The 102,774-nt window shown below is 55.9% G+C and overlaps 6 protein-coding genes, 1 long non-coding RNA gene and 6 pseudogenes across 10 annotated transcripts; 11 read left to right on the top strand and 2 right to left on the bottom strand.

Moving 5' to 3' along the window:
• Positions 1 to 707: 707 nt before the first annotated feature.
• On the bottom strand, positions 708 to 6,322 carry ZNHIT1 (zinc finger HIT-type containing 1). Its single transcript, XM_012759225.3, has 5 exons — positions 6,165 to 6,322; positions 1,800 to 1,970; positions 1,322 to 1,401; positions 1,029 to 1,198; positions 708 to 940 (listed from the first exon to the last, which is right to left on the bottom strand). The coding sequence occupies exons 1-5, from the start codon at positions 6,184 to 6,186 to the stop codon at positions 919 to 921; spliced, it is 465 nt and encodes a 154-aa protein (XP_012614679.1). The 5' UTR covers positions 6,187 to 6,322; the 3' UTR covers positions 708 to 918.
• Positions 6,323 to 6,437: 115 nt separating this feature from the next.
• Positions 6,438 to 14,039, top strand: LOC105868206 (multifunctional procollagen lysine hydroxylase and glycosyltransferase LH3). Of its 2 annotated transcripts, XM_075995359.1 has the most exons (20): positions 6,438 to 6,527; positions 7,080 to 7,256; positions 7,672 to 7,763; positions 7,922 to 8,058; positions 8,162 to 8,325; positions 8,469 to 8,581; positions 8,748 to 8,811; positions 9,312 to 9,409; positions 9,605 to 9,706; positions 9,875 to 10,000; positions 10,149 to 10,270; positions 10,536 to 10,640; positions 10,760 to 10,885; positions 11,145 to 11,286; positions 11,391 to 11,504; positions 11,610 to 11,678; positions 12,113 to 12,217; positions 12,739 to 12,885; positions 13,178 to 13,303; positions 13,589 to 14,039. In XM_075995359.1, the coding sequence occupies exons 2-20, from the start codon at positions 7,139 to 7,141 to the stop codon at positions 13,742 to 13,744; spliced, it is 2,226 nt and encodes a 741-aa protein (XP_075851474.1). In that variant the 5' UTR covers positions 6,438 to 6,527; positions 7,080 to 7,138; the 3' UTR covers positions 13,745 to 14,039. The 2 variants fall into 2 exon arrangements, with proteins under 2 accessions (XP_075851474.1, XP_075851472.1); XM_075995357.1 differs by lacking the exon at positions 6,438 to 6,527 and having other exon boundaries at positions 7,007 to 7,256.
• Positions 14,040 to 16,818: 2,779 nt separating this feature from the next.
• LOC105868397 (2-acylglycerol O-acyltransferase 3-like) lies at positions 16,819 to 20,333 on the top strand. The gene is made up of 8 exons (XM_075994858.1): positions 16,819 to 16,895; positions 17,436 to 17,626; positions 17,816 to 17,962; positions 18,058 to 18,128; positions 18,377 to 18,581; positions 18,847 to 19,021; positions 19,627 to 19,829; positions 19,917 to 20,333. Exons 1-8 carry the CDS (start codon positions 16,819 to 16,821, stop codon positions 20,069 to 20,071), a joined length of 1,224 nt encoding a protein of 407 aa, XP_075850973.1. The 3' UTR covers positions 20,072 to 20,333.
• Positions 20,334 to 24,230: 3,897 nt separating this feature from the next.
• On the top strand, positions 24,231 to 28,798 carry LOC142862377 (multifunctional procollagen lysine hydroxylase and glycosyltransferase LH3-like; annotated as a pseudogene).
• A 1,514-nt stretch (positions 28,799 to 30,312) lies between these two features.
• On the top strand, positions 30,313 to 35,527 carry LOC105860531 (2-acylglycerol O-acyltransferase 3-like). Its single transcript, XM_075995360.1, has 8 exons — positions 30,313 to 30,408; positions 32,378 to 32,625; positions 32,854 to 32,961; positions 33,057 to 33,127; positions 33,371 to 33,575; positions 33,841 to 34,015; positions 34,822 to 35,024; positions 35,109 to 35,527. Exons 2-8 carry the CDS (start codon positions 32,517 to 32,519, stop codon positions 35,261 to 35,263), a joined length of 1,026 nt encoding a protein of 341 aa, XP_075851475.1. The 5' UTR covers positions 30,313 to 30,408; positions 32,378 to 32,516; the 3' UTR covers positions 35,264 to 35,527.
• Positions 35,528 to 39,302: 3,775 nt separating this feature from the next.
• LOC105868405 (uncharacterized) lies at positions 39,303 to 55,812 on the bottom strand. 3 transcript variants are annotated; one of them, XR_012913520.1, is made up of 6 exons: positions 55,379 to 55,807; positions 51,575 to 51,874; positions 51,326 to 51,441; positions 45,363 to 50,358; positions 41,435 to 41,472; positions 39,303 to 40,124 (listed from the first exon to the last, which is right to left on the bottom strand). It is a non-coding gene; the product is annotated as an uncharacterized LOC105868405 (long non-coding RNA). The 3 variants fall into 3 exon arrangements; XR_012913519.1 differs by having other exon boundaries at positions 41,435 to 50,358; positions 55,379 to 55,812; XR_012913518.1 differs by lacking the exons at positions 39,303 to 40,124; positions 41,435 to 41,472 and having other exon boundaries at positions 45,301 to 45,434; positions 55,379 to 55,767.
• Positions 44,861 to 47,687, top strand: LOC105868400 (2-acylglycerol O-acyltransferase 3-like). The gene is made up of 7 exons (XM_012759223.3): positions 44,861 to 44,969; positions 45,197 to 45,304; positions 45,400 to 45,477; positions 45,723 to 45,929; positions 46,197 to 46,371; positions 46,984 to 47,186; positions 47,271 to 47,687. The coding sequence occupies exons 1-7, from the start codon at positions 44,861 to 44,863 to the stop codon at positions 47,423 to 47,425; spliced, it is 1,035 nt and encodes a 344-aa protein (XP_012614677.3). The 3' UTR covers positions 47,426 to 47,687.
• LOC142862454 (multifunctional procollagen lysine hydroxylase and glycosyltransferase LH3-like) lies at positions 51,987 to 55,384 on the top strand (annotated as a pseudogene).
• Positions 55,813 to 55,834: 22 nt separating the features above from the next.
• Positions 55,835 to 60,924, top strand: LOC105859964 (2-acylglycerol O-acyltransferase 3-like; annotated as a pseudogene).
• Positions 60,925 to 71,004: 10,080 nt separating this feature from the next.
• LOC105868508 (2-acylglycerol O-acyltransferase 3-like) lies at positions 71,005 to 74,631 on the top strand (annotated as a pseudogene).
• Positions 74,632 to 78,142: 3,511 nt separating this feature from the next.
• On the top strand, positions 78,143 to 82,633 carry LOC105868211 (multifunctional procollagen lysine hydroxylase and glycosyltransferase LH3-like; annotated as a pseudogene).
• Positions 82,634 to 85,592: 2,959 nt separating this feature from the next.
• On the top strand, positions 85,593 to 89,219 carry LOC105868209 (2-acylglycerol O-acyltransferase 3-like). The gene is made up of 8 exons (XM_075995356.1): positions 85,593 to 85,821; positions 86,355 to 86,493; positions 86,720 to 86,827; positions 86,923 to 86,993; positions 87,246 to 87,450; positions 87,718 to 87,892; positions 88,516 to 88,718; positions 88,803 to 89,219. Exons 2-8 carry the CDS (start codon positions 86,385 to 86,387, stop codon positions 88,955 to 88,957), a joined length of 1,026 nt encoding a protein of 341 aa, XP_075851471.1. The 5' UTR covers positions 85,593 to 85,821; positions 86,355 to 86,384; the 3' UTR covers positions 88,958 to 89,219.
• A 9,848-nt stretch (positions 89,220 to 99,067) lies between these two features.
• On the top strand, positions 99,068 to 99,657 carry LOC142862394 (protein yippee-like 5 pseudogene; annotated as a pseudogene).
• The last annotated feature ends 3,117 nt before the right edge of the window (positions 99,658 to 102,774 follow it).

Below are 102,774 nucleotides of genomic sequence, written 5' to 3'. Positions count from 1 at the left end.
AGAAGTACTTACTAAGCACCTGCTTTGCTACGTGTTTAACAGGGTGTTGGACCTTAAAACAGCAAGCCCAATCACTCCATGGAGCTTACAAAATTACAGCTTGCAACCCACTGAAACAAGATGTGGGTATGAGAAGTCCTAGTACCACCCAAGTCATAGCATCCAGGGCCACCAAGAACAGGAGCCTCTATACCATGAATTCCCCCCTGCTTCCCAGAAACTTCTGGGTTTTCTGTGCAGCTAATAACTTCACACACTGCAGCCCCTGGTAACAGGGGCTTCCTAAGGACAACTGCTCTCTCAGGCTGGTGACACCAAGGATCAGGGCCAACCTCTCCCATTTGGTTAAGTACCTGACAACAAACACAGGCTGGCTCCCTCTGCAGTGCATCATCCTGCACCTGTCTCCCCAGCCCTCCCACCACCTCCCAGCCTTGGAACCAACTATACTTTCACAATATTCAGAGTAACTGGAGAAATAAGCAAACACAAAGTCAATGACCAAAAAAAGACATAAAGCAGCAGCCAAGAAGGGCAGGCACATGGGGGTGGGAGGTGACAAAATCTCTCATGCTCAGGCACTACAGAGGCGCAGACAGTGGAAGGGGTAAGTGGCAGGCAGGCGGAACAGAGACAGGGCAATGAATAGAAGAGACAGGTGACCCATCACCCTTGCCCCCAAGCACTCCACGACCTAACTGGCAGGCTCCTGGCATGAGGCCTTTTATTTCAACAGCACTCAGTGGGCCCGGCCCACGTCCTGTCACAGTCCCCAGATGTGAGACTGGTCTTCCCTGGTAGGTAAGACACAGTTCTGTTGGGTAAGTAGCTCCTCCCTCGATTCAGGGGGAGCCCCCTCCTGGTGATGCCTTTCAAAAGCGAGGTGACACATGGAGGCCCTGCCTCTGACGCCCAGGCTCACACGGTCCACTTCAGACATCTGCAGACAGAGAGGAAGCCCAGGATGAGGAGAGAGGCCTGGGGAGGCTGGGGGCTGCGGGGAGGAATGGGTGAGGCCCCACACTCACCTGGTCTCCTGGTGGGTGCCCAGGCAGCGCACGGTGCAGTACCGGGCACCACAGCTGACGCAGGTGTATGGGGAGGGGAAGCCGCAGACAGCACAGAAGGGGCGCTGGGGCCGTGATGGGGGACCCGCACAGGCTGTCAAGTAGTTGGGGCCCTCAGCCACACTCAAGTTCTGCAAACGGGACAGGCTCTATGACTCCTTTGCACACGCACACGACAAACACATGCCAGGGCCCAGGCTCTCCACAGGCCCACCCCTTCCCTGGGGGTCCTCCCAGGCTGGCTTCCATCTCACCTGCTCCTCCAGCAAGGCCTGAAAGTTTTTTCGGAAGCGAAGTTTAAAGTGATCACCTCGAGTTTTCTTCTTTTTCTTTCCTAGGGGTCAAGGGCAATTAGTTGCTTGACGCTTGCCAAGGAAGACTCCACCTTTCTGTGGCTGGTCACTCCCAGTGCCCACGTGCTCTCCTGGGTGCTGAGTCTGCCCCTCTCCTCCAGCCTCCGCCCCTCACCCTACTTCTCCAAGCCCACCCAACTGTCACTTCCATACCCCAAACCTCAGAGCTCATCTACTCCATCTTCTCCAGCCCACACAGGAGAGGAACCTGAGGCACATAAATAGAACACAGCTGCTCACAGCCACAGGACCAATCACCAGCAGGGGCAGAAGGGGCTTCTGGGTCCTCCACAGCCCTGACCTGTGCAGATTCTTCCCCCTCGTTTCAGCCACCCTTGTCCCACCACCCATCCCACCCTCTGCCTTCTACCTGCCTCACCAGTGTCTGCATCGTCATCAAACTGAGGCAGCCTCTTGCCCAGCTGGGGCAGTCCTGCGTGGGGGTCATCCTGGAAGTTGTCATTTTCCAAGGCTTCGAGCTGTCTGTTGATGCGACGCTGCCGGGCTGCCCGGTCCAGCACCCGCCGCTGCCCAGGGTCCTGGGAGCGGACTAGATGGAGCAGGGCAAGCAGAGTTATGGGGGGCACAGAAAAGAGAGAAGCTGGCGGCCTCGGCATTAGGTGGTGTGTGAAAGATGCCTCTGGGGTGGGGAGCCACAGTTCTCTGATCTCATCAAAATCACCAAGCCCTCGGCCCCCCAGATCTTCTCCTAGGAGGGCAGCCCTCTGCCTTCACTTCCTTCCCAGCGGGCTGTGACCATTTCAGTCTCTCATGCTTGCTGTCAAGCCCTTCAACCTAGCCCTTCCTCCCAATCCCAGACCCAGTCGGTGAGACCCCCCTGGAGACATCTTGCTGCTGGCAGAAGCAGGAATCACACGAACGTACAGATTTTGGAGGCCACTATGCACTCAGGGCTTCCAGGCCCTACTGGGACCTTAATGCATGTAGCCTTACTGCTCAGCAATCTCATTTCCTACCCCAAAGGAGTCTGAGTCCGTCCAGATGTGGACATGCCAAGCTGTCAGCCCACCAGCAAACAGGATTCCAAGTGGAAGCATGCCCTGCCCCACGCCCCACCACTAAACCCAACCCTTCACCCAACTCGAGTTCCTCCCCTCCCTCCGGCATCGCCAACCCTTTCTCCTCAGTTGGCACATTCCCTTCAACAGAAAAGCCTGATGCACTCTCATGGGTCTTCCCACCCTCACAGCTACACTCCTTTGAGAGTGGCCACATGATGTGTCCTCATCTCTCATCTGTTCCTCAACCCCATCAATCTGACTCCTACCTGACCAGCTGGTGGGAACCACCCACCCTCAGGGCACTGGTGACCTCCTAAGGTCAACTCCAGTGTGCATTTCTAGACTCCTCCTGATTCCAGCTCCCTACACCCTGTGACTGTGCTGACTACCTTCTCTGGGTAAAAAAAAAGAGCTCCTTTGTTTGCCTCCTTGACAGGACTCCAGTCTTCCTCCTCCTCCAGGTCTGGCAAAGTTTTCCAGTTGGCTGCTCTCCCTGTCTCCACGAAGGTGGCTGTCCCTCTTCTCTCACTCAGTCCACACACTCTTCCTGGGATTTCTAATCCAAGCACAGGGCTCTATCACCCACAAGCAAATGACTCCAAAGGGATTCTTTTCAACCCAGAACCCTCTCCTCAGCTCGGGAACTGGCTGTGCGGCTGCTACAGGAAACCACTTGATGGCCCCACTGATGCTGCCCCTCAATATTACAAATCTCCTCACCTAAAGTCTGCTTCTCCTCCTGCAGAGTCTAAGTGAATGGAACCATCTTTGCAGATGTCCAGACCAGAAACCTAGGAATTATTTTAAACCTCTTTCCTCATTACCATATCAGCTGTTCACCAGGTTCTGATAATACTACACAAAATATCTCTTTACTCAATAAATATTTGTTTCAGTGCCTGTGAACCATAATACTAATAGCAGCAGCACCAGTAGCAAAACCTTGCCAGGCACCTATTATAAGCCAGGTATTAACTAAGAGCTTTGCATAAACTGAACCATTTAACCCTTGCAACAATCCTATGAGATAGCTATCATCATCCCCAGTTAAGAAATAGTCCAGCCAGGCGCGGTGGCTCACCCCTGTAATCCTAGCTCTCTGGGAGGCCGAGGCGGGCGGATTGCTTGAGGTCAGGAGTTCGAAACCAGCCTGAGCAAGAGCAAGACCCCGTCTCTACTATAAATAGAAAGAAACTAATTGGCCAACTAATATATATAGAAAAAATTAGCCGGGCATGGTGGCACATGCCTGTAGTCCCATCTACTTGGGAGGCTGAGGCAGCAGGATTGCTTGAGCCCAGGTGTTTGAGGTTGCTGTGAGCTAGGCTGACGCCACGGCATTCACTCTAGCCTGGGCAACAAAGCGAGACTCAGTCTCAAAAAAAAAAAAAAGAAATAGTCCAAAGTTCACATTGCTTGTAAGTGGCATAGCTCAAACCCAGAACTGCCCAGCATTGAAACTCATGATCTTGATCACCATACCATATATACACTGTCCTCCTTCCACGTGCCAGGTGGTGCCCTAGGTTCTGGGAATGCAAGAGCTTACTGACTAGAGTGGAACACAGACAAGTCAACAAACAAGCACAGTACACACAGTATATGCTAGGAGAGGGAAGTACAAAGTGCTACAGAACATAAGACTGAAACACCTAACTTGGCCTTAGGACAGTCAGGGAAGACTTCCCAGAAGAAGGCAAATCTAGGTTAAGCCCTAACTGATGAATAGCCTGGTTGGGGAAGAGGGCAGAGTTTTTCAGGCCTCGGTGCCAATATGAGAGAAGGCTTGGATGGGAGACTGTGGTGACTTCAAAACATTCAACAAAGTTCAGTATATATACTGAACTGGTGCATAAAGTGGGGGAGGGGAGGAATATAAAAGAGGCAGATCATTAGGAGTCTTAATTGCCTAAAGGAATTTGAATTTGGGGATTTTATGATGAGAGTGATAGATATCCAGTGAGGGGTTTTACGAAAAGAGTGACATTATTGGATTTACTGAAAATCAATCTGGCACAGTCCCAACCCTCATCTCTTTTTATCTGGACTATTCAGTAACCCAAACTAGACTTCCAGCCTCTAGACTTGTGCTATACATATAATAAGGTAGCCACTAGTCACATGTGGTTATGTAAACTTAAATTTAGATGAATTACGATCCAATAAGTGTGTGCTTGCTCACTCCTGTAATCCCAGAATTATGGGAGGCAGAGGTGGGAGGACTGCTTGAAGCCAGGAGTTCCAGACAAGCCTGGGTAACATAGTGAGACCCTGTCTCTAGAAAAAAACAAAAATAAAACAAAAAACCAAAATTTTAAATAAATAAATGAAAAGCTCTCCAGTCTCCAGGTGATTCTCATATACAACCAAGGCTGCAAACTGTAGTCCTAATTTATCTAAAGTCAGCCCAATTCCAATGCTAGTCTTTCTGCACAGGCTGCTCCTCACCCCAAGAAATTACTGAAGTTGGAATATTCCCATCAGACAGGAAGGCTAAAATAAAAGTCTGGTCAGCCAAGCTTCTGGGATAGCAGATGATATTATCATTTTAAAAAAAATTAATGTAATCCTAGCATTCTGGGAGGCCGAGGCAGACGGATCGTTTGAGCTCAGGAGTCTGAGACCAGCCTAAGCAAGAGGGAGACCCAGTCTCTACTAAAAATAGAAAGAAAGTAATTGGCCAACTAAAAATATATAGCCGGGCATGGTGGTGCATGCCTGTAGTCCCAGCTACTCGGGAGGCTGAGGCAGGAGGATCGCTTGAGCCCAGGAGTTTGAGGTTGCTGTGAGCTAGGCTAACACGACAGCACTCTAGCCAGGGCAACAGAGTGAGACTCTATCTAAAAAAATTAATAAATAATTAAAATTTAAAATTCCTCAGCTGCACTAGCCACATTTCAAGTGCTCAACGGCTACATGTGGCTAATACCCCATATTTAACAGCACAGATTAAGATCATTCTCATCATCCAGAAAGTTCTACTGGCTAGTGTTCTAGTTCCTCCAATCCGTCCTCTGCACTAAAGCCAGAACTGCCGTTGTAAAAGATAAATTTGCTTTGGTCACTCGCTTGCCTTAAAAGCCATTGATGGCTTTTAAGCTACCTCCATAAAACTCCTCAGCAGTGTATATAATGCCTTTCAAAATGTAACCTTTTCCCAGTCCTCCGGCCCTTCTTATTTCTCTGCAAGCTGTAAACTGTGAACTTGGCTTCCTAAGCGATTTGCCTTTTTCTTCTTGCCTTTGCTTGTACGGTTCCCGCTGCCGGAGAGGAGTTCCCGTGTAGGTACTCCAAGCGGAATTTTAATTCGACTTTTAAGACTCAGTTAAAGCGTTTTTGTTCCTTTTCCTTTCGCGCCTTCCCGGTCCCCGCCTTCCCAGAGGTTGGCTTGGGTGCTACTCCACCCGCACCCGCACTGTGCGGCCTCCCTTTGCCATAGCGCCTATCACTCTGAAATGCGGTGGTAAGTCTGCGTGTCTGTCCCCCATTCCACCCCGCCCCCGCCCCAGGAAGCCAGTTCTCGGATAACTGGGATCTTTCTCCTGTCCATCCCCTGCACCCAGCCTGGACCAGGAGTCAATAAAACGTGGTTTGGGGGCTGCCTCAATGACAGAACCCGAGGGTTGGGAAAGGAATTTGAGACGAATAACTGGGTGAGAAAATTCTAGGCCTGGTTTGGACTTGCGAAGACTACAGGGGCGAACCGCTGGGGGTTCACATACCCGAGGCTTTCTTCTCCACCATTTGCACAACACAGCTGCCGGAAAAGCTTACTGCGCACGCGTACTAAAACCTACGGCTTAGGTGGGGCACCATCACTTCCGGTGGCACGTACTCTTGCGCGTGCGCAGAACGACTCCCCACCGCTTAGACTCCTTACGTAATGTTTCCTTGGAGACAAGAAAGCTTTCCGCCATGTTTTATAGGGGCAAAACTTCCGGCGTCAGTGTGGTTGTGTAAATTTTGTGGGTCACTTTAAAGAGGTGGTGCCAGAAGTCTTTCGAAAAACGTTATTTTATTTTGGTCCTTCTGAAGATGCCATCATCACAGAGGCAGCCCCTGAAGCTTCTCTCGAGGCAGTAGAGGTGGTGGGCTGGACTGTTAAAGAAAATGGCAGGCTTTAGTGGACAATCCTATAGGTCCCTGGTGGCCCTCTGCCGAAAGCTCAATCCCCTAGCTCCCCTCGGCCCCGATCCTGTCGCAGACTCCGCAGCCTTCTGCCTCCCTGCCTCCCCCGTTCCTCCACTCGTCCCTGCTCCGCGCGCCCCTAGCGCCTCGCTCTTCCGCCCGGCTGTGCCTGGCAGGGCTGTGGCAAGGACCCGCCTCCGCGTCCCGCCAGACCTTCTGCGAGGGGTCACTTCCCACTTCCCCTCTCCCGGTTTCAGTTTCCACATGTGTCAGGTGGGCAGAAGGCCCGGCTGGCTCGGACCCAAGCCCGGGTCTCCCGCTAGCCTGCCCGAGCCCCCGCCCACCTCCGTCCCCGGCTGGGCGCCCGGGACAATCCTCGCCTTGTCTGCGGCGCCAGCATCTCGAGTTTTCTGTAGCCTCCGGATACGCCTTTTTTCCAGGGCGGAGCCCCAGCCCTGCTCCACCTCGCGGCGGGCCGCACACAGCAGCCCGGGTTCCTCCTTCCCCAGGGTTGGGATCCAGGCGCACAGCTGAGCCCGGTGCGGACTGTCCCGACCCGCTCTCCGCCATGGCCCCGTCGGGCCTGGGATCCCAGCTCCTGCTGCCGCTGCTGCTGCTGCTGCGGCCGCCGCCTCCTGCCGCCTCAGCCTCCGACCGGCGCCAGAACAACAGCCCCGTCAACCCAGGTGAGAACTCGGAGGGCCGGCCGGGCCGAGTGGGCGCCAGACTGACGTGTCTGCCTACCTGGTCCGAGAGGGGGCCAGGGGCTCCCGACAGTGTCCAGCCTCTGCCCTGCCCAGCGCGCTCCTTAGGACTGAATCTCGCGGCCCCTCTGCCACTCTCCACCCTGAACTGGGACTTCCAGCATTCCCGTGCGAACTGCCCCCGAATTCCATGGTGTCCCTCCCACCCCGCTCTCACTGGGGTCGAAGTGACCAGGGGTGGAAAGAGTTTAAGAGGGAATGGGAAAGAAGAGAAAAGCGATGGTAGTAGAGTCAGAGGGAAGTGGAGGGCGCCTACGGAGAGCGAGACAGCAAGACACGTGGGGCACGGAGCTGGGGGGAGGGTGGGTCCCAAATGCCAATTCCTGACTGGTGACAGAGAAGCTGCTGGTGATCACCGTGGCTACAGCTGAGACGGAGGGATACCAGCGTTTCCTGCAGTCTGCTGAGTTTTTCAACTACACTGTGCGGGTGAGGATGGAGAAAGCCCTCAGGCCCCTGGGAAGAGGTCCCCTCAGGAGGAGTGGGCTGAGGGCTGGATGTCTGGGTCACCACGGTGAGCCTGGTCAGGAGCTCCCCCAATCTTGTCTGGCTGAGCCCTTTCCTGGCATGACGGGTCTCCCCCACAGACCCTGGGCCTGGGAGAGGAGTGGCGAGGGGGTGATGTGGCCCGAACCGTTGGTGGAGGGCAGAAGGTCAGGTGGCTAAGGAAGGAAATGGAGAAATATGCAGACCAGGAGGATATGGTCATCATGTTTGTGGACAGGTAAAGGGGCTGGGGCTGGGGAGAAAGAAAGGGGAACATGAGGAAGGGTAAGGATGCTGAGGTTCCTAGTGGCCTCCTGCTCATACTCCCCTTCCATGCGTAGCTACGATGTGATTCTGGCTGGCAGCCCCTCGGAGCTGCTGAAGAAGTTTGTCCAGAGTGGCAGCCGCTTGCTCTTCTCTGCAGAGGGCTTCTGCTGGCCCGAGTGGGGACTGGCAGAGCAGTACCCTGAGGTGGTCACAGGGAAGCGCTTCCTCAACTCTGGTGGTGAGTGGCATAGTCCCCTAGGCAGATGGGCCAAGAGCAGTGGGGCATGGCTCTGTTCCAAGTGCCTGAGGGCTGGAGAGGGTGTGGGGACAGACCTGTGGGACCCTGGGGGTCTTGGGGTCAACACCTCCCCTTCCTACCAGGATTTATTGGCTTCGCCCCCACCATCCACCAGATCGTCCGCCAGTGGAAGTACAAAGACAACGATGACGATCAACTCTTCTACACGCGACTCTACTTGGACCCAGGACTGAGGGTGGGGAGGCGCAGAGAAGTGGCAGCACCCTGCAGCCATGTGGGAGTGGGGGCTGGATGGGAGAGGACGGTTGAAGGGGAGTGGGGAAAATGTGAAGAGAAAGAGAGAGATGATGTCTTCCCACCCCTCTTCAATTCACTATCCTGACTCATCCTATCCCATGCAGGAGAAACTCGGCCTTAATCTGGATCATAAATCCCGGATCTTTCAGAACCTCAACGGGGCTTTAGGTGAGGAGGAAGGCCTTGGGAGGTGGGCGATGAGAAGGTCCTGAATGAGGAGGGGCACCTGGTGGAATTGGGCTGGGTACAGCTTACCTTTATGTTAATGTCATCAAACACCTGGGTGGCTCAGTGTGTGCAGTACCCTGTGCTCATGGTACTAAGAGCCAAAGCAGCAGAAGCTTGCCCAGCCGAGGTACCAGGCGAGGGCTTTGCTTGTGTGCCTTCATTTAACACAAGGAAGGTCCCTGGTTAGGGACCCGGTACAAAAGAGAAACTGACTCCCTAAGGGACTGTGACTCACCCCAGCTCACACAGGAAGTAGGTGGTGGAGCTCTCCAGGGTAGCCTGGTCAGAAACTGAGGGCTCCTGCCACCACAGAGCCCCAGTCCAGCATGACACAGGCATCCTTTTATCCTCTGGAGAAATTGAGACCCTGTATTTGGAAGAACGTGTTGCTTGGCAGCTCCCAGAGAAAAGGAGTCTAAAGCCTGGCCTTCCTTCCCCAGATGAAGTAGTTTTAAAGTTTGATCGGAATCGTGTGCGAATTCGGAACGTGGCCTACGACACCCTCCCTGTTGTGGTCCATGGAAACGGTCCCACTAAGGTGCTCCCAGTGGCCCCCTCCCCTGCCCTTCCCCAACCATGAGACACCTGCAACCCTTCTGAGACGTTGGCCCTCCCCAGCTCCCACAGCAGAGGAACTGGGAGAGGCTCTCCTTCTTCTTGCTGCTCTGTCCCCACCTGTCCCCTGACCCCTCACCGCTGAGCCTCTACAGCTATGCAGGTCTCTCCCCAACAGCTCGAGCTGAACTACCTGGGAAACTATGTCCCCAATGGCTGGACTCCTCAGGGAGGCTGTGGGTTCTGCAATCGGAACCGGAGGACACTCCCGGGGGGGCAGGTGAGGGGCTGCCAGGGTGGGGCATGAGGTCACTGGAGGCAGGTGCAGGCTGAGCACACTGGGCATGGGTGGGGGCAGAGCTGATCAGTCCCTCGGGCCTGGTGGGGTGTTGGTGGCAGAGGGAAGGCTCAGGCTCTCCTCTGAGCCCCCTCATGTTGTGTCTTCCAGCCTCCCCCCCGGGTGCTTCTGGCTGTGTTTGTGGAACAACCTACCCCGTTTCTGCCCCGCTTCCTGCAGCGGCTGCTGCTCCTGGACTATCCCCCTGACCGGGTCACTCTTTTCCTACATAACAACGTGAGACACCCTCCCCTGTGGACCCTCCCAGGGGACCCTTCCCCTGTCCTGATCAGAATTCCTGCCCCTGATCCCAAACTCCTTCCCTCCCACCTCGCACCCCCACTTCCGTCTGGTGCCATCTTTCTGCCATCTGCCCTATCCCCAGGAGGTGTTCCACGAGCCCCACATCACAGACTCCTGGCCACAGCTCCAGGACCACTTCTCAACTGTGAAGCTGGTGGGCCCAGAGGAGGCCCTGACCCCAGGAGAGGCCAGGGACATGGCCATGTGAGTGGGTGCTGGGCAGGGAGGGAGCCAGGGAGGAGGGTGGGATGGAGGGGTTGCCACCCACTGCATGGCATTTGCCTCACCTGTCACCTGGCTGGCCCCTATTGACCTCTGCCCTCTCACTCTCGCACCCCACGTGACTGTCCCCTCCATTGCCACTAGCAGAGGACCTGGGGATGGGGGCTTTCCCCTGATACTACTGTGGGGGCCCCTACCCCCGACTCCTGCCCGTGGCAGCTTCTCTCTGTGGGTCTGTCACCTCCAGGGAGAGTTGTCGGCAGGACCCTGAGTGTGAGTTCTACTTCAGCCTGGATGCTGATGCTGTCCTGACCAACCCACAGACCCTGCGCAGCCTCATTGAGGAGAACAGGTTGCTTGTCCCCCTCAGCCAGGGCGCCCCCGTAGTCCCCTGAACCCCACTCCTTCCAGGGCATGGGACTCCCTGAGGCCTGCTCCCCTCTGCCGGCCCTCACGCCCACCTGTCCACAGGAAGGTGATAGCGCCCATGCTGTCACGCCATGGCAAGCTCTGGTCCAACTTCTGGGGAGCGCTGAGCCGGGATGAGTACTACGCTCGCTCCGAGGACTACGTGGAGCTGGTGCAGAGGAAGCGAGTGTGAGTCCTGCCCGGCTGGCAGCCACCCCTCACCCACCCCTGCCTAGCTGGGACCTATGCAGCCCCCACCCGCTTGCTCACAAGTGTCCAGGCCACTCACCGGTCAGATGTCTCTCGGCTTCGGGTGGTCCTGACCAGTCATGCCTGACAGGATGTAGTGGACCTTGAGTCTCAGGGACTGCGATGTCTCCAGAGAAGGACTTCCTGGGCAAAAATTGGGGACAGCCCACTTCACTGACCCTGGTGTTGGTGCCTCCAGGAGTGTGTGGAACGTGCCCTACATATCCCAGGCGTACCTGATCCGAGGGGAGACCCTGCGGGAGGAGCTGCCCCAGAGGGAGGTGTTCTCAGGGAGCGACACTGACCCGGACATGGCCTTCTGTAAGAGCCTGCGGGACAAAGTGAGTGGCGGTCAGGCCTGGGTGCAGTGCCTGGGGGCCGGGTGCTGGGAGGCACGGGGCAGCCCCCTGGCGTATCCCCCATAACCACCACCCTCCCACCCCAGGGCATCTTCCTCCACCTCAGCAATCGGCAGGAATTCGGTCGGCTCCTGGCCACCTCCCGGTACGACACAGACCACCTACACCCTGACCTCTGGCAGATCTTCGACAACCCCCTTGTGAGTCAAGCCTCACTGAAAGCCAGCATGTCCCTCACCCTCCACCCAACACTGCCTGGGCTGGGAGTGAAGGGACACCTGTCTGACATGCTCTGACCCCTGCAGGACTGGAAGGAACAGTACATCCATGAGAACTACAGCCAGGCCCTGGAAGGACAGGAGATTGTGGAGCAGGTGAGCCAGCTCAAGACCCCCCCACCTAACCCATAGCCAGGGCCTCTCCCCAAATCCTCGCCGACCACCTGGATTAGCAATTTTTGCCCTGAGCTCCCTGATCAGGCAAGCTGGAGGCAGAGCTGAGCAGGTAGGGCTCCAGCCCCACCTTTGGCATTTGACAGAGGGACTCCTCTTGCCCCTGTGGCTGCAATCATATCTTTAACAAGGGATGTGTTCATGTAAAGAAGTTTAGAAACCACAGTCCCTGCACCCAGGTCTCTGGGACCCTCCTGCCACCTGTGCTGTGCCACCCTTGGCCTAGCCGGTCCCCAGCTACATTCATCCCACCTTCCCCCCTCCTGCTAGCTGTGTCTCGCATCCCTGTGCCTCCTGTCCCCTTCCCCTGTTCAGCAGCATCACCCCAGCCCTGTTCTTCCCTGCTCCATCCTCAGCCATGCCCAGACGTGTACTGGTTCCCGCTGCTGTCAGACCAGATGTGCGACGAGCTGGTGGAGGAAATGGAGCACTACGGCCAGTGGTCAGGAGGCCGGCACGAGGTGGGGGCTGGCAGAGAGAGAGAGGGGCCCCCAGGAGGAGGGAATGCATGGTCTGGTCCAGGAGGAAGGAAGTCAGGAGAGTGGGAGCAGAGAGGACCCCCAAAGTGGAATCGGCCCCTGGTGGTACAACTGCAGTCATTCATTGAAGAAATATTTACTTGGCCACTGTCCTAGATGGAGCCGTGCAGTGAGGACTTGTGCCAGTCGGGCTCTACCTTCTCACAGACAGTAGCGGCCACCCCGCGTCTAAGGCTGTGATGGGCAGCCCAGGTGCTATGGGAGCTACAGGGCGGCCTTGGCCCAGACTTGGATGACCAAGGGGTCAAACAAGGTGACAACTTAGCCGAGACTTGAAGGGCCAGTACCAGTTAGTGAAGCTGAGAAGGAGCAGAGAAGACTATTGCAGATGGAGGGAGCACAGGTTTTCAAGCCTCAGAGTGAGAAGGGGGAGGAATCCGGCAGTGCTACTAGGGAGGTCACACTCCGAGAGTGTGGGGTGGCTCAGTGCCCACTGGACACAGGATTCCAGGCTGGCTGGAGGCTACGAGAACGTGCCCACCGTGGACATCCACATGAAGCAAGTGGGCTACGAGGACCAGTGGCTGCAGCTGCTGCGGACGTACGTGGGGCCCATGACCGAGAGCCTGTTCCCGGGCTACCACACCAAGGTGGGCCGCCCACCTGCCACCCCTGCCCCCACCACCCGCCACACCCAGTCCTGGGCTGGAATCCCCCACAGAGCTCTTTCAGCCCAGTAGGGTCTGGGGCCCTTGTATCTCCATGGCATCCGGTCCCCAGCCATGACACTGCACAGGGGCCTGGGGAGGTGAGCAGCCAGGCTGAGACCCCGTTAGCCATGAGGCCCTTCCAAGGCTCTCTTCCCAGATAGGGCTGTCAGCTCCCCAGAAGACCCCCGGACCTCCCGGCCTTCCCTGTAGCCTCTTCTCTCGTGTCCCCCAGACTCGGGCAGTGATGAACTTTGTGGTCCGCTATCGTCCAGACGAGCAGCCCGCTCTGCGGCCACACCACGACTCATCCACCTTCACGCTCAATGTTGCCCTCAACAGCAAGGGCCTGGACTACGAGGTACGCCTGCCCCTCCACACACTCTTGTCCTTGAGCTCCGACATCCCCTCAGAGCCCCTGCACCCTCTCCTCAGCTGCCTCCCAACCTGTGCCCCAGCCTTTTCCTATTTCCCAGGTATTTGGGGGGGTGTCACCTCCTAAATCCCTTCCTCTGGGTTTCCCTTGTCTGCGGATACCCCGGCCCACAGCTGCTCTCCCCCCTTGCCTGGCTGCCCCTCCCCCTCCTACCTGTGCACTCCCCAGGCCTCATGTCTGCCTACCCCATTTGTCCCCTTCTCTTCCCAGGGAGGTGGCTGCCGCTTCCTGCGCTATGACTGCGTGGTCTCCTCCCCGAGGAAGGGCTGGGGCCTCCTGCACCCTGGCCGCCTCACCCACTACCACGAGGGGCTGCCCACGACACGGGGCACTCGCTATATCATGGTGTCCTTTGTCGACCCCTGACACTCAACCACTGCCAAACCTTCCCTGCCATTGTGCCTTCGTATGGGGTATGTGACCCCAATCTGGGAGAGGGGGTGTGTCCATCTCCTCACTTCCTGAGTGTATGTTCTCTTTGCCTGGAACTGAATGTGTCACCATAGCTCCCAGCACACAGCCCTCTCAGGAAGCTCCCTCCCCCCCCCTCCCCTCAGCCCCCAAGAGTTCATAGGGACAGGGCTTCTGGGGGTTCCCCGTGTGATAAATTATTAAGGTTCCTCAGTCTCCCTCCCAATAAAGGAGGATTTTTAAATCTGGAGTTCATTTGTCATCTTTCACCTCCTATTGACTGACTCATCTCTCCTCCTGCCAGTCAGAGTAGGGGACCATGGAAAAGGGAGAGAAGAGGAAAAGGGAGGAGCAGGATGTTCCTCATGCGGGTACCTAGAAGCTTCCCTCCCCTTCCTTCCTCCAGCTGGGGAAACAGGAGGAGGCCAGAACTTCCCAGGCTAGGCTCAGATGAAACACCACCCCGTGCCCAGCCCTAAGGCTTCTCACTGGTCTATTCATCCCTTGATAGTGTGATCTTCCCTGGGTGAAGGGTGAGGTGGCACATGCCTGGGCTGGGGTACAGGGACTGGCTAGAAGAAGGAAGCAAGTTTTCTAATGAGGGTCCTGTCTGCCACCTAAGCTGCTTGTGGGCTGAGCTCAGGAAAGTAGTCCCACGACGGGTGTCATCCTCAGGAAGCTTCCTAGATGGTGGGAGTGACAAGTGGCCTGGAGGAGGAAGGGACAGACCTCCTTAGAGCAGGTCTTGTGAGGCACCAAGTCTTGTCTCCCTTCCTTGGTCTCCTCCAGCCTCGCACTGAACACTGAATTTATCTCTCAGCTGTTCCCAGGCGTCTTACCATCCACTGCTAGAGTCCCCTTCTCCCTCCCTGCCACCCAGCCTCCAGGGCCAGCCTCCTCTGGGAAGCCCACCCTGTGCCTGGCTGGGCTGCCTGTCCGAGTGGATGCAGCGTCTTTCTGGCCAGACTGAAATCCATCCCCCACCGCCTTTGTCACCTACCCTGTGGACGGCAGTTGCTAAGCAGGGACAGGAGAAAACTCCTCTTGGCAAAGTGTCCTCCCTCAGAGGCTTGAGCTGCCCCACAGGCTTGGACCTCGGAGGCCAGGCCCCAGACTGAGGGGTTTTCAAGCTGTTCTCCCTTGTGTGGGGAGCGCTGCCCTTCGTGGTGTTCCTGCTCCCTGGGGCCTCCCCCCACTGTCCCAGACCTCCATTCGCCTGCCCCTCAGGAGGCCCAGGCCCTGACCTCCACAAAGTCAAACACCTTCCCTCAGGCTCCTGGCCACACCCCTGGTTTTGGCCCATTGGTCCTAGCCCTGTGGACTCAGGTTGCCATGAACCCATCCTTCCCCAGCTCCCGTGGCTCCAGTGTGCAGGCGGCAAAGGAGGTGGGAATGGGGGCGGCACCAGGGACAAGGGTCAGGGCCAGTGGGGTGGGTCAAACGGGGGGTTACTTGAAAGCTGAAGGTGACCCCTGTGTGACTGCCACACACAGTATGATGGCCTCCACCAGCCTCCTCCTCCAGGTTCTGCCAGTGCTCGCTGTGCTGCAACGTGCCTTCTTCCTGGGGCTTAGTGAGTCCCCAATCTTGAGGATCTGGGTGGGCCCCAGCACCTGGTGCTCTGCTTCCACATTTCCCCAAGGAGGAGGTGTTGGAATCTCTGTCATCCTTGAAGGAATCTAGGGAGCAGATGGGATGAAAGGACCCAAATGCCATGGAACTAGGGAAGGGGGAGAGAGGGGAGGCTCGGCTTAAACATCCGGGATCTTTGACCCACCACCATCTTCTAGTACAGTGTGCCTGGCAGCCTTGCTCCTTGCATTCCTAAGCTGGTACTGGACCCTGGTGGTCCATACCAGGTCTGGCTTTACCGAGACAGGACCAACACCAGGGCTGGAGGCCACCACTCTGCCTAGGTCAGCAGCTGGACGATGCGGAGATATTTCCGTGACTGATTCCCCATCTTCATGAGGGCGTCGGGCACAGGGCACAGGTGTGCTGGGTGGCACTGGGGCTTCTGAATAGACTCAGGCTCCTCATCAATGTCACAGGTGGGTTGGGGTGCCTGCCCTCTGCTCCCCAGCTGGTTGAAATCGCAGAGCTGGATCCCTCCCAGAACTACCTCTTCAGCCTCCACCCTCACGGGGTCCTGTGCTTGGGGCCTTCAGCAACTTCTGCACAGAAGCCACAGGCTTCTCCCGCCTCTTCCAGGGTCTGCGTCCGCTCCTGCTCATGCTGCCCTGTTGGTCCACCTTCCTCTCTTCTCGGACTATATCATGTCAAGTGCAGGAGGGGTCGCCCCTGCTGTCCCCTCCTGCCACAGCCACACTCTCCACTTGTCTGGCTGCTTCTGGGCCCAGCTCTAACTTACCAGTGTCCCCCAACCCACCCCCGTCATCTTCAAAGACCCAGGCATTGGGTCCCGCAGCCTCTACCCTCTCCACAGGTTTGGTCTCCTCCTACAATGCCAGGGCTGCTTATCTGCTGTCCCTGCATGTGGACAGCCAGGTGGCAGTCCTGGCCATGGAGGGCTCCTACAGGTTCTGGAGTCAAAACCCGAAGCACTGAGCTTGAGGTTCCGGAATCAGAAGTGGTTCATGAAGCTGGAGCTGTAACAGGGATGAGACACTGGCAGGCCGGGGGAGGAGTGCGGCGCCCAGTGCTGAGTCAGCTGAGCCTGCTCCCACAGGGCCTCCCTGCTGCCTGTCTTCTCCTTTGGAGAGAACGAGCCCTTCCAGCAGTTCCCTTTCTGCTGGGCTCCTGGTTGCTGAGGGAGCAAAAAGCGAGGTAGCCATAGCTAAGTGTGGCGCTGCCTCTGTTCCACAGCTGGCAAAGGCTGCAGCTGCCCTTCCACTTGCCTGTCCACACCATCAATGAGCTGCTCACGCCCGGAACCGTGCCCCCCGCCACCCTTGAACTCTGTCTCCAGCGATGGCTGTGGGCGGGGGGCAGACTCACGTCAGTTCCTCCTGCATTGGGGGCCACGATTCCCATGGGGCGAAGTTTGTAGCCCAGCTGGGCCCAGGTGCATGTGCTGCACGCGCTGTCCTCTCTGTGGAGGGGACACGGGGCTGTTCGAGGAGCACAAGGAGCGCTCCGGGGACAGGTAGGTGCCCAATGCCACCGCCCTGCCCCACCCAGCCCCCACCTTTGCTGCAGGTCAGGAATGAAATTAAAGGTGAGAAAGTGACCAGAGGTGTTCGTGGGTTTGTACATGGCAGAGGTGGCCGGGGTGCGCTGTGAGGCCACAGGCAGCACAGCCTTAGTCGGTAACTCCGAGGTGGCTTTGTCACTCCCAGAGACATGGAAACCGGTTGGGCCCACACTGGACACATGGCAGATGCAACAGTCTCAGCTGACCTCCTGGCCCCGCCAGCACCTGGAGCCCTGTGGACAGACTGGCAAGCTGCCTTCTGTTCACCCCATGGGATACCCCTTGCAACACTCCTTTACCCCCACCCAGTCCTGCCCAAGGCCAGCCCAGACCTATTTACTGACTGAGGAAGTTCAAAGACCAGTCTGAAGAGCCTGGAGATATCTGGGGCTCCAGATCCTGATATACACCCCAACACTCACCCCAACACATACAGTTCTGCCAGGTGATCTGAAACCCTGCCAGGCCCCAAGCGCTGCCCTCTCTGGACAGAAATCTTCCCAGGCTCTCTCCCCAGACCTTCAGCTTCCTCCTCTGCTCTCAGGACTCCTGCTGGCAGAGGGGAGGTACTGGAATGGAAGTGTCTGCAGCCTCGCCACCCTCTGTCACCCCGAAGAGCCGATGGAAGCAGTGTCGAGAAATGATGGCTGCCTATCAATGGGTGTTGAGTTTCCTCTTCATGGGTGAGATGGGGAGAGACGTGGGTGCCTTGGGTCTGCCAGGGGAGAAGGGTCCAGAGGGAAAAAGACTGGGCAGCCAAGCAGCTGGCCTGGATGCCTGAGGGCCAAGGGGCCAATCCGAGAGGGCCACAGGGGATGGCGAGATGTCCAGTGAGGGTGGAAGGGAAGGGACTGGCTGGGTGCAATGACTGTTTCAGAAGCAAATTCACTCTTTTCTCTTCTTTCACCCAGGCCCTTTCTTTTCTCTTCTCATCATCTTCCTCCTGTTCACCTCACTCTGGTCAATCTCTGTTCTCTACCTGGTGTGGCTCTACCTGGACTGGGACACACCTAACCAAGGTGAGCTGTGGACAGGGGCCCAGGTAATGAGAAATGGTGGCTGGGGGGAGGCGGTTACCTCCAGGGATTCTGGCGCCCTCTGTCTTTGCCCACAGGTGGAAGGCGCTGTGACTGGATGAGGAATTTGACAGTGTGGAAGGACATGAGGGATTATTATCCTATCAAGGTGATGGGTCCTTTGACTGCCTCCACCCTCCCCCACCTCCCACACTGCTCTCCCCCTTCCATGTGCTGGACGGAGCCTGAGCACATAAGCTGGGGCAGTGCCCCAGGGCTGGATGGCCTCCAGGAGAGGACCAATGATCCCATCCTAGGACCTTGAATTCTGAAATCTGTTGGGGGGCAGGGCAACTCTTTTCAGCTGGTGTCTTCCCTTCTCTGCCTCCCCCGCTCATCCTGCCCAACACCCTGAAGCTGGTGAAAACAGCAGAGCTGCCCCCCAACCAGAACTACGTGGTAGGAAGTCACCCACATGGTATCGTGTGTGCCAGTACTACCTGTAATTTCTCCACGGAGGGCAATGGCTTCTCCAAGCACTTCCCAGGGATTCAGACCTGTCAAACTGGACTGAGTGGCCTCTTCTGCCTCCCAGTCTACCGAGATTACATTATGAGCTATGGTGAGCCTCTAGCAGAATTGGGCAATTGCTCCCCACACACTGGGACACCCAGGGCATCCCTCTTCCGAGTGCAGGGACCTGGCCAGAACATCGGCCACGCTCACAGCGGGCATCAGTGAGTGGCTTCACTGTTGGGCTCTGACATGGGGATTGGGTGCGGGTTTGGAAGTAACAGAATTCAGGGTTCACCTGTCCTATACTAAGGGTGAGGGACCAAGGGCCAGTGGAGGGCTGCTGACTGCTTCCCACCTACCCCTGCCTACAGGAGTGCGTCCTGTGAACCGCCAGAGCCTGGACTTTGTCCTGTCCCAGCCCAAGCGTGGACAGGCCGTGGTCATTGCAATAGGGGGTGCACATGAGGCCCTGTATGCGAACCCAGGGCAGCACTGCCTCACGCTCCGGAAACGCAAAGGCTTTGTGCGCCTGGCGCTGAGGCACGGGTGAGTGTGCATGGAGGGCCTGCTGGCTGTGACTCCACAGCTCCCCTGGACTGTCCACTCTGTGGGTCTACACTCCCTCTCAGTCCCTACACATCTGGGGCCCTGGACGGGGGTCTGTGTCCCCAGAGCCAAGCACTGTGTCCTAAACCTGGAGGCTCATGGCAGCCCTGAGCGTCTTGCTCTGAGCCAAGCTCTGTGCCCCGTTCCCCGGGCTCCCTCCCACCCCCAGTGACGCAGAGGCAGGGGCGTCGTGCCAATGGCAGGTCCTTGGGCTCAAAGCCCTGCATGCTCTTTCTGACCTGATCTCAGAGGCAAGACCTTGGACTTGTCTCTTTACCTGTGAAAAGTCCTAATACTGACTAGCCACTGTGTTATAGTCCTAACAACTAAATGAGAAAGTATGTGAAGGCCAACTACACAATTGTTTCTCAAGAAATGTGAGTATCTTCTTCTAGATCTTTCTTTGTAGGCACTGTCTTGTGCTTTGAAAGGCTCTGGAACGCGGCCTCATGAGGGCTGGGGAGAGACTTGCAGCCCCCATGATGCCCTTGTGGGGGCATTCTAGCAACCTGAGCACCCCTCTTCTCTCTCATCACCCTTCCCAGGGCCTCGCTGGTGCCCGTTTACTCCTTTGGGGAGAATGACATCTTCAGATTGAAGGCTTTTGCTGATGGCTCCTGGCAGTTTCGGTGCCAGGTCATCTTTAAGAAGCTCCTAGGCATTACTCCTTGCATCTTCTGGGGCCGAAGTCTGTTCTTGGCCAACTCCTGGGGGCTGCTGCCCTTTGCTGTGCCCATAACCACCGTGGGTGAGTGCCACCCGTGGGGGAGGGGGCGCCAGCTGCTCTATGGACAGCGGGGGCCCCTCGCTCACCTGTGTCTCCCTCTGTCTGCAGTGGGCCGCCCCATCCCTGTGCCCCGGCGCCTCCACCCCACCACGGACGAAGTTGACCACTATCACGCCGTCTACATGAAGGCTCTGGAGCAGCTGTTTGAGGAGCACAAGGAAAGCTGTGGCGTCCCTGCTTCTACCCACCTCACTTTCCTCTAGGCCTGGCCTCAGCTGCTCGCTGAGCCCCCAAGCCCCTGACCCAGGGTGCTGGGACCTTCTCCTACTGCCATACTCCATGGCCCCAATCAAAGCAAGTTGGGGAAGTGAGCTTGTCCAGGCCTGATCCACGCCCATCCTGATGTGCTACAGAGCTGCTGCCTGAGATTGGACAGAGACTCAACTCTGCATGTGGCTGGATCTTGGACAAGCCCCTCCCCTTTGCCTCTTCTCTAGCTTTAAATAAAGGCATCTGCTTAGTTAAGAGCTGTCAGGCATCTGGACAGAGTTGGGAGGGAGGAATTTTGGAGGGGAAGGCTGTGAAGAGCAAGCATGGTTCACGTGTAAAAGAAGTTAACGTAGTCTATGGCTACACCACCCTGAATGCACCTCATCTCAGAAGCGAAGGAGGGTCGGGCCTGGTTAGTACTTGGATGGGAGAAGTTAGAGTAGATGATGGATCAGTGAGCAAAATCTCACTCAAGCGGCCATAACAGGAGGCCGGGTGAACAGATCCTCAGTGGAGAAAAAGTAGAGTTAATGCGATGGCTTGCTCTGCATGCCCTAATCATCCTCTATGTATCCCTGGGGCTGAGAAATCCAATCAACAAGGACTTATTTTAACAGGATTAAAACGTACTTCAAGACCGGGCATGGTGGCTCATGCCTATAATCCTACCACTCTTGGAGCCAAGGCAGGAGGATCTTTTGACCTCAGGAGATTGAGACCTTCCTGAGCAACAGTGAAACCTGTCTCTACTAAAAAAATAGAAATTAGCTGGACAACTAAAAATATATATATATATATATATATATATATATATATATAAATTAGCTGAGCATGATGTGGGGCATGCCTGTAGTCCCTGCAACTTTGGGAGACTGAGGCAGTAGGATTGCTTAAGCCTAGTAGTTGGAGGTTGTTGTGAAGTAGGCTGATGCCATGGCACTGTAGCCCAGGCTACAGTGAGATTCTGTCTTAAAAAAATAAAATAAGGCCGGGCGCTGTGGCTCACGCCTGTAATCCTAGCTCTTGGGAGGCCGAGGCGGGCGGATTGCTCAAGGTCAGGAGTTCAAAACCAGCCTGAGCAAGAGCGAGACCCCGTCTCTACTATAAACAGAAAGAAATTAATTGGCCAACTGATATATATATAAAAAAAAAAAATTAGCCGGGCATGGTGGCACATGCCTGTAGTCCCAGCTACTCGGGAGGCTGAGGCAGAAGGATCGCTTGAGCCCAGGAGTTTGAGGTTGCTGTGAGCTAGGCTGACGCCACGGCACTCACTCTAGCCTGGACAACAAAAGTGAGACTCTGTCTCAAAAAAAAAAATAAATAAATAAAATAAAATAAAATAAAATGACATACTTCAAGCATGGCATTCGGCTCAGCACTGTGGAATATTATAAAGATTACATGAATTAAAATTTAAAGGTTTAGAGGCTGGGCATGGTGGCTCACACCTGTAATCCTTGCACTCTGGGAGGCTTAGGCAGAAGGATTGCTTGAGGCCAGGAGTTTGAGACCAGCCTAAGCAAGAGTGAAACCCCCTGTCTACTAAAAATAGAAATATTAGCTAGATGTGCTAGTGTGTACCTGTAGTCCCAGATACTGGGGAGGCTGAGGCAGGAGGATCACTTGAGCCCAGGAGTTTGAGGTTGCTGTGAGCTATGATGATGCCACTGCATCTAGCCCAGGTGACAGACGAAGACACTGTCTCAAAAAAAAAAAAAAAAAAAAAAAGAATCAGAGAGAAAAAAAAATATTCAGTGGAAGAACTTTCCCTTATCTTTGGATAAAAACCTGGGCAGTCCCATGACTTACCTCAGGTAATAAGTACTACATTAACTTGCGGTATAGCATGTTTAGTTCCTGTGGTAATCAACGCTGCAGTCTTTATCCAAGGATAGGAATTTTCTCTTCCTTGGCAAGGGCAGGCTACCTACTTGGTGCAGGAGTGGTGGTTGGGGAAGGTAGAGTGTGCAAAGGTAGGACTGACCTCTTCCCTACTCCTCCTGTAATAGCTGCTGTTACCAGCCCTGACTTAGAGTGTAGGGCAGAGATGGGGGAAGAATGCCAGAAACGTCTAGTTGGACAAGGCTGTCACAGGAACGTGGTGTTCTCTGGGCGTCAGATTGCCAAAACTGATCTCTCTTCTTCCTGGGGACATTCACAGATCCCTCACAGGTTTCCCTGTTAGGCCATTTTGGCAGCTCCTGAGCTTTCTCTGCCTCATCCTCTGGCCTTGGGCTTCTGCCCATGCTCTCCACACGGGTCTGCTCCACAGGAATCCCGTTATTCTAGGGTGGGAGGGATGGAAACCCCAGCTCCAGCCATGAGCATCATGGACTGGGAGCTCTTGGAGTTCAGGTCCCACTGTGGCACTTGTCCTTCCTTCTCTCCTGCCGTGGTGGCATCCAGACAGCCACAGTCAGCTGCTAGATTTCCCTGGTGGGCACCTTCCCCAAACACTGGGGATGTACCAAGCTCTTGTCACTGATCCTGTTGTGGGAAGTCTGGCCTTTTACGGGTGGGGCTCACAGGACTCTGAAAGCCTTTCCCCACATCATCTTTCCTCCATCTCCAAACTCTGATCCTTGTGATGGGTGAGGGCTCGAGAGTCACTTTTCAACCATTTGCCTTCAATGTGTTGCATGTGATCTGCTCTGGCCGCCTTTGAGACGCAAGGCCTATTTATTGCACCTCCGTACCTCAGCTTGGTGCAAACTTCAGTGTTGGCATCTCCAGTGTTTTTCTCTGGGTTCTTTCCCTAAGGGGCACGGGCACCAACTTCAAGTGACAATTGGCCTCCAGAGCTGGGGGCTGTGGGGATTGATTCTGGGGACCTTCCTGAGTGCCCTTCCACTCCTCTTCTCCCTGAGTAATGGGGCCTTGGTGTGGGACTTAGGGAGGGTGGAAGGGGTTTCATCCCCTATCAGGCCTCTGTGTGAAACCCAAGTGATGGGTGAGGGGTGTGGGGAGGGCTTGGCCTGAGGTGGGAGAGGACACTAGAAGCCAGGGTGTTTCCTGGAGGAACCGGGCTCAGACCAGGAAGCAGAGAAATGCTGATAATAGGTGAAAACTGCTCCGGTCCCTGCGAAGTCAGTTAGGTAAGTTCATGAGGAAAGGGCCAGGTATGGTCAGAGTTGAGAGAGGAAGAAAGGGAAGGAGGAGTCATCTTGAGGTAGAAAGACCACTGGGCTGTGGGGAGACTCCAGGTCAGGAAGCAGAAAGGTGAAGATCAGCCTCTGTCCCCAGGGGAGACTTGGTGTCCCAGTGTGGGAAGCGGGAATGTGATGTGGCCAGAAGAACGGGCTCTGTGAGGGTTGGAAAGACTATCCAGGGGAGAGGGGGTTGGGAATGACACCCTTAGGGGATCACAGGTGTGGCTCCCCCAGGCCACCTCCCACCCGGGTCCACTTCTACAAATGAACACTACTTCCCTGTTGGTCATCACAGCTTGGCATCCTTCCTGTGCAATGTGGCCGGGTTGTCTGTGGCCTGTCCCCACACTGTCAGGCTTCTTCTGAGAATGCCATCCTCTCCAGGAAGCCAGCCCAGGCTGGGAGGAAGCACCAGGTGTCGGGAGCCCTGCCCTGCCTCCCCCACCTCCCTGACTCTCCCCAAGCCTCCTCTGTGTGCATGCTCAGACCTCAGCCCAGCCAAGGGTGACAGTCCTCTGGTCCCCATCTTCGCCTGTCATCTGTTTCCTAGCCCTTCCTTATCAGGCAGCCATGTTGGGTGGGACCTGGTCTACAGGGCTGGGGCCCAGGTGGAGAAGAATAAAGAGTCAGGTGGCAGGTCTACATCACACACCTTCCACCAGTCTCCCCTGGCCTCAGGCCGCAGTGTCAACACCAGGGCTGAGATGGGGGCTGAGATGCCACACTGGATTCTCAGACAGGCCTTCTGAGGGGGGCAGCAGGGACCAAGTGCTCGTCACCCAGCCACTGCCTGGCAGCTGCTGTCATCAGGATTCCAACTTGGAAGTAAATCCCTCAGGGTGGCAGTCAGCCTGTCCATGGGGCCGAGCCTGGCTGACGCCTCACTCCAGTCTTTGCCTCTGTTACCACATAGAGGAGTTAGGAGCAGGTGGTGGAGCTCTCCAGGGTAGCAGCCTGGTCAGAAGCTGAGGGCTCCTGCCACCACAGAGCCCCAGTCCTGATGACACAGGCGTCCTATTATCCCCTGGAGAACTCGAGACCCCTGTATTTGGAAGAACCTGTTGCTTGGCAGCTCCCAGAGAAAGGCAGTCTAAAGCCTGGCCTTCCTTCCCCAGATGAAGTAGTTTTCAAATTTGATCAGAATGGTGTGTGAATCCCGAACGTGGCCTATGACACCCTCCCTGTTGTGGTCCATGGAAATGGTCCCACCAAGGTGCTCTCAGTGGCCCCCTGCCCTGCCCTCCCCAACCACGAGACACCTGCAACCCTTCTGAGATGCTGGCCTTCCCCAGACCCCACAGCAGAGGAACTTGGAGAGGCTCCCACTCCCCTTGCTGCTCTGTCCCCACCTGTCCCCTGACCCCTCACCGCTGAGCCTCTACAGCTATACAGTTCTCTCACCAACAGCCCCAGCTGAACTACCTGGGAAACTATGTCCCCAATGGCTGGACTCCAGGGAACCTGCGGGTTCTGCAATCGGGACCGGAGGACACTCCCGGGGGGGGGGGCAGGTGAGGGGCTGCCAGGGTGGGGCATGAGGTCACTGGAGGCAGGTGCAGGCTGAGCACACTGGGCAGGGGTGGAGGCAGAGCTCATTGGTGCCTCAGCCCTGGTGGGGTGTTGGGGACAGAATGCAGGCTCAGGCTCTCCTCTGAGCCCCGTCATGTTGTGTCTTCCAGCTTCCCCCCCAGGGTGGTTCTGCTCGTGTTTGGAACAACCTACCCCGTTTCTCCCTGGCTTCCTGCAGCGGCTGCTGCTCCTGGACTATCCCCCTGACCGGGTCACCCTTTTCCTACACAACAACGTGAGACATCCTCCCCTGTGGACCCTCCCAGGGGACCCTTTGCCTCTCCTGATCAGAATTCCTGCCCCTGATCCCAAACTCCTTCCCTCCCACTTCACCCATCCACATTCCTCTGGTGCCAATTTCTGCCATCTGCCCCATGCCCAGGAGGTGTTCCACGACCCCACATCCCAGACTCCTGGCCACAGCTCCAGGACCACTTCTCAGCTGTGAAGCTGGTGGGACCAGAGGAGGCCCTGACCCATGTGAGGCCAGGGACATGGTCATGCGAGTAGGTCCTGTGTGGGGAGGTAGCCAAGGAGGAGGGTGGGTTGGAGGGGCTGCCTCCCACTGCATCGCACTTGTCTCAGCAGTCACCTGGTCAGCACCTCCTGGGGCTCTGCACTCTCGCTCTTGAAGACCCAGGTGACTGTCCCCTCCCTCATCACTAGCAGAGGACCTGGGGGATGGGGGCTTTCCCCTGATACTACAGCCCCTCCCCCACCTCCTACCCCAGGCAGCTTCTCTGTGGGTCTGTCACCTCCAGGGAGAGTTGCCGGCAGGACCCCAAGTGTGAGTTCTACTTCAGCCTGGACGCTGATGCAGTCCTGACCAACCCACAGACCCTGCGTAGCCTAATTGGGAACAGCTTGCTTGTCCCCCTAGCCAGGGCGCCCCCCGTAGTCCCCAGGACCCCACTCCTACGTGAGAATGGGACTCCCTGAGGCGTGCTCCCCTCTGCCCGGCCCTCACGCCCACCTGTCCACAGGAAGGTGATAGTGCCCATGCTGTCACGCCATGGCAAGCTCTGGTCCAACTTCTGGGAGCACTGAGCCGGGATGAGTACTACGCTCGCTCCGAGGACTACGTGGAGCTGGTGCAGAGGAAGCGAGTGTGAGTCCTGCCCGGCTGGCAGCTACCCCTCACCCACCCCTGCTGAGCTGGGCCCTACGCAGCCCCAACCCCCTTGCTCACAAGTGTCCAGGCCACTCACCGGTCAGATGTCCCTCGGCTTCGGGTGGTCGTGACCAGTCATGTCTAACGGGACGTGAGGGGGCCTTGAGGCTCAGGGACCGAGATGTCTCGAGAGAAGGACTTCTTGGGCAGAAACTGGGGGCAGCCCACCTCACTGACCTGGCGTTGGTGCCTCCAGGAGCCTGTGGAACGTGTCCTACATGTCCCAGGCATATGTGATCCGAGGGGAGACCCTGCGGGAGGAGCTGCCCCAGAGGGAGCTGTTCTCAGGCAGCGACTCTGACCCGGACATGGCCTCCTGTAAGAGCCTGCGGGACAAAGTGAGTGGCGGTCAGGCCTGGGTGCAGTGCCTGGGGGCCGGGTGCTGGGAGGCACGGGGCAGCCGCCGAGGATCCCCGATCACCCCCACCCTCCCACCCCAGGGCTTCTTCCTCCACCTCAGCAATCCGCAGGAATTCGGCCGCCTCCTGGCCACCTCCTGGTACAACACAGACCACCTACACCCTGACCTCTGGCAGATCTTTGACAACCCCCTTGTGAGTCAAGCCTCACTGAAAGCCAGCATGTCCCTCACCCTCCACCCAACACTGCCTGGGCTGGGAGTGAAGGGACACATGTCTGACATGCTCCCCCCCCTGCAGGACTGGAAGGAACAGTACATCCAGGAGAACTACAGCCAGGCCCTGGAAGGGCAGGAGATTGTGGAGCAGGTGAGCCAGCTCAGTTCCCCGACTAAACCATGGCCAGGGCCTCTGTGCCCACTCCCCACCCACCACCTGGATTAGCAAATTTTGCCCTGAGCTCCCTGATCAGGCAAGCTGGAGGCAGAACTGAGCAGGTAGGGCTCCAGCCCCACCCTTGGCATTTGACAGAGGGACTCCTGTAGCCTTTTGGCTGCATTCACATATTTAACGAGGGATGTATTGACGTGAAGAAGTTTGGAAACCACAGTCCCTGCACCTAGGCCTCTGGGTCCCTCCAGTCCCCCGTGCTGTGCCACCCTTGGCCTAGCTGTCCCCAGCTGCACTCATCCCTCCTGTCCTCCTCTTCCTTGCTCTGTTCAGCTCCGTGTGCTTCCCGTCCCCTTCCCCTGTTCAGCATCACCCCAGCCCTGTTCTTCCCCTGCCATGCCTTCCTCAGCCCCGTCCTCAGCCATGCCTAGACGTGTACTGGTTCCCGCTGCTGTCAGACCAGATGTGGGACAAGCTGGTGGAGGAAATGGAGCACTACGGCCAGTGGTCATGAGGCCAGCTCAATGTGGGGGCTGGGCAGAGGGGGAGAGGAGCCCTAGGAGGATGGGGATGCATGGTCTGGTCCAGGAGGAAGGGAGACAGGAGAGTGGGAGCAGAGAAGGTACCTATAGTGGGAGCGACCCTGGTAATATAGCTGCAGTATAAATTCAAGAAATATTTACTTGGCCACTGTCCTAGATGGAGCCCTGCAGTGAGGACTTGTGCCAGCCAGGCTCTGCCATACCAGGTAGCAGCGGTGACCCAGCTGCTGTGGGTCTAAGGCTGTGATGGGCAGCCCAGGTGCTATGGGAGCTACAGGGCAGCCTTGGCCCAGACTTGGATGACCAAGGGGTCAAACAAGGTGACAACTTAGCCGAGACTTGAAGGGCCAGTAGCAGTTAGTGAAGCTGAGAAGGAGCAGAGAAGACTACTGCAGATGGAGGGAGCACAGGTTTTCAAGCCTCAGAGTGAGAAGGGGGGGAATCCGTCAGTGGTAGTAGGGAGGTCACACCCCGAGAGTGTGGGGTGGCTCAGTGCCCACTGGACACAGGATTCCAGGCTGGCTGGAGGCTACGAGAACGTGCCCACCGTGGACATCCACATGAAGCAAGTGGGCTACGAGGACCAGTGGCTGCAGCTGCTGCAGACGTACGTGGGGCCCATGACCGAGAGCCTGTTCCCGGGCTACCACACCAAGGTGGGCCGCCCACCTGCCGCCCCTGCTCCCACCACCCGCCACACCTAGTCCTGGGCTGGAATCCCCCACAGAGCTCTTTCAGCCCAGTAGGGTCTGGGGCCCCTGTATCTCCATGGCATCCGGTCCCCAGCCATGACACTGCACAGGGGGCCTAGGGAGGGGAGCAGCCAGGCTGAGACCCCGTTAGCCATGAGGCCCTTCCAAGGCCCTCTTCCCCAGATAGGGCTGTCAGCTCCCCAGAAGACCCCCCAGACCTCCCGGCCATCCCTGTAGCCTCTTCTCTCGTGTCCCCCAGACTCGAGCAGTGATGAACTTTGTGGTCCGCTATCGTCCAGACGAGCAGCCCGCTCTGCGGCCACACCACGACTCATCCACCTTCACGCTCAACGTTGCCCTCAACAGCAAGGGCTTGGACTACGAGGTGCGCCTGCTCCTCCACACACTCTTGTCCTCGAGCCCCGACGTCCCCCCAGAGCCCCTGTCCGCTCCCCACAGATGCCTCCCTGCCTGTGGCCCAGCCTTTTCCTGTTTCCCAGGTATTTGGGGGGTGTCACCTCCTGAATCCCTTCCTCTGAGTTTCCCCGGCCCACACCTGCCCTCCCCCCTTGCCTGGCTGCCCCTCCCACTCCTACCTGTGCACTCCCCAGGCCCCTCGTCTGCCCACCCCGTTTGTCCCCTTCTCTTCCCAGGGTTGTGGCTGCTGCTTCCTGTGCTATGACTGCGTGGTCTCCTCCCCGAGGAAGGGCTGGGGCCTCCTGCACCCTGGCCGCCTCACCCACTACCACAAGGGGCTGCCCACGACATGGGGCACTCGCTATATCATGGTGTCCTTTGTTGACCCCTGACACTCAACCACTGCCAAACCTTCCCTGCCATTGTGCCTTCGTCATACGAAGGCACAATGGCAGGGATGTGAACCCAATCTGGGAGAGGGGGTGTGTCCATCTCCTCACTTCCTGAGTGTATGTTCTCTGTGCCTGGAACTGAATGTGTCACCATAGCCCCCAGCACACAGCCCTCTCAGGAAGCTCCTGGAGACCCCTCTCCTCCCCTCAGCCCCCAAGAGTTCATAGGGACAAGGCTTCTGGGGGTTCCCCGTGTGATAAATTATTAAGGTTCCTCAATCTCCCTGCCAACAAGGAAGGATTTTTAAATCTGGAGTCCATTTGTCATCTTTTGCCTCCTACCGACTCATCTCCCCTCCTGCCAGCCAGACTAGGGAACCCTGAAAAGGGGAGACAAGAGGAAAAGAGAGGAGCAGGAAGGCACCCCTGGGGTACCTGGAAGCTTCCTTCACCTTCCTTGCCCCAGCTGGGGAACAGGAGGAGGCCAGACTTTCCCAGGCCAGGCTCAGATGAAACTCCACCCGCTGCCCACCCAGAAGGCTTCTCTCTGGTCCTTTCATCCCTTGATAGAGTGATCTTCCCTGGGTGAAGGGTGAGGTGGCACATGCCTGGGCTGGGGTACAGGCACAGGCTAGAAGAAGGAAGTCACCCTGGATGCAAGTTTTCTAAAGAAGGGGCCTGTCTGCCACCTAAGCTGCTAGTGGGGTGAGCTCAGGGAGCGGGTCCCATGACAAGTGTCATCCTCAGGAAGCTTCCTAGATGGTGGGAGTGACAAGTGGCCTGGAGGAGGAAGGGACAGACCTCCTTAGAGAAGGTCTTCCAAGGCAGCAAGTCTTGTCGCCCTGCCCTGGTCTCCCCCAGCCTAGCACTGAACACTGAATTCATCTCTCAGCTGTTCCCAAGCGTCTTACCATCCACTGCTACAGTCCCCTTCTCCCTCCCTGCCACCCAGCCTCCAGGGCCAGCCTCCTCTGGGAAGCCCGCCCTGTGCCTGGCTGGGCTGCCTGTCCGAGTGGATGCAGCGTCTTTCTGGCCAGACTGAAATCCATCCCCCACCGCCTTTGTCACCTACCCTGTGGACGGCAGTTGCTAGCAGGGACAGGAGAAAACTCCTCTTGGCAAAGTGTACTCCCTCAGAGGCCTGAGCTGCCCCACAGGCTTGGACCTCGGAGGCCAGGCCCCAGACTGAGGGGTTTTCAAGCTGCTCTCCCTTGTGTGGGGAGCGCTGCCCTCCGTGGTGTTCCTGCTCCCTCGGGCCTCTTCCCGCTGTCCCAGACCTCCATTCGCCTGCCCCTCAGGAGTCCCAGGGCCCTGACCTCCACAAAGTCAAACACCTTCCCTCAGGCTCCTGGCCACACCCCTGGTTTCGGCCCATTGGTTCTAGCCCTGTGGACTCAGGTTGCCATGAACCCATCCTTCCCCAGCTCCCGTGGCTCCAGTGTGCAGGCAGCAAAGGAGGTGGGAATGGGGGTGGCGCCAGGGACAAGGGTCAGGGCCAGTGGGGTGGGCCAAAAGGGGGGGTTCTTAAAAGCTGGAGGTGGCCCCTGTGTGACTGCCACACAGTATGATTGCCTCCACTAGTCTCCACCACCGGGCTCTGCAATTGCTTGCTGTGCTGCAACGTGCCTTCTCCTTCTTGGGGCTTGGTGAGTCCCCAATCCTGAGGATCCGGGTGGCCCCCAGCACCTGGCAGCACCTGGTGCTCTCCTTCCACATTGCCCCAAGAGAGGAGGTGTTGGGATCTCTGGGGTCCTTGAGGAATCTGGGGAGCAGGTGGGATGGAAGCAACCAAATGCCATGGAACTAGGGAAGGGGGAGAGGGGGGAGGCTCGGGCTTAAACACCCAGGTTCTCAGGCCCACCCCATCTTCCAGCCCAGGTGTCCTGGCAGCCTTGCTCCTTGTATTCCTAAGCTGGAACTGGACCCTGGTAGTCTCCTATCGGGTCTGGTTCTACCGAGACAGGGCCAACGCCAGGGCTGGAGGCCACCACTCTGTCAGCAGCAGGGCGGTGTGGAGACATTTCCGTGACTGCTTCTCCATCTCAGTCAGGGCACAGGGCACAGGGCACAGGTGTGCTGGGTGGCACTGGGGATTCAGAATAGACTCGGGCTCCTCATCAATGTCACAGGTGGGTTGGGGTGCCTGCACTCTGCTCCCTAGCTGGTTGAAACCGCAAAGCTGGATCCCTCTCAGAACTACCTCTTCAGCCTCCACGCTCACGGGGTCCTGAGCTTGGGGCCTTCAGCAACTTCTACACAGAAGCCACAGGCTTCTCCCGCCTCTTCCAGGGTGTGTGGCCACTCCTGCTCATGCTGCCCTGTTGGTTCCACCTTCCTCTCTTCTTGGACTATATCATGTCAAGTGCAGGAGGGGGTTGCCCCTGCTGTCCCCTCCTGCCACAGCCACACGCTCTTCTTGTCTGGGGGTTCCTGGGCCCAGTGCTAACTTACCAGTGTCCTCTACCCCCACCCCTGTCTTCTCTGGAAGATTCAGGCATTGGTTCTCCCAGCCTCTGCCCTCTCCCCAGTTTTGATCTCTGAAAAGGCCAGGGCTGCCTATCTGCTGTCCCTGCCCGGGGGCATCCAGGTTGCCATCCTGGACATGGGAGGGTCCCCGGAGTGCTGAATTTTGGGATCCGAAATTAAAAAGGGTTCTTGCAGCTGGCACTGGAACAAGGGTGAGGTACTGGCAGGGCGGAAGAGGAGTGTGGCACCCTGGCCTGGGACTCAGCCACACCTGCTCCCACAGGGCCTCCCTGCTGCCCGAACTCGCTGGGCACCTGGTTGTCCAGGCCGTAAAAAGCGCAGCAGGCACAGCTGTGCCTGGTGTTGCTGCTGTTCCATGGCCGAGCAGGGCTGCAGCTGCCCTTCCACTCGCCTGTCCACACCGTTGGCCAGCCTGGCACGCCCTGGGCCCCGCCCCGCCCACTGATCTTTGTCCTAGTGAGTGCCTCGGGGTGGGTGGGGGGGTGCAAAGGAGGCCAGAGCCCGACCAGCACCGTTCTCCCCCCACTGGGGGCAGAGATTCCAGTGCAGCGAAGCCCGGCCCAGCCAGGCCCAGGTGGACGTGCTGCACGCGCTCTCAGTGAAGACGCTCACGTGGCTGTTGGAGGAGTACAAGGCACAATACAGGGACACGCACAAGTCACCTCCAACGCCGCGCCCCACCCTGCCCCCTAGGTGATTCCAGATCAGGGAGTGAAATTCAATGTGGGAAACCGACCAGAGGTGTTCCTGGGTTTGTGCACCGCAGAGGCAGCCGGGGTGCGCTTTGAGGCCAGGGGACGCACAGCCCGGACTGTAGCTCCCAGGTGGCTTTGTCACTCCCAGAGACATGCAAACCGGTGGGGTGCACACTGGACACTTTGGAGATGCAAGAGTCTGAGCTGAACTTCTGGCCCTGCCAGCGCCTGGACCCTGTGGACGGGCTGGCTGGCTGCCTTTTGTTCACCCCCTGGGATACCCCTTGCAACTGTCCCTTCCAACCTTCCCAGTCCCGACTATCGCCAGCCCAGACCTATTTACTGAGGAAGTTCAAAGACCAGTCTGAGGAGCCTGGAGATATTTGGGGCTCCAGATCCTGATAACCCCCCTGACACTCACCCCAACACACAGCCTTCTGCGAAGAGATCCGCAACCCTGCCAGGCACCAAGCGCTGCCCTCTCTGGACAGAAATCTTACCAGGCTCTCCCCCAGACCTTCACCTTCCTCCTCTGCTCTCCGGTGTCCTGCTAGCAGAGGGGAGGTACTGGAATGGAAGTGTCTGCAGCCTCTGTAACCTCTGTAACCTCAAAAAGCCCATGGAAGCAGTATCGAGAAATGATGGCTGTCTACCAATGGGTGTTGACTTTCTTCTTCATGGGTGAGAAGGAGACAGACGTGGGTGCCTTGGGTCTGCCAGGGGAGAAGGGTCCAGAGGGAGGAAGGCTGGGCAGCCAGACAGCTGGCCTGGATGCCTGAGGGCCAAGGGACCACCCCAAGAGGGCGACAGGGGATGGCGGGATGTCCAGTGGGGGTGGAAAGGAGGGTAGTGGCTGGGTGGAATGACTGTTTCAGAACCAAATTCATTCTTTTCTCTTCTTTCACCCAGGCCCTTTCTTTTCTCTTCTCATCATCTTCCTCCTGTTCACTTCACTCTGGTCAATCTCTGTTCTCTACCTGGTGTGGCTCTACCTGGACTGGGACACACCTAACCAAGGTGAGCTGTGGACAAGGGCCCAGGTAATGAGAAATGGCCGCTGGGAGGAGGTTGTTACCTCCAGGGATTCTGGCGCCCTCTGTCTTTGCCCGCAGGTGGAAGGCGTTGTGACTGGATGAGGAATTTGACAGTGTGGAAGGACATGAGGGATTATTATCCTATCAAGGTAATGGGTCCTTTAACTGTCTCTGCCCTGTCCTACCTCCCACACTCCCCTTCTATGTGCTAGATGGAGCCTGAGCATGTAAGCTGAGGCAGTGGCCCAGCTGTATGGCATCCAAGAGAGGAGTAGCCATTGATCCCATCCTAGGACCTTGAACCCTGAAGTCTGTAGGGGGGCAGGGCAACTCTTTTCAGCTGGTGTCTTCCCTTCTCTGCCTCCCTGCTCATCCTGCCCAACACCCTGAAGCTGGTGAAAACAGCAGAGCTGCCCCCCAACCAGAACTACGTGGTGGGCAGTCACCCACATGGTGTCATGTGCATGGGGGCTGTCTGTAATCTCTCCATGGAAGGCAATAGCTTCTCCAAGCACTTCCCAGGGATTCGGATCTGGCAAACTGGACTGAGTGGCCTCTTCTGCCTCCCAGTCTACCGAGACTACATCATGAGCTATGGTGAGCTTCTAGCTGAGTTGGGCGATTGCTCCCCACACACTGGGTCACCCCCTGCCTCCTCCCTCCCCAGTACAGGGAATGGCCTGAACCTGGGCAAGACTCGCAGCGGGCATCAGTGAGCGGCTTCACTGTGGGGATCTGACATGGGGATTGGGTGGAAGTTTGGAGAAACAGAATTCAGTGTTCACCTGTCCTATACTAAGGGTGAGGGGCCAAGGGCCTGTGGAGGGGCTGCTGACTGCTTCCCACCTACCCCTGCCCACAGGAGCGCGTCCTGTGAACCGCCAGAGCCTGGACTTTGTCCTGTCCCAGCCCCAGCGTGGGGAGGCCGTGGTCATTATAATAGGGGGTGCCCAGGAGATCATGTTTGCGAGCCCAGGGCAGCACTGCCTCACGCTCCGGAAACGCAAAGGCTTTGTGCGCCTGGCGCTGAGGCACGGGTGAGTGCGCATGGAGGGCCTGCTGGCTGTGACTCCACAGCTCCCCTGGGCTGTCCACTCTCTGTGGGTCTACACTCCCTCTCAGTCCCTACACATCTGGGGCCCTGGAGAGGGGACAGTGTCCCCAGAGCCAAGCACTGTGTCCTAGACCTGGAGGCTCATGGCAGCCCTGAGCATCTTGCTCTGAGCCAAGCCCTGTGCCCCGTTCCCCGGGCTCCCTCCCACCTCGAGCAACGCAGAGGCAGGGGCGTCAAGCCAATGGCAGGTCCTTGGGCTCAAAGCCCTGCATGCTCCTTCTGACCTGATCTCAGAGGCAAGACCTTGGACTTGTCTCTACCTGTGAAGAGGCGTAATATGGACTAGCCATCGTGTTGTAGTTATAACAACTGACTGAGAAAGTGAGTGTGTGAAGGCCAGCTACACAATCATTTCTCAAGAAATGTGAGTCTCTCCTTTTAGTTCAGGCATCCTCAAAATACAGCCCACGGGCCACATAGGGGCCACCTAGCACATTTATCTGGCCCTCAGGGTGTTTTTGCCACAGCTCCCTTTCCAGCTTAACAGCCAACTCGTCCTGGGCTGACAGTACACAATCTCCAACAGTCTGAGGGACAGTGAACTGGCCCCCTGTTTAAAAACTTTGAGGACCCCTGTTCTAGATCTTTCTTTGTAGGTGCAGTCATGTGCTTTGAAAGGCCCTGGGAAATGGCCTCATGAGGGCTGGGGAGTGACTTGCAGCCAATGGCGTCCTTGGGGCACATTCCAGCAGCCTGAGCACCACTCTTCTCTCTCGCCACCCTTCCCAGGGCCTCGCTGGTGCCCGTGTACTCCTTTGGGGAGACTGATATCTTCCGAATCAAGGCTTTTCCTGAGGACTCCTGGCAGTTTCGGTGCCAGATGCTCTTTAAGAAGCTCCTGGGTTTTCCACCTTTCATCTTCTGGGGCCGCAGTCTGTTCTTGGCCAACTCCTGGGGGCTGCTGCCCTTTGCTGTGCCCATAACCACCGTGGGTGAGTGCCACCCGTGGGGGGGCCGCCAGCCGCTCTGTGGACAGCGGGGGCCCCTCGCTCACCTGTGTCTCCCTCTGTCTGCAGTGGGCCGCCCCATCCCTGTGCCCCGGCGCCTCCACCCCACCACGGACGAAGTTGACCACTATCACGCCGTCTACATGAAGGCTCTGGAGCAGCTGTTTGAGGAGCACAAGGAAAGCTGTGGCGTCCCTGCTTCTACCCACCTCACTTTCATCTAGGCCTGGCCTCAGCTGCTCGCTGAGTCCCTGAGCCCCTGACCCAGGGTTCTGGGACCTCCTCCGACTGCCACACTCCATGCCTCCAATCAAAGCAAGATGGGGAAGCGAGCCTGTCAGGGCCTGATCCACGCCCATCCTGATGTGCCACAGAGCCTCTGCCTTAGATTGGACAGAGACTCAACTCTGCATGTGGCTGGATCTTGGACAAGCCCCTCCCCTTTGCCTCTTCTCTGGATGTAAATAAAGGCATCTGCTTAGCTAAGAGCTGTTGGGCATCAGGCCACAATTTGGAGGGAGGATTGGTGGAGGGGCAGGCTGTGAAGAGCAAGCATAGTTCAGGTGTAAAAGAAGTTAGTCTATGGCCACACCACCCTGAACAGGCCTGATCTCAGAAGCGAAGCAGGGTTGGGCCTGGTTAATACTTGGATGGGAGAAGTTAGAGTAGATGATGGATCAGTGAGCAAAAGCTGGGCTCAGTCAAGGGCTCATAACAGGAGGGAGGACAGTGGAGAAAAGATACAGTTAAGGACACAGCTTGCTCTGCTCACCCTCCCCATCTTCTATGTGTCCATGGGGCCAAGAAATCCAATCAACAAGACTTATTTTAACAGGATTAAGACATACTTCAAGGCTGAGCTTAGTGGCTCATGCCTGTAATCCTAGCACTCTGGAAAACCAAGACAGAAGAATCTTTTGAGCTCAGGAGATTGAGACAGCCTGACCAAGAGTGAGACCTATTTCTACTAAAAAAATAGAGAGAAATTAGCTGGACAACTAAATATATATATATATATATATATATATATATATATATATATTAGCCGGACATGGTGGCACATAGCTGTAGTCTCAGATACTCTGATGGCTGAGGCAATAGGATGCCTTAAGCACAGGAGTTTGTGGTTGTGGTGAGCTAGGCTGATGCCACGGCACTCTAGCCCAGGCAATATAGTGACATTCTGTCTAAAAAATAAAAATAAAAAGACATACTTCAAGCCTGGAATTCAGCTTAGCACTGTGGACTCTTGTAAAGACTAAATGAATTAAAATTTAAAGGTTAGAGGCTGGGCACAGTGGCTTACACCTGTAATACTAGCACTCTGGGAGGCTGAGGCAGAAGGATTGCTTGAGACCAGGAGTTTGACACCAGCCTGAGCAAGAGTGAAACCCCCTGTCTACTAAAAATAGATAAATTAGCTAGATGTGCTAATGTGCATCTGTAGTCCCAGATACTGGGTCCTGAGGCAGGAAGATCACTTGAGCCCAGGAGTTTCAGGTTGGAGTGAGCTATGATGATGCCACTGCATCTAGCCTGGGTGACAGAGTAAGACCTTGTCTCAATAAATAAATAAAAATAAAAGGAAAGAAAGAAAAAAATATATTCGGTGGAAGAATTTTTCCTTGTCCTTGCATGAAAACCTGGGCACTCCCATGACTAACCTCAGATAATAAGTTCTACATTAACTTGGTGCATAGCATGTTTAGTTCCTGTGGTAATCAATGCTACAGTCTTTATCCAAGGATAGGAATTTTCTCTTTGCTGGCAAGGCCAGGCTACCTACTTGGCGCAGGAGTGGTGGTTGGGGAAGGTAGAGTGTGAAAGGTAGGACTGACCTCTTCCCTACTCCTCCTGTAATAGCTGCTGTTACCAGCCCTGACTTAGAGTGTAGGGCAGAGATGGGGGAAGAGTGCCAGAAACCTCTAGATTGACAAGGCTGTCACAGGGACATGGTATTCTCTGGGCCTTCGGATTGCCAAAGTTGATCTCTCTTCTTCCTGGAGACATTCACAAATCTCTCACAGGTTTCCCTGTTAGGCCCTTTTGGCAGCTCCTGAGCTTTCTCTGCCTCATCCTCTGGCCTTGGGCTTCTGCCCATACTCTCCACACGGGTCTGCTCCACAGGAATCCCATTATTCTAGGGTGTGAGGGCTGGAAAACCCAGCTCCAGCCATGAGCATCCTGGCCTGGGAGCTCTTGGAGTTCAGGTCCCACTGTGGCACTTGTCCTTCCTTCTCTCCTGCCGTGGGGACATCCAGACAGCCACATTCGGCTGCTAGATTTCTCTGGTGGGCACCTTCCCCAAACACCGGGGATGTACCAAACTCTTTTCACTAATCCTGTTGTAGGAAGACTTGCTCTTTGCGGGTGGTGCTGACAGCACTCTGAAAGCCTTTCCCCACACCCTCTTTCCTCCATCTCCAAACTCTGATCCTTGTGGTGGGTGAGGGGCTCGAGAGCCACTTCTCAACCATTTGCCTTCAATGTGTTGCATGTGATCTGCTCTGGCCGCCTTTGAGACGCAAGGCCTATTTATTGCACCTCTGTACCTCAGCTTGGTGCAAACTTCAGTGTTGGCATCTCCAGTGTTTTACTCTGGGTTCTTTCCCCAAGGGGCACGGGCACCAACTTCAAGTGAGAACTGGACACCAGGGCTGGGGGCTGTGGGGATTAGATCCTGGGGACCTTTCTTCAGCGCCCTGTCCCTCCTCTTCTCCCTGAGTAATGGGGCCTTGGCATGGGACTGGGGGAGGCTGGAAGGGGTTTCATGCCCCATCAGGCCTCTGTGTGAATCCCAAGTGATGGGTGAGGAGTGTGGGGAGGGCTTGGCCTAAGGTGGGAGAGGGCACTAGAAGGCAGATTATTCCCTGGAGGAACCCAGCTTGGCCCAGGAGGCAGAAAAATGCTCAAAATAGGTCAAAACTGCTCTGGTCTCTCGGAATCCTGTTAGGTAAGTTTATCAGGAAAGGGCCAGGTATGGTCAGAGTTGAGAGAGTAAGAAAGGGAAGGAGGAGTCATCCTTGAAGTAGAAAGAGCACTGAGGTGTGGGTAGAGGCCAGGGCAGGCAGCAGACAGGTGAAGATCAGTCTCTGTCCCCAGTGTGGGAAGCGGGAATGTGATGTGGCCGGGAAAATGGGCTCTGTGACCGCTGAGGGTGGAAAGACTGACCTGGGCAGAGGGCGTTGGGAATGACACCCAGGGATCACAGGAATGGCTCCCCCAGGCCACCTCCCACCAAGGTGCACTTCCATGGATGAGCTCTACTTCCCTGTTGGTCATGCCAGCTTGGCATCCTTTCTGTGCACTGTGACAGGGTTGTCTGTGGCCTGTCCCCACACTGTCAGGCTTCTTCTGAGAATGCCATCCTCTCCAGGAAGCCAGCCTAGCTTGGAAAGAGGCACCAGGTGTTGGGAGCCCTGCCCTGCCTCCCCCACCTCCCTGAGCCTCCCCAAGCCTCCTCTGTGTGCATGCTCAGACCCCAGCCCAGCCGAGGGTGACATTCCTCTGGTCCCCATATTCCCCCGTCATCTGTTTCCTAGCCCCTCCTTGTCAGGCAGCTGTGTTGGGTGGGACCTGGTCTACAGGGCTGGGGCCCAGGTGGAGAAGAATAAAGAGTCAGGTGGCAGGTCTACGTCACACACCTTCCACCAGTCTCCCCTGGCCTCAGGCCGCAGTGTCAACACCAGGGCTGAGATGGGGGCTGAGATGCCACACTGGATTCTCAGGCAGGCCTTCTGAGGGGGGCAGCAGGGACCAAGTGCTCGTCACCCAGCCACTGCCTGGCAGCTGCTGTCATCAGGATTCCAACTTGGAAGTAAATCCCTCAGGGTGGCAGTCAGCCTGTCCCTGGGGCCGAGCCTGGCTAACGCCTCACTCCAGTCTTTGCCTCTGTTACCACATAGAGGAGTTAGGAGCAGGTGGTGGAGCTCTCCAGGGTAGCAGCCTGGTCAGAAGCTGAGGGCTCCTGCCACCACAGAGCCCCAGTCTAGATGACACAGGCGTCCTTTTATCCCCTGGAGAAATCAAGACCCCTGTATTTGGAAGAACCTATTGCTTGGCAGCTCCCAGAGAAAGGCAGTCTAAAGCCTGGCCTTCCTTCCCCAGATGAAGTAGTTTTAAAATTTGATTGGATCCTGTGTGAATCCCAAATGTGACCTACGACACCCTCCCTGCTGTGGTCCATGGAAACGGTCCCATTAAGGTGCTCCCAGTGGCCCCCTGCCCTCCCCTCCCCAACCAGGAGAACCTGCAACCCTTCTGAGAAGCTGGCCCTCCCCAGACCCCACAGCAGAGGAACTGTGAGAGGCTCCCGCTCCCCTTGCTTCTCTGTCCCCACCTGTCCCCAGTCAGCAAGACCCTGAGTGTGAGTTCTACTTCAGCCTGGATGCTGACGTCGTCCTCACCAACCTGCAACCCTGTGTAGCCTCAAAAGGAGAACAGTGGCTTGTCCTCCTCAGCCAGGGTGCCCCCGTAGTCCCCGGAGCCCCACTCCTTCCTGGGCCTGGGACTCTCTGAGGCGTGCTCCCCTCTGCCCGGCCCTCACGCCCACGTGTCCATAGGAAGGTGATAGCGCCCATGCTGTCCCGCCATGGCAAGCTCTGGTCCAACTTCTGGGCAGCGCTGAGCCGGGATGAGGACTAGGCACGCTCCTAGGACTACGTGGAGCTGGTGCAGCGGAAGCGAGTGTGAGTCCTGCCCGGCCGGCAGCCACCCCTCACCCACCCCTGCTGAGCTGGGACCTACGCAGCCCGAAACCCCTTGCTCACAATATCCAGGCCACTCACCGGTCAGATGTCCCACGCCTTGGGGTGGTCGTGACCAGTCATGCCTGACGGGACGTGAGGGGGCCTTGAGGCTCAGGGACTATGATGTCTCGAAGGAAGGACTTCCTGGGAGGAACTGGGCAGAAACTGGGGACAGCCCACCTCACTGACCTGGCGTTGGTGCCTCCAGGAGCGTGTGGAACGTGCCCTACATGTCCCAGGCGTACGTGATCCGAGGGGAGACCCTGCGGGAGGAGCTGCCCCAGAGGGAGGTGTTCTCAGGCAGTGACTCTGACCCGGACATGGCCTCCTGTAGAGCCTGCGGGACAAAGTGAGTGGCGGTCAGGCCTGGGTGCAGTGCCTGGGGGCCGGGTGCTGGGAGCCAGGGGCAGCCACTGGGGATCCCTGCATCACTCCCACCCTCCCACCCCAGGGCTTCTTCCTCCACCTCAGCAATCCACAGGAATTCGGCTGGTTCCTGGCCACCTCCCGGTATGACACAGACCACCTGCACCCTGACCTCTGGCAGATCTTCGACAACCCCCTTGTGAGTCAAGCCTCACTTGGAGCTTGCAGGTCCCTCACCCTCCACCCAACACTGCCTGGGCTGGGAGTGAAGGGACACATGTCTGACATGCTCCGCCCCTGCAGGACTGGAAGGAAGAGTACATCCATGAGAACTACAGCCAGGCCCTGGAAGGGCAGGAGATTGTGGGGCAGGTGAGCCAGCTCAGGTTCCCTCATGTCCTATGGCCAGGGTCGGCTATAGTCCACAGGAGCAGCCCGCACTGCGGCCACACCATGACTCATCTACCTTCACTCTCAATGTTGCCCTCAACTGTAAGGGCCTAGACTATGAGGTGCGCCTGCCCCTCCACACACTCTTATCCTTGAGCTCCAACATCTACCCAGAGCCCTTGCATGCTCCCCTCAGCTGCCTCCCTGCCTGTGGCCCAGCCTTTTCCTATTTCCCAGGTGGGTGTATTTGGGGGGTGTCACCTCATGAATCCCTTCCTCTGGGTTTCCCTTGTCTGCAGATATCCCGGCCCACACCTGCCCTCCCCCCTTGCCTGGCTGCCCCTCCCCCTCCTACCTGTGCTCCCAGGCCCCACGTCTGCCTACCCCATTTGTCCCCTTCTCTTCCCAGGGTTGTGGCTGCCGCTTCCTGCGCTATGACTGCGTGGTCTCCTCCCCGAGGAAGGGCTGGGGCCTCCTGCACCCTGGCCGCCTCACCCACTACCACGAGGGGCTGCCCACGACACTGGGTACTTGCTATCTCACGGTGTCCTAGGTCGACCCCTGACACTCAACCACTGCCAAACCTTCCCTGCCGTTGTACCTTCGTATGGGGGCATATGACCCCAATCTTGGGGAGGGGGTGTGTCCATCTCCTCACTTCCTGAGTGTATGTTCTCTGTGCCTGGGACTGAATGTGTCACTGTAGCCCCCAGCACACAGCCCTCTGAGGAAGCTCCTGGAGCCCTCGCCCTCCCCTCGGCCCCCAAGAGTTCAGGGACACCAGGTTTTAGGGGGTTCCCCGTGTGATAAATTATTAAGGTTCCTCAATCCCACTTCAAACAAAGGAGGATTTTTAAATCTGGAGTCCATTTGTCATCTTTCACCTCTTACCAACTCATCTCCCCTCCTGCCAGCCAAAGTAGGGGACCCTGAAAAGGGGAGAGAAGAGGAAAAGTGAGGAGCAGGAAGTTCCCACATCGGGAAACCTAGAAGTTTCCCTCCCCTTCCTTCCCCCAGCTGGGGGAACAGGAGGAGGCCAGACCTTCTCAGGCCAGCTCTGATGAAACTCCACCCGCTGCCCACCCTGAAGGCTTCTCACTGGTCCTTTCTCCCTTGATAGCTGTAATCTTCCCTGGGTGAAGGGGGAGGTGGCACATGCCTGGGCTGGGGTTCAGGGACAGGCTAGAAGAAGGAAGTACCCCTGGAAGCAAGTATTCTAAAGAGGGTGCCTATCTGCCACCTAAGCTGCTAGTGGGGCAGGCTCCGGAAAGTAGTCCCATGACTGGTGTCATCCTCAGGAAGCTTCCTAGATGGTGGGAGTGACAAGTGGCCTGGAGAAGAAAAGGACAGAGCTCCTTAGAGCAGATCTTGTGAGGTACTAAGTCTTGTCGCCCTGCCTTGGTCTCCTCCAGCCTCGCACTGACCACTGAATTTATCTCTCAGCTGTTCCCAGGCATCTCGCCATCCACTGCTAGAGTCCCCTTCTCCCTCCCTGCCGCCCAGCCTCAAGGGCCAGCCTCCTCTGGGAAGCCCGCCCTGTACCTGGCTGGGCTGCCTGTCCGAGTGGATGCAGCGTCTTTCTGGCCAGACTGAAATCCATCCCCCACCGCCTTTGTCACCTACCCTGTGGACGGCAGTTGCTAAGCAGGGACAGGAGAAAACTCCTCTTGGCAAAGTGTCCTCCCTCAGAGGCCTGAGCTGCCCCACAGGCTTGGACCTCGGAGGCCAGGCCCCAGACTGAGGGGTTTTCAAGCTGTTCTCCCTTGTGTGGGGAGCGCTGCCCTTCGTGGTGTTCCCGCTCCCTCGGGCCTCCCCCCACTGTCCCAGACCTCCATTCGCCTGCCCCTTAGGAGTCCCAGGGCCCTGACCTCCACAAAGTCAAACACCTTCCCTCAGGCTCCTGGCCACACCCCTGGTTTGGGCCCATTGGTTCTAGCCCTGTGGACTCAGGTTGCCATGAACCCATCCTTCCCCAGCTCCCGTGGCTCCAGTGTGCAGGCAGCAAAGGTGGTGGGAATGGGGACGGCGCCAGGGCCAAGGGTCAGGGCCAGTGGGGTGGGCCAAAAGAGGGGTTACATAAAAGCTGAAGGTGGCCCCTGTGTGACTATCACACACAGTATCATTGCCTCCACCAGCCTCCTCCACTGGGCTCTGCCAGTGCTCGCTGTGCTGCAACGTGCCTTCTCCTTTTGGGGGCTTGGTGAGTCCCCAATCCTGAGGATCCGGGTGGGCCCCAACACCTGGCCCTCTGCTTCTGAAATCTGGGGAGCAGGTGGGATGGAAGGAGCCACATGCCATGGAACTAGGGAAGGTGGGAGTGAGGGGAGGCTCGGGCTTAAACACCTGGGTTCTCAGTCCCACGCCCTTCTTCCAGCCCAGGTGTCCTGGCAGCCTTGCTCCTTGCATTCCTAAGTTTGGCTTTAACCTTGGTGGTCCCCTACTGGGTCTGGTTCTGAGACAGGACCAACACCAGGGCTGGAGGCCACCACTCTGCCTGGGTCAGCAGCTGGGCGGTGTGCAGACATTTCTGTGACTGCTTCTCCATCTCGATGAGGGGGTCGGGCACAGGGCACCCCTGTGCGCTGGGGCTTCAGAATAGACTCGGGCTCCTCATCAATGTCACGGGTGGGTTGGGGTGCCTGCACTCTGCTCCCCAGCTGGTCGAAATCGCAGAGCTGGATCCCTCCCAGAACTACCTCTTCAGCCTCCACCCTCACGGGGTCCTGTGCTTGGGGCCTTCAGCAACTTCTGCACAGAAGCCACAGGCTTCTCCCGCCTCTTCCAGGGTGTGCGGCCGCTCCTGCTCATGCTGCCCTGTTGGCCCACCTTCCTCTCTTCTTGGACTATATCATGTCAAGTGCAGGAGTGGGTCGCCCCTGCTGTCCCCTCCTGCCACAGCCACACCCTCCGCTTGTCTGGGGGCTCCTGGGCCCAGCTCTAACTTACCAGTGTCCTCCTCCCATCCCTATCTTCTCTGGAAGACCCGGGCATTGTGTCCCCCAGCCCCTGCCCTCTCCCCAGGTTTGGTCTCCTCTGACAAGTCCAGTGCTGCCTATCGGGTGTTCCTGCCTGGGGGCAGCCAGGTGGCCATCCTGTCCATGGGAGGGCCCCTGGAGGCACTGGAGACAAAGCCTGGAGTGCTGAGCTTGCGGATCTGGAATCAGAAGGGGTTCATGCAGCTGGCACTGGAACAGGGGTGAGGTACTGGCAGGGCGGAGGAGGAGTGTGGCGCCCCTGGCCAGGAGGCAACCATGCCTGCTCCCACAGGGCCTCCCTGCTGCCTGTCTTCTCCTCCAGAGAGAACAAGCTATTTCAGTAGTTCCGGACCCCACCTGGGCTCCCGGTTGCCAAGGGCGCAAGAAGTGCAGCAGCTACCGCTAAGCATGGCGCTGCCTCTGTTCCATGGCCTCCGGGAGCTGCCGTTGCCCTTCTGCCCACCCGTCCACGCCATCTGCCATCCTGGCACACCACGGGTCCTGCCCTGCAACGCCCCTTGAACTCTGTCCCCATTGACGGCTGCGGGCGCACAGCAGAGGCCAGAGGCCAGACCCGGCCACATTCCGCCCACAGTGGGGGCCCCAATTCCGGTGCAGCGAAGCCTGCAGCCCAGCCAGGCCTAGGCGGACGCGCTGCACTCGCTCTCCTTGGAGTGGATCACACGGCTGTTCAAGGAATACAAGGCCCAGTACAGGGACAGACATGAGCTCACCGCCGCCGCTGCGTCCCACCCTGGCCCCTCTGTGGTTTTGGGTCGGGGAGTGAAATTAAATGAGGGAAACCAACCAGAGGTGTTCCTGGGTTTGTGCAGGGCAGAGGCGGCCAGGGTGCAGTGGGAGGCCAGGGGACACACAGCCTAGACTGTAGCTCCCTGGTGGATTTGTCACTCCCGGAGACATGCAAACCAGTTGGGCCTACACTGGACACATGGCAGATGCAACAGTCTGAGCTGAACTACTGGCCCCACCAGAGCCTGCAACCCCATGGATAGGCTGGCAACCTGGGTTTTGTTCACCGCCCTGGAGTATCCCTAGGAACATTCCTTCACCCCCTCCCAGTCCCACCCAAGGCCAGCCCAGACATATTTACTAACTGAGGAAGTTCAAAGACCAGTCTGAGGAGCCTGGAGATATCCAGGCTCCAGATCCTGATGTACCCCCCACACTCACCCCACCACACAGCATTCTGCCAGGTGATCTGCAACCCTATCAGGCCCCAAGCGCTGCCCTCTCTGGCCAGAAATCTTCCCAGGCTCTCCCCCAGAACTTCAGCTTCCTCCTCTGCTCTCAGGACTCCTGCTGGCAGAGGGGAGGTACTGGAATGGAAGTATCTGCAGCCTCCCCACCCTCTGTAACCTCAAAAAGCCCATGGAAGCAGTATCGAGAAATGATGGCTGCCTATCAACTGGTATTGACTTTCTTCTTCATGGGTGAGAGGGGGAGAGACCTGGTGCCTTGGGTCTGCCAGGGGAGAAGGGTCCAGAGGGAGGAAGGCTGGGCAGCCAGGCAGCTGGCCTGGATGCCTGAGGGCCAAGGGACCACCCCAAGAGGGCCAGAGGGGATGGCAGGATGTCCAGTGGGGGTGGAAGGGAGGGGAGTGGCTGGGTAGAATGACTGTTTCAGAAGCAAATTCATTCTTTTCTCTTCTGTCACCCAGGCCCTTTCTTTTCTCTTCTCCTCATCTTCCTCCTGTTCACCTCACTCTGGTCAATCTCTGTTCTCTACCTGGTGTGGCTCTACCTGGACGGAGAAACACCTAACCAAGGTGAGCTGTGGGCAGGGGCCCAGGTAATGAGAAATGGTGGCTGGGGGGAGGCAGTTACCTCCAGGGATTCTGGCGCCCTCTGTCTTTGCCCGCAGGTGGAAGGCGTGGTGACTGGATGAGGAATTTCACACTGTGGAAGGACCTGAGGGATTATTATCCTATCAAGGTGATGGGTCCTTTGACTGCCTCCACCCTCCCCCACCTCCCACACTGCTCTCCCCCTTCCATGTGCTGGACGGACCCTGAGCACATAAGCTGGGGCAGTGGCCCAGGGCTGGATGGCCTCCAGGAGAGGACTGACCATTGATCCCATCCCAGGACCTTGAACTCTGAAGTCTGTTGGGGGGCAGGGCAACTCTTTTCAGCTGGTGTCTTCCCTTCTCTGCCTCCCCCGCTCATCCTGCCCAACACCCTGAAGCTGTGAAAACAGCAGAGCTGCCCCCCAACCAGAACTACGTGGTGGGCAGTCACCCACATGTGCATGTCATGTGCATGGGGGTTATCTGTAATCTCTCCACGGTGGGCAATGGCTTCTCCAAGCACTTCCCAGAGATTCAGACCTGGCAAGCTGGACTGAGTTGCCTCTTCTGCCTCCCAGTCTACCGAGACTACATGATGAGCTATGGTGAGCCTCTACCTGAATAGGGAGATGGCTCCACACACACACTAGGATATCCCTCCAGGTCCCATCCCGAGTGCAGGGACCTGGCCTGAACATCGCCCAGACTCGCAGCGGGCATCAGTGAGTAGCTTCACTGTCGGGCTCTGACATGGGGTTGGGTGCAGGTTTGGAAGGAACAGAATTCAGAATTCACCTGTCCTATACTAAGGGTGAGGGGCCAAGGGCCAGTGGAGGGGGTGCTGACTGCTTCCCACCTACCCCTGCCTACAGGAGCGCGTCCTGTGAACCGCCAGAGCCTTGACTTTGTCCTGTCCCAGCCCCAGCATGGGGAGGCTGTGGGTATTGTCATAGGGGGTGCCCACGAGATCCTGTATGCGAACCCAGGGCAGCACTGCCTCACGCTCTGGAAACGCAAAGGCTTTGTGCGCCTGGCGCTGAGGCACGGGTGAGTGCGCATGGAGGGCCTGCTGGCTGTGACTCCACAGCTCCCCTGGACTGTCCACTCTCTGTGGGTCTACACTCCCTCTCAGTCCCTAGACATCTGGGGCCCTGGACGGGGGTCTGTGTCCTCAGAGCCAAGCACTGTGTCCTAGACCTGGAGGCTCATGGCAGTCCGGAGCATCTTGCTCTGAGCCATGCCCTGTGCCCCGTTCCCCGGGCTCCCTCCCACCCTGGGCGAGGCAGAGGCAGGGGTGTCATGCCAATGGCAGGTCCTTGGGCTCAGAAGCCCTGCATGCTCTTTCTGACCTGATCTCAGAGGCAAGACCTTGGACTTGTCTCTTTACCTGTGAAAAGTCCTAATACAGACTAGCCACTGTGTTATAGTCCTAACAACTAAATGAGAAACTGAGTATGTGAAGGCCAACTACACAATTGTTTCCCAAGAAATGTGAGTATCTTCTTCTAGATCTTTCTTTGTAGGCACAGTCATGTGCTTTGAAGGCCCTGGGATGTGGCCTCATGAGAGCTGGGGTGGAACTTGGAGCCCCCGTTATGCCCTTAGGGGGCACAGTCCAGCAGCCTGAGCACCCCTCTTCTCTCTCGCCACCCTTCCCAGGGCCTCGCTGGTGCCCGTGTACTCCTTTGGGGAGACTGATATCTTCCGAATCAAGGCTTTTCCTGAGGACTCCTGGCAGTTTCGGTGCCAGATGCTCTTTAAGAAGCTCCTGGGTTTTGCACCTTTTATCTTCTGGGGCCGCAGTCTGTTCTTGGCCAACTCCTGGGGGCTGCTGCCCTTTGCTGTGCCCATAACCACCGTGGGTGAGTGCCACCTGTGGGGGGGCTGCCAACCGCTCTGTGGACAGCGGGGGCCCCTCGCTCACCTGTGTCTCCCTCTGTCTGCAGTGGGCCGCCCCATCCCTGTGCCCCGGCGCCTCCACCCCACCACGGACGAAGTTGACCACGATCACGCCGTCTACATGAAGGCTCTGGAGCAGCTGTTTGAGGAGCACAAGGAAAGCTGTGGCGTCCCTGCTTCTACCCACCTCACTTTCATCTAGGCCTGGCCTCAGCTGCTCGCTGAGCCTCCGAACCCCTGAGCCAGGGTGCTGGGACTTCCTCCTACTGCCACACTCCATGCCTTCAATCAAAGCAAGTTGGGGAAGCAAGCCTGTCAGGGCCTGATCCACGCCCATCCTGATGTGCTACAGAGCCTCTGCCTTAGATTAGACAGAGACTCAACTCTGCATGTGGCTGGATCTTGGACAAGCCCCTCCCCTTTGCCTCTTCTCTGGCTGTAAATAAAGGCATCTGCTTAGCTAAGAGCCTCAGGACAGAGTTGGGAGGGAGGATTGGTGGAGGGGCAGGATGTGAAGAGCAAGCATGGTTCAAGTGTAAAGGAAATTACTCTATGGCCTGTGGAGGGGCCACTGGGAATGCGTCTGATTTTGAAAGCTAAGCAGAGTCAGGCCTGGTTAGTACTAGGATGGAAGAAGTTATAATAGATGGTAGATCCATGAGCAAACGTTGGGCTCAATCAAGGGCCCATAACAGGAAGCAGGGTGAACAGATCCTCAGTGGAGAAAAGATAGAGTTAATGGGACAGCTTGCTCTGCATGCCCTCCCCATCTTCTATGTGTCCATGGGGCTGAGAAATCCAATCAACAAGGACTTATTTTAACAGGATGAAGACCTACTTCAAGGTTGGGCACTGTGGCTCATGCCTGTAATCCTAGCACTCTTGGAGGCTGAGGCAGGAAGGTCTTTTTAACTCAGGAGATTGAGACCAGCCGGAGCAAGAGTGAGACCCGTCTCTACTAAAAAAATACAAATTAGCTGGACATTAAAAAGTATACATATAAAAACTACCCCGGAATGGGGGTACATGCTTGTAGTCCCAGCTACTCGGGCAGTAGGATTACTAGGCAGTAGGAGGCAGTAGGATTACTTGAGCCTAGGAGTTTTAGGTTGTTGTAAGTTAGGCTGGCGCAACGGCACTCTAGCCCAGGCAATAGAGTGAGATTTTATCTTAAAAAAGAAAAAGACATACTTCAAGCCTGGCATTCGGCTTAGCACTGTAGAGTACTGTAAAAATTAAATGAATTAAAATTTAAAGGTTTAGAGGCTGGGCACGGTGGCTCACACCTGTAATCCTTGCACTCTGGGAGGCTGAGGCAGAAGGATTGCTTGAGGCCAGGACTTTAAGACCAGCCTGAGCAAGAGTGAAACCCCCTGTCTACTAAAAATAGAAATATTAGCTAGATGTGCTAGTGTGCACCTGTAGTCTCAGATACTGGGGAGGCTGAGGCAGGAGGATCACTTGAGCCCAAGAGTTTGAGATTGCAGTGAGCTATGATGATGCCACTGCATATAGCCTAGATGACAGAGCAAGAAACTGTCTCAAAAAAAAAAAAAAAAAAAAAGGAAAGAAAGAAAAAAAGTATATACAGTGGAAGAATTTTCCCTTGTGTTTGGATGAAAACTTGTGCAGTCCCATGACTTACCCCAGGTGATAAGTTCTACATTAACTTGCTGAATAGCATGTTTAGTTTCCGTGGTAATCAACACTGCAGTCTTTATCCAAGAATAGGAATTTTCTCTTCCCTGGCAATGGCAGGCTACCAACTTGGCAGTGGCAGTTGGGGAAGGGAGAGTGTGCAAAGGTAGAATTGACCTCTTCTCTACTCCTCCCGTAATAGTTGTCGTTACCATCCCTTTGGGCTTACAGTGTAGAGCAGAGATGGGGGAAGAGTGCAAGAAACTTCTCGTTGGACAAGGTTGTCACAGGAATGTGGTGTTCTCTAGGCCTTCAGATTGCCAGAGCTGATCTCTCTTCTTCCTGGGGACATTCACAGATCCCTCACAGGTTTCCCTGTTAGGCCCTTTTGGCAGCTCCAGAGCTTTCTTTGCCTCATCCTCTGGCCTTGGGCTTCTGCCCATACTCTCCACACAGGTCTGCTCCACAGGAATCCCATTATTCTAGGGTGCAAGGGATGGAAACCCCAGCTCCACCCATGAGCATCGTGGCCTGGGTGCTCTTGGAGTTCAGGTCCCACTGTGGCACTTGTCCTTCCTTCTCTCCTGCCGTGGGGACATCCAGACAGCCACAATTGACTGCTAGATTTCTTTGGTGGGCACCTTCCCCAAACACTGGGGATGGACCAAGCTGTTGTCAATGATCCTGTTTTGGGAAGTGTGGCCCTTTGGGGGTGGGGCTGGCAGCACTCTGAAAGCCTTTCCCCACACCCTCTTTCCTCCATTTCCAGAGTCTGATCCTTGAGGTGGGAGAGGGCACTAGAAGCCAGGTTATTCCCTGGAGGAACCGAGCTTGGCCCAGGAAGCGGAGAAATGCTCAAAATAGGTCAAAACAGCTCTAGTCCCTGTGAAGCCAGGTAGGTAAGTTTATGAGGAAAGGGCCAGGTATGGTCAGAGTTGAGAGAGGAAGAAAGGGAAGGAGGAGTCATCCTTGAGGTAGAAAGACCACTGGGCTGTGGGGAGAGGCCAGGGCAGGCAGCAGACAGGTGAAGATCAGCCTCCATCCCCTGTGGAGACTTGGTGTCCCAGTGTGGGAAGCGGGAATGTGATGTGGCCAGGAAAACGGGCTCTGTGACTGCTGAGGGTTGGAAAGACTGTCCTGGGCAGAGGGCATTGGGAATGACACCCCCAGAGATCACAGGTGTGGCTCCCTCAGCCCACTGCCCACGAGGATCCACTTCCGAGGATGAGCTCTACTTCCCCGTTGGTCATGCCAGCTTGGAATTCTCCTGTGTACTGTGACAGGGTTGTCTGTGGCCTGTCCCTACACTGTCAGCCTTCTTCTGAGAATGCCATCCTCTCCAGGTATCCAGCCCAGGTTGGGAGGAGGCTCTGTGTCCATGCTCGCACCCCAGCCCAGCCAAGGGTGACAGTCCTCTGGTCCTCATTTCCCTTGGTCATCTGTTTCCTAGTCCTTCCTTATCAGGCAGCCATGTTGGGTGGGACCTGGTCTACAGGGCTGGGGCCCAGGTGGAGAAGAATAAAGAGTCAGGTGGCAGGTCTACGTCACACACCTTCCACCAGTCTCCCCTGGCCTCAGGCCACAGTGTCAACACCGGGGCTGAGATGGGGGCAGAGATGCCACACTGGATTCTCAGGCAGGCCTTCTGAGGGGGGCAGCAGGGACCAAGTGTTCATCACCCAGCCGCTGCCTGGCAGCTGCTGTCATCAGGATTCCAACTTGGAAGTAAATCCCTCAGGGTGGTAGTCAGCCTGTCCCTGGGGCCGAGCCTGGCTGACGCCTCACTCCAGTCTTTGCCTCTGTTACCACATAGAGGAGTTAGGAGCAGGTGGTGGAGCTCTCCAGGGTAGCAGCCTGGTCAGAAGCTGAGGGCTCCTGCCACCACAGAGCCCCAGTCTAGATGACACAGGCGTCCTTTTATCCCCTGGAGAAATCAAGACCCCTGTATTTGGAAGAACCTGTTGCTTGGCAGCTCCTAGAGAAAGGCAGTCTAAAGCCTAGCCTTCCTTCCCCAGATGAAGTAGTTTTAAAATTTGATCAGAATCGTGCGTGAATCCCGAATGTGGCCTATGACACCCTCCCTGTTGTGGTCCATGGAAACGGTCCCATTAAGGTGCTCCCAGTGGCTCCCTCCCCTCCCCTCCCCAACCACGAGACACCTGCAACCCTTCTGAGAAGTTGGCCCTCCCCAGTCCCCACAGCAGAGGAACTGTGAAAGGCTCCCCCTCCCCTTGCTGCTCTGTCCCCACCTGTCCCCTGTTGGCAAGACCCCGAGTGTGAGTTCTACTTCAGCCTGCACGTTGACGTTGTCCTCACCAACATGCAGACCCTGCACAGCCTCATTGAGGAGAACAGGTTGCTTGCCCCCCTCAGCCAGGGCGCCCCCATAGTCCCCGGGACCCCACTTCTTCCTGGGCATGGGGGTCCCTGAGGCGTGCTCCCCTCTGCCCAGCATCACGCCCACCTGTCCGAAGGAAGGTGAGAGCGCCCATGCTGTCCCGCCATGGCAAGCTCTAGTCCAACTTCTGGGCAGCGCTGAGCCGGGATGAGGACTACACGTGCTTCGAGGACTACGTGGAGCTGGTGCAGCAGAATTGAGTGTGAGTACTGCCTGGCCGGCAGCCACCCCTCACCCACCCCTACCGAGCTGGGACCTACGCAGTCCGAACCCCCTTGCTCACAACACAGCCCCTACCCCCTCACCCCCACTCACCGCTCAGATGTCACACGGCTTGGGGTGGTCGTGACCAGTCATGCCTGACGGGATGTGAGGGGACCTTGAGGCTCAGGGACTGTGATATCTGGAGGGAAGGACTTCCTGGGAGGAACGGGGCAGAAACTGGGGGCAGCCCACCTCACTGACCCTGGCGTTGGTGCCTCCAGGAGTGTGTGGAACGTGCCCTACATATCCCAGGCATACCTGATCCGAGGGGAGACCCTGCGGGAGGAGCTGCCCCAGAGGGAGCTGTTCTCAGGCAGCGACACTGACCCGGACATGGCCTCCTGTAAGAGCCTGCGGGACAAAGTGAGTGGCGGTCAGGCCTGGGTACAGTGCCTGGGGGCCGGGTGCTGGGAGGCACGGGGCAGCCCCTTGGCATCCCTGCATCACCCCCACCCTCCCACCCATGCAGGTGGAGGGCATCTTCCTCCACCTCAGCAATCGGCAGGAATTCGGCCAGCTCCTGGCCACCTCCTGGTAGGACACAGACCACCTGCACCCTGACCTCTGGCAGATCTTCGACAACCCCCTTGTGAGTCAAGCCTCCACTGAAAGCCAGCATGTCCCTCACCCTCCACCCAACACTGCCTGGGCTGGGAGTGAAGGGACACATGTCTGACATGCTCCGCCCCCTGCAGGACTGGAAGGAACAGTACATCCATGAGAACTACCGCCAGGCCCTGGAAGGGCAGGAGATTGTGGAGCAGGTGAGCCAGATCAGGTCCCGGCCTGCCCCATAGCCAGGGCCTCTGTCCCCACACCCCACCAATCACCTGGATTAGCAATTTTCACCCTTAGCTCCCTGGTCAGGCGGAGCTGAGCAGGTAGGGCTCCAGCCTGACTCCTAGCATTGATAAGTGGGACTCCTCTTGCCCTTGTGGCTGCAATCACATCTTAAGGAGGGATGTGTTCATGTAAAGAAGTTTGGAAACCACAGTCCCTGCACCCAGGCTTCTGGGTCCCTATTGCCACCTGTGCTTGCCACCTGTGAAGTGTAGCCCGTCCCCAGCTGCATTCATCCCACCTTCCCCACTCCTGCTAGCTCTGTCTCGTATCCCTGTGCCTCCTGTCCCCTTCCCCTGTTCAGCAGCATCACCCCAGCCCTGTTCTTCCACTGCCCCGTCCTCAGCCGTGCCCAGACGTGTACTGGTTCCCGCTGCTGTCAGACCAGATGTGCGATGAGCTGGTGGAGGAAATGGAGCACTATGGCCAGTGGTCAGAAGGCCAGCTCAATGTGGGGGCTGGGCACAGGGAGAGTGGGGGGCCCTGAAGAGGATGGGGATGCATGGTCTGGTCCAGGAGGAAGGGAGTCAGGAGAGTGGGAGCAGAGAAGGTACCTATAGTGGGAGCGACCCTGGTAATATAGCTGCAGTCATTCATTGAAGAAATATTTACTTGGCCACTGTCCTAGATGGAGCCGTGCATTGAGGACTTGTGCCAGCCAGGCTCTGCCCTTCCAGGTAGCAGGGGTGACGCAGTGTCTAAGGCTGTGATGGGCAGCCCAGGTGCTGTGGGAGCCGCAGGGTAGCCTTGGCCCAGACTTGCCATGACCAGGGGCCTTCACAGGCAAGGTGACATCTTAGCTGAGACTTGAAGGGCCAGTAGCAGTTAGTGAAGCTGAGAAGGAGCAGAGAAGACTACTGCAGATGGAGGGAGCACAGGTTTTCAAGCCTCAGAGTGAGAAGGGGGAGGAATCCGTCAGTGCTACTAGGGAGGTCACACTCCGAGAGTGTGGGGTGGCTCAGTGCCCACTGGACACAGGATTCCAGGCTGGCTGGAGGCTACGAGAACGTGCCCACCGTGGACATCCACATGAAGCAAGTGGGCTACGAGGACCAGTGGCTGCAGCTGCTGCGGACGTACGTGGGGCCCATGACCGAGAGCCTGTTTCCGGGCTACCACACCAAGGTGGGCCGCCCACCTGCCACCCCTGCCCCCACCACCCGCCACACCCAGTCCTGGGCTGGAATCCCCCACAGAGCTCTTTCAGCCCAGTAGGGTCTGGGGCCCCTGTATCTCCATGGCATCCGGTCCCCAGGCATGACACTGCACAGGGGCCTGGGGAGGGGAGCAGCCAGGCTGAGATCCCATTAGCAGTGAGGCCCTTCCAAGGCCTTCTTCCCCAGATAGGGCTGTCAGCTCCCAAGAAGATCCCCTGGACCTCCCGGCCTTCCCTGTAGCCTCTTCTCTCGTGTCCCCCAGACTCGGGCAGTGATGAACTTTGTGGTCCGCTATCGGCTGGACAAGCAACCCGCTCTGTGGCCACACCACGACTCGTCCACCTTCACCCTCAATGTTGCCCTCAACCACAAGGGCATGGACTATGGGGTGCACCTGCCCCTCCGCAAACACCCTTCTCCTTGAATTCCAATGTCCCCCCAGAGCCCCTGCACACTCCCCTCAGCTGCCTCCCAACCTGTGCCCCAGCCTTTTCCTATTTCCCAGGTATTTGGGGGGTGTCACCTCCTGAATCCCTTCCTCTGGGTTTCCCTCCTCTGGGAATATCCTGGCCCACAGCTGCTCTCCCCCCTTGCCTGGCTGCCCCTCCCCCTCCTACCTGTGCCCTCCCCAGAGCCCTCCTCTGCCTACCCCGTTTGTCCCCTTCTCTTCCCAGGGAGGTGGCTGCCGCTTCCTGCGCTATGACTGCGTGGTCTCCTCCCCAAGGAAGGGCTGGGGCCTCCTGCACCCTGGCCGCCTCACCCACTACCACGAGGGGCTGCCCACGACACGGGGCACTCGCTATATCATGCTGTCCTTTGTTGACCCCTGACACTCAACCACTGCCAAACCTTCCCTGCCATTGTGCCTTCGTATTGGGTATGTGACCCCAATCTTGGGGAGGGGGTGTGTCCATCTCCTGACTTCCTGAGTGTATGTTCTCTGTGCCCGGGACTGAATGTGTCACCACAGCCCCGAGCACACAGCCGTCTCAGGAAGCTCCTGGAGCCCTCGCCCTCCCCTCGGCCTCTAAGAGTTCAGGGGGACAGGGCTTTTGGAGCTTCCCCGTGTGATAAATTATTAAGGTTCCTCAGTCTCCCTCCCTCCCAAGGAGGGTTTTTAAATCTGAAGTCCATTTGTCATCTTTCACCTCCTACCAGACAGAGTAGGGGACCCTGAAAAGGGGAGAAAAGAGGAAAAGGGAGGAGCAGGAAATTCCCTCTGAGAGAACTTAGAAGCTTCACTCCCTTCCTTCACCCAGCTGGGGAAACAGCAGGAGGCAAGACTTTTCCAGGCCAGGCTCAGCTGAACCCACTGCCTGGCCTGAAGGCTTCTCTCTAGTCCTTTCTTCCCTTGATAGCATGATCTTCCCTGGGTGAAGGGGGAGGTGGCACATGCCTGGGCTGGGGTCCAGGGACAGGCTAGAAGAAGGAAGTCCTCTGAAAGCAAGTTTTCTAATGAGGGTCCTGTCTGCCGCCTAAGATGCTGGTGGGGAGGGCTCAGAAAGGGGGTCCCACAACAGGTGTCATCCTCAGGAAGCTTCCTAGATGGTGGGAGTGACAAGCAGCCTGGAGGAGGAAGGGACAGACCTCCTTAGAGAAGGTCTTCCAAGGAAGCAAGTCTTGTTGCCCTCCCTTGGTCTCCCGGAGCCTCGCACTGAACACTGAATTTATCTCTCAGCTGTTCCCAGGCATCTCGCCATCCACTGCTAGAGTCCCCTTCTCCCTCCCTGCCGCCCAGCCTCCAGGACCAGCCTCCTCTGGGAAGCCCGCCCTGTGCCTGGCTGGGCTGCCTGTCCGAGTGGATGCAGCGTCTTTCTGGCCAGACTGAAATCCATCCCCCACCGCCTTTGTCACCTACCCTGTGGACGGCAGTTGCTAAGCAGGGACAGGAGAAAACTCCTCTTGGCAAAGTGTCCTCCCTCAGAGGCCTGAGCTGCCCCACAGGCTTGGACCTCGGAGGCCAGGCCCCAGACTGAGGGGTTTTCAAGCTGTTCTCCCTTGTGTGGGGAGCGCTGCCCTCCGTGGTGTTCCTGCTCCCTCGGGCCTCCTCCCGCTGTCCCAGACCTCCATTTGCCTGCCCCTCAGGAGTCCCAGGGCCCTGACCTCCACAAAGTCAAACACCTTCCCTCAGGCTCCTGGCCACACCCCTGGTTTGGGCCCATTGGTCCTAGCCCTGTGGACTCAGGTTGCCATGAACCCATCCTTCCCCAGCTCCCGTGGCTCCAGTGTGCAGGCAGCAAATGAGATGGGAATGGGGGCGGCGCCAGGGACAAGGGTCAGGGCCAGTGGGGTGGGCCAAATGGTGTGGTACTGAAAAGATGGAGGTGGCCACTGTGTGACTGCCACACACAGTATCATTGCCCCCACCAGCCTCCTCCACTGGGCTTTGCAACTGCTTTCTGAGCTGCAACGTGCCTTCTCCTTCTTGGGGCTTGGTGAGTCCCCAATCCTGAGAATCCGGGTGGGCCCCAGCAACTGGCAGCACCTGGTGCTCTGCTTCCACATTGCCCCAAGGGAGGAGGTGTTGGGATGTCTGGGGTCCTTGAGGAATCTGGGGAGCAGGTGGGATGGAAGGACCCACATCCCATAGAACCGGGGAAGGGGGAGAGAGGGGAGACTTGGGCTTAAACACCCAAGTTCTCAGGCCCACCCCATCTTCCAGCCCAGGTGTCCTGGCAGCTTTGCTCCTTGTATTCCTAAGCTGGAACTGGACCTGGTGGTCCCCTACCAGGTCTGACTCTACTGAGACAGGACCAACACCAGGGCTGGAGGCCACCACTCTGCCTGGGTCAGCAGCTGGGCGGTGTGCAGACATTTCTGTGACTGCTTCTCCATCTCGATGAGGGCGTCGGGCACAGGGCACCAGTGTACTGGGTGGCGCTGGGGCTTCAGAATAGACTCAGGCTCCTCATCAATGTCACGGGTGGGTTGGGGTGCCTGCACTCTGCTCCCCAGCTGGTCGAAATCGCAGAGCTGGATCCCTCCCAGAACTACCTCTTCGGCTTCCACCCTCACGGGGTCCTGTGCTTGGGGCCTTCAGCAGCTTCTGCACAGAAGCCACAGGCTTCTCCCGCCTCTTCCAGGGTGTGCGGCCGCTCCTGCTCATGCTGCCCTGTTGGTCCACCTTCCTCTCTTCTCGGACTATATTATGTCAAGTGCAGGAGTGGGTCACCCCTGCTGTCCCCTCCTGCCACAGCCACATCCTCCTCTTGTGTGGGGGCTCCTGGGCCCAACTCTAACTTTCTAGTGTCCCCCCAAACCCACCCTTGTCGTTTCTCAAAGATCCAGGCCTTGGGTCCCCCAGGCTCTTCCCTCTCCCCAGGTTTGGTCTCCTCTGACAAGTCCAGTGCTGCCTATCTGCTGTCCCAGCCTGGGTGCAGCCAGGTGGCTGTCCTGGCCTTGGGAGGGCTTCTGGTGGCGCTGGAGACAAAACCCGGAGTGCTGAAGTTACGGATCTGGAATCCAAAGGGGTTCTTGAAGGCTGGCACTGGAACAGGGGTGACGCACCAGCAGGCCAGGGGAGGAGCGAGGCGCCCAGTGCTGAGTCAGCTGAGCCTGCTCCCACAGGGCCTCCCTGCTGCCTGTCTTCTCCTTTGGAGAGACCGAGCCCTTCCAGCAGTTCCCTAACCCTCTGGGCTGCTTGTTGCCAAGGGAGCAAAAAGCGAGGCAGCCATAGCTGAGGTGGCGCTGCCTCTGTTCCACAGCTGCCAGAGCTGCAGCTGCCCTTCCACTTGCCATTGGCAAGCCTGTCATGCCCGGAGCCGAGCCGAGCCCTGAACTCTGTCCCCAGCGATTGCTGCGGGCGCGGGGCAGAGGCCACAGGCCAGACCCGCATCCGTTCTGCCAGCAATGGGGGCTGCGATTCCTCTGTGGTGAAGCCCGTGGCCCAGCCAGGCCAGGTGGAAGGGCTGCATGAGCTCTCCCTGGAGTGGTTGACGGACGCGACTGTTCAAGGAGCACAAGAAATGCTGCAGGGACAGGCAGGAGCACAATGCCGCCGCCACACCGCCCTGCCCGCTCCTTTTCTGCAGGTCCCAAGTGAAATTAAAGGTGGGAAACCGACCAGAGGTGTTCGTGGGTTTGTACATGGCAGAGGCGGCCGGGGTGCGCTGTGAGGCCACGGGCACCACGGCCCTGGTCGGTAGCTCCCAGGTGGCTTTGTCACTCCCAGAGACATGCAAACCGGTTGAGCCCACGCTGGACACATGGCAGATGCAACAGTCTCAGCTGAACTCCTGGCCCTGCCACCGCCTGGAACCCTGTGGTCAGGCTGGCTAGCTGCCTTCTGTTCACCCCCTGGGGTACTCCTTGCAACACTCCTTCGCCCCCTCCCAGTCCCGCCCATGGCCAACCCAGACCTATTTACTGACTGAGGAAGTTCAAAGACCAGTCTGAGGAGCCTGGAGATATCTGGGGCTCCAGATCCTGATATACACCCCACACTCACCCCAACACATACAGTTCTGCCAGGTGATCTGAAACCCTGCCAGGCCCCAAGCGCTGCCCTCTCTGGCCGGAAATCTTCCCAGGCTCTCCCCCAGACCTTCAGCTTCCTCCTCTGCTCTCAGGACTCCTGCTGGCAGAGGGGAAGTACTGGAATGGAAATTCTGCAGCCTCCCCACCCTCTGTCACCCCGAAGAGCCGATGGAAGCAGTATCGAGAAATGATGGCTGCCTACCAATGGGTGTTGACTTTCTTCTTCATGGGTGAGAGGGGGAGAGACATGGGTGTCTTGGGTCCACCAGGGGAGAAGGGTCCAGAGGGAGGAAGGCTGGGCAGACGGGCAGCTGGCCTGGATGCCTGAGGGCCAAGGGACCAATCTGAGAGGGACAGGGGATGGCTGGATGTCCAGTGGGGGTGGAAGGGAGGGGAATGGCTGGGTGCAATGACTGTTTCAGAAACAAATTCACTCTTTTCTCTTCTTTCACAGAGGCCCTTTCTCCTCATCTTCCTCCTGTTCACCTCAGTCTGGTCAATCTCTGTTCTCTACCTGGTGTGGCTCTACCTGGACTGGGACACACCTAACCAAGGTGAGCTGTGGACAGAGGCCCAGGTAATGAGAAATGGCCACTGGGGGGAGGCAGTTACCTCCAGGGATTCTGGCGCCCTCTGTCTTTGCCCACAGGTGGAAGGTGCCGTGACTGGATGAAGAATTAGACAGTGTGGAAGGACATGAGGGATTATTATCCTATCAAGGTGATGGGTCCTTTGACTGCGTCTGCCCTCCTCTGCCTCCCACACTGCTCTCCCCCTTCCATGTGTTGGACGGACCCTGAGCACATGAGCTGGGGCAGTGGCCCAGGGCTGGATGGCCCCCAAGAGAGGACCAATGATCCCATCCTAGGACCTTGAACTCTGATGTCTGTTGGGGGGCAGGGCAATTATTTTCAGCTGGTGTCTTCCCTTCTCTGCCTCCCCCGCTCATCCTGCCCAACACCCTGAAGCTGGTGAAAACAGCAGAGCTGCCCCCCAACCAGAACTACGTGGTGGGCAGTCACCCACATGGGGTCATGTGCACCGGAGTTTTCTGTAATCTCTCCACGGAGGGCAATTACTTCTCCAAGCACTTCCCAGGGATTTGGACTCATCTAACTGGTCTGAGTGGCCTCTTCTGCCTCCGAGTCTACTGAGACTACATCATGGGCTATGGTGAGCCTCTAGCAGAGTTGGGCAATTGCTCCCCACACACTGGGACACCCCCAGCATCCCCTCCGGAGTGCAGGGACCTGGCCTGAACATCGGCCAGGCTCCCAGCAGGCATCAGTAAGTGGCTTCACTGTTGGGCTCTGACATGGGGATTGGGTGCAGGTTTGGAAGGAAGAGGATAAGGGTTCACCTGTCCTATACTAAGGGTGAGGGGCCAAGGGCCTATGGACAGGGTGCTGACTGCTTCCCACCTACCCCTGCCTACAGGAATGCGTCCAGTGAACCGCCAGAGCCTGGACTTTGTCCTGTCCCAGCCCCAGCATGGGGAGGCTGTGGGTATTGTCATAGGGGGTGCCCAGGACATTCTGTTTGCGAACCCAGGGCAGCACTGCCTCACGCTCCAGAAACGCAAAGGCTTTGTGCGCCTGGCGCTGAGGCACGGGTGAGTGCGCATGGAGGGCCTGCTGGCTGTGACTCCACAGCTCCCCTGGACTGTCCACTCTCTGTGGGTCTACACTCCCTCTCAGTCCCTAGACATCTGGGGCCCTGGACGGGGGTCTGTGTCCCCAGAGCCAACCACTGTGTCCTAGACCTGGAGGCTCATGGCAGCCCTGTGCGTCTTGCTCTGAGCCAAGCCCTGTGCCCCGTTCCCCGGGCTCCCTCCCACCCCAAGCAACGCAGAGGCAGGGGCGTCGTGCCAATGGCAGGTCCTTGGGCTCAGAAGCCCTGCATGCTCTTTCTGACCTGATCTCAGAGGCACGACCTTGGACTTGTCTCTTTACCTGTGAAAAGTCCTAATACAGACTAGCCACTGTGTTATAGTCCTAACAACTAAATGAGAAACTGAGTATGTGAAGGCCAACTACACAATTGTTTCCCAAGAAATGTGAGTATCTTCTTCTAGATCTTTCTTTGTAGGCACAGTCATGTGCTTTGAAGGCCCTGGGATGTGGCCTCATGAGAGCTGGGGTGGAACTTGGAGCCCCCGTTATGCCCTTAGGGGGCACAGTCCAGCAGCCTGAGCACCCCTCTTCTCTCTCGCCACCCTTCCCAGGGCCTCACTGGTGCCCGTGTACTCCTTTGGGGAGACTGATATCTTCCGAATCAAGGCTTTTCCTGAGGACTCCTGGCAGTTTCGGTGCCAGATGCTCTTTAAGAAGCTCCTGGGTTTTGCACCTTTCTTCTTCTGGGGCCGCAGTCTGTTCTTGGCCAACTCCTGGGGGCTGCTGCCCTTTGCTGTGCCCATAACCACCGTGGGTGAGTGCCACCCGTGGGGGGGCCGCCAGCCGCTCTGTGGACAGCGGGGGCCCCTCGCTCACCTGTGTCTCCCTCTGTCTGCAGTGGGCCGCCCCATCCCTGTGCCCCGGCGCCTCCACCCCACCACGGACGAAGTTGACCACTATCACGCCGTCTACATGAAGGCTCTGGAGCAGTTGTTTGAGGAGCACAAGGAAAGCTGTGGCGTCCCTGCTTCTACCCACCTCACTTTCCTCTAGGCCTGGCCTCAGCTGCTCGCTGAGCCCCCAAGCCCCTGACCCAGGGTGCTGGGACCTCCTCCTACTGCCACACTCCATGCCTCCAATCAAAGCAAGATGGGGAAGCGAGCCTGTCAGGGCCTGATCCACGCCCATCCTGATGTGCCACAGAGCCTCTGCCTTAGATTGGACAGAGACTCAACTCTGCATGTGGCTGGATCTTGGACAAGCCCCTCCCCTTTGCCTCTCCTCTGGCTATAAATAAAGGCATCTGCTTAGCTAAGAGCTGTCAGGCATCAGGACAGAGTTGAGAGGGTGGATGGTGGAGGGGCAGGATATGAAGAGCAAGCAAGATTCAGGTGTAAAAGAAATTAGTCTATTGCCATACCACCCGGAACCTGCCTGATCTTGAAAGGTAAACAGGGTTAGACCAGGTTAGTACTAGGATGGCAGAAGTTAGAGTAAATGGTCGATCAGTGAGCAAACGTTGGGCTCGATCAAGGGCCCATAACAGGAGGCAGGGTGAACAGATCCTCAGCGGAGAAAAGATAGACTTAATGAGACAGCTTGTTCTACACACCATCGCCATCCTCTATGTGTTCCTAGGGCCAAGAAATGCATTCAACAAGGACTTATTTTACCAGGATTAAGAAGAACTTCAAGGCCGGGCAGATGGCTAACCCCTGTAATCCTGGCACTCTGGAAAGCCAAGGCAGGGGGTTATATTGAGCTCAGGAGATTGAGATCAGCCTGAGCAAGAGTGAGACCCGTCTCTACTAAAAAAATACAAATTAGCTGAACAACTAAAAAAAAAAAAAAAAATATATATATATATATATATATATATATATATATAAAATTAGCCGCACATGCAGAGACATGCCGGCAGTCCCAGCTACTCGAGAGACAGAATCAGTAGGATTGCTGAGCCTAGGAGTTTGTTGTTGCTGTGAGCTAGGCTGATGCTACAGCACTCTAGCCCAGGCAATAGAGTGAGATTCTGTCTTAAAAAACAATAAAAAATGACATACTTTAAGCATGGCATTCAGCTGAGCACTGTGAACTGTTATAAAGATTAAATTAATTAAAATGTAAAGGTTTAGAGGCTGGGCATTGTGGCTCACACCTGTAATCCTTGCACTCTGGAGGCTAAGGCAGAAGGATTGCTTGAGGCCAGGAGTTTGAGACCAGCCTGAGCAAGGATGAAACCCCCTGTCTACTAAAACTAGAAATATTAGCTAGATGTGCTAGTGAGCACCTGTAGTCCCAGATACTGGGGAGGCTGAGGCAGGAGGATCACTTGAGCCCAGGAGTTTGAGGTTGCAGTGAGCTATGATGATGCCACTGCATCTAGCCCAGGTGACAGACGAAGACACTGTCTCAAAAAAAAAAAAAAAAAAGAAAGAAAGAAAGAAAGAAAAAACAAAACAAATGGAAAGAAAGAAAAAAAATATATTCAGTGGAAGAATTTTCCCTTGTCATTGGATGAAAATTTGGGCAGTCCCATGACTTACCTCAGGTGATAAGTTCTACATTAACTTGCTGCATAGCATGTTTAGTTCCTGTGGTAATCAACACTGCAGTCTTTATCCAAGGATAGGAATGTTCTCCTCCTTGGCAAGGGCAGGCTACCTACCTGGCGCAGGAGTGGCGGTTGGGGAAGGTAGAGTGTGCAAAGGTAGGACTGACCTCTTCCCTACTCTTCCTGTAATAGCTGCTATTACCAGCCCTTCGGGCTTAGAGTGTAGGGCAGAGATGGGGGAAGAATGCCAGAAACTTCTAGTTGGACAAGGCTGTCACAGGAATGTGGTGTTCTCTGGGCCTTCAGATTGCCAGAGCTGATCTCTCTTCTTCCTGGGGACATTCACAGATCCCTCACAGATTTCCCTATTAGGCCCTTTTGGCAGCTCCTGAGCTTTCTCTGCCTCATCCTCTGGCCTTGGGCTTCTGCCCATACTCTCCACACGGGTCTGCTCCACAGGAATCCCATTATTCTAGGGTGTGAGGGATGGAAACCCCAGCTCCACCCATGAGCATCCTGGTCTGGGTGCTTTTGGAGTTCAGGTCCCACTGTGGCACTTGTCCTTCCTTCTCTCCTGCCGTGGGGACATCCAGACAGCCACAATCGGCTGCTAGATTTCCCTGGTGGGCACCTTCCCCAAACACTGGGGATGTACCAAGCTCTTGTCATTGATCTTGTTGTGGGAAGTCTGGCCCTTCGGGGGTGGCACTGGAAGCACTCTGAAAGCCTTTCCCTATATCCTCTTTGCTCCATATCCATACTCTGATCCTTGTGGTGGGTGAGGGGCTCGAGAGCCACTTCTCAACCATTTGCCTTCAATGTGTTGCATGTGATCTGCTCTGGCCGCCTTTGAGATGCAAGGCCTATTTATTGCACCTCCGTACCTCAGCTTGGTGCAAACTTCAGTGTTGGCATCTCTAGTGTTTTCCTCTGGGTTCTTTCCCCAAGGGGCACGGGCACCAACTTCAAGTGAGAACTGGACACCAGGGCTTCGGGGTATGGGGATTAGATCCTGGAGACCTTCCTCCAGCGCCCTACCCCTCTTCTTCTCCCTGAGTAATGGGGCCTTGGTGTGGGACTGGGGGAGGGTGGAAGGAGTTTCATCCCCCATCCGGCCTCTGTGTGAATCCCAAGTGATGGGTGAGGAGTGTGGAGAGGGCTTGGCCTGAGGTGGGAGAGGGCGCTAGAAGCCAGGGTGTTCCCTGGAGGAACCGGGCTTGGCCCAAGAAGCAGAGAAATGTTCAAAATAGGTCAAAACTGCTCCAGTTCCTGTGAAGCCAGTTAGGTAAGTTTATGAGGAAAGGGCCAGGTATGGTCAGAGTTGAGAGAGGAAGAAAGGGAAGGAGGAGTCATCCTTGATGTAGAAAGACCACTGGGGTGTGGGGAGAGGCCAGGGCAGGCAGCAGACAGGTGAAGATCAGCCTCCGTCCCCTGTGGAGACTTGGTGTCCCAGTGTGGGAAGCGGGAATGTGATGTGGCCAGGAAAACGGGCTCTGTGACTGCTGAGGGTTGGAAAGACCATCCAGGGCATGTGGGTTGGGAATGACTCCCTTGGGGTATCACAGGTGTTTCTCCCCCAGGCTACCAACTGACGTGGCCCGATTACAGGACAGGGGATAAACACAGAACATAAAAGAATCACACAGACACACACAAAGACATTACATGACTCAAGTGCCCAATGCATCCATCGCTTTATTGTTATACCTTCCAGACCCAAGGTTTTTTCCTTGTAGGTGAGCATCTGAGCATAGCAGTGATAACCATTAATTCCAGAGTTGTTTCACAAGCGTACAGTGGTCCCATAATTTTAGACCTCAAAAAGGTTACTTAAAGCGCCAGACATAGCTGAAAAGCCAATGCCGAGTTAAGCAACATAGAACAATGCAGCCATCTGAAGAACTTGTTCTCTCTCCCAGCCAGCGGCTGGCCCCCAGGGTTGCCCCTCCCTTGAGGAGTCTTACCTGTCATTCACTATCAACCGTCAATCGGGCGGACCTTGGGAATGTTCTTCTTATCTTTATGGCCTACATACTCCCACCACTAGGGCCCGCCCTGTGGGAGCAGGGCAACATTTGCTTACATGCAGAAACTCAGGCCTCTTATAATGTCACGACTCGGTAACCGTGTCTGAAGAAAATGCTGGGTACTGCTGCGTCATGCAGCACACATACATTACAGGCTATAGTGAAGGATTGGTATAAGGCATAACGCCAGAATCAGCCCCCAACTACCACCCACCAGGGTCCACTTCAGCCGATGAGCACTACTTCCCTGTTGGTCATCACAGCTTGGCATCCTTCCTGTGCACGGGACAGGGTTGTGTGTGGTCTGTCCCCACACTGTCAGGCTTCTTCTGAGAATGCCATCCTCTCCAGGAAGCCAGCCCAGGCTGGGAGGAAGCACCAGGTGTTGGGAGCCCTGCCCTGCCTCCCCCACCTCCCTGAGCCTCCCAAGCCTCCTCTGCGTGCATGCTCACACCCCAGCCCAGCTGAGGGTGACAGTCCTCTGGTCCCCATCTTCCCCCGTCATCTGTTTCCTAGCCCTTCCTTATCAGGCAGCCATGTTGGGTGGGACTTGGTCTACAGGGCTGGGGCCCAGGTGGAGAAGAATAAAGAGTCAGGTGGCAGGTCTACGTCACACACCTTCCACCAGTCTCCCCTGGCCTCAGGCCGCAGTGTCAACACCAGGGCTGAGATGGGGGCTGAGATGCCACACTGGATTCTCAGGCAGGCCTTCTGAGGGGGGCGGCAGGGACCAAGTGCTCGTCACCCAGCCACTGCCTGGCAGCTGCTGTCATCAGGATTCCAACTTGGAAGTAAATCCCTCAGGGTGGCAGTCAGCCTGTCCCTGGGGCCGAGCCTGGCTGATGCCACACTCCAGTCCTTGCCTCTGTTACCACATAGAGGAGTTAGGAGCAGGTGGTGGAGCTCTCCAGGGTAGCAGCCTGGTCAGAAGCTGAGGGCTCCTGCCACCACAGAGCCCCAGTCTAGATGACACAGGCGTCCTTTTTTCCCCGGGAAAAATCGAGACCCTGTATTTGGAAGAACCTGTTGCATGGCAGCCCCCAGACAAAGGGAGTCTAAAGCCTGGCCTTCTTTCCCCAGATGAAGTAGTTTTAAAATTTGATCAGATTTGTGTGTGAATGCCAAATGTGACCTACGACACCCTCCCTGTTGTGGTCCATGAAAACGATCCCACTAAGGTGCTCCCAGAGGCCCTCTCCCTTGCCCTTTCCCAACCACGAGACACCTGTAACCCATCTGAGAAGGTGGCCCTCCCCAGACCCCACAGCAGATGAACTGGGAGAGGCTTCCGCTCCCCTTGCAGCTCTGTCCCCACCTGTCCCCTGACCCCTCACCATTGAGCCTGGACAGCTATGCAAATCTCTCCCCAACAGCTCCAGCTGAACTACCTGGGAAACTATGTCCCCAATGACTGGACTCTTCCGGGAGGCTGTGGGTTCTGCAATCGGGATCTGAGGACACTCCTGGGGGGCAGGTGAGGGGCTGCCAGGATGGGGCATGAGGGCACTGGAGGCGGGTGCAGGCAGAGCACGCTGGGCAGGGGCGGGGACAGAGCTCATCAGTCCCTCAGGCCTGGTGGGGTGTTGGTGGCAGAGGGAAGGCTGAGGCTCTTCTCTGAGCCCCCTCATGTTGTGTCTTCCCCTGGGTGCTTCTGGCTGTGTTTGTGGAACAACCTACCCTGTTTCTGCCCCGCTTCCTACAGCGGCTGCTGCTCCTGGACTATCCCCCTGACCGGGTCACTCTTTTCCTACACAACAACGTGAGACACCCTCCCCTGTGGACCCTCCCAGGGGACCCTTCCCCTGTCCTGATCAGAATTCCTGCCCCTGATCCCAAACTCCTTCCCTCCCATCTCGCCCCACCCCATTCCTCTGGCACTTTCTGCCATCTGCCCCGTCTCCCAGGAATTGTTCCACGAGCCACACATAGCAGACTCGTGGCCACAGCTCCAGGACCACTTCTCAGCTGTGAAGCCAGTGGGGCCAGAGGAGGCCCTGACCCCAGCCGAGTTAGGGACATGGCCATGCGAGTGGGTGCTGGGTGGACAGGGGCCAAAAAGGAGGGTGGACTGGAGGGGCTGCCACCCACTGCATGGCACTTGCCTCACCTGTCACACAGCCAACCCCTCCTGGGCCTCTGCACTCTCTCTCTCCCACCCCAGGTGACTGTCCCCTCCCTTGCCACTAGCAGAGGACCCAGGGATGGGGACTTTCCCCTCATCCTACAGCCCCTTCCCCCACCTCCTGCCCGTGGCAGGACTCTGTGGGTCTGTCACCTCCAGAGACAGTTGTCAGCAGGACCCCGAGTGTGAGTTCTACTTCAGCCTGGACGCTGATGCCGTCCTCTCCAACCCGCAGACCCTGCCCAGCCTCATGGAGGAGAACAGGTTCCTTGTCCCCCTCAGCCAGGGTGCCCCCGTAGTCCCTGGGACCCCACTCCTTCCTGGGCCTGGGACTCCCTGAGGCGTGCTCCCCTCTTCCTGGCCCTCACGCCCAACTGTCCGCAGGAAGGTGATAGTGCCCATGCTGTCACGCCATGGCAAGCTCTGGTCCAACTTCTGGGCAGTGCTGAGCCGGGATGAGTACTACGCGCGCTCCGAGGACTACGTGGAGCTGGTGCAGCGGAAGCGAGTGTGAGTCCTGCCCGGCCGGCAGCCACCCCTCAGCCACCCCTGCTGAGCTGGGACCTACGCAGCCCCCACCCCCTTGCTCACAAGTGTCCAGGCCACTCACTGGTCAGATGTCCCTCAGCTTGGGGGGGTCGTGACCAGTCATGCCTGATGGGACGTGAAGGGGCCTTGAGGCTCAAGGACTGCGATGTCTCCAGGGAAGTTCTTCATGGGCAGAAACTGGGGGCAGCCCACCTCACTGACCCTGGCGTTGGTGCCTCCAGGAGCTTGTGGAACGTGTCCTACATATCCCAGTCGTACATGATCCGAGGGGAGACCCTGCGGGAGGAGCTGCCCCAGAGGGAGGTGTTCTCAGGCAGCGACTCTGACCCGGACATGGCCTCCTGTAAGAGCCTGCGGGACAAAGTGAGTGGCGGTCAGGCCTGGGTGCAGTGCCTGGGGGCCGGGTGCTGGGAGGCAGGGGCAGCCGCCTGGCGTGTCCCTCATAACAACCACTCTCCCACCCTAGGGCATCTTCCTCACCTCAGCAATCCATAGGAATTCGGCCAGCTCCTGGCCACCTCCGGGAATGATAGAGACCATCTGCTCCCTGACCTCTGGCAGATCTTCGGCAACCCCCTTGTAAGTCAAGCCTCACTGAAAGCCAGCATGTCCCTCACCCTCCACCCAACACTGCCTGGGCTGGGAGTGAAGGGACACCTGTCTGACATGCTCTGCCCCTGCAGGACTGGAAGGAACAGTACATCCAGGAGAACTACAGCCAGGCCCTGGAAGGACAGGAGATTGTGGAGCAGGTGAGCCAGCTCAGGTCCCCTCCTGTCGCATGTCCAGGACCTCTGTCCCCACTACCCCCCACCAACTGGATTAGCCATTTTCCCCCTGAGCTCCCTGATCAGGCAAGCTGGAGGCAGAGCTGAGCAGGTAGGGCTCCAGCCCCACCCTTGGCATTTGTCAGAGGGACTCCTCTTGCCCTTAGATTTTTAAATCCGGAGTCCTTTGTGGACCTCTGACACTCAACCAATACCAAACCTTCCCTGACGTTGTGCCTTCGTAGGGAGGATGTGACCCCAATCTTGGAGAGGGGGTGTGTCCATCTCCTCACTTTCTCAGTGTATGTTCTCTGTGCCTGGGACTGAATGTGTCACTGTAGACCCCAGCACACAGCCCTCTCAGCAAGCTCCTGGAGCCCTCGCCCATCCCTCAGCGCCCGAGAGTTCGTGGGGACAGGGCTTCTGGGGGTTCCCCGTGTGATAAATTATTAAGGTTCCTCAGTCTCCCTCCCAACAAAGGAGGATTTTTAAATCTGGAGTCCATTTGTCATCTTTCTTCTCTTACCGACTCATCTCCCCTCCTGCCAGCCACAGTAGGGGACCCTGAAAAGGGAGAGAAGAGGACAAGGGAGGAGCAGGCAGTTCCCCCATGGGGGAACCTAGAAGCTTCCCTCCCCTTCCTTGCCCCAGCTGGGGAAACGGGAAGAGGCCCAGACCTTCCCAGGCCAGGCTCAGATGAAACTCCATCCCCTGCCCACCCCAAGGGCTTCTCTCTGGTCCTTTCATTCCTTTATACTGTAATCTTCCCTGGGTGAAGGGTGAGGTGGCACATGTCTGGGCTGGGGTACAGGGAAAGCCTAGAAGAAGGAGGTCCCCCTGGAAGCAAGTTTTCTAATGAGGGTCCTATCTGCCGCCTAAGCTGCTTGTGGGGTAAGCTCAGGAAGGGGGTCTCACGACGGGTGTCATCCTCAGGAAGCTTCCTAGATGGTGGGAGTGACAAGAGGCCTGGAGGAGGAAGGGACAGACCTCCTTAGAGCAGGTCTTGTGAGGCACCAAGTCTTGTCTCCCTGCCTTGGTCTCCTCCAGCCTCGCACTGAACACTGAATTTATCTCTTAGCTGTTCCCAGGCGTCTCACCATCCACTGCTAGAGTCCCCTTCTCCCTCCCTGCTGCCCAGCCTCCAGGGCCAGCCTCCTCTGGGAAGCCCGCCCTGTGCCTGGCTGGGCTGCCTGTCCGAGTGGATGCAGCGTCTTTCTGGCCAGACTGAAATCCATCCCCCACCGCCTTTGTCACCTACCCTGTGGACGGCAGTTGCTAAGCAGGGACAGGAGAAAACTCCTCTTGGCAAAGTGTCCTCCCTCAGAGGCCTGAGCTGCCCCACAGGCTTGGACCTCGGAGGCCAGGCCCCAGACTGAGGGGTTTTCAAGCTGCTCTCCCTTGTGTGGGGAGCGCTGCCCTCCGTGGTGTTCCTGCTCCCTCGGGCCTCTTCCCGCTGTCCCAGACCTCCATTCGCCTGCCCCTCAGGAGGCCCAGGGCCCTGACCTCCACAAAGTCAAACACCTTCCCTCAGGCTCCTGGCCACACCCCTGGTTTGGGCCCATTGGTCCTAGCCCTGTGGACTCAGGTTGCCATGAACCCATCCTTCCCCAGCTCCCGTGGCTCCAGTGTGCAGGCAGCAAATGAGATGGGAATGGGGGCGGCGCCAGGGACAAGGGTCAGGGCCAGTGGGGTGGGCCAAATGGTGTGGTACTGAAAAGATGGAGGTGGCCACTGTGTGACTGCCACACACAGTATGATTGCCCCCACCAGCCTCCTCCACTGGGCTTTGCAACTGCTTTCTGAGCTGCAACGTGCCTTCTCCTTCTTGGGGCTTGGTGAGTCCCCAATCCTGAGAATCCGGGTGGGCCCCAGCAACTGGCAGCACCTGGTGCTCTGCTTCCACATTGCCCCAAGGGAGGAGGTGTTGAGATGTCTGGGTCCTTGACGGAATCCGGGTATCAGGTGGGATGGAAGCAACCAAATGCCATGGAACTAGGGAAAGGGAAGAGAGAGGGGAGGCTCCGGCTTAAACACCCAAGTTCTCAGGCCCACCCCATCTTCCAGCCCAGGTGTCCTGGCAGCCGTGCTCCTTGTGTTTCTAAGCTGGAACTGGACCCTGGTGGTCCCCTACTGGGTCTGCGTCTACCAAGAAAGGGCCAATGCCAGGGCTGGAGGCCACCACTTGCCTGGGTCAGGAGTTGGGTGTGTGGAGACATTTCTGTGACTGCTTCCCCATCTAGGTGAGGGCGTTGGGCACAGGGTATCGGTGTTCAGGGTACCGGGCTTCAGAATAGACTCGGGCTCCTCATCAATGTCACGGGTGGGTTGGGGTGCCTGCACTCTGCTCCCCAGATGGTTGAAATCGCAGAGCTGAATCCCTCCCAGAACTACCTCTTCGGCCTCCACCCTCACGGGGTCCTGTGCTTGGGGCCTTCAGCAGCTTCTGCACAGAAGCCACAGGCTTCTCCCGCCTCTTCCAGGGTGTGCGGCTGCTCCTGCTCATGCTGCCCTGTTGGTCCACCTTCCTTTCTTCTCGGACTATATCATGTCAAGTGCAGGAGGGGTGGCCCCTGCTGTCCCCTCCTGCCACAGCCACACCCTCCTCTTGTCTGGGGACTCCTAGGCCCAGCTCTAACCAGCGTCCCCCTCCCATCCCTGACTTTTCTGGAAGATCCAGGCATTGGTTCCCCCAGCCTCTACCCTCCCCCCAGGTTTGGTCTCCTCTGAATAGGCCAGGGCTGCCTATCTGCTTTCCTTGCCTGGGGGCAGCCAGGTGGCCATCCTGTCCATGGGAGGGCCCCTGGAGGCACTGGAGACAAAACCTGGAGCGCTGAACTTGCGGATCCGGAATCAGAAGGGGTTCATGCAGCTGGCACTGGAACAGGGGTGAGGTACTGGCAGGGCAGAAGAGGAGTGTGGTGCCCTGGCCTGGGAGTCAGCCAGGCCTGCTCCCACAAGGGCCTCCCTGCTGCCTGTCTTCTCCTTCCGAGACGACAAGCTCTTCCAGCAGTTGCTGAACCCGCCCAGCACCTGGTTGCCCCAGATTCAAAAAGCACCATAGCCGCAGCTGAGCATGGTGTTGCTGCTGTTCCATGGCCGAGGAGGCTGCAGCTGCCCTTCCACTCACCTGTCCACACCGTTGGCCAGCCTGGCACGCCCTGGGCCCACCCCGCCCCGCCCACTGATCTCTGTCCTAGTGATTGCCCCCGGCTGGAGGAGGTGGGGCCAAAGGAGGCCAGAGCCCGACCAGCACTGTTCTCCCCCCACTGGGGGCAGAGATTCCAGCGCAGCGAAGCCGGGCCCAGCCAGGCCCAGGTGGACGTGCTGCACGCGCTCTCAGTGGAGACGCTCACGTGGCTGTTGGAGGAGTACAAGCATGATACAGGGACACGCACAAGTCACCTCCAACGCCACGCCCCACCCTGCCCCCTCCGTGGTTTCCAATCAGGGAATGAAATTCAATGTGGGAAACCGACCAGAGGTGTTCCTGGGTTTGTGCACCGCAGAGGCAGCCGGGGTGCGCTTTGAGGCCAGGGGACGCACACCCCGGACTGTAGCTCCCAGGTGGCTTTGTCACTCCCAGAGACATGCAAACCGGTGGGGTGCACACTGGACACTTTGGAGATGCAAGAGTCTGAGCTGAACTTCTGGCCCTGCCAGCGCCTAGACCCTGTGGATGGGCTGGCTGGCTGCCTTTTGTTCACCCCCTGGGATACCCCTTGCAACTGTCCCTTCCAACCTTCCCAGTCCCGACTATCACCAGCGCAGACCTATTTACTGAGGAAGTTCAAAGACCAGTTTGAGGAGCCTGGAGATATTTGGGGCTCCAGATCCTGATAAACCCCATGAAACTCAGCCCAACACACAGCCTACCACAAAGAGATCCACAACCCTGCCAGGCACCAAGCGCTGCCCTCTCTGGACAGAAATATTCCCAGGCTCTCCCCCAGAACTTCAGCTTCCTCCTCTGCTCTCAGGACTCCTTCTGGCAGAGGGGAGGTACTGGAATGGAAGTGTCTGCAGCCTCGCCACCCTCTGTCACCTCAAAAAGCCGATGGAAGCAGTATCGAGAAATGATAGCTGCCTACCAATGGGTGTTGACTTTCTTCTTCATGGGTGAGAGGGGGAGAGACCTGGTGCCTTGGGTCTGCTAGGGCAGAAGGGTCCAGAGGAAGGAAGGCTGGGCAGACGGGCAGCTGGCCTGGATGCCTGAGGGCCAGAGGGGATGGCAGGATGTACGGTGGGGGTGGAAAGGAGGGGAGTGGCTGGGTGCAATGACTGTTTCAGAAGCAAATTCATTCTTTTCTCTTCTTTCATCCAGGCCCTTTCTTTTCTCTTCTCCTCATCTTCCTCCTCTTCACCTCACTCTGGTCAATCTCTGTTCTCTACCTGGTGTGGCTCTACCTGGACTGGGACACACCTAACAAAGGTGAGCTGTGGGCAGGGGCCCAGGTAATGAGAAATGGTGGCTGGGGGGAGGCAGTTACCTCCAGGGATTCTGGGGCCCTCTGTCTTTGCCCGCATGTGGAAGGTGTTGCAACTGGATGAAGAATTTTACTGTGTGGAAGGACCTGAGGGATTATTATCCTATCAAGGTGATGGGTCCTTTGACTGCCTCCACCCTCCCCCACCTCCCACACTGCTCTTCCCCTTCCATGTGCTGGACAGAGCCTGAGCACATAAGCTGGGGCAGTGCCCCAGGGCTGGATGGCCCCCAAGAGAGGACCAATGATCCCATCCTAGGACCTTGAACTCTGATGTCTGTTGGGGGGCAGGGCAACTCTTTTCAGCTGTTGTCTTTCTTTCTCTGCCTTCTTTGCTCATCCTGCCCAACACCCTGAAGCTGGTGAAAACAGCAGAGCTGCCCCCCAACCAGAACTACGTGGTGGGCAGTCACCCACATGGGGTCATGTGCATGGGGGTTTTCTGTAATCTCTCCACGGAGGGCAATGGGTTCTCCAAGCACTTCCCAGGGATTCGGACCCATCTTACTGGACTGAGTTGCCTCTTCTGCCTCCCAGTCTACCGAGACTACATCATGGGCTATGGTGAGCCTCTAGCTGAGTGGAGCGATGCTCCCCACACACTGGGAAACCCCCAGCTCTCCCCTCCCCAGTACAGGGACCTGGCCAGAACATCGGCCAGGCTCGCAGCGGGCATCAGTGAGTGGCTTCACTGATGGGTTCTGACATGGGGATTGGGTGCGGGTTTGGAAGGAACAGAATTCAGGGTTCACCTGTCCTATACTAAGGGTGAGGGGCCAAGGGCCTGTGGAGGGGCTGCTGACTGCTTCCCACCTACCCCTGCCTACAGGAGCGCGTCCTGTGAACCGCCAGAGCCTGGACTTTGTCCTGTCCCAGCCGCAGCGTGGGGAGGCCGTGGTCATTGTCATAGGGGGTGCCCAAGAGGTCCTGTATGCGAACCCAGGGCAGCACTGCCTCACGCTCCGGAAACGCAAAGGCTTTGTGCGCCTGGCGCTGAGGCACGGGTGAGTGCGCATGGAGGGCCTGCTGGCTGTGACTCCACAGCTCCCCTGGGCTGTCCACTCTCTGTGGGTCTACACTCCCTCTCAGTCCCTAGACATCTGGGGCCCTGGAGAGGGGACTGTGTCCCCAGAGCCAAGCACTGTGTCCTAGACCTGGAGGCTCATGGCAGCCCTGAGCATCTTGCTCTGAGCCAAGCCCTGTGCCCCGTTGCCCGGGCTCCCTCCCACCCCCAGTGACGCAGAGGCAGGGGCGTCAAGCCAATGGCAGGTCCTTGGGCTCAAAGCCCTGCATGCTCTTTCTGACCTGATCTCAGAGGCAAGACCTTGGACTTGTCTCTACCTGTGAAGAGGCGTAATACGGACTAGCCATCGTGTTGTAGTTATAACAACTGAATGAGAAAGTGAGTATGTGAAGGCCAGCTACACAATCATTTCTCAAGAAATGTGAGTCTCTTCTTCTAGGTCAGGCATCCTCAAAATACAGCCCTCGGGCCACATAGGGGCCGCCTAGCACATTTATCCGGCCCTCGAGGTGTTTTTGTCACAACTGCCTTTCCAGCTTAACAGCCAACTCGTCCTGGGCTGACAGTGCACAATCTCCAACAGTCTGAGGGACAGAGAACTGGCCCCCTGTTTAAAAACTTTGAGGACCCCTGTTCTAGATCTTTCTTTGTAGGTGCAGTCATGTGCTTTGAAAGGCCCTGGGAAATGGCCTCATGAGGCCTGGGGAGGGACTTGCAGCCCCCATGATGCTCTTGGAGGGGCAGTCCAGAGGCCTGAGCACCCCTCTTCTCTCTCGCCACCCTTCCCAGGGCCTCGCTGGTACCCATATACTCCTTTGGGGAGAATGATATCTTCAGAATCAAGGCTTTTCCTGAGGACTCCTGGCAGTTTCAGTGCCAGATGCTCTTTAAGAAGCTCCTGGGTTTTGCACCTTTCATCTTCTGGGGCCGCAGTCTGTTCTTGGCCAACTCCTGGGGGCTGCTGCCCTTTGCTGTGCCCATAACCACCGTGGGTGAGTGCCACCCGTGGGGGGGCTGCCAGCCGCTCTGTGGACAGCGGGGGCCCCTCGCTCACCTGTGTCTCCCTCTGTCTGCAGTGGGCCGCCCCATCCCTGTGCCCCGGCGCCTCCACCCCACCACGGACGAAGTTGACCACTATCACGCCGTCTACATGAAGGCTCTGGAGCAGCTGTTTGAGGAGCACAAGGAAAGCTGTGGCGTCCCTGCTTCTACCCACCTCACTTTCCTCTAGGCCTGGCCTCAGCTGCTCGCTGAGCCCCCAAGACCCTGACCCAGGGTGCTGGGACCTCCTCCTACTGCCACACTCCATGCCTCCAATCAAAGCAAGATGGGGAAGCGAGCCTGTCAGGGCCTGATCCACGCCCATCCTGATGTGCCACAGAGCCTCTGCCTTAGATTGGACAGAGACTCAACTCTGCATGTGGCTGGATCTTGGACAAGCCCCTCCCCTTTGCCTCTTCTCTGGATGTAAATAAAGGCATCTGCTTAGCTAAGAGCTGTCGGGCATCAGGACAGGGTTGGGAGGGAGGATTGGTGGAGGGGCAGGATGTGAAGAGCAAGCATGGTTCAGGTGTAAAAGAAGTTAGTCTATGGCCTTACCAACCGGAACCCACCTGATCTCGGAAGCTAAACATGGTCAGCCTGGTTAGTACTAGGATGAGAAAAGTTGGAGTAGATGATGGATCAGTGAGGAAAAGCTGGGCTCGATCAAGGGCCCATAACAGGAGGCAGAGTGAACAGATCCTCAGCGGAGAAAAGATAGAGTTAATGGGACAGCTTGCTCTGCACGCCCTCCCCATCCTCTATGTGTTCCTAGGGCCAAGAAATCCAATCAACAAGGACTTATTTACCAGGATTAAGACGAACTTCAAGTCTGGGCATGGTTGCTCATGCCTATAATCCTACCACTCTTGGAGCCGAGGCAGGAGGATCTTTTGAGCACAGGAGATTGAGACCAGCCTGAGCAAGAGTGAGACTTATTTCTACTATGAAAATAGATAGAAATTAGCTGGACACCTAAAAAAATATATATAAATATTAGCCAGGCAAGATGGCACATGGCTAATAGTCTCAGTTACTCTGGAGGCTGAGGCAGTTGGATTGTTTGAGCCTAGGAGTTTGAGGTTGCTGTGAGCTAAGCTGACGCCACGGCACTCTTGCCCAGTCGATAGCGTGAGATTTTGTCTTAAAAAAAAAAAAAAAAAAGACATACTTCAAGCCTGGCATTCCACTCAGCACAGTGGACTTTTGTCAAGATTAAATGAATTAAAATTTAAAGGTTAGAGGCTGGGCACGTTGGCTCACACCTGTAATCCTTGCACTCTGGGAGGCTGAGGCTGAAGGATTGCTTGAGGCCAGGAGTTTGAGACCAGCCTAAGCAAGAGTGAAACCCCTTGTCTACTATAAATAGAAATATTAGCTAGATGTGCTAGTGTGCACCTGTAGTCCCAGACACTGGGAAGGCTGAGACAGGAGGATCACTAGAGCCCAGGAGTTTGAGGTTTCAGTGAGCTATGATGATGCCACTGCATCTAGCCCGGGTGACAGAGAAAGACGCTGTCTCAAAAAAAAAAAAAAAGGAAAGAAAGAAAAAATATATATTCAGTGGAAGAACTTTCCCTTGTTGTTGGATGAAAACTGGGCAGTCCCATTGTTTACCTCAGGTAATAAGTTCTACATTAACTTGGTGCATAGCATTTTAGTTCCTGTGGTAATAAACACTGCAGTCTTTATCCAAGGGTAGGAATTTTCTCTTCGCTGGCAAGGCCAGGCTACCTACTTGGCCTAACAGTGGCAGTTGGGGAAGGTAGAGTGTGCAAAGGTAAGACTGACCTCTTCCCTACTCCTCCCGTAATGGCTGCTATTACCAGCCCTGACTTAGAGTGTAGGGCAGAGAAAGGGAAAGAATGCCAGAAACGTCTAGCTGGACAAGGCTGTCACAGGAACGTGGTGTTCTCTAGGCCTTCAGATTGCCAGAGCTGATCTCTCTTCTTCCTGGGGACATTCACAGATCCCTCACAGGTTTCCCTGTTAGGCCCTTTTGGCAGCTCCTGAGCTTTCTCTGCCTCATCCTCTGGCCTTGGGCTTCTGCCCATGCTCTCCACACGGGTCTGCTCCACAGGAATCCCATTATTCTAGGGTGTGAGGGCTGGAAAACCCAGCTCCAGCCATGAGCATCGTGGCCTGGGTGCTCTTGGAGTTCAGGTCCCACTGTGGCACTTGTCCTTCCTTCTCTCCTGCCGTGGGGACATCCAGACAGCCACAATCGGCTGCTAGATTTCCCTGGTGGGCACCTTCCCCAAACACTGGGGATGTACCAAGCTCTTGTCACTGATCCTGTTGTGGGAAGTCTGGCCCTTTGCGGGTGGGGCTCACAGGACTCTGAAAGCCTTTCCCCACACCCTCTTTCCTCCTTCTCCAAACTCTGTTCCTTGTGGTGGGTGAGGGGCTAAAGAGTCACTTCTCAAACATTTGCCCTTAATGTGTTGCATGTGATCTGCTCTGGCTCCCTTTGAGACGCAAGGCCTATTTAATGCACCTCCGTACCTCAGCTTGGTGCAAATTTCAGTGCTGGCATCTCCAGTGTTTTACTCTGGGTTCCTTCCCCAAGGGGCACTGGCACCAACTTCAAGTGAAAACTGGACACCTGGGCTGGGGGCTGTGGGGATTAGATCCTGGGGATCTTCCTCCAGCGCCCTGTCCCCCCTCTTCTCCCTGAGTACTGGGGCCTTGGCATGGGATTAGGGGAGGCTGGAAGGGGTTTCATCCCTCATAAGGCCTCTGTGTAAATCCCAAGTGATGGGTGAGGAGTGTGGAGAAGGCTTGGCCTGAGGTGGGAGAGGGCACTAGAAGCCAGGGTGTTCCCTGGAGGAACCGGGCTTGGCCAAGGAAGCAGAGAAAAGTTCATAATAGGTCAAACTGCTAAGGTCCCTGCGAAGCCAGGTTGGTAAGTTTATGAGGAAAGGGCCAGGTATGGTCAGAGTTGAGAGAGGAAGAAAGGGAAGGAGGAGTCATCCTTGAGGTAAAAGACCACTGGGGTGTGGGGAGAGGCCAGGGCAGGAAGCAGAAAGGTGAAGATCAGCCTCCGTCCCCAGGGGAGACTTGGTGTCCCAGTGTGGAAAGAGGGAATGTGATATGGCCAGGAAAACGGGCTCTGTGACTGCTGAGGGTTGGAAAGACGGGGCTGGGCAGAGGGGTTTGGAAATGACACCCTTGGGGGATCACAGGTGTGGCTCCCCCAGGCCACCTCCGACCAGGGTTTACTTCAGTCCATGATCACTGCTTCCCTATGGGTCATGCCAACTTGGAATTCTTCTGTGTACTGAGACAGGGTTGTGTGTGGCCTGTCCCCACACTGTCAGGCTTGTTCTGAAAATGCCATCCTCTCCAGGAAGCCAGCCCAGGCTGGGAGGAAGCACCAGGTGTCGGGAGCCCTGCCCTGCCTCCCCCACCTCCCTGAGCCTCCCTAAGCCTCCTCTGCGTGCATGCTCACACCCCAGCCCAGCTGAGGGTGACAGTCCTCTGGTCCCCATCTTCCCCCGTCATCTGTTTCCTAGCCCTTCCTTATCAGGCAGCCATGTTGGGTGGGACCTGGTCTACAGGGCTGGGGCCCAGGTGGAGAAGAATAAAGAGTCAGTGGCAGGTCTACGTTACACACCTTCCACCAGTCTCCCCTGGCCTCAGGCCGCAGTGTCAACACCAGGGCTGAGATGGGGGCTGAGATGCCACACTGGATTCTCAGGCAGGCCTTCTGAGGGGGGCAGCAGGGACCAAGTGCTCGTCACCCAGCCACTGCCTGGCAGCTGCTGTCATCAGGATTCCAACTTGGAAGTAAATCCCTCAGGGTGGCAGTCAGCCTGTCCCTGGGGCCGAGCCTGGCTGACGCCTCACTCCAGTCCTTGCCTCTGTTACCACATAGAGGAGTTAGGAGCAGGTGGTGGAGCTCTCCAGGGTAGCAGCCTGGTCAGAAGCTGAGGGCTCCTGTCACCACAGAGCCCCAGTCCAGCATGACACAGGCGTCCTTTTATCCCCTGGAGAAATCAAGACCCCTGTATTTGGAAGAACCTATGGCTTGGCAGCTCCCAGAGAAAGGCAGTCTAAAGCCTGGCCTTCCTTCCCCAGATGAAGTAGTTTTCAAATTTGATCAGAATCGTGTGTGAATCCTGAACGTGGCCTACGACACCCTCGCTGTCATGGTCCATGGAAATGGTCCCACTATGGTGCTCCTAGTGGCTCCCTCCTCTGTCCTTCCTCAACCACAAGACACCTGCAACCCTTCTGAGAAGGTGGCCCTCCCCAGCCCCCACAGCAGATGAACTGGGAGAGGCTCCTGCTCCCCTTGCTGCTCTGTCCCCACCTGTCCCCTGACCCCTCACGCCTGAGCCTCTACAGCTATGCAGGTCTCTCCCCAACAGCTCGAGCTGAACTACCTGGGAAACTATGTCCCCAATGGCTGGACTCCTCAGGGAACCTGCAGGTTCTGCAATCAGGAGAGGACACTCCTGGGGGGCAGGTGAGGGGCTGCCAGGGTGGGGCATGAGGTCACTGGAGGCAGGTGCAGGCAGAGCACACTGGGCAGGGGCGGGGGCAGAGCTCATCAGTCCCTCAGGCCTGGTGGGGTGTTGGTGGCAGAGGGAAGGCTCAGGCTCTCCTCTGAGCCCCCTCATGTTGTGTCTTCCTCCTCCCCCCTGGGTGCTTCTGGCTGTGTTTGTGGAACAACCTACCCCGTTTCTGCCCCATTTCCTGCATCAGCTGCTGCTCCTGGACTATCCCCCTGACCGGGTCACCCTTTTCCTACACAACAACGTGAGACACCCTCCCCTGTGGACCCTCCCATGGGACACTGTCCCTGTCCTGATCAGAATTCCTGCCCCTGATCCCAAACTCCTTCCCTCACACTTCACCCATCCACATCCCTCTGGTGCCAATTTCTGCCATCTGCCCCATGCCCAGGAGGTGTTCCACGACCCCACATCCCAGACTCCTGGCCACAGCTCCAGGACCACTTCTCAGCTGGGAAGCTGGTGGGGCCAGAGGAGGCCCTGACCCAGGTGAGCCCAAGGACATGGTCATGTGAGTGGACGCTGGGCAGGGAGGTGACAGGGAGGAGGGTGGACTAGATGGACTGCCATCCACTGCATGGTCCTTCCCTCACCTGTCGTCCCGCCGGCCCCTCATGGGCCTCTGCAGTCTCACTCTCGCACCCCATGTGACTGTCCCTCCCTTGCCACTAGCAGAGGACCCGGGGATGGGGGCTTTCCTTTCATCCTACAGCCCCTCCCCCCGTCTTCTGCCCCTGGCAGCTTCTCTCTGTGGAACTGTCACCTCCAGGGACAGTTGTCAGCAGGACCTCAAGTGTGAGTTCTACTTCAGCCTGGACGCTGATGCCGTCCTCTCCAACCCGCAGACCCTGCCCAGCCTCATGGAGGAGAACAGGTTCCTTGTCCCCCTAAGCCAGGGAGCCCCCGTAGTCCCCAGGACCCCACTCCTAAGGGTGCCTGGGACTCCCTGAGGCGTCCACCGCTCTGCCCGGCCCTCACGCCCACCTGTCCACAGGAAGGTGATAGCGCCCATGCTGTCACGCCATGGCAAGCTCTGGTCCAACTTCTGGGCAGCGCTGAGCCGGAATGAGGACTACGCGCGCTCCAAGGACTACGTGGAGCTGGTGCAGAGGAAGCGAGTGTGAGTCCTGCCCGGCCGGCAGCCACCCCTCACCCACCCCTGCTGAGCTGGGACCTACGCAGTCCCCACCCCCTTGCTCACAATATCCAGGCCACTCACCGGTCAGATGTCCCTCGGCTTGGGGTGGTCGTGACCAGTCATGCCTGACGGGATGTGAGGGGACCTTGAGGCTCAGAGACTGTGATATCTGGAGGGAAGGACTTCCTGGGAGGAACTGGGCAGAAACTGGGGGCAGCCCATCTCACTGACCTGGCGTTGGTGCCTCCAGGAGCGTGTGCAACGTGCCCTACATGATCCGAGGGGAGACCCTGCGGGAGGAGCTGCCCCAGAGGGAGGTGTTCTCAGGCAGCGACACTGACCCGGACACGGCCTTCTGTAAGAGCCTGCGGGACAAAGTGAGTGGCGGTCAGGCCTGGGTGCAGTGCCTGGAGGCCAGGTGCTGGGATACAAGGGGCAGCCGCCGGGGATCCCCGATCACCCCCACCCTCCCACCCCAGGGCTTCTTCCTCCACCTCAGCAATCCGCAGGAATTCGGCCGGCTCCTGGCCACCTCCTGGTACAACACAGACCACCTTCACCCTGACCTCTGGCAGATCTTCGACAACCCCCTTGTGAGTCAAGCCTCACTGAAAGCCAGCATGTCCCTCACCCTCCACCCAACACTGCCTGGGCTGGGAGTGAAGGGACACCTGTCTGACATGCTCCGCCCCCTGCAGGACTGGAAGGAACAGTACATCCATGAGAACTACAGCCAGGCCCTGGAAGGACAGGAGATTGTGGAGCAGGTGAGCCAGCTCAGTTTCCCGACTAAACCATGGCCAGGGCCTCTGTGCCCACTCCCCACCCACCACCTAGATTAGCAATTTTTGCCCTGAGCTCCCTGATCAGGCAAGCTGGAGGCAGAGCTGAGCAGGTAGGGCTCCAGCCCCACCCTTGGCATTTGACAGAGGGACTCCTCTTGCCCCTGTGGCTGCAATCATATCTTTAACAAGGGATGTGTTCATGTAAAGAAGTTTAGAAACCACAGTCCCTGCACCCAGGTCTCTGGGACCCTCCTGCCACCTGTGCTGTGCCACCCTTGGCCTAGCCCGTCCCCAGCTGCATTCATCCCACCTTCCCTCCTCCTGCTAGCCCTGTCTCCCATCCTTGTGCCTCCTGTCCCCTTCCCCGTTCAGCAGCATCACCGCAGCCCTGTTCTTCCCTGCCCCGTCCTCAGCCATGCCCAGACGTGTACTGGTTCCCGCTGCTGTCAGACCAGATGTGCGACGATTTGGTGGAGGAAATGGAGCACTATGGCCAGTGGTCAGGAGGCCGGCACGAGGTGGGGGCTGTGCAGAGGGGGAGAGGGGCCCCTAGGAGAAGGGAATGCATGGTCTGGTCCAGGAGGAAGGGAGACAGGAGAGTGGGAGCAGAGAGGGTCCCCAAAGTGGGAACAGCCCCTGGTGGTACAACTGCAGTCATTCATTGAAGAAATATTTACTTGGCCACTGTCCTAGATGGAGCCATGCAGTGAGGACTTGTGCCAGTCGGGCTCTGCCCTCTCACAGACAGCAGCGGCCGCCCCGCGTCTAAGGCTGTGATGGGCAGCCCAGGTGCTGTGGGAGCCGCAGGGCGGCCTTGGCCTAGACTTGTGATGACCAGGGGGTCAAACAAGGTGACAACTTAGCCGAGACTTGAAGGGCCAGTAGCAGTTAGTGAAGCTGAGAAGGAGCAGAGAAGACTACTGCAGATGGAGGGAGCACAGGTTTTCAAGCCTCAGAGTGAGAAGGGGGGGAATCCGGCAGTGCTACTAGGGAGGTCACACTCCGAGAGTGTGGGGTGGCTCAGTGCCCACTGGACACAGGATTCCAGGCTGGCTGGAGGCTACGAGAACGTGCCCACCGTGGACATCCACATGAAGCAAGTGGGCTACGAGGACCAGTGGCTGCAGCTGCTGCGGACGTACGTGGGGCCCATGACCGAGAGCCTGTTCCCGGGCTACCACACCAAGGTGGGCCGCCCACCTGCCGCCCCTGCCTGCACAACCCGCCGCACCCAGTCCCGGGCTGGAATCCCCCACAGAGCTCTTTCAGCCCAGTAGGGTTTGGGGCCCCTGTATCTCCATGGCATCCGGTCCCCAGGCATGACACTGCACAGGGGCCTGGGGAGGGGAGCAGCCAGGCTGAGACCCCGTTAGCCATGAGGCCCTTCCAAGGCTCTCTTCCCCAGATAGGGCTGTCAGCTCCCCAGAAGACCCCCCAGACCTCCCGGCCATCCCTGTAGCCTCTTCTCTCGTGTCCCCCAGACTCGGGCAGTGATGAACTTTGTGGTCCGCTATCGTCCAGACGAGCAGCCCGCTCTGTGGCCACACCACGACTCATCCACCTTCACGCTCAACGTTGCCCTCAACAGCAAGGGCCTGGACTACGAGGTGCGCCTGCCCCTCCATACACACACTTGTCCTGGAGCCCTGATATTCCCCAGAGCCCCTACACGCTCCCCTCAGCTGCCTCCCTGCCTGTGCCCCAGCCTTTTCCTATTTCCCAGGTATTTGGGAGGTGTCACCTCCTGAATCCCTTCCTCTGGGTTTCCCTTGTCTGGGGATAGCCTGGCCCACACCTGCCCTCCCCCCTTGCCTGGCCGCCCCTCCCCCTCCTACCTGTGCACTCCCCAGGCCCCACGTCTGCCTACCCCATTTGTCCCCTTCTCTTCCCAGGGTTGCCTCCCTGGGGAAGGGCTGGGGCCTCCTGCACCCTGGCCGCCTCACTCACTACCACGAGGGGCTGCTCATGACACAGGGCACTCGCTATATCATGGTGTCCTTTGTTGACCCCTGACACTCAACCACTGCCAAATTTTCCCTGCCTTTGTATGGGGGATGTGACCCCAATCTGGGAGAGGGGGTGTGTCCATCTCCTCACTTTCCCAGTGTATGTTCTCTGTGCCTGGGACTGAATGTGTCACTGTAGACCCCAGCACACAGCCCTCTCAGGAAGTTCCCGCCCCTCCCTCAGCCCCCATGAGTTCAGGAGGACAGGGCTTCTGGGGGTTCCCCATGTGATAAATTATTAAGTTTCCTCAGTCTCCCTTCTAACAAAGGAGGATTGTTGAATCTGGAGTCCATTTGTCATCTTTCCTCTCCTACCGACTCATCTCCCCTCCTGCCAGCCAGAGTAGGGGACCCTGATAAGGGGAGAGAAGAGGAAAAGGGAAGAGAAGGAAGTTCCCCCATGGGGGAATCTAGAAGCTTCCTTCCTCTAACTTGACCCAGGTGGGGAAACGGGAGGAGGACAGACCATTCCAGGCAAGGTTCAGATGAAACACCACCCCCTGCCCGGCCCGAAGGCTTCTCACTGGTCCTTTCATCCCATGATAGCGTGATTTTTCCTGGTTGAAGGGGGAGGTGGCACATGCCTCGGCTGGGATCCAGGGACAGTCTAGAAGAAGGAAGTCCCCCTGGAAGCAAGTATTCTAATGAGGGGGCCTGTCTGCCACCTAAGCTGCTGGTGGGGTGGGCTCAGGAAGGGTCCCACAACAGGTGTCATCCTCAGGAAGCTTCCTAGATGGTGGGAGTGACAAGCAGCCTGGAGGAGGAAGGGACAGACCTCCAGAGATCAGGTGTTGCGAGGCAGCAAGTCTTGTCACCCTGCCCTGGTCTCCCCCAGCCTCACACTGAACACTGAATTCATCTCTCAGCTGTTCCCAGGCATCTCGCCATCCACTGCTAGAGTCCCCTTCTCCCTCCCTGCCGCCCAGCCTCCAGGGCCAGCCTCCTCTGGGGAGCCCGTCCGAGTGGATGCAGCGTCTTTCTGGCCAGACTGAAATCCATCCCTCACTGCCTTTGTCACCTACCCTGTGGATGGCAGTTGCTAAGCAGGGACAGGAGAAAACTCCTCTTGGCAAAGTGTCCTCCCTCAGAGGCCTGAGCTGCCCCACAGGCTTGGACCTCAGAGGCCAGGCCCCAGACTGAGGGGTTTTCAAGCTGTTCTCCCTTGTGTGGGGAGAGCTGCCCTTCGTGGTGTTCCTGCTCCCTGGGGCCTCTTCCCGCTGTCCCAGACCTCCATTCGCCTGCCCCTCAGGAGGCCCAGGGCCCTGACCTCCACAAAGTTCAAACGCCTTCCCTCAGGCTCCGGGCCACACCCCTGGTTTGGGCCCATTGGTCCTAGCCCTGTGGACTCAGGTTGCCATGAACCCATCCTTCCCCAGCTCCCGTGGCTCCAGTGTGCAGGCAGCAAAGGAAGTGGGAATGGGGGTGGTGCCAGGGACAAGGGTCAGGGCCAGTGGAGGTGGGCCAATGGGGGGTTACTTGAAAGCTGAAGGTGACCCCTGTGTGACTGCCACACAGTATGATGGCCTCCACCAGCCTCCTCCTCCAGGTTCTGCCAGTGCTCGCTGTGCTGCAACGTGCCTTCTCCTTCTTGGGGCTTGGTGAGTCCCCAATCCTGAGGATCCGGGTGGGGCCCAGCACCTGGTGCTCTGCTTCCACATTGCCCCAAGAGAGGAGGTGTTGGGATGTCTGAGGTCCTTGAAGGAATCTGGGGAGGAGGTGGGATGGAAGAACCCATGTGCCATGGAAGTAGGGAAGGGGGAGGGGGGGAGGCTCGGGCTTAAACACCCAGGTTCTCAGGCCCACCCCATCTTCCAGCCCAGGTGTCCTGGCAGCCTTGCTCCTTGCATTCCTAAGCTGGAACTGGACCTGGTGGTCCCCTACCAGGTCATGCTCTACTGAGACAGGACCAACGCCAGGGCTGGAGGCCACCACTCTGCCTGGGTCAGCAGCTGGGTGGTGTGGAGACATTTCCGTGACTGCTTCCCCATATTGGTGAGGGCGCAGGGCACAGGGCACAGGTTTCTGGGTGGCGCTGGGGCTTCAGAATAGACTCGGGCTCCTCATCAATGTCACGGGTGGGTTGGGGTGCCTGCCCTCTGCTCCCCAGATGGTCGAAATCGCAGAGCTGGATCCCTCCCAGAACTACCTCTTCGGCCTCCACCCTCACGGGGTCCTGTGCTTGGGGCCTTCAGCAACTTCTGCACAGAAGCCACAGGCTTCTCCCGCCTCTTCCAGGGTGTGCGGCCGCTCCTGCTCATGCTGCCCTGTTGGTCCACCTTCCTCTCTTCTTGGACTATATCATGTCAAGTGCAGGAGGGATCGCCCCTGCTGTCCCCTCCTGCCAAAGCCACACGCTCCTCTTGTGTGGGGGCTCCTGGGCCCAGCTCTAACTTACCAGTGTCCCCCACCCCCATCCCTATCTTCTCTGGACGACCCAGGCATTGTGTCCCCCAGCCTCTGCCCTCTCCCCAGGTTTGGTCTCCTCTGAAAATCGAGGGTTGTCTATCTGCTGTCCCTGCCTGGGGGTAGCCTGGCAGTGGTTCTGGCCATGGAAGGGCCCCTGGAGGCACTGGAGGCAAAACCCCGAGCGCTGAGCTTGCAGAACTGGAATAAGAAGGGGTTCGTGAAGCTGGCACTGGAACAGGGGTGAGGTGCTGGCAGGGTGGAGAAGGAGTGGGGCGCCTGGGGCCAGAAGTCAGCTGAGCCTGCTCCCACATGGCCTCCCTGCTGCCTGTCTTCTCTTTCGGAGAGAACAAGCTCTTCCAGCAGTTCCCAAACCCGGAGAGCTCCTGGTTGCCAAGGCCGCAAAAAGCACAGCAGCCGCCACTGAGCGTGGCGCTGCCTCTGTTCCATGGCCACCGGGGGCTGCAGCTGACCTTCCACTCGCCTGTCCACACTGTTGCGAGCCTGGCGCGCCCCGCCCCCGACCCACGCCACCCTGTGAACGGCTGTCTGCAGCGATCTCCACCGGTGCACAGAGGAGGCCAGAGGCCAGCCCCGCCCCTGTTCCACCCAATGTGGGGGCCCCAATTCCTGTGTGGCAAAGCCCAAGCCCAGCCGGGCGCAAGTGGACGCGCTGGACAGGCTCTCCGTGGAGCAGGTCACTAGGCTGTTCGAGGAGCACAAGCGGTACTATGGGGACAAGCACCACTGCCACCGCACCCTTCCCCCACCCTGTCCCCTCTGTGCCTGCGGGTAAGTGCGATTAAAGGTGGGAAACTGACCGGAGGTGTTCGTGGGTTTGTGCACAGCAGAGGCGGCTGCGGTGCCCTGTGAGGCCAGGAGATACAAGGCTGGGACTGTAGCTCCCAGGTGGCTTTGTCACTCCCAGAGACATGCAAACCAGTTGGGCACACGCTAGACACATTGCAGATGCAACAGTCTCAGCTGAACTCCTGGCCCTGCACCGCCTGGAACCCCGTGGACAGGCTGGCTAGCTGCCTTCTGTTCACCCCCTGGGGTACTCCTTGCAACACTCCTTCGCCCCCTCCCAGTCCCGCCCATGGCCAACCCAGACCTATTTACTGACTGAGCAAGTTCAAAGACCAGTATGAGAAGGAGCCTGGAGATATCTAGGGCTCCAGATCCTGATATACCCCGACATTCACCCCAACACAAGCGTTCTGCAGGAAGATCTGCAACCCTGCCAGGCACCAAGCGCTGCCCTCTCTGGCCACAAAACTTCCCAGGCTCTCCCCCAGACCTTCACCTTCCTCCTCTGCTCTCAGAAGTCCTGCTGGCAGCGGGGAAGTACTGAAATGGAAGTGTCTGCAGCCTCGCCACCCTCTGTTACCTGGAAAAGCCGATGGAAGCAGTATCGAGAAACGATGGCTGCCTACCAATTGGTGTTGACTTTCCTCTTCATGAGTGAGAGGGGGAGAGACGTGGGTGCCTTGGGTCTGCCAGGGGAGAAGGGTCCAGAGGGAGGAAGGCTGGGCAGATGGGCAGCTGGGCTGGATGACTGAGGGCCAAGAGACCACCCAGAGAGGGCGACGGGATGGTAGGATGTCCAATGGGGGTGGAAGGGAGGGGACTGGCTGGGTACAATGACTGTTTCAGAAACAAATTCATTCTTATCTCTTCTTTCACCCAGGCACTTTCTTTTCTCTACTCCTCATCTTCCTCCTCTTCACTTCACTCTGGTCAATCTCTGTTCTCTACCTGGTGTGGCTCTACCTGGACTGGGACACACCTAACCAAGGTGAGCTGTGGACAGGGGCCCAGGCAATGAGAAATGGTGGCTGGGGGGAGGCAGTTACCTCCAGGGATTCTGGCGCCCTCTGTCTTTGCCCACAGGTGGAAGGCGTCATGACTGGATGAGGAATTTCACACTATGGAAGGACCTGAGGGATTATTATCCTATCAAGGTGATGGGTCCTTTGACTGCCTCCGCCCTCCCCCACCTCCCACACTGCTCTCCCCCTTCCATGTGCTGGACGGAGCCTGAGCACATAAGCTGGGGCAGTGCCCCAGGGCTGGATGGCCTCCAGGAGAGGACTGACCATTGATCCCATCCCAGGACCTTGAACTCTGAAGTCTGCTGGGGGGCAGGGCAACTCTTTTCAGCTGGTGTCTTCCCTTCTCTGCCTCCCCCGCTCATCCTGCCCAACACCCTGAAGCTGGTGAAAACAGCAGAGCTGCCCCCCAACCAGAACTACGTGGTGGGCAGTCACCCACATGGGGTCATGTGCACCGGAGTTTTCTGTAATCTCTCCACGGAGAGTAATGGCTTCTCCAAGCATTTCCCAGGGATTCAGACCTGTCTAACTGGACTGAGTGGCCTCTTCTGCCTCCCAGTCTACCGAGACTACGCGATGTGCTATGGTGAGCCTCTAGCTGAGTGGGGCGATTGCTCCCCACACACTGGGACACCCCTCGCCTCTCCCCTCCCGAGTGCAGGGACCTGGCCTGAACATCGGCCAGGCTCCCAGCAGGCATCAGTGAGTGGCTTCACTGTTGGGCTCTGACATGGGGATTGGGTGCAGGTTTGGAGGGAACAGGATGGAGGGTTCACCTGTCCTATACTAAGGGTGAGGGGCCAAGGGCCTGTGGAAGGTCTGCTGACTGCTTCCCACCTACCCCTGCCTACAGGAATGCGTCCTGTGAACCGCCAGAGCCTTGACTTTGTCCTGTCCCAGCCCCAGCGTGGACAGGCCGTGGTCATTATGATAGGGGGTGCCCACGAGATGCTATATGCGAGCCCAGGGCAGCACTGCCTCACGCTCCGGAAACGCAAAGGCTTTGTGCGCCTGGCGCTGAGGCACGGGTGAGTGCGCATGGAGGGCCTGCTGGCTGTGACTCCACAGCTCCCCTGGGCTGTCCACTCTCTGTGGGTCTACACTCCCTCTCAGTCCCTAGACATCTGGGGCCCTGGAGAGGGGACTGTGTCCCCAGAGCCAACCACTGTGTCCTAGACCTGGAGGCTCATGGCAGCCCTGTGCGTCTTGCTCTGAGCCAAGCCCTGTGCCCCGTTCCCCGGGCTCCCTCCCACCCCGGGCGAGGCAGAGGCAGGGGCGTCGTGCCAATGGCAGGTCCTTGGGCTCAAAGCCCTGCATGCTCTTTCTGACCTGATCTCAGAGGCAAGACCTTGGACTTGTCTCTTTACCTGTGAAGAGGAGTAATACGGACTAGCCACCGTGTTGTAGTTATAACAACTGACTGAGAAAGTCTCACTTTCTCAGTCAGTTGTTATAACTACAACACAAGTATTTCTCAAGAAATGTGAGTATTTTCTTCTAGATCTTTCTTTGTAGGCACAGTCATGTGCTTTGAAAGGCTTTGGGATGTGACCTCATGAGGGCTAGGGAGGGACTTGCATTCCCTGTAGTGCCTTTTGGGGCACAGTCCAGCAATCTGAGCACCCCACTTCTCTCTTGCCACCCTTCCCAGGGCCTCACTGGTGCCCGTGTACTCCTTTGGGGAGAATGATATCTTCAGAATCAAGGCTTTTCCTGAGGACTCCTGGCAGTTTCGGTGCCAGATGCTCTTTAAGAAGCTCCTGGGTTTTCCACCTTTCATCATCTGGGGCCGCAGTCTGTTCTTGGCCAACTCCTGGGGGCTGCTGCCCTTTGCTGTGCCCATAACCACCGTGGGTGAGTGCCACCTGTGGGGGGGCTGCCAGCCGCTCTATGGACAGCGGGGGCCCCTCGCTCACCTGTGTCTCCCTCTGTCTGCAGTGGGCCGCCCCATCCCTGTGCCCCGGCGCCTCCACCCCACCACGGATGAAGTTGACCACTATCACGCCGTCTACATGAAGGCTCTGGAGCAGCTGTTTGAGGAGCACAAGGAAAGCTGTGGCGTCCCTGCTTCTACCCACCTCACTTTCCTCTAGGCCTGGCCTCAGCTGCTCGCTGAGCCCCCAAGACCCTGACCCAGTGTGCTGGGACCTCCTCCTACTGCCACACTCCATGCCTCCAATCAAAGCAAGATGGGGAAGCGAGCCTGTCAGGGCCTGATCCACGCCCATCCTGATGTGCCACAGAGCCTCTGCCTTAGATTGGACAGAGACTCAACTCTGCATGTGGCATGATCTTGGACAAGCCCCTCCCCTTTGCCTCTCCTCTGGATGTAAATAAAGGCATCCACTTAGCTAAGAGCTGTCGGGCATCAGGACAGGGTTGGGAGGGAGGATTGGTGGAGGGGCAGGATGTGAAGAGCAACCAGGATTCAGGTGTAAAAGAAGTTACTCTATGGCCATACCACCCAGAACGTGTCTGATTTTAGAAGCTAAGCAGAGCCAGGCCTGGTTAGTACTTGGATGGGAGAAGTTAGAGTAGATGATGGATCAATGAGCAAAAGCTGGGCTTGATCAAGGGCCCATATAAGGAGGCAGGGTGAATAGATCCTCAGTGGAGAAAAGATAGAGTTAATGGGACAGCTTGCTCTGCATGCCCTCCCCATCCTCTATGTGTCCCTGGGGCCAAGAAATCCAATCAACAAGGACATATTTTAACAGCATTAAGACCTACTTCAAGGCCGGGCATGGTGGCTCATGCCTGTAATCCTAGCACTCTTGGAGGCTGAGGCAGGAGGATCTTGTGAGCTCAGGAGATGGAGACCAGCATCAGCAAGATTGAGACCCATTCTACTAACAAAATACAAATTATCTGGACAACTAAAAAATATATATATAAAAATTAGCCGGGCATGGGGGGGCATGCCTGTAGTCCCAGCTACTCAGGAGACTGAGGCAGTAGGATTGCTTGAGCCTAGGAGTTTGAGGTTGCTGTGAGCTAGGCTGACGCCACAGCACTCTAGCCCAGGCAATAGAGTGAGATTCTGTCTTAAAAAAAAAAAAAAAAAAAAAAGACATACTTCAAGCCTGGTATTCGGCTTAGCACTGTGGACTGTTGCAAAGAATAAATGAATTAAAATTCAAAGGTTTAGGCCGGGCGCTGTGGCTCACGCCTGTAATCCTAGCTCTTGGGAGGCCGAGGCGGGCGGATTGCTCAAGGTCAGGAGTTCAAAACCAGCCTGAGCAAGAGCGAGACCCCGTCTCTATATTAAAAAAAAAAAAAAAAAAAAAAAAAAAATTCAAAGGTTTAGGCCGGGCGCTGTGGCTCACGCCTGTAATCCTAGCTCTTGGGAGGCCGAGGCGGGCGGATTGCTCAAGGTCAGGAGTTCAAAACCAGCCTGAGCAAGAGCGAGACCCCGTCTCTACTATAAATAGAAAGAAATTAATTGGCCAACTGATATATATATAAAAAAATTAGCCGGGCATGGTGGTGCATGCCTGTAGTCCCAGCTACCCGGGAGGCTGAGGCAGAAGGATCACTTGAGCCCAGGAGTTTGAGGTTGCTGTGAGCTAGGCTGACGCCACGGCACTCACTCTAGCCTGGGCAACAAAGCGAGACTCTGTCTCAAAAAAAAAAAAAAAAAAAAAAAAAAATTCAAAGGTTTAGAGGCTGGGCACGGTGGGTCATACCTGTAATCCTTGCACTCTGGAAGGCTAAGGCAGAAGGATTGCTTGAGGACAGGAGTTTGAGACCAGCTTGAGCAAGAGTGAAACCCCCTGTCTACTAAAAATAGAAATACTAGCTAGATGTGCTAGTGTGCACCTGTAGTCCCAGATACTGGGGAGGCTGAGGCCGGAGGATCACTTGAGCCCAGGAGTTTGAGGTTTCAGTGAGCTATGATGATGCCACTGCATCTAGCCCGGGTGACAGAGCAAGACGCTGTCTCAAAAAAAAAAAAAGAAAAAGAAAAAACGAAAAAAAAAAGGAAAGAAAGAAAAATATATATTCAGTGGAAGAATTTTCCCTTGTTGTTGGATGAAAACTTAGGCAGTCCCATGACTTACCTCAGGTAATAAGTTCTACATTAACTTGGTGCATAGCATGTTTAGTTCCTGTGGTAATAAACACTGCAGTCTTTATCCAAGGATAGGAATTTTCTCTTCGCTGGCAAGGCCAGGCTACCTACTTGGCCTAACAGTGGCAGTTGGGGAAGGTAGAGTGTGCAAAGGTAAGACTGACCTCTTCCCTACTCCTCCTGTAATAGCTGCTATTACCAGCCCTGACTTAGAGTGTAGGGTAGAGATGGGGGAAGAATGCCAGAAACGTCTAGTTGGACAAGGCTGTCACAGGAACGTGGTGTTCTCTGGGCCTTCAGATTGCCAGAGCTGATCTCTCTTCTTCCTGGGGACATTCACAGATCCCTCACAGGTGTCCCTGTTAGGCCCTTTTGGCAGCTCCTGAGCTTTCTCTGCCTCATCCTCTGGCCTTGGGCTTCTGCCCATGCTCTCCACACGAGTCTGCTCCACAGGAACCCCATTATTCTAGGGTGTGAGGGATGGAAAACCCAGCTCCAGCCATGAGCATCGTGGCCTGGGAGCTCTTGGAGTTCAGGTCCCACTGTGGCACTTGTCCTTCCTTCTCTCCTGCCATGGGGACATCCAGACAGCCACAATCGGCTGCTAGATTTCCCTGGTGGGCACCTTCCCCAAACACTGGGGATGTACCAAACTCTTGTCACTGATCCTGTTGTGGGAAGTCTGGCCCTTTGCAGGTGGTGCTCACAGTACTCTGAAAGCCTTTCCCCACACCCTCTTTCCTCCTTCTCCAAACTCTGTTCCTTGTGGTGGGTGAGGGGCTAAAGAGTCACTTCTCAACCATTTGCCTTCAATGTGTTGCATGTGATCTGCTCTGGCTCCCTTTGAGATGCAAGGCCTATTTATTGCACCTCCATACCTCAGCTTGGTGCAAACTTCAGTGTTGGCATCTCCAGTGTTTTCCTCTGGGTTCTTTCCCCAAGGGGCACGGGCACCACCTTCAAGTGAGAACTGGACACCTGGGCTGGGGGCTGTGGGGATTAGATCCTGGGGATCTTCCTCCAGCGCCCTGTCCCCACTCTTCTCCCTGAGTAATGGGGCCTTGGCATGGGACTGGGGGAGGCTGGAAGGGGTTTCATCCCCCATCCGGCCTCTGTGTGAATCCCAAGTGATGTGTGAGGAGTGTGGAGAGGGCTTGGCCTGAGGTGGGAGAGGGCACTAGAAAGCAGCATGTCCCTGGAGGAACCGGGCTTGGCCCAGGAAGGCCCGGGCCATTTTGAGAAATGCTCAAAATAGGGCAAAACTGCTCCTGGTCCCTGCGAAGCCAGTTAGGTAAGTTTATGAGGAAAGGGCCAGGTATGGTCAGAGTTGAGAGAGGAAGAAAGGGAAGGAGGAGTCATCCTTGAGGTAGAAAGACCACTGGGGTGTGGGGAGAGGCCAGGGCAGGCAGCAGACAGGTGAAGATCAGCCTCCGTCCCCAGGGGAGACTTGGTGTCCCAGTGTGGGAAGCGGAAATGTGATGTGGCCAGGAAAACGGGCTCTGTGACTGCTGAGGGTTGGACTGTCCTGGGCAGAGGGGGTTGGGAATGACACCCCCAGAGATCACAGGTGTGGCTCCCCCAGGCCTCCTCCCACCAGGGTCCACTTCTGCCGATGTGCTCTACTTCCCTGTTGGTCGTCACAGCTTGGCATCCTTCCTGTGCACAGGACAGGGTTGTCTGTGGTCTGTCCCCACACTGTCAGGCTTCTTCTGAGAATGCCATCCTCTCCAAGAAGCCAGCCCAGGCTGGGAAGAGGCTCCAGGTGTCGGGAGCCCTACCCTGCCTCCCCCACTTCCCGAGCCTCCCCAAGCCTCTTCTGTGTGCATGTTCAGACCCCAGCGCAGCCGAGGGTGACAGTCCTCTGGTCCCCATCTCTCCCCGTCACCTGTTTCCTAGCCCTTCCTTATCAGGCAGCCATGTTGGGTGGGACCTGGTCTACAGGGCTGGGGCCCAGGTGGAGAAGAATAAAGAGTCAGTGGCAGGTCTACGTCACACACCTTCCACCAGTCTCCCCTGGCCTCAGGCCGCAGTGTCAACACCAGGGCTGAGATGGGGGCTGAGATGCCACACTGGATTCTCAGGCAGGCCTTCTGAGGGGGGCAGCAGGGACCAAGTGCTCATCACCCAGCCACTGCCTGGCAGCTGCTGTCATCAGGATTCCAACTTGGAAGTAAATCCCTCAGGGTGGCAGTCAGCCTGTCCCTGGGGCCGAGCCTGGCTGATGCCACACTCCAGTCTTTGCCTCTGTTACCACATAGCGTTTCTCCTGGTGTGTCTGTGTCCAGGTTTCTCTCTTTCTGGCCTCAAACAATCTTCCCGCTTTGGCTCCTAACGTGCTGGGATATAGCTGTGAGCCACCTCACCTGGCCCAAAGATTTCTCTTCTTATAGGACACCAGTCATGCTGGATTAGACACCCACCTTAATTCAATTAGACCTCATATTGACTTGATAGCATCTGCAGATTCCATTTCCAGATAATGTGACATTCACAGGTGCTATGGGTTAGCATTTCAACATATCTTTTGGGGGCACATAATTCAACCCATAACATTCCTTTTTCTAATTCACACAAAGGTATTGTTCGCATATTCCTGAGGGCTGCACCCACCGAGAGGTTGCTCTTTGGGTGAATTAGAACAAGTTGTGTGGTAGCAAATGTTCCCCATAGGATCTTCTCTCCAGGGAAGTGCAAGTGCCAGGCACACAGAGAGCCAGTGGGTCACTAGAGTCTAGACTGTCCCAAAGGGTACTGAGTTTCTAGTGCCAACACTGTGTGATTTCTCCTTGCAGTCTGGAAGAATCGAATTTATAAATACATGAAGTATAGAAGCGTTTGTGAGCTCAGCGGATCGCCTCCTTTCAGGGCCTTGTTCTTGCCCTGCCATCCTCCATGTGGCCGCCAGAGGGCGGTCTCCACTCACAAGGCAAATCCGTTCTTCTCAGGCCTGAAACCTTCTCGGAGCTGGCCAGCCCCTGCCTACAGGAGAGGTCCAAGGAGGTGCAGCCCCACCCAGTTCAGGCAACCCAGAACTGCTTGTTCTTGCAAAGCAGGATGTTTCTCAACCCTGGGTTTTGTTCAGGCTGTTTCCTCCTGCCTGAAGGACCCTGTCCCTCTTCATCATCTGGAAGGGAATTTAAAGACTCAGTTCAACCTGGGTGCAGTGGCTCACACCTGCAATCCCAGCACTTTGGGAGGCCAAGAAGAGAGGATCACTTGAAGCCGGGAGTTTGAGATTGGCCTGAGCAATATATCAAGACCCCATCTCTACAAAAAGGACAAGAATTAGCCAGATGTTGTGGCGCCCACCTGTAGTCCCAGCTACTCGGGAGGCTGAGGCAGTAGGATCCCTTAAGCCCAGGAGTTTGAGGTTACAGTGAGCTAGGATCATGCTGCTGCACTCCATGGTGACAGAGTGAGACCCTTTCTCAAAAAAACAAGACAACAACAACAACAACAACAAAAAACAGAATGAAAGAATAAGAATATCACCATTTTGCAACCCTTAGTAAATGACTGAATTTTAGATCTTGAACATCAGTGTCTGATAAGATTCCAACAAGACAACCAGATTTGGGCCTCTGATGGAAGAATGCATCACCATCTATGAAAATTTCTCCCCAGAAGTGGAAGCTGACTCTTAACAAGGAATTTAATGTGAGCCACATGTATAATTTAAGCTTTTCTAGTACTTTTTGAAAAGTAAAAAGAAACACATGGAATTAATTCTAATAATATACTTTATTTAGCCCAATATATCTAAAATATTATTTCAATTTAGAGGCTAAATATCCATTGGAAATACTTCATCCGTGTCTTCGTTTGTTAAGGCTGGTATAACAAAATACCATGAACTGGGTAGCTTACAAACAACAAAATTTATTCCTCACGGTTCTGGAATCTTGCAGGTTCAAGAACAAGCACCAGCGGAATCAGTGTCTGATAAGGGCCCCCTTCTTCACAGACAGCCATTGTCTCACTCTAACCTCACTCACAAGCAGGAGGGATGGAGGGGTCCCTCTCAGGCCTCATTAATAAGGACACTGTGATATTAAGAAATGTATAAATGAATATGCATGTACATATATGTTTTCGCCCACAGTTCCTGGCTTATAATTTCTATAACCCTTGTTATTGCCTAAGTGACTAAAACAACAAACATATCTCTTGCCAATATATTTGGCCTTTTGTCCTTGGTTCCTGAAGCAGCTTCAGAACAGCTTCAGAGCACTAAGAGTGAAAGGCCGTCTTTTGTGATAACATTGGGCAGATTCAGGCCTCAGAAGCAGGCTTCAGAAAACAGCATCTCTCTCTCCCTGCCCTTCTCCTGCCCTCCTCTCACCTGCTCCCTTTTCTCCCCAAGGCAGGCCATAGAAACTAAAAATACACTCTAATCTTCCCCTGCCTTTCTGTCTTGGAGCTGGCTATAAAGAAACTCTCTGACCTACTTTGTCTGATTTTAGGTCATAAGACCCCCATCTCAGAAGGTGTCCTGCCAAATACCTGGGAGGAAGGAATGCTGCAGCCAGAGGCCAAGAAGAATCTGAACAGACAGGCCTTGTTGGGTTTCCCCTCTCGGTCCATTAGAACGTACCCTTTTCTGTCTAATCATATTTTGACATGGCTGCCCATCTTTCAATTGTGCCTATGCCATGATATCCTCCATAAAGAGGATTGGGTTTGGAGAGCGTCCAGACAGATGAACATGTGGAGGTGCCTGGAGGGTGCTGCGCCCGGGGAGGGCATGGAGCTTCGAGCCCCTTCCCACGTGCCTTGCCTTATGCATCTCTTCATCTGTATCCTTTGCAATATCCTTTATAACAAACTGGTAAATAAATGTGTTGCCCTGAATTCTGTGAGCCACTCTAGCAAATTAATGGAGCCCAAGCCAGGTAGTGGGACCCTAACTTATAGTTGGTTCCTCAGAAGCACAGTGTAAAAGAACCTTGAGCTTGAAATTGGCACTGAAAGTGGGGAGTAGGCTGGGTGCGTTGGCTCATGCCTGTAATCCTAGCACTCTGGAAGGCCAAGGCTGGTGGATCGTTTGAGCTCAGGAGTTCGAGACCAGCCTGAGCAAGAGCAAGAGCAAGACCCCCTTGCTACCAAAAGTAGAAAGAAATTAGCTGGGCATGGTGGCGCATGCCTGTAGTCCCAGCTACTCGGGAGGCTGAGGCAGGAGGATTGCTTGAGCCCAGGAGTTTGAGGTTGCTGCGAGCTAGGCTGATGCCACTGGCAGCGGAGACTCTGTCTCAAAAAAAAGAAAGAAAGAAAGAAAAAAATGAAAATGGGAAGTGGTCTTGTGGGACTGGGCCCTCAACCTGTGGGATGTGACACAATCTCCAGGTGGATAGTGTCAGAATTGAACTGGGTAGAGGTCCCCAGCTGGTGACTGTAGCAGAACTGATTGTTTGCTTGGTATATGTGGGAAAACCCCCACGAGTTTGGTAACAAAAGTCTTCTGTGTTGATTGTTGTTGTGGTGTGAAAGCAGAGGAAAAACAGTTGTTTTTTCCACCAAGGAACTAATTCCATCAAGAGAGCTTTGTCCCCGTGACCCAGTCACTCCCCTAAAGGTCCCACCACCTCCCAAATACCATCACCTTGGGAGTAAAGATTTTAACATGAATTTGGGGGTGGAGGGAACATACGTATGTAGAGTTTATAAAATTCACAATTAAAAAAGTTGTTCTGGGCCGGGCGCTGTGGCTCACGCCTGTAATCCTAGCTCTTGGGAGGCCGAGGCGGGCGGATTGCTCAAGGTCAGGAGTTCAAAACCAGCCTGAGCAAGAGCGAGACCCCGTCTCTACTATAAATAGAAAGAAATTAATTGGCCAACTGATATATATATAAAAAATTAGCCGGGCATGGTGGCGCATGCCTGTAGTCCCAGCTACTCGGGAGGCTGAGGCAGAAGGATCACTCAAGCCCAGGAGTCTGAGGTTGCTGTGAGCTAGGCTGACGCCACGGCACTCACTCTAGCCTGGACAACAAAGCGAGACTCTGTCTCAAAAAAAAAAAAAAAAAAAAAAAAAAAAAAAAAAAAAAAAAAAGTTGTTCTGAAAATTCTTAAGTTTTCCAATGACTGAATCAATTAGCCATGTTTGAAATTTGAATTAATTAAAATTAACTGATACAACACAATCCACAATTACAAATATATAGAATTAGGCCTGGTGTGGTGGCTCCTGTAATCCTAGCACTTTGGGACACCAAGGCAGGAGGATTGCTTGAGGTCAGGAGTTCAAGACCAGCCTGAGCAAGAGTGGGACCCTGTCTCTACAAAAAATAAAAATATTAGCAGGGTGTGGTGGTGCACTCCTGTAGTCCCAAGGCTGAGGCAGGAAGATCACCTGAGCCCAGGAGTTTGACATTGCAGTGAGATGTGATGGCATGACTGCACTCTAGCCCAGGCAACAGAGCGAGACCCTGTCTCAAAAAAAAAAAAAAAGAAGATGGAATCAACCTAAATTCCCTTCAACTGATGAGTGGATAAAGAAAATATGGTGTGTGTATATACATATATCAATATGTATATACACATACCATATTGTAAATGTGTATGTTGATATGTATATTAAATAATATACATATATTAATATATAAGTATATATACACACTATGGAATACTACTTATCGATAAGAAAGACTGAAATAATGTGTTTTGCAGCAACTTGAATGGGACTGGTGGCCATTATCCTAAGTGAAGTAACTCAGGAACAGAGAAACAAATGGTGCATGTTCTCACTTATAAGTGGGGGCTAAACTACAGCTGCACAAGGGCACGCAGAGTGGTATAATGGACATCGGAGACTCACCAGGTGGGGAGCATGGGAGGGGTTAAGGGTTGATCACCTATGGAGTACAATGTACACTTCTCAAGTGATAGGTGCACCAAAAGCCAGACTTCACCACTTTATGACATATACCTATAACGGAATTCAACTTGAACCCCCTAAATCTACTAAAATAAAAAATACAAAAACAAGAAAAATTAACTTAAATAAAAAATTCATTTCCTCAGTTGTACCAGTCACATTTCTGGTGCTCCATAGCTACGTGTAGCTAATGGTACCACCTTGGACAGGGCAGACAGATCCAATCACCACGCCACAGGACAAGCAGAAAAGAGAGGAACGTGTTAAACAACAACATGGGGATGTAACCAGCAAAATCCAGATGGCAGGAAAATTTGCAAGATAAACAATCTCATGTCTTCAACAAATAAGTTGCAAAAAGAGAGCGATATAGAGGGGAAACCTCAATATGAAAAGAAACCTAAAATGCATACTAACTGCATCACTTACCTGTTACTACATAAGTTACCCCCAAGCCTAGCAGCTTAAAACAACAAACATTTATTATCATACAGTTTCTGAAGGTCAAGGATTGGGACCTCAGGCCATGAGGTTGCAGTCAAGCTGTTGACTGGGTTTGCCATATCTCAGGGCTCAACTCGGGTTGAGGGATCAACTTTACTGGTGTGGTTGTTGGCAGGTCTCAGTTCCTCCTTGTTCTTCATTTGATGGGTTGCTACGCGGGGCTATCTGAGTTTCTCAAGACAGGGCACGGGGTTTTCCCCAGAACCAGAGAGCTAGACAGACAGACAGACAGATAGTCAGGGAGGGATGTCTAAACAAAAGCTGCAGTCTTTCGTTTTAGAAGCAACAGAACCTCATATCTCCCTATGGTGTTAGTCACATGGTACAATGTGGGAGGGAATAGCACAAGGGTGTGAACACAGGAGGTAGGATCATGGGGCCATCTTGGCTACTGGCTACTCACATCAACCCATCCCGATGTTTAGACTCATTTGGATCCCGAGTCAAAGAAACAACTTCCTTAAAATGGCATTTATGAGGTATTTGAACACATGCTTGCTGTTTGATAATATTAAGGCATTACCATCAATTAGTTTAGGCAGGATAATGATATCAGGTTTTTTGTGTGTGTGCGTGCATGTAAGTGTTGATTGCTTGAGGATAATGATATTGTGGCTGTAATTATTTTAAAGCATTCTTAGCTTTTACAGAGCCATATAGAAATGTTTACCGTGTCCCAGCTGAGGAGCGAACAGCCGCTGGCAGCCACGGATCTCACCGCAGCCCTGGGTTTTTAGAACTTCAATTATAAAAATGGGCAGAATTTTTCTTGATCATATTGGTGGTACCGGTCTGTTTTCTTGTGCAAACTGTGATACGATCCCGACCAACCGTTTGGAACTCATCTCCACTCCACTCACAGGCGCCACTGGCAGGGCATTTCTTTTTAACAAGGTAGTTAACCTGCAGTGCAGTGAAGTTCAAGATCGGGTCATGCTCACTGGCCGCCACGTGGTTCGAGATGTGAGCTGCAAAAACTGCAATAGCAAACTGGGATGGATCTATGAGTTTGCCACTGAAGGCAGCCAGCAAAGGCCGTGTGATCCTGGAACGTGCTCTAGTTCGAGAGAGTGAGGGCTTTGAGGAGCATGTACCATCTGATAACTCTTGAAGAAAAAGAGATAAATCCATCTTTTCCCAGGTCTCCTTCACTGAGATCAAAAATCTACTTACATACACTGTCACCTTAGCATCAGAGTCAGATTCATGAACTGCGGAACAAGAGGTTGTGAGAATCTAAGATGGAACCTTCCTTTCTTTCTTTCTTTCTTTCTTTCTTTCTTTCTTTCTTTCTTTCTTTCTTTCTTTCTTTCTTTCTTTCTTTCTTTCTTTCTTTCTTTCTGTATTTTACATCCAACAGCAGTGTGTGGAGAGAATATTATGCAGATGCCGTTAATTTTTTTCCCCTATGTTTACATCTTGAGGCAAAAGAGTCTGTCTGCAGCTACTTGGTGGGCTATGTAAGGAAAAAAATCTGGGCAATTAGAGTGAAAAAGTGTGTTTGATGTGAATTTTGAAAGGAAAATATGTCAAGAGCATGGTTTTTAAACTTAGTTGGACTTCATTTAATTTTTTTTTTAAAAAAAACCAGCTATTTCACTTGATTTGCTAGCTTCAGAGAAGAGATCTGAATCTGTGCCCAGTGCGAAAGGCTCAGTGTTAGCATGGCTTGTGCTGGCCAGTGGGCCATATTCTTGCTGGAGATGAGCCACAGCACCAGAGCCCATTCTTCCTTGTCAGTCTTGACCCAAAGATGTCACCATTCCTAGTTATTTGTCACCACATAATTGGTGTTGATTGGAAACATTTTCTGAAATGGGCAGAACTGCTTGGTTGTCTTTTTTCCATGTAACTTAAGCATAGTAATATAAATAAAGTAATAGTTGGATGTTAAAAAAAGAGAAATGTTTACCAATGAAAATGACAAGATGTCTAAAATTTGTTTTAAAATATCAGGAGAGATGGGAAGTAGCTTGCTGCATGGATGAAACAGTATCAGTCAGGAGTTGATAATTATTGAGGCTGATGATGAGTTCTTGGGGCATCCCAAGATTTAATTAAAATTTTAATTAATTAATTATTTCAATGGACTGATAAAAATTGCAGATATACAACTTGATTCTTGTAAATATGTGTTTTCTCTACTTTTTTGTATGTTAAATTTTCTCCAGAATAAAATGGTATTTTTTATGGCCAGCTAGATTGAGCAGCTTGTGGGCAGAAATGCAATCACCCAGGTCTGTGGAAGATGACACTAATGCTTGTTGAATTAATGAATGGGCATTGTAGCCACTGTTGGTTTGTGTGAACTGGAGGGAGAAACCTATTTATTTGGGGAGAGAAGATGTGAAATTTCAGGTATAGCCAAGCACCATAGTCATACTTTACCAGTAGAAATACAGTGTGCAGCTGGGCTGCATATTGGTTTCGGGTTAGGATAGTAGAAGTTTGATTTTACCTCTACTCAGTTGGGTGACCTGAGATAATAACGTCACTGTCCCCAACTGCAGAAATAGATTGAAGGCATTCATTCAACATGTTCATGGAGCACCTACTATGTGCTGAGAACTGAACTAAGTACAAGATGCATAAAGATAACTATGACATCATTCCTGTTCCAAAGAGTTCATGGTTGAGCTCAATGGTTTTCCATCTTTCTTTCACCTGATTCCAGAAGCTCCTGTGAGTGTTCCTAGAGTTCTGACCATCCTGACCACAGAATAAATGAGAGGGTATGCCTGAATTTCAAAGTACAAATGGTAATGCACCCCATTTGAGAATTACTGCTCTACTTGGCCAGATAGTGATACCTACCATTAATTGAATTTCTGTGCCAGAAATGTTGTGCCAGGCACTTGACATACATTACCTTATGCATTCCTTACTGGAAGTTAGGTGCTATGTCCTCTTCGCAGATGAGAAAACCATGACTTCATGACCCCCCAGTGAGTGTGTGGCATCTGTGGCACCGGCCTTCTGGGATGATCTGAATGATTCTTTTAAGTGCTATAATTCTGAGTAAGCCTTTTAGGCAATCATTGGCTCTGTGACTTTGGGCCAATTATTTAACCCTTTGATCTTTGGTCTCCTTCCTTTATCTGCAGAATGAGCTAGTTGTGAAGGTTGTAATCATGAGGCATCCAGCTCATTTCCTGTAAAGCTTTCACATCCTTTATTTTGCTGCTCTCATCCGAGTGCTGATGCTCCATAGATAGCCGAGACAGCCTGGAAAATCAAGATTTGATTCATAGATTGGGGAATTGCCCAGATAGACAGGTCACTGGATGAGGAATGATAAAGGGGATGGCAGAAGACTTAGTCATGGTCTCACAGCTGGGGAAGGAGAATAGGAGTCCCAGAGGAAAACACTCAAATCCAAAACTCTGGTCACCCGGGATGCAGAGATCTTCTGGACTGTGGGAATGAAGGTTCAAGGTGGCTCATTGTGGGTGGGCAGTGGGAGAGGAAGTGGGGGGCCAAGAGAGTATACTAGGAGAGGGTGGTCCAAACTGAAATGACAGGGACCAAGCTATACCACTAAAGCATACCTGGCCCAGAGAGGGTACAAACAGACTTTCCCAAATAAAAGGCCCAAATGAACAATCCATCACCTGGAGTAAAAGCCAACACGTGGGGACCCAAAGGTAAGCGTACCAGAGGACATTCACAAAATTTAGAGCAAAGAAAGGACATTATTAGTAGCACTGACACTCACTTGGTGCTTTATAATTCGCAAAGTACTTTCACATGCTTTGTCTCATTTGCCCTCTGAGGATGAGGGGGCAGCGGAATCTGAGTTTGCAGTGCTAGGACCCCGTGCCAGCTGTGGGATCTAGCCCATCACCCTCTCAAAATGACTTTCCTCATCTGTAAGTGACCAGACAAGCCCACCGACCCTTTAGTGTTGTGGGGATTAAGCCAAAGTGCTTTGTAAACATTCTGGGTGGTTCTGTGGTTCACACCTCCAGTAGTAGGTACAGGTGGCCCTGAAACCCAGGCCTGCCCAGCTGGGGCTCTCCGCTTGGCCACAATTCTCTCCCACCCCGCCCCCACCCGACCTTGGCCGATGTCACAGCACAGTGGCCCGCCTGCCTGCATCCTCCCAGTACTTAGGATGCTGAAACCACTTGTTCTCTCTTACTGGGAGGGGCAGCCAAAACGTCAAAGCCACCGTTTACGCCTCACTGCCGCCGCCTGCGTCCCCTATCCTCCCGCGGAATCTTGAAGGGCAGGATGTGGGCTATCCTAGATGTCTCAGAATAAGAGATTTGGAACAAGATGGCTTGCTATTGGCCTAGTGAGCCGCCTGGAGGTGGGACTTACGCTGACATCTTGCTTCTGAATGGCTTGGACATGAGAGGGATGGGAACTTTGGGAAACCTTCCATTTTGATTGGCTGTGGGGACTGGCAATGGGTGATCGTTGGACCAATCTAAGAGTTTCTGGTGGCAGAAGGTGGA

The sequence above is a fragment of the Microcebus murinus genome, chromosome 19 (assembly GCF_040939455.1).
Source record: "Microcebus murinus isolate Inina chromosome 19, M.murinus_Inina_mat1.0, whole genome shotgun sequence".
Lineage (NCBI taxonomy): Eukaryota > Metazoa > Chordata > Mammalia > Primates > Cheirogaleidae > Microcebus > Microcebus murinus.
The sequence above is the reverse complement of the archived record's forward strand: the minus strand, read 5'-3'. Positions and strand labels throughout refer to the sequence as shown.

What these genes read in the sequence shown, in the direction of transcription:
- LOC105868397 (XM_075994858.1), top strand. Translation starts at nt 16,819, where the DNA reads ATGTGCTGCACGCGCTGTCCTCTCTGTGGAGGGGACACGGGGCTGTTC. An exon ending in GTTGAGTTTCCTCTTCATGG is followed by an intron (nt 17,627 to 17,815) that starts GTGAGATGGGGA and finishes TGCAATGACTGT; the next exon opens with TTCAGAAGCAAATTCACTCT. An exon ending in GGGATTATTATCCTATCAAG is followed by an intron (nt 18,129 to 18,376) that starts GTGATGGGTCCT and finishes AACACCCTGAAG; the next exon opens with CTGGTGAAAACAGCAGAGCT.
- LOC105868400 (XM_012759223.3), top strand. Translation starts at nt 44,861, where the DNA reads ATGGAAGTATCTGCAGCCTCCCCACCCTCTGTAACCTCAAAAAGCCCA. An exon ending in ATTGACTTTCTTCTTCATGG is followed by an intron (nt 44,970 to 45,196) that starts GTGAGAGGGGGA and finishes TCTGTCACCCAG; the next exon opens with GCCCTTTCTTTTCTCTTCTC. An exon ending in TTATCCTATCAAGGTGATGG is followed by an intron (nt 45,478 to 45,722) that starts GTCCTTTGACTG and finishes AACACCCTGAAG; the next exon opens with CTGTGAAAACAGCAGAGCTG.
- LOC105860531 (XM_075995360.1), top strand. Translation starts at nt 32,517, where the DNA reads ATGGAAGTGTCTGCAGCCTCTGTAACCTCTGTAACCTCAAAAAGCCCA. An exon ending in GTTGACTTTCTTCTTCATGG is followed by an intron (nt 32,626 to 32,853) that starts GTGAGAAGGAGA and finishes TCTTTCACCCAG; the next exon opens with GCCCTTTCTTTTCTCTTCTC. An exon ending in CGCCTGGCGCTGAGGCACGG is followed by an intron (nt 34,016 to 34,821) that starts GTGAGTGCGCAT and finishes CACCCTTCCCAG; the next exon opens with GGCCTCGCTGGTGCCCGTGT.
- LOC105868206 (XM_075995359.1), top strand. Translation starts at nt 7,139, where the DNA reads ATGGCCCCGTCGGGCCTGGGATCCCAGCTCCTGCTGCCGCTGCTGCTG. An exon ending in GGACACTCCCGGGGGGGCAG is followed by an intron (nt 9,707 to 9,874) that starts GTGAGGGGCTGC and finishes TGTGTCTTCCAG; the next exon opens with CCTCCCCCCCGGGTGCTTCT. An exon ending in GACAGGAGATTGTGGAGCAG is followed by an intron (nt 11,679 to 12,112) that starts GTGAGCCAGCTC and finishes CTCCATCCTCAG; the next exon opens with CCATGCCCAGACGTGTACTG.
- LOC105868209 (XM_075995356.1), top strand. Translation starts at nt 86,385, where the DNA reads ATGGAAGTGTCTGCAGCCTCGCCACCCTCTGTTACCTGGAAAAGCCGA. An exon ending in GTTGACTTTCCTCTTCATGA is followed by an intron (nt 86,494 to 86,719) that starts GTGAGAGGGGGA and finishes TCTTTCACCCAG; the next exon opens with GCACTTTCTTTTCTCTACTC. An exon ending in CTGGGACACACCTAACCAAG is followed by an intron (nt 86,828 to 86,922) that starts GTGAGCTGTGGA and finishes CTTTGCCCACAG; the next exon opens with GTGGAAGGCGTCATGACTGG.
- ZNHIT1 (XM_012759225.3), bottom strand. Translation starts at nt 6,186, where the DNA reads ATGGTGGAGAAGAAAGCCTCGG. An exon ending in GGTGGAGAAGAAAGCCTCGG is followed by an intron (nt 1,971 to 6,164) that starts GTATGTGAACCC and finishes TGCTCCATCTAG; the next exon opens with TCCGCTCCCAGGACCCTGGG. An exon ending in GGCACCCACCAGGAGACCAG is followed by an intron (nt 941 to 1,028) that starts GTGAGTGTGGGG and finishes CTCTGTCTGCAG; the next exon opens with ATGTCTGAAGTGGACCGTGT.